This window comes from Adiantum capillus-veneris, chromosome 6 (assembly GCF_014529385.1).
Source record: "Adiantum capillus-veneris isolate H3 chromosome 6, ASM1452938v2, whole genome shotgun sequence".
Classification (NCBI taxonomy): Eukaryota; Viridiplantae; Streptophyta; class Polypodiopsida; order Polypodiales; family Pteridaceae; genus Adiantum; species Adiantum capillus-veneris.
In genome coordinates, this window is record NC_140936.1 from 48,957,337 (window position 1) to 49,101,515 (window position 144,179).

General features: G+C 44.1%; 2 protein-coding genes across 2 annotated transcripts; both read left to right on the forward strand.

The window, feature by feature from the left end:
* The first annotated feature begins 25,372 nt into the window (after positions 1–25,372).
* On the forward strand, positions 25,373–91,936 carry LOC147455479 (Chaperone DnaJ-domain superfamily protein). Its single transcript, XM_086515272.1, has 7 exons — positions 25,373–25,813; positions 47,953–48,012; positions 55,916–56,167; positions 56,250–56,494; positions 56,583–56,619; positions 57,553–57,610; positions 91,564–91,936. The coding sequence occupies exons 1-7, from the start codon at positions 25,703–25,705 to the stop codon at positions 91,620–91,622; spliced, it is 822 nt and encodes a 273-aa protein (XP_086371398.1). The 5' UTR covers positions 25,373–25,702; the 3' UTR covers positions 91,623–91,936.
* Positions 91,937–127,150: 35,214 nt separating this feature from the next.
* Positions 127,151–135,216, forward strand: LOC147455480 (CBL-interacting serine/threonine-protein kinase 9-like). The gene is made up of 14 exons (XM_086514251.1): positions 127,151–127,648; positions 131,865–131,927; positions 131,995–132,066; positions 132,177–132,284; positions 132,393–132,473; positions 132,563–132,616; positions 132,901–133,026; positions 133,203–133,292; positions 133,436–133,567; positions 133,691–133,810; positions 133,898–134,011; positions 134,422–134,478; positions 134,549–134,623; positions 134,699–135,216. The coding sequence occupies exons 1-14, from the start codon at positions 127,469–127,471 to the stop codon at positions 134,774–134,776; spliced, it is 1,350 nt and encodes a 449-aa protein (XP_086370377.1). The 5' UTR covers positions 127,151–127,468; the 3' UTR covers positions 134,777–135,216.
* The last annotated feature ends 8,963 nt before the right edge of the window (positions 135,217–144,179 follow it).

The window sequence follows — 144,179 nt, forward strand, 5'->3', positions numbered from 1 at the left end:
TTGATAATTTTACATGAATCAAGAATTCTCCCTTGTGCCAAGGTATTGCCCAATGACTTGGCATCAAGGGCAGTTGCACACAAGTTTGAAAAACTGGCAAAATAGGGAATCTCAGCTCACAGAATCCCTACCAATTTAAAATGTGCAAGGCACTTATGGTTTTCGCTCTCACGTTTGAAGCCATCACTTTTGCCAAGGGCTTACCACTCTGCATGCAAAGCATGCTAGCAAGGTGGAATGCCCTCCACCACTTTTTGGTTTATGCTTCCACTACAACACCAGACACTTTTTCAAGGACAAAATAAGTTCGGGATTGTTTAACATGATTTTTTGTTGCTGTCAACACACACCAAAATTAAAAGGAACTCAAATCTAGGACTTCTTTCACAGGCAAAGTGCCATTTTTAAGTCATTTTTGTACAATCACGACCCCATACATGGTAAGTGGGTCAAGCTGTGGCTTGCATTTTCCGTTACCTCTCTCGATGAGAGCGTTATACAGGCAGATTGTTGTATGCTTATAGGATAAGCTGCAAGTCAGGCATAAGATGTGTAAGAGCACACAGATTGGGCACCCACTCTAGAAATTTAAGGAAAGTTCCTGAGCCCAGCATGCTCTTCTTCTCTCTCCTTCTCTCTCTCTCTTGAAGAATAAGCAAAGCTTTCTAAGAATCTCTTTGATACATGTTTTGCTCGCGAGTCAGCATGAGCCAAGGTGCTCTAACTCTTAGCTAGAATCTCGCCAAGATGCCATTCACATTAGTCTTCATCGGTTTATCGATTGAACACTAATTGCCATAAGGGCTATGAGCCACACACAGGCTGGCTAAGATTCATTGTCAGATCTCGGGTACACAACGACGTGAATGGACAAGCAAGAGTCTTGTCATTACGGATGTTTAGGGTGTCATTTTTGCACAACATGTTTTCAGTGCGACACTCGAGTTGAGTTTTTGATACCCATAAACTCAACTCAGTTGATCTCTACCATAGATTTTAGATGCAACAAACCGTGCGACAGCATGGCTTTCCATAAGAGCTATGCTTTACACTTGTGTGGATATCCTGCTCTCTCTATAGCACTATGAGTGTCTATGGACACATTGTTTTGGGGTAAGACCCCGCGGGTGCTTACTAAATCACCCCATAGGCATTGAGGATCACAGTTTGATCTATTTCCATTATACTTTCCAGGAAAGAATTCTGCAATCTACCACGCGATAGCGGAAAAATTCAACTTTTCAAGTTGATTCTCATCATTATGTACACGGTTAACTATGTTGGTTATCGTTACCTACTAGTTGAGTAGTTTTTACAAAGGGTCTTACCAAGGGGTTTGACTACGTAGATTCTACCCAACGGATTTGGATTGTGAAGGCAGCACCTAGGGTTTCCAGTGCAATGTTGCTTGGTTTTCTCATCACAGGTGGGAGATGTGCTCCTGTGCATTTGAATACGGGTAACTGAACTTTCAGTTCAATCCCTTAGGGCCATGCCAAGGGCATGTCGGAACAAGTATTTTGGGCCGTAGTGTCCAATGTACATTATGTTGTTATGAACCCACTTGTCGGATTCGATTTGGCACATGTTGTCACATGGGATACAACATGGTCTACGGACTCAAGGAGTTTGGTTTAGCCAGTGTGGAGCAATGAATGAGGGTCCCTCTCGCTCTTGTTGCGGAGTGTTTAGAGTTACCTCCACACACAAGTACATCTTGTACTTGAAGAATGTTCTTTTTTTTTAAAATCCTTACATGAGACATATTCCACATGTGGAGAATATGAGTCTCTAGACTGACACAGGCGCCCATTATTTCAAGTATGTGTCATGACAAAGTCCCTAGGTGCTGGTCAAATCTTTTTTTCTTGACCATTTTCAGCATGACGTATCAGGAGCAATTTCGGTGGCCAAAAATTGTCGGATACTTAGAATGACTTGTTCAGGTACAAGTATTGCTAAACAACATTACAGATGGTTGTTTATACATTTAGCAAGGCTTGCAAATGATTGCAGCAGACAATATTTATTTTCTTTTTACATTCCTCTTTAATGTGTGCTACGAGTATCACATTCACCATAAGTATTGGCAAAGATAATCATGGATATACAGGTTCAAATCTGTTTTTTGCTAAATGCATGCACACTAGGTGTTATGGGCCCTAGTGTTTAGCAAAGGCTGATTTGGAGAAGCATGCATATTCATCACATCCGTTGCTTATGAAGGATTTTGCACTCTGTGCAATATCTCTCTGAGCTTACTTTTGGATCTACCAATCACCAATAGAGGTCATGGCTCGGTTTGGGTGCTTGTGGATTTTTAACCAAGATGGTTATTCATCAGGACATTGTTGTTTGCTGAGCAATGTTGTATGATATTGTGATCCCCCTTTATGGGCCATTTGGAAAGACTGTCTGTAAATCGTGGGAAAAACACCTCAGTACTCTCAGTTATCCAAGGGGATGGGCAGATTACAAAGTGTAATCTTATGCTGAAGGATATGCAAACTGTGTAGGTTAGCACCAAGCGATCCAATTAGTAAGCATTTATTGCTCTACTTGGAGTTTGCTTACCATAAGTTAAAGCATGTTTGCGACTAGGTGTAGTCTCTCTATGTATAAATCAAGTTCTCAACCTTGAACACTAGTTATGGTGGGGTTGTTTACTGCTAAAATTGGAAAACAAGTTAAGGACTTAAACTTGGCTGATGAGTTATGTTAGCAAGTTACTTTCATGGAAAGTGAAAAGAGGGTACATCTTTGTGTGATAACTCGTTTTGCATACTCATGTGTGTTCTAAATGGAGTCTACACACTATGATTGGACAGGAATCGGTAACACAAGATGGTTGAAAATGGACAACAGTGTGAAAAATCAAGATGTTACTCTTGGTTTCATTAAATCTCCTGCTGAACCGTGTTCTGGTCAACCAAACAGTTGGATCCATAAAGGATGCCACTATAGAAAACATTAGTGTATCATCACTCTTGTTTTCGAGGATGAAAACGCTTCTCCAAGGGGGGAGTAATGTCATGCCAAGGGTAGGACCAGGCACGGCCAAGACGGACACGTAGTCAAGGGAGTCCCTATATTTAGCAGGCCAAGGGTCTATATAGGGCATGGCTGGGTGGTGATGAGCATGGTCCAGTCCCCCGCGGTCTCACATACCTTTAGTCTGGTCAACATCAGTAATCAGTGTCTTTGGTGGTGTGTTCAATCTTGCCTGGAGTTGTGGCAGCAAGGCTATTGTTATTTGCTTTTTGGTAGATGGGCCTCCTTTTGATTGAATTACTGCTCTTTTCAATCCAAATGTGGTCAGTTCTTTACCCTTCCCTTATGGACTCTACATTGTCTCCTGCTCTTCTAGCGTCTCGAGCAAACTGGTCTGCTTCTCCTCTGTGGCCTCACCCAAAACCTTCTCCCGTACCTTCTCAGCATTAATGTGTGTTGCAACGTATGCAAGTGGCCCAGTAGAGAAATTTCCATACATACCACACGTTGAAGACATTTTGTGTCTTGACTTTAGCAGTTTGCTGCATGAGGGTGCTATACAAACATTGAATGATGTTGATTTCAACCGTTGGATTCTTGATCTTAGCTAGTAACATGTTGAATAGATTTTTTGAGACGTAGGTAGGATTATTCTTGAGACTTATAGCTTCTACCACAAATTATACATTGGCTTGCATTTTAGTGCATCTACTAGAATTCCTTGTCCACCAATTTGCGCTTCTTTTTGGCTTTGGCATCCTCTTTCAAAAATTGGCTAACCTCATCATGAGTGTAAGGCATGGGCTAAGTAGAGAATGACAAATGTAGAACATGGGACGTCATCACTGCCATAGCCGAAACTCACCCAACATGAATCTCAACAGTCCTTGTATCTGGGTTAAAGGTTTCTACTACCTATTGATCTCTACATCAAAATGTGCCTTTGTGGCTTTCGACACCACTTCCATACTCTAGAGCTTGAGAAGCTCCTATTCCTCCTACTGGAAAACATATGTGTCAATCTTGTGATGCGGCACCAAATACAAAGTTTTGCCCATTGGACTAAGAAGTGTCTGAATCTTTGCAATCTTCTCTTCTAAAATCACTTGCATCTATTCTGACATAGACTACTTTTGTTTGCCCATGCTCAAGTCCTACGAACAGTCTTGAGTAGACAAAGAATATTCACTTGTTGAAGTTGGTGAGTCGAAGAAAGAGCACTTCGGGGTTTGTGGTAGAGCACAAACTACAATCAAGGAAGAGGGCATGAGCAAAGAAGAAGGATTTTGAGTAGAAGACGACTCCATAGATGATGACTAAAGAAGCACTGTAGGCCAAGGAGCAAGTCATGCAAGTCACTACGGGTAAAGTGAAGGATCGCACACTCTTTGCATAGTTATACGCACTCGCACCATGAATGCTCCACTCCTTTCTTGCCTCGAGTTTATGCGCACTACCTATGACTTGGCATTCATGCAATGGTTGGTCCTTTGATTAAAGATTCATACTTTGCTAGTTATCATTATGCTTTTCAAACTCAACTGGTTGTTGGAGAGTCTAAACCTGAACTGGGACCATACCTGAGCAATCCACAGGTGTCTGGAAATCATCCCCTATTTCCTTCATGAGTCTAATATGAAACAGGTTTAGAGGTTCATCATATGATTCTGAACCGACGTTTGACATTAGTGTTGTTGGAGCTTCGTCTATTCTATCATAGTACAGTTTAATCTTGGCTCCAATGTAGACCCTTGGCAATAGTAGACCTGATAAATCTTTCATCCTCATTGTGCCATTTGAGAAGAACCAATCCATTAAGGACTTGACCAAGCAACTTTTAGATTAGGTTTCTTCGGGCCTAATCTTTCATCCTCATTGTGCCATTTGAGAAGACCCAATCCGCTAAGGACTTGATCAAGAAACTTTCAGATTAGAATTCTTCCGGCCTAACTTAGACTAATATAGCAACACTTAGGCCCTCTTCTCGAATTATCTGACGTTGTTCTTGCTATCATACCAATACTTTCTTCTATGTTGAACCACCTCTTGTTCAAGCATAGCTCGTTACCTAATCTCATCCAATCCCAGTAACTCATCCAATCTTTGCTTGAGATTTGCATTGAAGTCCATACCGTGCTCAAGTGCCAAATTAAGACTGGGAATAAGGAACTCCATAGGTACCACTGCCTCTGTGCCATAAACCATTTTGAAAGGTGCCATTCCAGTGGTAACCTTATGAGCAATCCTATACGCGCATAACACAGTCTGCAACTTTTCATCCCATCTATGAGGCTCCTTTTGCACGATCTTTGTCAGTATGGGCTTTTATGATCTTGTTATTGCTTTCAGCTTGCCCATTGCACCTAGGATACTATAGAGTTGATTTCTTGTGCTTGATTAAGAAAATGTCAATCATGATCTGAATAGTCTCATTAATGAAATGAATTCCCTATCTGACACAATCTCTATTGGCGGGCATTTGAATCTGCAAATAATATGTTCATATAAAAACCATGCTGTAGACTTTGCAGAGTTGTTTGGTAACGCCTTAGCCTCTACCCGTTTGCTTACATAGCAGGTGGCCATTCCAATATACTTGCTCTTTCTGGAAGTGACATTCTTAAATGGATCCATAAAGTCCATTCCCCATTTCATGAACACTCCCAATGGTTGAATGGGTGTTGAAGGATTCATATCTACTATTGTTGGTGTCATAATAATCAATATCTAATTCTCCTAAATGATTTTCTCATATTAAACTGATCATTTAATGTGGGGAAGGCGAGGGGAGAAAAAGCTAGAATATTGATTAAGCTAGCAGACCGGCCACAGTAGGGATCCAAAGGAGGGAAAATAGGGATCCAAAGGGGGGGCCATCTGCAAAAGAGCCATGTGTAACAATGGGCTAAAAAGACCCTAAGGTTCAGCCCATTAAGACTTCCAAAATGCTAAGGTTCCAAAATTCAAAGGTTGTGTCCAAAGGTCAACCCTAGGGAAAATTGGATGCTTTGTGTGTGCCCTAAAAGTCTTTGCACATCCCTACATGGGAGGGGGCGAGCCCTAAAGGTAGGGGATGAGAGAGAAAGTCACACACACACACACAGGCTCCCTTTACACAAAGGGAATGAGGGACACATGTCAGCTCCCTAGGCCAGATGCCCACAAGGTGTGCCCAATTTCTATTGGATGACCCTTGAAGTGGACCAATGAGAATTAAGCTAGAGTAAATCTAGTTTAATTAATTTAAAAACATTTAATAAAAGAAACCAATGAGAATTAAGTCTCCTAGAAGACTATTGGGCAGTCTCCCAAGGGGTCCAATGAGCATTCAGGAGCCCCATGGCTTGCCTGATTCCTATTGGCCAGGAGGCAAAGGGGTCCAATGAGAGTTTAGTTTAATTATTTAATTACCTAAAGCTCTCACAAAAGGGGAAAGGGGGACACATGTCAGAAGGCTATCACTTATGCTGCTTAATTGTAATTGGCTTGACTTGGGGAGGGCCAATGAGGCTGCAGCAAGAGCAATTAGCAAGAGGGCTCGCCCAAGAGAGAGAGGGGGCTGATTTTTGCAAGGCATTATCACACACACATACTCACACAAGCTCATGTGTGAAGAAAGAGAAGACTATCTCTTCCCAAGCGTTAATGGAGAACTCATCACCTACTCCAAGCTTGTGAGATAGAAGCCTACATCAACACTCTCTTGGCATGTGGATGAAAATCCAACCAAGAGCCAAGCTTCAATGCATGCTCATCTCCTCTACCAAGCCAAATACTAAGCTAAGCTATGCTACATATGAGTGATTATGTGAGGAGATGTACATCTTTCTCGTAAGATACTCCTTCTTCCTCTCAATCTACTCTCATACCCTGCTAGCTCTCACCATCTTCGAAGGTGTGTGAGGTCTTGGGTCTGAGAACGGGGATAATTCAAGTTGTGTTTGATTAAGTGTTTTGCTTAGTGCATGAAGCTTCCATCTTCATTGCACTAGCTAGTCTTGAAGGAACACAAAGAATTGTATTGTACAATGTCTCTCTTGATGGGAGAAACCATAATACAAAGCCTTTTGGAGGGGGGACCGGCTCCATGCAAATCCGGTCCTCAACTGTTGTCAATAGCTTAATTTCTCTCTCTTTTGAAAGTATTTTTGATGCTATCTAACTAGGTGTTATGCTTTTTGTTGCTCTCTCCACCCAAGCACTCTTGTAATTCTCATTAGGAATCTATTCTAATGAAATGTCCACTATGTTCATGCTAATTTCCGCTACACATAAGTTATTAGGCCATTAAATGTTACATTGGTATCAGAGCTCAAGGTTTCTCTTTTCTTGCTCAAGAAGGGAGGTCCTTAAGCTAGCTACAAATGGTTGGTATTATTAATTGCCTGTGAGTAAGTAGAATAGGGATTTTTCAGCCTTGCAGTGCGCCTGCCTTCGTGCAGTTAACGGGGCATCACCATCAAGAGCTATGGTCTTAATAGTGGAGTTCTACGGGGCTTGCCTACGGCTTAACCACTATTGAGCTATTAGAAGCTTGACAGGAGCCGGTGCTGTTTTGGTGTCGAAAGACCCTCTCTTCTATTCCTTGCAATTAATGGTATTCGAGCCGCGGGTACAATAGCTTGAGTGCTTTTTCTAAAGGGGTAAAGAGGAGTAGCAACTAGGGCTTGCAGTGCCAAAGTACACCTAAAAAGTTTACACCTAAAAGTTGTTAGAATGGCTGACAATAGTAAAGAGAGTGAAATTAATGTTGATAACTTTGATTTTGCTCATGAGCAAGCTACTAATGATGCTTCAATGCTTGTTAACTATCTTATTTCTAGGCTTCAACAAGCCATGGGCAATCCATCTCTCCAAAGTGAAGTGCAACGAGAGCTCTGTGCTCACGGGATTCTCCGAGCTAATCACCATGACGAGAGAACACCTAGGAAGCCTCCTTGTGAGACTACCAAAAGAGGTCTCTCTCCGATTCGGGAAGAAGAAGAGAATCCTTATGAAGGGCTCAAGAATTTACTTCTTGATGATGTATCTCCTTCCCAAAGGAGAACTCAAGAGCCTCCACTAAAGGAACGAGAAAGAAGTGAATCTCCCGCCACCTCGGCGGAGATGGCTCCACGAAGACGGCGGGCTAAACGCTCTCCATCACCACCAAAGCGGAGAAGACCATCATATTCTTCTCCCCACCACAATTCAAAGAGGGATGATAAAAAGCAAGAGAAGAAAAAGGCGAGAAAGAGGACACCCTCTTCTCCATCTTCTTCATCCTCTTCCTCTTATGAAAACTATGGTGAAGATGACAAAGATCAAGACAAGAAAAAGGCGAGAAAGAGGTCACCCTGTTCTCCACCTTCTTCAAATTCTTCACCCTCTGAAGAAAGTGATGGTGCAACCTTTGAACCATCAAAAAGAAGAGGCCATAGGAAATCCTATGCCGCATGGAAGAGGTCGTCCAAGTTGAAGAAATTCAAAGAGGGAGGGAAGAGCATCTCTTTCCTTACCTATGATGGTACCTTTGGTGCTACGGACAAAGTCTTGGCCTTTATCCAGCAATTCGATGCGGCGTTTGGAGATGAGGGCTTCACGGAGTCCTCTAAGCTACGCCATGTAGCTATGCAGTTTCAAAAGTCCGCCAAACAATGGTGGTCTAGCCTACGAGCCAATGGTGAAGCCCCACGAACATGGAAAGCTTTAAGAGCTTCCATTATGAAGCAGTTTTTGGCCACCGATGCCAAAGACAAAGTACTCACCGAATGGCGAAGCTTAAAGCTCTCTCCCAATGAATCTATCCACAAATATGTAGACAAGTTTTGGGACCTACAACTCAAAGCCACTGTCTTCAAAAAGTTGGATTTTGGAGAGCAAAAGCAACAATTTTGTGCGGGCTTAACCGAAGAAATGGCGGAGTATGTCAACTCCCAAAGACCACGTACCATATCGGCGGTAATACACCACACTATGGTCGCCTCTCGAATCAATTTCCAAACGAGGGCAAAAAGAAATAATAAGCCCCCGGAAAACAAGGGTTCCAATGAGCCTAAGGGGAAGGACAATGTCCAAAAGTCTCCTAAGGGCAACTCCAACAAAGCTAAAGAGAAGGGAGTTTACAAAGGTAAGAATAAACTCTCTCCTGAAGAGCTTGAGCGTTATCGTAAGGATAACCGGTGTTTCAAGTGTGGCGAACAAGGGCATGCGTACCGCGCTTGTCCCCAAAATAACAACCGCCAAGATCCTCCTAGAGCTTCCTTGGTTGAAATCCAAGAGGAGGAGACTCACCAAACTCACCACAAAGGATCTCCTCTATGCCATGCTTGGGGAAAGGTAAGAGAACATGATGCTTTTATTCTCTTTGACCCTGGTTCTACTCACAATTTTATATCTATAGAGTTGGCCACCAAGCTAGGAATACAATCCTACGAGATGGGAGATGTCCTACCCGCAGACAGTGCCTTCAAGGGGCAAGAAGCTTCAGTCACTCCCTTAATTGGGAAATTGAGGCTTCATGTCCAAGGCTATGTGGACAAAGAGGACTTCTTTATCTCTCCTCTCAAGCATGAGGATGTAATCCTAGGGGCACCATGGTTTGACCGCCTGGCTGCCGATGTTAAATTTCTTGAAAGGAGAATCTCCTTTTAGTTCACGGAAAAAGACATGTATATAGATGCTAAGGAAATGGGTAACACCATCCCCATTGTACATACACCAGCTTTCAACAAGTCAATAAAGAGCTCTATTTCCGTGTACATGATTTTTGTTAAAGATTCTCAAAATGAACCTAATGCTTTAACAAACGAAAATAAAAGCAACCAAAAGGAATTAGAGTTATCCAATTTTCTCAAGGGGTTTCAAGATGTTTTTATTGACGACATCCCTTGTGAGATACCTCATAAACGAGGTAATGATGACCATGCAATTGAACTTCTTCTAGGAAGTTCACCGCCTAATAAACCTCCTTATAGAGTTTCTCAAGCTCAACAAGAGGAGATTATGCGGCAAGTGCATGAGTTAGTTGAGAAGGGCATGGTTAGACCTAGCTCATCTCCATTTTGCTCACCTGTGCTATTGGTGCAAAAGAAAGACGGCACATATCGTATGTGTGTCGACTATAGAGCACTAAATAGGATCACTATCAAGAATAGGTTTCCCGTTCCACGGGTAGAAGACCTATTTGATAAGCTACAAGGATCGACCTACTTCAGTAGGCACTACAAGAGGTTGTGTGCTCTTGTGACGCTGTTAGCGACGGAAATACACTGGGTTTTTATAACCCCCGACGTCGCTAAAACCGTCGCTATATGCGTCGCTATAAGCGTCGCTATATAGCGACGCTCATAGCGACGCATATAGCGACGCCCATAGCGACGCATATAGCGACGTTTACACAGAAGACTATAGCGACGCTCATAGCGACGCTACCACAGAGCCATAAATAGCGACGCCCGAGAGAATTTTTTTTTGGTGGCAGGGCATTAAATGCCCTGCCACCCATCAACCATATTGTACTTGATTCACTTTTTTAAAAAAGTGCAAGGGTAGATAATAGACCCAAAATAGTCACCCACAAGACGCATAGTTTGCAAAATTGACAATTGTACACATCATAGGCAAAATGAATTGATTGGCAAATGTAATAATGACAATTGTACAACATCATAGGCATAAAGAATTGATTGGCAAAAGGAACTACGGTGACAAATGTAATAATATACATGGTTCAAAAAGACGTATAAAATCCGTCTCATGATACATAAGCTATGAGAAACCCTAAACTAATGCTATCTAGCTACGGCTAAACTGATGTCGTCTAGTCAGACGTCTCATCGCGTCCAAGCGGCATATCTGTCGGATTCTGCAAAAAAAGACAATAAGACAGCTTTCAGTAAGTATAAACATATAACGACATTTATAAAACAATACAAAAAATAAAAAAGAGTAAACCCTAATACTAACCATGCCGCCGCGAGAACTGAGAATGTCCATCAGAGCGTTTAAGCCCTTCCTGCCTGCGTACTCGCGCTCGTACGGTGTGGGATCACGTCCTGTCATCGACCACTGTCAAAACATACAAAGATTTCATTATGTTAGAACTAAAAAACTCATAAACCCTAAACTATCGAACATAAAGAGCAATGTGAAAACACTTACAAAATCGGCCTCAAATGATGCCCATCCACCGCTCCCCAAGTGGTGCGAGCTCCCTGCCTCTACTCGCGCTCTGGCTGCATCCTTTTGTTGCTTCCACTTGTCGGGATTCTCGTGCGCTGCTTTCTTCGCATTCTTCCAATCTTCTTTGGCCAGCCAATCTGGCCTGTTCCACCCATTCTTGATTGCTTTTTGCACTTCGGAACGCTTGTGTTTGCATTATTCGCGCATTCGAATCTTCATCAGGTCTTCATTGAAGCGCTGATCCCGTGTTGGAACGGGAAACTCATCATGAAGTATGCTGATGACTCTGTTTTTTAAATCACTTGGTACTTCACTCCATTTGTTTAGTATGTAGTGTCTAAACAGCTGAGAGCAAAGACCACGCATGCGCGAGATCACCTTCTTGCCGTCATCATCCATGATGATGCCGCCGCTAATGTCAACTGAGTAAGGCAAGCCCTCTGGCCGGTGACGCGTGAACCTGGGTGTCTCGGCAGGGGTCTCTAGCGGCGTGTCGATGGGGGTACGGACGTCAGGTGTCTCCACCGGCGTCTGGGCCCCGAAGCGAGGAGTGTCGAGTGGGGTGGCTCCTGGCGGAGTAGGTAGAGGTGTGTAGCTTCTAGGAACAGTCAGCCGTGCAAAACCTGGCGTAGATGGCGATGCTGTGGCTGGTGTGGGGGCGGGCAAAGAAGGGGAGGGTAAAGAGCCTCGTCGAACACGAGGCGGTGTGGAGGCATCGGTGGCGAAATCCCCACAACAACCGCCACCGCCACCACTAGAGCGCCGGTGTCTAGACGAGTGTGAAGCTCGTCTCGTCGACGCCGAAGCTTCGGAGCGCGCCGAATGCTCCGAAAGAGAGGGAGATGCGGATGGAGTAGGAACGCGCGATGATGCGCCAGAGCGATGACGCTCCATGTACCACTGTCTCTGCTGCGGTGACAAAGAAGAAAGAAACTCCTCATCATCCATACCTGCATTAAACACACGAATATTTAAACTTAATATTGAATGAATAGAGTAGACAATGACGCAAAGACCATTAAATACAATGACGTAATGACGCATATAAATACAATGACGCAATGAATTGAGTGATAGAAGAGGCAAGTCTAAAACTCAGAATTTTCAATCAAAAGATGTGAGCGCAAGTAGAAAAGAGCGTTATACACCATGGAAGGTACTTAGAGAGCCAGAGCGTTTACAACACGGAGCAAAATTGTTCGAATACAATATTTGTGGCTTTAAGAGATCTCTCTCTCATCCTCGCATAACTCAGCATAACTTCCTATATCTATATAGAGCTCTCCGTTTAAACACATATCCTCTGTTTCATTTTGTAGCTCCTCTGCATGCACCCCATATAGAGTAGTAGCATCTTGATGCTCGTCTGGCACCACCGCAGCGGCTTCTGATTGAGCATCTTCTCTGATCTCCTCCATTGATGTCGTTGTGATTGGCACATGGTAGCCTTCATACGTCCTTGCACTACGAGGGGCTACCTCTATGACGTACCACCAGTTTGATGTAGACTTTGTAGGATGAAATATTACCTGCCAGAGCCACATAACTTACATGAGAGCTTTCAAGCACATAACTTGTAAAAGGGGGATGTTAACTATTTACATACTTACTTGTTCACAATGCTCGGGTAGTACGAAAGTGTCTCTTAGGTCAGTCCATTTCTTAGTAGAATCCACCTCAAGAAAACCAGACTCTCCTCTACGCACAGTAGCGTTGCGACCCTCCATGATTATCTTGAACCATTGCACGTCGAACAAGTCGACAAAAAATCCTTTGTAATCGATCCTCAAAATCTCTTGCAGCGTGCCGAAGTAAGTGAGTTCCGCCACCACAGGATCTGCATCAGAGGAACGTCGTCGACTAGACTGTTCAAATTTTTCCATGATTCCACAATCTTGAGTAAAATGCTTTTTGTCGATTCGTTCCACCCTAAAATGTCGACCTTTACACCATGCTGCTGTGTATGACTTATACTACAACGAACAAAGATTATGAGTGGCCGTTCAAACGTTTATAAATAAAGTCACTTGCTAGTCGTACATTGCAAACTTACCTTGGTCGCGCAACCCCGAGAGTACTCCCACTCTTCTTCAGTCACTTCGTCACCGCATTGTTGTGCGCTTTTCAATTGGTTGTGCAACCATCTTAAGCTCATGAAGGTTGGTAGGCTCTCCAGAACCGCTGGATAGTGCATCGGTTGTCGTCTTCCCCGTCTCCACTCGATTCGTGCCCTTTGTCGCTCTTGCTTTGCATCCTCATATTGTGAAATCCACTTTTGCATCACTGGATTGTGAAGCATGCAAAATCGGTTGATTTTAGCCTCTAGATCTTCAATCATCTTCTTCTCAACACCGAGATTGCACATGACAATCCTAGATATGCGCTCATCATCTATGGTTCGCCATAGCGTGTCCCGGGATTTATCAAATCCGTCTAGCCACTCTCCAATGTACACTAGGGACTCTGATACCAACCAACCTTCTGCCATGCTACCCTCCGGACGTGCCTTTTGACGCACATATCCCTTAAGCGTTTTCATGAAACGCTCTAAGAAGAACATCCATCTGGAATGAACTGTGCCAGCTATTTCCACCTCATCAACTATGTGAACAAGAAGATGCACCTGAATGGTTAGCATTGTAGTAGGAAAATGTTTCTCAAACATGCACACAAGCTCCGCAGCATTTAGTTTGGCGAATGGTATGGAGTCTACGTTGATCTCCTTTTGTGAGATCCATTGCACCAGCTTTGCAAGTTTGTAGATTGTGTTACGGATGTCGAGAGACAAACATCCCTCAATGGCAACCGGTAAAATAAACTGTAAAGTATGTGCAGCAATGATATTAAAGTCCACATTTTATGCAATGATATTAAAGTCCACTATGAACGTACCTGACACATTTTATGCCAATCGTGTGACTTCAAACCGGTAAGCTTTCCTTCTTTAGTAAAACACGTTCGGAGCGAGTGCATTACGCCAGTGGGGGTCCGCAAAGATCGAATGGTCTCTTTTACTTTGCGTTCTTGGGCTCCTGTGAAAATCCATGGTGCTTTAGGGAGTTTTATCGATCCATCAGACGCTGTTTGCGGCCAATATTGCTCCATACGATCCACATTTCTAAGGTCAACTCTGGCTCCCAAACTATCTTTCTTGCCGGTCAAATGGTCCCATAGTAGATTACCCACATTCTTGAATATGTGCATTGGATCGAGCAAGTGATTATTCTTCGTCTTATCTCTCTCTCTCTCTCTCTCTCTCTCTCTCTCTCTCTCTCTCTCTCTCTCTCTTTACCTCACATTCTCTAGTCATGTCCAATCCCCGCACACCTCGGTCTAGAGGTGCACGGAGATCAGAACCACCGGGTTATAATCTCGTCTTTATTGGTCAATACCTATATTTGTGGGTACAAGAAATCTACACACCCACGTCTACATGATACTGCATGTAGTGGACAAAACCCCTTTGCCTCTTCTCTAGCTGTAGCACTTCACAGCATCTTAACGTCTTTTCACAGTAGATCTTTTCACTGTTCGTCTAACTCTAAACCCTAAACCGTAAGTAATTCTTGCGTGGACTCGATCTAACGTAAATAAGCGTAAATCTAAATAAACGTAAATCTAACTAAAAATAAAGCTAAATCTAATTTAACGTAAGTCTAATGACTAGAGGTTGTCTAGATGGTCATTGTGTCGGGGATGTAGTGACTCTTGCCGCCCTGAAGATCCACCTTCTTCCCTATCTTCTGAAGACATTTCACCAGTACTTTTGGATCGACGGAGCCCACCATGAGTGAAGGCAGCAATACCCTATATTCCATTGAGGGCTTTCTTCACCCGCTTCATGCAGGCATCGCAGTCTATGGAGACCTAAATCTAATCTAATATAACGTAAATCTAAATCTAGCTTAAATAAACGTAAATCTAGTTAAAAATAAACCTAAATCTAATTTAATGTAAGTCTACATATAACCTAATCTTTAACGTCTTTTAAGATAGTTTCCTACGACGTTATAACTCTCTTCTTCTTGTGTGTGTGCGCGTGTGTGGATGTGTGTGCCAATAAAAAGAGATAAATGGTATAACCTTTCTATCACCCATGCCAAGTATGATAGATTGATTATGCCATTTCCCTCTTGAATAATAGGTCTTGAGTTCAACTCCTCGTCGGCTAGATCTTTAGGTCTTTTAATTTCAATTAGTTTCCTACGACGTTAAATTAGTTTCTCTCTCAATGTGTGTGCGTTTTTTTGGATCGTATGCATGTTTTCTCTCTCTTTTCCTCTCTCAATGTGTGCGTTTTTTGTTTATGCGTGTTCTCTCTCTCTTTTCCTCTCTCAATGCGTGCGTTTTTTGTTTATGCATGCTCTCTCTCTTTTTCTCTCTCAATGTGTGTGTGCATTCTTTGTTTATGTATGTGTGTGTGCGTTTTTGTTTTTGTTTGTACTCTCTCTCTCTCTCTCTCTCTCTCTCTCTCTCTCTCTCTCTCTCTCAAAAACACTATGTGTGTGTGTGTATGTGTGTGTGTGAGAGAGAGAGAGAGGGAGAGAGAAAGAGGGGAAGGGAACATGAGAATGAGGAGAGGGAAGGAGCATACCTGGCTCTCCTTCCTCTCCTCGTGCGTGTGTGTGTGTGTGTGTGTGTGTGTGTGTGTGTGTGTGGAGAAGAAAAAGAGAGAGAGAGAGAGAGAGAGAGAGAGAGTGAGGGAAAGCGTTACCTGCTCCTTGCTTGAGGGCGCCGAAAAACTCAGATCTGAGATCTGAGTTTTTGGGCGCGCTCGGTTATTTTTTTACCCCAGCCGGCGTCGCTATGAGCGTCGCTATAAGCGTCGCTATGAGCGTCGCAAATTTCTTTGTAAATTTGCGACGCTCATAGCGACGCTCGTAGCGACGCCGGGAAATTTTTTTTTGAGCGTCGCTGTGTGAGCGTCGCTAATATGAATAGCCTCTTGTAGTGAGGGTTGACCTAAAGAGTAGCTATCATCAAATAAGGATAGTTGATCAAGACATTGTAAAGACCGCGTTTCGCACTACATTTGGTCTTTACGAATACATTGTCATGCCTTTTGGCTTGACCAATGCACCAACCACATTCAACCGCTTGATGGAGAAGCTGTTCAGGCCTCATCGAACCTTCACTGGAGTGTTCTTTGATGATATTATCATCCACTCTAATTCATTGGAGGAACACAAGCAACACCTCCAGGTAATATTTCAAGTTTTAAGAGAGAATAAACTTTAGTTAATCGAAAGAAAAGTGGATTTTTCTTGTAAGAGATTCAGTATTTAGGTCACATTATCTCTCAAGATGGCATCCAAATGGATCCATCCAAGTTAGAGGTAATAAAAGGATGGCCTAAACCAAGGAATCTTCATGAACTAAGAAGCTTTATAGGTATGTGCGCATACTATAGACGCTTCATAGAAAAGTTCTCACAAATTGCGGGACCATTACATGACCTAACAAAGAAAAGCGTTAGGTATACATGGTCTGCTAAGGAGAACAATGCTTTTGAAAAGCTTAAAGAAAAGCTTATCTCTCAACCTGTGCTTACACTACCGGATCTCTCAAAACCATTTGAGGTCCAATGTGATGCTTGTGGTGATTGCCTTGGAGCTGTTTTGCTCCAAGAAGGGCACGCCATAGGCTATGAGAGCCGAAGGCTCGACCCTGTTGAGCAAGCTCTAGGCATATACGAAAAGGAACTCCTTGCAGTTCTACATGCCTTAGACTCATGGAAGCACTATTTATTGGGGACTCCTTTCATTCTGCGAACGGATCACCAAAGTCTTAAGTACTTCATGACGCAGACCAAGCTCTCCGACAAACAAATGAGGTGGGCAAATTTCCTTTCGCAATTTCATTTTCATATTGCTCACATTGCTGGCAAGCATAATCAAGTAGCCGATGCACTCTCAAGACGGCCGAGAGTGAATGCGGTTTCCATAGCAACTCACAATGATCTATCTTCAATGATAGATGAGTATGCTATTGATCCCGATTTTAGAGATGTGATTTCAGCCCTTACATTAGGGAAGAAAGAAGAACCATTTACTTTACAAGATGGTTATCTTCTCTATGGCAATAGACTATGCGTTACTAACTCCCTGCGTGAGAAAGTAATGTATGAATCTCATGCTCCCCCGTATGCGGGGCATAGAGGGATTCAGTCTACCTTAAAGGGAATTGAAACATATTTCTATTGGCCTACCATGAAAGTGAACATACAAGAGCATGTTTCCAAATGTGTGGTATGTCAAAAGACAAAATTTGATAGAGGGAAGCAACCTGGATTGCTTCAACCCTTGCCAATCCCTAATTCACCATGGGAGAGCATATCCATGGATTTTATCTTTGGATTGCCTAAGTCTATCCATGGGAATACGGGAATATGGACGATAGTAGATAGGTTTAGTAAACAAGCTCATTTTATACCTGTCAAAAAGACTATCAAAGCCCATCAAATGGCAACCCTCTTCATTTCACAAATTTTCAAATACCATGGCTTGCCAATGTCCATAGTGTCGGATAGAGATCCTAGAATGACCAGTAATTTCTGGAAGGGTCTCTTTGAGAATTTAGGGACAAGGCTAAATTTCTCTTCGGCCTATCATCCACAAACGGATGGCCAAAGTGAAATAGCTAACCTAACAATTCTCGATCTACTAAAAGCCTATGTAACGGAAGTAGATCAAAGATCCCAATGGGAGAAGTACTTACCCTTAGTGGAGTATGCTTACAATAACACTGTACATACTTCCACAGGAAAAGCACCTTTCGAGGTAATTGAGGGAAGATAAAAAAAGTCCCTTGCTACTTAAGGTACATGGGAAGATCTTCGCTGCAGATGAGTATAGCCGAGACCTACAAGAATCTTTTCAAAAGATTAAAGATGCTATCTCTATCTCACAGCAAAGGCAAAAGGCTGTTGTTGACAAGCACAGAAGAGCCCAAGCCTTTAAAGAAAACGATTGGGTCTTGTTAAAGTTTCCCAAGGCTCGATTAAGGCACACGACGGGCAAGAATCCTACGGGACACCAAAAGTACTATGCTAAACTAGCAAAAAGGTACTATGGTCCCTTCCAGATTCTTAGGCCAATCAATGACATGGCCTATCAACTTAAGTTGCCCAATCATTGGCTCATACACAATGCTTTTCATGTGATCCTATTAAAGCCTTACAAAGGAGAGCCACCTCAAGAACCAGCTATTGAAGACCCACCGGAGATCGAGGACCAAGAGGAGGTTGTGCAGCCCGAGTCCATTCTCCGACATGAAGACAAGGTATTAAGAGGCGGTAAGACTATTCGACGATATCTTATTAAATTTAAGAATTATCCTTTTGAAGATGCTAGATGGATGCATGGCATACAATTAAAGGATAACCTAAACCTTGTCAATGCTTACAATGCTTCCCAAGAGTAAGCAAATGTACAAAATGTTAAAAATGAACAAAATTTTTGTCTTATAAGACTCTCTTTTTCTTTATTTGTGCACAAAAATGAAGTAGTATGCATGCTTAGATCAAGTTTGTGGAGACGACGTCTCCCAAACACCAAGTAGAGCTTGTCACTCTACTATGGAAGACTGATAGGACTGATGTGCATACATACTTGCGGCAGCCTCAGGCTCTCAAGCACCAAATGGACTAGTCATCCATTATGGAATGATGTCGTAGGGTAACATAGCGATCCTCTACCCGCTAAGAAAAGGACTCATGAACATGCTTTATCTTCTCTACACCATAGTCGAGGACGACTATGATTTCAAGAGAGAGGTAATGTCATAATAATCAATATCTAATTCTCCTAAATGATTTTCTCATATTAAACTGATCATTTAATGTGGGGAAGGCGAGGGGAGAAAAAGCTAGAATATTGGTTAAACTAGAGACCGGCCACAATAGGGATCCAAAGGAGGGAAAATAGGGATCCAAAGGGGGGGCCATCTGCAAAAGAGCCATGTGTAACAATGGGCTAAAAAGACCCTAAGGTTTAGCCCATTAAGACTTCCAAAATGCTAAGGTTCCAAACTTCAAAGGTTGTGTCCAAAGGTCAACCCTAGGGAAAATTGGATGCTTTGTGTGTGCCCTAAAAGTCTTTGCACATCCCTACATGGGAGGGGGCGAGCCCTAAAGGTAGGGGATGAGAGAGAAAGCCACACACACACACACAGGCTCCCTTTACACAAAGGGAATGAGGGACACATGTCAGCTCCCTAGGCCAGATGCCCACAAGGTGTGCCCAATTTCTATTGGATGACCCTTGAAGTGGACCAATGAGAATTAAGCTAGAGTAAATCTAGTTTAATTAATTTAAAAACATTTAATAAAAGAAACCAATGAGAATTAAGTCTCCTAGAAGACTATTGGGCAGTCTCCCAAGGGGTCCAATGAGCATTCAGGAGCCCCATGGCTTGCCTGATTCCTATTGGCCAGGAGGCAAAGGGGTCCAATGAGAGTTTAGTTTAATTATTTAATTACCTAAAGCTCTCACAAAAGGGGAAAGGGGGACACATGTCAGAAGGCTATCACTTATGCTGCTTAATTGTAATTGGCTTGACTTGGGGAGGGCCAATGAGGCTGCAGCAAGAGCAATTAGCAAGAGGGCTCGCCCAAGAGAGAGAGGGGGCTGATTTTTGCAAGGCATTATCACACACACACACTCACACAAGCTCATGTGTGAAGAAAGAGAAGACTATCTCTTCCCAAGCTTTAATGGAGAACTCATCACCTACTCCAAGCTTGTGAGATAGAAGCCTACATCAACACTCTCTTGGCATGTGGATGCAAATCCAACCAAGAGCCAAGCTTCAATGCATGCTCATCTCCTCTACCAAGCCAAATACTAAGCTAAGCTATGCTACATATGAGTGATTATGTGAGGAGATGTACATCTTTCTCGTAAGATACTCCTTCTTCCTCTCAATCTACTCTCATACCCTGCTAGCTCTCACCATCTTCGAAGGTGTGTGAGGTCTTGGGTCTGAGAACGGGGATAATTCAAGTTGTGTTTGATTAAGTGTTTTGCTTAGTACATGAAGCTTCCATCTTCATTGCACTAGCTAGTCTTGAAGGAACACAAAGAATTGTATTGTACAATGTCTCTCTTGATGGGAGAAACCATAATACAAAGCCTTTTGGAGGGGGGACCGGCTCCATGCAAATCCGGTCCTCAACTGTTGTCAATAGCTTAATTTCTCTCTCTTTTGAAAGTATTTTTGATGCTATCTAACTAGGTGTTATGCTTTTTGTTGCTCTCTCCACCCAAGCACTCTTGTAATTCTCATTAGGAATCTATTCTAATGAAATGCCCACTATGTTCATGCTAATTTCCGCTACACATAAGTTATTAGGCCATTAAATGTTACAGTTGGTCTTCCCATTCTCTGACAGATATCACATGTCTTGCAAAAATCTCTCACATAATCTATCATTGTTTACCACCATAAACCTGCTTGTAGGATCTTCTTTAAAAGTGATATCAGTGGAAAAAGTGTCCTCCAACTCTCCCACTGTGAGCTTCAGTATTAATGTGCATCCTCCTTTGCATAGGCACAAACCTTTGAAGAACCCCATCTATGCATAGTCAGTACAAGGATCCCCCAATGATGTTGAACTTCAAAGTTTCAGAATCAGTGCCTTCTTGTTTGCTTGGGACCAGTCCTCTAGAAATCCTCCATAGTGAAGGAAATCATAAACCGTGCCATTCCAAATCTGGTCCTTCTACAATTGAACTCTAAATAATTCACCGTCTATTGGATCATCTCTCAATGGAATTTCTTAATATCCTTTAGTACTTCTTGACAAAAAGTTAGCACCACAGAGAGTTTGTCCTAGCTTATGGAATATCCTAAATTCAAACTCCATCAAGAACATCATCCATTTGATCAATCGGCCTTGGATAATGACATTGTTGAGCAGAAATAGAAGAGCATGATGGTCTATATAAAAGTGAAATAACTTGCCCAACAGATAGTGCCTGAACTTTATAGCACTGAAAACCATTCCCATTGCATCACACTCTGTTGTGGCATACCCTTGTTCAACTATACTGAGCCGGTGACTGGCAAAGTAGATTGGGTAGTCTATCTTTCCATCAGGCTTGGCCAATATTGCTCCCATCCCCATATGAGATGCGTCTACATGAACATGGAAAATCACATCCCAATCTGGTTGGCAAAGTATTGGCTTCTGTCTAATTGTCTCCTTCAGGCACTAGAAATTGGCTTCACAATCTGGGGTCCATATAAACTTCTTTCCCTTCTGAGTCAACTCATATAGAGGAAGTGCTCTTGCTGCAAACATATGAATAAATCTTATACAGAAGTTGACGTACCCCAAGAATGAGCTTAGTTCACATACATTCTTAGGTGCTTGGGCTTGTTGAGCACGCTTCACCTTGTCCTCTTATCATTTTAATGCCATTTTTAGAGACAACGTGTCCTAGAAGCTAGCCTTTCCATACCATAATTACTGATTTGAATGAATTCAGACAGATTCTCTTCTCTTTGCATCTTTCAAAAACCATTTCTAAAAATAATAGATGCATTTCCTCAGTTGAGAAGATGGTGAAGTCATCCATAAAAATAGCCAAGAATTTTTGCAAAAATTTATTGAAGATCTCCACCATGCATCTCTAGAAAGGTTGTTGGAGCATTACATAAGCTAAAGGGCATTACTAGATACATAAAAATGCTCCCCATTGAGTGATGAACATAATTTTTGCTCAATCTTCTAGTGCAATCTTCAGTTGATTGTAGCCACTATAACCATCCATAAAGCTGTACATTTTGTGGCTCACAATCTCGTAAAAAAAGATGTTAGTGAATGGAAATGGGAATGGATCCTTTATAATATGAGCATTGAGTTTAGTGTGATCCACACATACTTGCAATATCCCATTCTTCTTTGAAACTACTATTATAAAAAACAACCAATCACTGCTCGCTACTTTAGTAATGAACCCAGCTTTCAGAAGATTGTCGATTTCTTCCTTTACCTTCTTCGCATAGTTTGAATTCATTCTATATCTTTGCAGGCTCATTGATCTAGCATCTGCTTTTAGCAACATCCATTGTTACACACTCTAGATTGACTCCTTTCAAATCAATGTGCTCCCATGAAAATATGTCTTTGTATTTCTCCAATAATGCCTTTCCCTTTTATCTCTAGCGTCATATGCTTGTTGATCTTTACCATTCTAGGGTTGTCATATGTGCCGAAATTCCACTCTTCGATATCCTGATCGTTGGAAGTAGCTAGTTTGGACCATCTCCTTTCCGCTTTGGCCAATGGCTCTTCTTCTTTCTCAGTTCAAATGCCAACTGCATACTTTGTAAATTGATCAAGATACTGCCTTCTCTGCTTATCAGCTTTTCCTTGTCCATCCGAACATCACTCAAGTGTATCTCTGCAAGTAGAAAAATATTCAGCAATGTTCATTCGTTCGATCTTCTTGGTACCATACTTCTTACAAAGCTCTTCTAGCCTCAATGCCTTTTTTTAGCTTCTTGTGTTGTCAGTTTTGATCTAAATTCTCCTACAAGCTCCCAGAATTGTCAGTGTCTAATTGGCATAATAATGCACAACTCCAACAGTTATGAGCCATGGTCTGCCCAAAAGCATGCCATATGCTCCTTGTACGTCCAAAACTAAGAAACTAATATTGAAATTTTCCTTGACGACCCTGATCTGCAGTTTTTGAGTAATCAAGTATGTGTGCCCCAATACTAAAAAAAGAAAAAAATAAGATGCTTTCTCTTCCTCGTTTTTTATTTGCTGGAGAAAAGGAGGTCCCTCTCTCTCTCTCTCTCTCTCTCTCTCTCTCTCTCTCTCTCTCTCTCTCTCTCACGGTGCGTGACGTTTGCAAGGTTGCATAATGGATTCACCTTCGAGTAGTGCACATATTTTTGAAGGCCATTTGTGAAGCCAATAGGGATACAAAGGGGTTGTAGGCAAAGCTAGGGGAATTGAGGGGTTGTTGACAAAGGTTGAGAGGGAGGCAGACATGCAAGGTGCAGAGGGGGAGAAGGTGTGCATGCAGACATTTTATTTTTTTTGTGTGTGTGTGTGTGTGGGGGGGGGGGGGGGGGGGGGGTGTTAAAAGGGTACTCCAATAGCTTGGACTACCATATGATCAGCCATACAAATTTTGAACGGTACTGGCTTGAGGTCTTGAATCCCCAACTTTTGTCTCAAATGTTCTCCGAGAATGTTGACACTAGCACGACCATTAAATATGACCCCTGATAACATTTCCCAATGCTTCTTGAGTTTGTAGTCTACATGAATAACTTTGCGGAATTTTCTTTGTCTGTAGCATCCTGTACTCTACTTAGTGAGTGTTGACTGGCCCGTTTAGGCTCAAAACTTTTGGCCTTGATGAGGCTCTACTTGATGGGACTTTAGAAAGGGTTCGCGGGGTTGCCACAATTGTGGAGCTTTTTTGCTTGTGCAATCTAGTTTCGATAACCTTTTGGTTTTCACATGCTTTTGTTTGTTAGTATCTATTGGATTTCTTGGGGCATGTGGGTGCTAATGGTAGTGGCAACGTCATGGTGGCACCTTGGGTGACCTTTGCTGGTAATGGGGACAATGTGCCCCGCCCTTATGGCACTAATGGTTGTTATGCTAACTATGATTTGTAGGTTCGTTGTTCTTGTTTGCTTGTGGTGATGAGATATAGAGGGTATGGGCTCCCTGTAAAAGCCCAATACTATGGTTATTTTGTAGTTTTTTTTGGACCTGACCTCTATGGCTCATGTTGAGCATGGAGTTTCTATATGTGTAAATTATACAATTTAACTCTCTCTATTGGAGAGAGTATTACTTTTTCTAAAACAAGTGGATTTTTAAACTCCCCACTTAGTCTTGAACATTCCAAAGGAAAAAACATTGAAAATGAACTTACTGCTATGCAAAAGTGAACAAATGTTTTTCACGATTCTTTCGTACGAGTATCCTTTCTCAACAAGTAAACAAGTAAAGAATTAAGATGGCACGATTAAGCAGCAAAAGCAGATTCACTAGAATAAAGACATTTGATCACCCTCACCTCATTCTTACATAATGATCTTGTAAAGTAATAAGGAATGAAAACAAAATAGTTAAATCGTTGGGACTTTGATGACAAAAACACCTTCACTTTTCTTTGGATTGCAATTCTCCCCGTCTTGCACTCCAAACTCACCCTCTAGCTTTTTGCATGGCCACCAAGCGATGACTCACTCTTGGATTCCATCTCCCTTAGCTGCTTTTCTAGTACCCTATGCTTGCTTTTGGTAGCCTAGGAATATGTGCCTATGATTAAAAAAAATAATATATATGTGTGAATCATGCAGATTCTGTTTCTAATTGAAGAGGGAAAGAAAGAGCAATCCGATGTCGATGTGAGGACGACAACAACTGACGGCGGCACGAGGATGATGAGCAACAGGGTGGGAGCACTTGCCCGTGTTCTTTGGCATCGAGAGGTCACAAAAATACTTGCATGCAGTTGGACGTGGGGTTGGGAGGGGTTGCAGGAGTTTTTTTTTTTCTTATACTAAATGGGCGATGTGTAAACAACGAAACCAATAGGACGAGTTGGTTAGCGTAAGGTCCTTGAGTCGGGCACATTCGAGCTTGAATATGAAAGGGGTTCTTTTGTTGCTCTATGCACTTCGATACTGCCAGAAGAGGCGATGAACGAATCTAGGATGGTTCTGTAATAAATTAAGAAACCTACCAGTATGTGCCTTTAATCCCTTCAATGTGGGGCTTTGGGGTTGAATAAGGGCCCTTGCTTGGATTTCACTTTCCTGGCATCTAGTCCATGGAGTGCGTGCCTTCTTGAGTGTATGGAGCACCAATTAGTTTCCCTTTTTCTACTCGTAACACCTATATGTCGTATCGATTTTAGAAAACTGTTTAAAGCGAAGAATTTGTTGAAGATACTTCTCTGGAGAAGCCAAAAAAACACCCGTGCGAAAGGAAGAGGGGGGGGGGGGGGGGGGGACATCTTGCATCAAGAGCAGAGAATGTCGAAGGCAAGTAGACAACATTGAAAGCGTGCAACACAGGCAACTCGTCCTAGGTAGTTGGCGTTTGGCGTAGGACGAGGAGAAATGCTTTTCAAAAAAAAAAGTTTGCTTCAACCCTAAATGCAACGAACTGGGGATTGCTTGGTTGGCTAACATCAAGTGCCTCGAAGCTCCATGGGACACTCCAGTTGCGTAAGTCCAGAATTTTGGCCTTGAGAGAGGAGTCTCAAGAGAGCATCTCGTGAGATTCCACGGTAGGGGGCACCTGTAGTCCTAAGCCTTCTCTGTAAACACACGTAAAGTTATTATCAAAAAGCGGAACGCGAGAGGCCATCAGCAGAATTCTTCACCGCTATTTGGAGCTTCTGGGCCTTCTGTTTAGTTCCAGTGCGCGCAACTGATGACTTCAAGGTCATTTTTTCTGCTCTTCGTGCCTTGGAGACTTGGGCTGGCTTTGAATTGCGCAATTGTTTCTCCGTACGCTTCTCCTTAGTCGCTGTAGCGTCAGTTCCTTGGAGTAGTAGCTCTGATGCCAGGACGTGAGGGTTGGGATGTCCACGGGCATGAAGAATGGGAACAACAAAACAAAAGACGATCTTATGTCTGGCCTGCAATTGCCCTTTTCATGACTGGCCTTGCGGTATGTCTTTTGCACCTTAAATTGAGCTTTGTATTTCTTGTACATTCTTGCACTTTGAACTTAGCCTTTTCAATGATCGCTTGCAAATGCTGTTGATCATAAGAGGCTTTGAAGAGTACATGCGTGGATAGAGACATCCACATTAGTGTGATTTGTCATAGTTTCTGCCAATGGCAATGGTTAGTGTTTGGAAGTTCCAGTCATTGAAATGATGGTTTTTTGCTCTCTGGGATCTGAAGCAGTACATGTAATTGAGTGGATATGGATCTTAAGACCGTGTCGGGCAAGGTTGAACGGTTTCTATTGGGTTTTCGTATGCACGCAATGATTTTTTCTCTTGTAGAATTGACAATTTTTTTCTGGTTGGGACATAGATGTCATGCTTGTACAAATTTTGGGCAATACTATGGGGTCTAAACCAATTTGGTCTCTAAGGTAGAGTTGAATTTAGTGGTAATCTTTTACATTATTCTAGTGTTTTGTTCTTTGAGCAGAATCTTGTTCACCTCAAAAATAAGATTTTGTGAGTTGAGTTCACACCTCAAGAATAACACTAAGTATATGTGATTGCTCACCATTGGGTAACTACGCCTTCTTGGGTAGATTACTATATGGGTTCATCTAGGTATGTGATTGCACGTTGCTTAGGAACGATACCTTCTTGGGTAGAGTAGAAAATGCTTAGAATCCTAAGAGGTTAGTGTTGGATAATCAAGTCTAATGGACTTAGACTAAGGTGTATAGCATGGTTACCGGAACAGGGAATGGGCAACGACAATGAGCATGAAATGCCATTCCGTGCTATAGATACTCACGTCTGAAACATGGAACGGGGATTCGAGCCGGAAGTTGGAATGGGAAGGGAGAACGGAGACCTGAAAATAGCCATTCTATATAACTATGGTCTAAAGAGGGCTCATCAGAGCTATTCTTTATGGGTTCTAACTTTAGTCTTGCATGCTCTCTTTATATGTAAAGCTTAGATTAATTGAATCTCACTCTTTCTATTTTTCTTGTACATATCCTCTTTCTTGAGTTCCGCTCTTCTCCCATCACACTCTTCTTCTTGCTTGTGAATTGCCCTGTACCCAACATGGTATTAGAGCTTGCCATAGCCTTCTTGCCATAGTTTCGACAGGCTCAGCTTTGTGACAACCTGTGGGAGTAACTCCTTACAAGGAGGTGAGGAGGAGCATCGGCTTGCCAAAAACCTTGCAAGATTACCCTCAAAAGGGATGGTCCTAGCATACTGAAGACATCTTGACACAATAGCCGACCTCGATTCAAGCTTTACAAAGTGCCATGAGAAAATCGCTGTTTGGCCTTGCACAAGAGGGTCTTCACACAATCAAATAATGTCTCGCTATCGTGGCTATCGTATCTTAACATCCTCGTGTAAGGTGCAGCGGAAGTGAATGTTGATATTGCTCTAGATGAGTGCTCCGAACTGTGCTCAAGGATTCCTTTTACTTACGGAAGGGAGAGCCTTTTGTTCCTTTAGAGAGAGAGTGCAATGATCACAAACAAAGTGAATGCTACTGTGAATGAAAGTGCTGAGACTGAGAGAGAGAGAGAGAGATAGATAGATTTTATTATCGTCCTCGGAGGTCAAATATGACCTATGGGACCAAAGTTACATGTGATGTAGTATGTGTATGGCTGATGAGTGACTCTCGATGCTCCAAAATTGTAGTGATGAGAGTCGCAATGGAGAGCCCACACTTTGGCTGGGAGAGGAAAGTGTGTAGGTCTAAGTTATGGTTGAAAATGTGAGAGAAGCAAGTTCGGATGTGATCAAAAGCTGAGCACTCTAGTAGTGTGTGGTACTCAGACTCCCGAACTTGCAGTGAGCATAATGTGCACAATCGATTTGACTCTTCTCCATTGCCCCAACGCCCTATCTCGCATCGAAGGAAATGGGAGCTAAGCCGAATTGCTGCGATAGTGCGTATCGCGGACAAGGGAATAGGCTCAAGCATGTAAGTGTGAGTACGGTTTCCTCTCTCAGCAAAGAACATGGTTTTGTAGTTGGGGGCAATATAGGTGGTGTAATGTATGAAGCGTGACCCACCGGATTTCTCCCAAGCCGTAATACATTGGCGTTGTAGAAAAGCTTCATTCACTTGAGAGTCAATTGAAGCATCATGTAGCAAGTGTAATGCATCCCATCTCCCAAGCCACTTCTTTATGTCTTGCATCCATCCCGTGCTCAAGATCTTGCTTTTATGCGTCTTTTGAACTTTTTTGCTTGCTTCCCATGCAATTGTAGGAAGTCGATGTGAGGGGTTTTGATGCATCTTTATCATGTACTCCACAACCCTTTCCATGCCCATAACCTCAATTGGAAGAGATCCCGACTCAAGAAGTAGGAGCATATATGGTGTTTGTGTCTTAACTTGGAGAAAGTTTGTAAGAAAACGCTTTTGGACATTCTCAAACTCTTTCCAAGTAGACTTTGAGATGCTCCCGCCCCACACTTCAACTCCATAAAGAAGAACCGGTGTCACCAATGCATCAAAAAGATACTTCTTGAGAACCCAACACTTGATGTTTCCCGCATTACACATGTTCTCAAATGCATAATATGGTCTCTTTCCCGCTTCCAAACGACGCATAGCACATTCATGCCACTTGTGATTGGATGGAACCTTAAGGCCAAGGTACTTAAAGCTCTCAACAACTTCAAGTGTCTCGTTGTTGTACACAATGCATGGCTTCTCCTTATGGTTGGTTTTCACAAGCATAACCTTTGTTTTGGATTCATTTACAATCAGCCCACTATGCAAGCAAAAGTTCTCAAGGACAACCATAAGCTTTTGTGCATCTTCTAAAGTGTGTGCTAGAAGCACTACATCATCCGCATACAACAAAAGCATGATTACCGCATTGCAAATAGTGACCTCTTCAATGCCTTCTTCTTGCATAAAGTCAAGTACCATTTGTTCCAATTGATCGATGCATAGACCAAAGAGAGTTGGTGACAATGGACATCCTTGTTTAACCCCAATAGTGCTTACAAAAATTTCTGAAATTTCTCTTCCCATGCGCAATTGACAAATCACCTTCTCATAGATTCGAGAAACCGCAAGCATAAACTCACTTGGCACTTGGAGTTCTTCCATCCTTCTCCACAAATTGTTACGTGGAATCATATCAAAGGCTTTCTTAAAGTCCACAAAACAACAATACAATCGCTTGCCTTTCAACCGACTTTCCTCCATGAGAACACGAAGAGTGACAAGATGATCAATGGTGCTATGGCATCGACGAAAACCCGCTTGTCCCTTTGCACGCTTGTCATTCTCTTCAGCCCAATCACTCAATTTCATCTCCATTATGCACCCAAACAACTTTGCCATAAGAGACCCAATCATTATAGTCCGGTAGTTGCTTACATTCTTTACATCCCCTCCTTTATGCAAAGGCTTAACCCAATTAGTACTCCAATCATAAGGCATACCATGTTGAAGTGCAAGGTTGAACATATCACACATCCACTCATGGGTAAAATCTCCCGTCCATTTGATCATCTCCGGCTTGATACCTTGAAGATCTCCCGCTTTGCGAGTGGCCAACTTTTCAAGCCCACTGCATACATCCTCAATAGTAAAAAAAGACGGTATACATGGGAGTGAACCATAAAATGGCATTTTTTCAGTATTTTCTTGCTCATATAATTGCCTACAATGTGTGTACATATCCACTAGACTCAAGTTACCAAAATTCTCAACCCGCTTGCCTCTCAAGTTTCTCCAAAATCTTCCACATGCATGTGCCTTTTCTTGGACTTGAAATTCTTGTTGCTTTACTTCCCATCTTCTTCTCTTCTTTTGAATCAATGCCTTGTATGTATGCAAATGACTTTGATAGTTGTCTTTGTCCATAGTTGCATCAAGCTTTATTAAGGACTTTCGAGCATCTTGACATTCTTTATCAAACCACCTTTTGCGTGATCTATCTTTGTTGATACCATGGAGATGCTTTATGGCAAAGCATTCTTCCGCACAAGAACAAATAGCTTTCTTGAAAGCTTCCCATTTAGTTTCCAATGGTGCATCACATTGAAGCTTTGTCATCCATAATTTTTGCTCAACCATTTCAATGTACATTGGTGCCCGTTTGAAATCCATACATAGTGATAACTTCTCTTTCCTTTGGCTGAGATTTTCATGCTTAGTTGCTTCTCCACATGAAAGGTCAATACATAAGGTGCGATGGTCGGATTCCGGGGTCCATTGACCAAACATAAAACTCTTTATGCGATACATGATGGCTTCAGAGAGTAGCATATAGTCAATCACACTATCCCCATTATGTCTTCTACATGTAAATCCATTGGTTCCACTCCACAAAGATACACCATTGGCAATGAGCATACTCGTGCTATTACACATGTGTAAAAGTAACTTTCCATAGTGATCCGGCTCTTTCTCATCCATTGAATTACGATCATACAAGTGAACTTCCTCCAACTCCCTTGAAATGTATGGCATATCAAATTGTTGAGTATCATGTTGCAATGTTTTTGTACGAGCATTCATATCCCCAAATACAATAACATCACCTTCACCTTTGAAATAAGCAATGTCCTCTTCCAAATCAGAAAATGGTTGATCTCTATCCATGCAAGCATAAAAGGGAGAATCATGATGAGGAATGTAGCAACCGGCTACAAAAATGGGTGCTCTTTTTGGTGTCATAATTTTCAGCCATACATAACGTTTGTACTTGTCATTTTTCACAATTGATACAAAATCTTCCAATCCTTTCTTAACCATACATGCTAACCCTCCTTGTCCTCTTCGTTGCTTGAGATTCTTTGACCACATCAATGAATGTACATTGTAATCCTCCAAGCCGTTAATCCTTTGTGTATCATGCTCCCAAGTTTCAACAAGAAGTACAACATCGGCTTTGCTTGTTAGTTCATCAATGCCAACCCCCGCATTCCATGGGTATCCATTACAATTCCAAAAGCATATTTTCAATTGTAACTCGGTCTCATAGGTCACGCATCCCTACTTGCTTGAGAGACTTGCCTCCTCCTTGGGCACATTTTCTTCATGAGAGATCTCCTTGTTTTTATTATTCTTTTCCTCATATGCCTTGCGACGCATATTTTGTTGTTTAATAGTGCGATCTTCACATACAAAACATTTTGTATCCCTCAAATAGATCCAACTATTATCAAGGATAATCTTTCGCTTGGTCTCATCCGGCATGGTGCATACAATTGGCCGTTCTCCCGAGCGAGGAGCTCCTTGCTTCCCCACTCTATGTGCTCCATAGACCATAACTCCAGACATGCCAAAGTGGGTTTTAAAGAAATCTTCAATAACAATGGAAAGAGAAGGAGGTGTCTAACTTCTCTTCGAGAATTCCACGAATAACAATGTTCTTGGAACGTCGCTCCCGTTCAACTCCTCCACATCCACATTCTCAACATTCTTTGTTTGAACCATAGCTTGCATGAGTGAGGAATTAGAAACCACATTGCTACCACATACATCAGCCCAAAACTTGTTTGTGCATACATTTTTCATGTCGCATACATCCCGGCTCATAGTGTCAAATTTCTCCTCTTTCAATACATGGTCATGCTCTACTTTGCTCATCCGCTCCTTCAAAGCATTCAAGTCCACAAGAGAGTGTTTACATTCCTTGACTTCCTCTTCAAGTTGCATCAAACGTGTTGTTTGCATCTCAAGTGTCCTCTTGAGATTCTCATTCTCAACCACAAGTACCCTTAGTGTGCCATTCTCCATTGCAAGTGCTCGTAAGTCTTCGCCTTGTTTGTTTACGGTCTCTTGCAATGATACCAAGTACGCCATGATCATGGTTTCCGATGACGTTGGTTGGATGGTTGTGTTGCTATCTCCACACTTAGGAGATTTTGGATCATTTTCCACAATGGTTGTGGACCTTGTTGAAGAAGAAGAACCCTTGCGAGTGCCGGAAGACATTGTATGTAAAATAGGAGATGAGAATCAATTTTGTTGAACCCGTTCACTTCGGAAATGCTGCTACAGAAAAGCCTTCCATAACTCTGAAAATTTCTGTCTTTACATCAATGCGTAGAGGACTTCGTGCTCTTCGATTGAGGCTATAGATCACCCAAATCGGAGTTCGGATGAAGAAGTTATGATCAAAAGAGTGGATTGCTGTCTACTAGGTCAAAAAACGGCTGCACTGAGAGAGAGAGAGAGAGAGAGAGAGAGAGAGAGAGAGAGAGAGAATACGATACCAGGTGGTTCTCAAATCCTCCTCCAAGGGCCCCCCTCTCTATGGCAAGAGAGGTCTATGCTATAGATTGCACAAATCTGGTACAATAGTCTAGATGCAATGGACTTGCCGACGATGTCGACAACAATGACGACGACGACGAGGACAGGCTGAAAACTAAAAACGCTAGGGCTGAAATGTTGAAAACTGCGAAATGTTGGCTTTCTGCTAATCTGTGACACTGTGTCGGCGAGGATGGCGATGATGACGACTCGACGACAATGGGCTGAATACGCAGATGCTGAAATCTGAAAACAGCGGGCTGAAACCGTAAATGCTGGCTGACTCGACGGTACGATGAGGATTTGCTACGGGTAGGTGAGATCTTCGAGGCTAGGGACTAGATCTGCAAAGCTAAGTACTGAAATCTGAAAACGCTAATAGTCTTGGCTAATCTGGCACCGGAAACTGCAAAACGCCAGGCTTGATCTGAAAATTGAAAACGCCAGGCTAGATCGGTTGTTAATGGAAACGGTAGGGAGAATCTCCAAAAATGTTGGTTGCTTCTGTTGGCTGAAAACGCTAGGGTTTTTTGCCGGTCTTGTTGAGAAGGTGCACTGCAAGTCGCCTGAGCTTCTTCTGCTGCCTCTTCTGCTTCTACTGAGTGACCACTGGGTTTCTTTTATATTTCCTTAGCAATTTGCCCTACTTACTTTTCCAACAAAAGTCACTTATTAATAAATAAGTGAAAAATGTGTACTTTGGCAAAAACGGTTCTATGCTCTGGAAAATACTCATGATGGATACTGAATGTCATGCTAATGATCCTGCTATGTGCAATCAGAGGATATGCAACTACTTTTAAGTGCCTGGACGTGCATGTGACATCCCCTCCTTTTCAAAGTGAGTACTGGTACCGAGCTGTATGGCGTCGAGGGTGCACCAACGACTCCTGAAATCCTGCAAAGAACGCTTTACCGGCTCACTCTCTGATGCGTGGGTCGTGCGATACTTGAACTTCATGAAGGACTGCATTGCTTGGTTCTTTTGGCCGCGTCGAAAGCGACACAAAGTGACCTGTTGCGGCTTCAACGCTCCAACTTTGTCTATGGTCGTGGGTCCACCTTCTTCAAGAATCTCAGAGGAGGAAAATTCCTGAAACCATGTCCAACACAAAACCATAAACATACCCATTCCGTGTAGAGTAACTGGAAAAATACTATTTTGCCTAAATGACTGTGCATGCAATGTAGATGAACAAAGTGACGGAGTGCCAAACCGTTCACCAAACACACGCAAAAAGTGGGATAGAAACTTGATTTTTAGACCTAAACCGATCAACTGTGGCAAATCACAACGGAAATGCCGATGCTTGATGGACAATCTTGCTCGTGCTCTTTTTGAGACTGTCATGCCAAGGAAGAAGCGATTGACAAAACGAACAATCGAGAAACAATGTGAATGTCACAAAGTGATGACGTGGCTACCAACAGCAGAAACCCTAATTTTGCAGAAACCCTAATTTCTTGAAATCGCGGAGGTGGAATTTAAAAAAAAATATATATATTTTTGAGCAACGCAAATTTGCTTTTTCTCTACGCTTGGCAAGAGAGGGGGAGAGAAGGATTATTTGCTTTATTTTGTTTGCTCTCTTGGGAGAGAGAGAAAGACTGCTTTTGATTTCAAGCTTTTGGGGCTCTGCTCTTGGGCATCCCTTATAACATTTAAATACGCGGATTAGGGCTTACTTCTCAGAGCTTTTAGACGTAGAGTCTGAGAGTGAAACCCTAACCGCTCTCTTGTACTTTGATCATTGATTAATACATAAAGAAATACCGAAAGGGGTGCTAGTCTATGGGGCCAATATCTCTAGGCACAGAACTCCGCCGGGCCAGTGCAAATCTATTGTGATCTGTGACATGTTTTGAAGTGGTTATTTGGTGCTGTCGCGATTGATTCTTGACTTGGAGCGTCCAAGTTTGTTACAGTGGTATCAGAGCACGACCGATTTCTCTTCTACGGGAAATCCGATTCCCAATTTTTTTTTCCCGCGGCACCTATGGCTTCATGCAAGGATTAGTCGACTCCCTCTGCATCTGGAGATGCGGGCAGGGATCACAACGAAGATTCAGACAGAGAGTATGGCCCGCCTCGGCCTACTCAGGCGGAGCAAAGAGAGATGAAGCGTCGTCAATTGATCGGCGATGCAACAAACATGATGCTCAGTTTCGCAAAGGATCCAAAATTGACAAAATATATGAGCGAGACTTCTTTTCAGGAAGTGCATGCACAGTGGCAGAAAACCACTACACCACCCTTGAAACCCGCTCTCAAGAAACCTTCTGACCAAAAACAATATTCAGAGAAGAAATTACAAGAGGTGGTTGATGCACGAATTGCTCAACTATTTGACGCGCAAAAGAAAGCCAAAAAAGCACAGCAAAAAGCAAAAGAAAGACACTGACTTCCCGGGATATTTGGGTCGTGAGTCGACATTTGACAAGGCAAAGAAACAGAAGAAGCGTGTTCGATTTGAAGAAGTACCCAGTTCTTCTTCTTCTTCTTCTTCTTCTGACAGTTCTTCTAGCTCTTCAGATTCGAGCGAAGAAGACAGAAAAGGTAAAAAGCGAAGCAAGAAACAAAGCTTCGGAAAGGGCAAGAAAAAGGCAAAGAAGGCTAAATCTCGCCCAGAGACTAACAGTTCTACTGAGGACTCGTCTACAGACAGTTCAGATTCGGATGACGGAAACTTTTATGCGAACAAGAAGAATTTTTACAAAGCCAACCAATATGACTTTCTCGAAGATAAAATCAAGAAAGTCCGAGAGTTTAAGGAAGGTGGCCACTCGATCAAGTTTGATACTTTTTCACGATACTCAGATGCTTCGAAGGCTTTGTCTTTTATACAACAGTTTGACATCGCTTTCGCGGGAGGACGCTATTCAAAGCACTCCAAGATTCGGAGAGCTGCCTCTTAATTTAAGGAGAATGCTTGTACTTGGTGGTCGACGCTTCTTTTAAACAAGACTGCGCCAGTTAAATGGCTGAAATTTAAGAAGCTTTTTATTTCTTCTTGGTTGACGCAAGAATATGAACGAGATGTACGAGCTGCTTGGAACCATCTTCGGATGACCAAGAAAGATACAATCAATGCTTACTGTGAAAGATTCTGGAGCTCTTTTCTACCCGCCTCTTCATTCAAGAAGATCTCGTTGAGCGAACAGATTGAGCGGTTTACCTTGGGTCTACCTACAGAGATCCGAGATCACTGCTTTGAATAGAAGTCAGCTTCTATTCAGGAGTTGATGAGTCATGCGAAGTGGGGCTTTGCCATTCACTCTAGCAGTCTGACCTACCCCACAGATGAGGCCATGACACAACGAGCCGAACAGACTTCTGGGAATGAAAGTAGAAAGAAAAAGAGCAACCGAGAGAAAAAGGATGCACGACCCAAGCTTACTCCTGAGGAGAGAGCTCGCTTCATCAGAGAGGGGAAGTGCTTTGGATGCGGGGAACATGGACATATCTCCGCGAAGTGCCCTAAAAAGGCACAAAAAGAACAGAATGATAAAGACGACGACAGGCCTGAGAGTTCGAGAGCAGCTGAGGAACGTGGCAGAACAGGCAGATAGAAAAGCAGAACTGGTACCACATGGCATGGGACCTGCACCGAATCAAATGAATGAAAGTACAAACTTTGCTGCTTTTAGGGCAAAGTGAAGGATCAAGAAGCTCTTTTGAAGGAGGCAAGGCCAATGATTTGGAATTACGCCTGACAGACTGACGCCACAGGCGGAGGTAGTTCGACTAGCACCCGGATGGGATGTTGTCATTACACCGAGCATTGGCAAACTTCGTTTGCAATGACAGGGGTGTTCAAGGCACGCGAGTGACGTTCTACTTAGGATCCCTTGGTACCATAAGAACTACGCCGTGGTTGACTACTGGGCCGAGAAAGCGACTTTGAATGAAGGGCTTAGAGATTGTACTTGATGAACTTTAGTTTCTTGACTCATTCTTTTGGGAGAGAACTGAACGATGGATAAAGGTTGAATATGTTTTGATCTGATCAAAAGAACGCCAAGATTTTTCTCCACACTCATGTCGATTGTTTTTCAGAGGGCCTGAAGATCAGACCATTGACCTGATAGCTGGAAGCAGGCCGCCGAACCGGCCACCGAACCGTGTGAGCCGAGTACAGAATGAAAAGATTATGAACCCAGTGAAAGACCTCTTGGAAAAGGGTCTTGTGCAGCATAGTACTTCACCGTATTGCTCTCCATTGTTGTTGGATTTGAAGAAAGACGGATCTTGGAGAATGAGCATCGATTATAGCGCTCTCAACAAAATCACCGTCAAGAACAGATTTCCGATCGATGATATACTTGACAGGTTATAGGGATCCTCGTACTTTAGCAGGATTGACTTGAAGAGTGGATATCATCAAATCCGAATCGCGTCGGGAGACGTCTACAAGACAGCCTTTCGGACGACTTTTGGGTTATTTGAGTTTTTTTTGGTGATGCCTTTTGGCTTAACCAATGCTCCTGCGACATTTAAACCAGATGATGGACAGGATTTTTCAAGAGTACAGGCTATTTGTTGGCACTTTCTTTGATGATACCATTGTTTTCTCCAAGAATGAAGCAAAACACAAAGATGCTTCAGAGATACATTTTTTTTGGGACACTGTCTCAGCAACAGGAGTGCAAATGGATCCGGCCAAGATAGACACTATCCGTGATTGGCCCGATTTGAAGAATGTCCATGAAGTTGAAAGCTTCTTGGGACTGTGTTCGTACTACAGACGGTTCATTCGAAAGTTTGTAGAGGTTGCTTCCCCTTTGCATATTCTTGATACATAAAGGAGTCCCTTTCTCGTGGGGATCCACAGAGGTGACTGCTTTTCAGACATTGAAAGAGAAATTGACTACAGGACCAGATTTGACTTTGCGGACTTGCAGAAGTCATTTGAAGTATTTTGTGATGCTTGTGGTCGTAGTCTGGGTGCGGTTTTAATGCAAGAAGGCCATGTCATTGCTTACGAGAGCCGATTATTCTCTAGGCCGGAAATGACAACACAGATTTTGTAGATTTATTTTCACACGGATATGGGATGGGGAGACTGTAGCCGGATACTCCCTTCGGGAAGGCTACTTGATGAGAAAAACCATGTTGTGCGTTACACAGCCGTTGAGGGAAAAGGTTATGACTGAATGCCACTGTCCACCTTTTACGGGTCACCGTGGCATTGCTACCACCATGAAGGGGGTAGAGAGATACTTCTTTTGGCCGAGACTCAAAAAGGATGTGGAAGAGTTTGTGCGCAGTTGCTTAGTATGCTAGAAGGTCAAGTTTGACAGGCATAAGGCACAGGGATTGTTACAGCCTTTACCCATACCCACCCGCCCCTGGGAAAGTATTGCAATGGATTTCATTTTTGATCTCCCAAGAACACAGAATGATCACGATGATTTTCCAATTACATGGCACGTCGATTGTCTCCGACAGAGACCCCGGATTTATGAGTTTGTTTTGGAAGGCAATTTTGGAGAACATTGGCACGCGGTTGCAGTTCTCGTCATCGTTCCACTTGCAGACTGACGGGCAATCAGAGATTGCAAATTCAGTGGTTTTAGATTTATTGAATTCTTGTATCTCGGATTAGAAGATTCAATGGGAAAAGGACTTACCTTTGGTGGAATTTGCCTACAATAACACGATACACTCTTCGACGGGGAAGACGCCATTTGAGATTGTTGAAAGTGCTGCGAAGGTTCCATCCTTCCTGAGCACGAAAGATTAGATATTTGAAGCGGATGAATATTCGCGAGATTTGGATACGGCTTTTGCCAAGGTTCGCGAGACTTTGCAGGAGTCTCAAGAACGACAGAAAAAGGCAGCAGAACGCCATCGTCGCGACTTGAAATTGAAGGAGGATGATTGGGTGCTCTTATGTTTTGAGAAGGCACACCTAAGAAAGAAAAAGGGAAAAGAGAGGCTTTTTCCAAAGCTTAGTATGCGATACTACGGACCTTTCCAGATTACTGAAAATGTCTCCTTCCGATTGAAACTGCCAGATACTTGGAGGATTCACAATGCATTGCATGTGAGTCTGTTGAAACCTTTTAAGGGTGATGTGCCTGATGATGGGAGAGCAACCCGAAGTGGAAGAAAACGAGGAGATCCTTGTTCTTGAACAGATTTTGGCACATAAAGATAGGAAGACTAAAGGTAAAGTCCGAAGGCGGTTCTTGGTTAAGTACAAGAACTATCCTGCATTGGATGCGAAGTGAATGGAGGAGGACCTAGCAGATACTCCTCGGATTGTGAAACTTTACCTCGATGCTTTGGTTTAGCATAGTCTACTCCAAACGGAACTCAGAAATTTAGCTTGGCCGAAGATCTGGTGTAGTGGGATGCACAAGAGGGGAGTTACTCCGCTCCTTTGTCAACAGATGCCTCGATATTGATACTAAAGTCACTGATGTCTCTTTGAGCTTTAGGGATACTGAGAGCTGACAGTATTCTGTTGGATGACTTTATGAAATGGAATTCCCGACAAAGATACTGATCTGTTCTTGACTTCTTTTGAGTGCAGGAACTGATAGACGAAATGACTGCAGCATTTTGGTCTGATTGATCTCAAATAGACATGGTTGCAATAGGGGTTAGTCAATCGGACATCGATGAGGTCCCGATTGGACCTAGATGTGATTGCTAGCTACATTGCCGATAAATCATGGTCTAAGATCCGAATGAATGTTGATGTCCAGTGATGTCGTGTGATGTGATTGTCGATTTGGTACATGTGCTAGATGTGTGTTCCTAGTACGTAGGTACTGACAGTCAGTGTCTGCTAAGACGGTTTATGGCTTTTGTCGGTTTTGCATGCGTAATCGTGGTCGATTACAATGCTTTCAAGAGGGGGGTATGTCACAAAGTGATGACGTGGCTACCGACAGCAAAAACCCTAAAATTCTTGCAAACCCTAATTTCTGCCAGAAACCCTAATTTTGCAGAAGCCCTAATTTCCGGAAATCGCGGAGGTGGATTTTTTTTAAAAATTTATTATTTTTGAGCGACGCAAATTTGCTTTTTCTCTACGCTTGGCAAGAGAGAGCGAGAGAGAAGGATTATTTGCTTTATTTTGTTTGCTCTCTTGGGAGAGAGAGAAAGAGTGCTTTTGAGTTCAAGTTTTTGGGGCTCTGCTTTTGGGCATCACTTGTAACATTTAAATACGCGGATTAGGGCTCACTTCTCAGAGCATCTGGACGCAGAGTCTGAGAGTGAAACCCTAACCGCTCTCTTGTACTTTGATCATTGATTAATACATAAAGAAATACCGAAAGGGGCGCCAGTCTTTGGGGCCAATATCTCTAGGCACGGAACTCTGCCGGGCTAGTGCAAATCTATTGTGATCTGTGACTTGTTTTGAAGTGGTTATTTGGTGCTGTCGCGATTGATTCTTGACTTGGAGCGTCCAAGTCTGTTACAGTGAATCCCTTGAATGCAAACTTTTTCCCTTTTTGAGAGTGATCTGCATACATCCGTGCTCATTCGTGAATGAGTCATGTGAATCATATAATACGGCATGCCTGTGAAAAGGGAACACAAAGACGGTGATGAAAATACAAGAAATCGCCACGAATGAGAAATTCGAACGATGCGTGCTGACTAATCATGTGAACTCACAATACTTCCTGAATGGGTTCTTTGGACCTCGACTCGAGAGCCAAGATCGGTCCTGCGTAACTGATCGTATCTGCAATGAGGTTAGCTTTACTAGAAAAATAATCATTCAAACCATCATCCTTGCGAACAATCACATTCTATCATGCAAAAAATGTGTGTCGTGGTTCGGAGAAGAAAGGACTGAGAGAGTCTCTTTCTCCTGTTTCTCTTCAAGCTTCACCTGCACATTAGAAATGAGAGGTAAAGAATGAATACCCTCCTCACCACGAATGAGAATGGGTGAGCCGCTTTTTGCATCGAGAGTTAGCGTATTGTCTGCCCAATCAATGAGAGGGTTATGTTCACAAAACCATTTAATGCCCAAAATCATATCACATCCTAAGAGAGGAGACACGATTAAGTTTCGACGGAAGGAAGCTTGTTGAACAGTGAATAACACATCAAGGTACTCTTGTGTCACGAGGACGTGGCAGCTGTTAACTATGTCACGAGGACGTGGCAACTGCTAACCTTAGTTGTTGGTTTCTTTCCAATGATTTTTGTTGTATTTTTGAGACCCTCTTTTTGAAGTAGCAAATGGTTGGACATTGTATGGCCAATGTGAATGGTAGTTTCACCCGCAGATGGGAAGTGGTCGGCACTGGAATTTGTATAGTAAGAGGATGTCTAGGCTCAGTGAGATCATGAAGGTCCCCCCGTCGCACTTAGTAAGTTGGTGGATATTAGGAAGTGAACTCAATAAAGGCATAAAGTTAAGGTGGGACTACCAATAGAAAGTATCCGACAGTTGGGCCCATTGCACTTTTGGATGCGGTCCGAATGAGGATAGATGGTCAGATGACCAATGGGAGCCCAACGGAAGCATCTTTTAAAAATTAGGGAACTGCTATTTTGGGCCATGAAATGTGTTCGCGTCATTACCTTCGGTATGACCAGGGGAACACTTTACAACTCTGCCGCGAAGTCAACTGGGCAACCGGTTGGGAGATTTTTAGGCGGCAACCCCGAAACGGGCAAAAGCTTGTAATTGCGCCAAGTGGCAAGAGCTAGCACTTTCTGGCAGAAGAGGCAGCAGGAGCATTGCTCAACAGGCCAATTCTCAAGCAAGAACAAGGAACCCCCTCAGTCTGGCGTTTTCAGCAAAGGAAGGCCAGTGTTTTTGGGACAATAACCTCAGCGTTTTTGACAACCCTAATCATCGTTTTTCACTTGCATTTCAGCACCAGTAGCATAGCTTTTGCAGCAGTATTTCAGAGCACCAAATCAGCGTTTTACAGGGCAGCAGAACAGCGATTCTGCAGCATCAAATTCAGCCTATACCCAGCGTTTTTGTAGCAGCATGAACTGGGGTTTTTTTCAGTCAACAAGTTAGCAGGACTGCCCCCGACTTGGTGCAACCGTTTTCGATTCGAAGCACTCAGTTTTCAGCTTTAGACGCGTCCTCGTCGTTCACACCGTCGACCTCGACATAGCAAGCATTTAGACTCATTGCATCAGCCATTGTAGTAGCCCACTCTCGCCATCGAGAGTGGGGCCCTTGGAGGAGGGTTTGTGTAACAAACTTGGGCACTCCAAGTCAAGAATCAACCGCGACAGCACCAAATAACCACTTCAAAACAATTCACAGATCACAATAGATTTGCACTGGCCCGGCGGAGTTCCGTGCCTAGAGATATTGGCCCCAAAGACTGGCGCCCCTTTCGGTATTTCTTTTTGTATTAATCAATCATCAAAGTACAAGAGAGCGGTTAGGGTTTCACTCTCAGACTCTGCGTCCAGATGCCCTGAGAAGTGAGGCCCTCACCACTAATTTAAAGGTTACAAGGGATGCCCAAAAGCAGAGCCCCAAAAGCTTTTAAAATCAAAAGCATCAGTTCTCTCTCTCTCTTAGAGAGTCTTTTCTCTTTTTAAAAAAAAAAAAAGCAAAAGCAAAATTCGCGTCGCTCATCATTTTCCCAAAAAAAAAAAAAAAATTTTTTTTTTTTTTTAATAATCCGCCTCCGCGATTTCCGGAATTTAGGGTTTTTGGCAAAAATTAGGGTTTGCAGGAATTTTAGGGTTTCTGGCAGAAATTAGGGTTTTTGCTGTCCGCCACGTCATCACTTTGTGACATACCCCCCTCTTGAAAGCATTGTAATCGACCGCGATTACGCCTGCAAAACCGACAAAAGCCATAAACCGTCTTAGCAGACACTGACTGTTAGTACCTACGTACTAGGAACACACATCTAGCACATGTACAAAATCGACAGTCACATCACATGACATCACAGGACATCACCAGACATCACAGGACATCACATGACATTCAACATTCATTCGGATCTTAGACCATGATTTATCGGCAATGTAGCTAGCAATCACATCTAGGTCCAATCGGGACCTCATCGATGTCCGATTGACTAACCCCTATTGCAACCATGTCTATTCGAGATCAATCAGACCAAAATGCTGCAGTCATTTCGTCTATCAGTTCCTGTACTCACAAGAAGTCAAGAACAAATCAGTATCATAATAAGGAATTCCATTTCATAAAGTCATCCAGCAGAATACTGTCAGCTCTCAGTATCCCTGAAGCTCAAAGAGACATCAGTGACTTTAGTATCAAAATCGAGGCATCTGTTGACAAAGGAGCGGAGTAACTCCCCTCTTGTGCATCCCACTGCACCAGATCTTCGGCCAAGCTGAGTTTCTGGGTTCCGTTTGGAGTAGACTATGCTAAACCAAAACAACGAGGTAAAGTTTCACAATCCGAGGAGTATCTGCTAGGTCCTCCTCCTCCATCCACTTCGCATCAAATGCAGGAAAGTTCTTGAACTTAACCAAGAACCACCTTCAGACTTTACCTTTCTTCGTATCATTATGTGCCAAAGTCTGTTCAGGAACAAGGATCTCCTCGTTTTCTTCCACTTTGGGTTGCTCATCAGGCTCCCCATCATCAGGCACATCACCCTTAACAGGGTTCAAGAGACTCACATGCAATGCATTGTGAATCCTCCAAGTATCTGGCAGTTCCAATCGGAAGGAGACATCATTTATCTTGTCAGTAATCTGGAAAGGTCCGTAGTATCACATACTAAGCTTTGGAAAAAGCCTCTCCTTTCCCTGTTTCTTTCTTAGGCGTGCCTTCTCAAAAGTAAGAGCACCCAATCATCCTCCTTCAGTTTCCAGTCGCAACGATGGCGATCCGCTGCCTTTTTTTGTCGTTCTTGAGACTCCTGCAAAGTCTCGCGAACCTTGGCAAAAGCCGTATCCAAATCTCGCGAATATACATCCGCTTCAAATTTCTAATCTTTCGTGCTCAGGAAGGATGGAACCTTCGCAGCAGTTTCAACAATCTCACATGGCATCTTCCCCGTCGAAGAGTGTATCGTGTTATTGTAGGCAAATTCCACCAAAGGTAAGTTCTTTTCCCATTGAGTCTTCTGATGCGAGATACAAGACTTCAATAAATCTAAAATCACTGAATTGGCAATCTCAAATTGCCCGTCAGTCTGCAAGTGGAACGATGACGAGAACTGCAACCGCGTCCCAATGTTCTCCCAAATTGCCTTCCAAAACAAACTCATAAATCTGGGGTCTCTGTCGGAGACAATCGTCTCAGGCGTGCCATGTAATCGGAAAATCATCGTGATCATTCTGTATTCTCGGGAGATCAAAAATGAAATCCATTTCAATATTTTCCCAGGGGCGGGTGGGTATGGGTAAAGGCTGTAACAATCCCTGTGCGTTATGCCTGTCAAACTTGACCTTCTGGCATACCAAGCAACTGCGCACAAACTCTTCCACATCCTTCTTCAGTCTCCGCCAAAAGAAATCTCTCTCTACCCCTTTCATGGTGGTAGCAATGCCGCGGTGACCCGTAAAAGGTGGACAGTGGCAATCAGTCATAACCTTTTCCCTCAACGGCTGTGTAACGCACAACATAGTCTTTTTCATCAAGTAGCCTTCCCGAAGGGAGTATCCAGCTACTGTCTCCCCATCCCGTATCCGTGTGAAAATATCTGCAAAATCTGTATCTGTGAGACACACTGATCGACCATATCCTCGAAGCTCCTATGATGTATCGCGGAAATAGCCAGAACCAACGGTTTCCGAGACAAAGCATCTGCCACCACATTCTTCTGTCCCTGCACATGGACAATCTGGAAGTGAAACTATGACAAGATGTTCGCCCACCGCATCTGCTTTTCCGAAAGCTGCTTCTGTGACAAGAAGTAGCGCAAACTCTGATGGTCTGTAAAGACAGTAAAATCCGCTCCGAGTAGGTAATGCCGCCACTGAGTAAGAGCATGGATAACCGCCAAAAGCTCTTTCTCATAGATCTGTGCTGTCATCTCTGGCCTAGAGAACAAACGGCTCTCGTAAGCTATGACATGGCCTTCTTGCATCAAGACCGCACCCAGACTACGACCACAAGCATCACAATATACTTCGAATGACTTCTGCAAGTCCGGCAAAGTCAAAATAGGTCCCGTAGTCAATTTCTCTTTCAATGTCTGAAAGGCAGTCACCTCTGTGGGTCCCCACGAAAAAGGTACTCCTTTCTGTGTCAAGATATGCAAAGGGGAAGCAACCTCTGCAAACTTTCGTATGAACCGCCTGTAGTACGAACACAGTCCCAAGAAGCTTCTAACTTCATGGACATTCTTCAAGTCGGGCCAATCACGGATAGTCTCTATCTTGGCCGGATCTATTTGCACTCCTGCTGCTGACACAATGTGCCCCAAAAAGTGTATCTCTGGTAGGAAAAATTCACTTTTCTTTGCATTGATCACTAACTTGTGATCTCGTAATGCCTGAAAGACTTGAAGCAGATGATCTCTGTGTTCTGCCTCATTCTTGGAGAAAACAATGATGTCGTCAAAGAAAGTGCCAACAAATAGCCTGTACTCTCGAAAAATCCTGTCCATCATCTGGTTAAATGTCGCAGGAGCATTGGTTAAGCCAAAAGGCATCACCAAAAACTCAAATAACCCAAAAGTCGTCCGAAAAGCTGTCTTGTAGACATCTCCTGGCGCTATCCTGATCTGATGATATCCACTCTTCAAGTCAATCCTGCTAAAGCACGAGGATCCCTGTAACCTGTCGAGTATATCATCGATCCTAGGAATCGGAAATCTGTTCTTGATGGTGATTTCGTTGAGAGTGCTATAATCGATGCACATTCTCCAAGATCTGTCTTTCTTCAAAATCAACAACACTGGAGAGCAATACGGTGAAGTACTAAGCTGGACAAGACCCTTTTCCAAGAGGTCTTTCACTGAGTTCATAATCTTTTCATTCTGTACTCGGCTCACACAATAAGGTGGCCGATTCGGTGGTGTGCTTCCAGATATCAGATCAATGGTATGATCTTCAGGCCCTCTCAAAAGCAATCGGCATGAGCGTGGAGAAAAAAATCTTGGCGTTCTTTTCTTCAGGTCAAAACATATTCAACTTTTATCCATGGTTCAGTTCTCCCAAAAGAATGAGTAAGAAAACTGAAGTTCATCAAGTACAATCTCTAAGCCCTTCATTTATCAAAGTCGCTTTCTCGGCCCGGTAGTCAACCACGGCGTAGTTCTTGTGGTACCAAGGGATCCCGAGTAGAACGTCACTCACGTGCCCTGAACACCCCTGTCATTGCAAACGAAGTTTGCCAATGCTCGGTGTAATGGCAACATCCCATCCGGGTGCCAGTCGAACTACCTCCGCCAGTGGCGTCAGTCTGTCGACATTGGTATTAGAGCTTTGAAAGTCTGTATCACTCCAGGAAAGAACCACAAGAACCACATATATATTTTTTTGCTTGTTGCAGTTGCACGTAACCCAAGACCTCTTGGGCGTGCCGATTCCTAATCGTGTTTTTGAAGAGTGACAAGAAACCCGAGAAAGAAAGGCTTGTCAAGCCTCCCCTTGTGCCTCTTTTCACTCATTGAGAGCGGACCGTGCACTTAGCGGCCGGCGAATCGACGTGAGGTGGAAAAAAGCAACCTTGGTGTGAGCGCAAGGCTGCCAAGGGGTGCGCCCGCGAGAAAGAGCAGAACTTGGGTGAAGAGAAGATTCTTCTCTAACACAGATTGCAAGCGAAAAGAAGAACCTCAAGAACTCAAGAACCTCAAGAACCCCAAGAACCTCAAGACCCTCAAGAACTCAAGACCCCCAAGAACCCAAGACCCACAAGAACCCAAGTTCCTCGAGAACTTAAGAACCAAGATCACAGTGTATGGTCATCACCCGAAGTGGAATGGATACTTCGCATGGAGGTGGTGAGCATGGGAGTGGCGAAGAAGAGTTTTCCCCACTAGGAGGTTTTCCCAACCCTTCCCCTTCGCCATCTACGCCAGGGATTGCACCAAATCCTATGGAGGCTTTGGTCAAGACGATGATGAACATGATGTCACAACAACAAGAAGCGAATCACGTTGTGATGGCACAACAACAAGAAGCGAATCGCGTTGCAATGGCACAACAAGAAGCGAATCGCGTTGCGATGGTTCACAAGAAGTGCAGTGCGTTACCTTGGATCGTGAGCGGCAAGAACGACAGGCAGCCTCTGAGGAATGGATGCTTTGCGAGTGTGAACAAGCGCGCTTGGCGGACAAGGAACGAAAAGAAAGAAAAGCAGAAAGAAAGACAGCTTTGGAGCGTGAGTGCGATGATGCGCGCTTGGCGGCCGAAGAGAGACGAGCGGCCTTGGAGGCCGATCGTGAGGCACAGAGAGAACTACGCATGTAAGAAATGGTTCGACAGGTTCTCGCCTCGAAGTGCGAGCCAGCCAAAGATGTTGGTAGTTCATCACATGGCGCAAGCCGAGATTCGGACTCCAACAAGCCAGTCATAGAGAAGATCCAGTTCAGTAAGTTTGATGGTAAGATGGATGCTACAGTTATTCATTCTTGGTTGCATCAATTTAATGCTTATTTTGCGACAACTAAGAAGACAGGAAATAGCAAGGTTTTGACGGCAGCTATGTGCTTTGCCGGTGATGCCATCAATTGGTACCACGCATGGTAAGAGGCACAGTTAGCCGCGCACCTAGAGAAGCCGACGAATTCACGCCCCTTTCCTTCAATTGGGCTGATTTCCAAGACAAGCTCAAGGCGCTGTTTATGCCACCTCAATATCTCGCATGATTGAAGGACGTTTGGTGCGGTCTCAAGCAAAATGGTATGCCAGTTATGTCTTTCTCTAATCGTGTTTTGCAACTCGGCACTCAATTACGCAAATTGGATGTGGAGCGCAAGGAGGCATTTCTTTATGGATTGGACGAGAATATCAAGTATGATATCGAGGTACTCTATCCAATTGATCTCAACAAGGCGGTAGCGATTGCTCTCGCACAGGAGATGAAGCACAACAAGGGAAAGCCTAAGGAACACAAGACTTCCACAAGTACCTCTCTCAAAACCCTCAGAATGGTAAGAGCGGTAAGAATGGTAAGAACGGTAACTCTTCTAACCAATCTTCCAATAGTCTCTCAGAAAAGAACTCTTCCAATGAACCGAAGGGTAAAGCTAACACAATTGCTAAACCTAAGCTTACTCCAGATGAAAAGGTAGCACAAGGAATTCTAGGAGGATACATCATGTCAGAAGGGCAAAGCACTTATTCTAAGGAAGGTAGTTGTTTTCATTGTCACATTAAGGGTCACATAAAAAGAATATGTTCTAAGCTTGACTCTAATGAATCTAATGCTCTTTTATCACTCTGGTGACTAACAATATCTCATAGCCGATATCTGGTTGCCAAAAAGTCAATGGTTTTCTAGCTCCTATTCTACCCGTCCCAAAAGTGATCAAGCCGATTCAAACCCTTATTCTTCTCTTTCTTGGCATTATCTATCCAATAGGGGCTTTGTTGTGATCCTAAAACTTTAGAAATCCAGGGAGTCTAGTGCAAGATGGAGTTCTTGAAGTACCTAGTTTCTTCACCCCACTCCAAAACCCCAGCTTCTCTTTTGCACTTTCTTACCAGCTCCCCTAAGATGGAATAATGACAATGGAACATCCTTTGCATTATTAAGGTAGGGTCTATTGCCATTTTGAAGGAGTCATTTAATGTGTGTTTTAAGTTAAGAATCGTATGAAGTGGAGCTTGAAAGGACTACTTATGGGCAGGCATTTGTATGGAAGTAATATCTAAATTTTGTAGTTTTTTGTGTCAATTTTTGTTTTAAAAAAACCCTCTTTTTTAGATTAAAGGCTAATTGATTCCCTCCCATGTGGAGGTAAATGTAGGTAGCGCACATGATCTCTTTGAAGCGGCGGCTACAAAATTACGAAAGATTTGCTCGAGAGGTATGCTGCTTATTAATTACATATATATGTTCTTTTTTTTTGTTAATGATTGTTAAATTTCGTTGATTCAACTATGATTGTAGTCATGAGGAGGTTCATGGTGAGAGATTTACAACAAACATATCAAACTTCATCATCTCTACTCCTAAGTACATGTTTAAGATTTTGTAAGTATAACGGTGGTGAAGATAATTTGTTGTGGCAAGATCAAACTATATGGTAAAAGGTGAAACACTAGCCTCCACCATAAGCTAGTGAAAGGGGTTGATGTGACAAAGTGACAGTGTGGCAGCTGTGTACAGACGGGCTGCAGTGCACGGACGCCTTCTAGGAACATGTGCTGGTGCAGCATGCTATATGGATGCATTATTGACATGGCATTTGTGTGGACGTACTATATGAACATTGATTTGCTGATGTGGCAGTTGTTGAAGGCTTGGACACTCCAAGTAGGAAATTAATAGCAACACACAAACAAAAACTGCAAATAATGAAACTTAACTCTTATATACATATGTATATGTATATATATGTATGTATGTATGTGTATGTATGTATATCTATATATGTATATGTATGTATGTATGTATGTGTGTGTATGCATACATATATGTGTGTGTGTATGTATGTATGTATGTATGTATGAGTGTGTGTGTATACATATACATATATTGTACATATATGTATATCTATATATGTATATGTCTGTATGTATGTATGTGTGTGTATGCATACATGTGTGTGTGTATGTATAAATCAAAAAATTATATATATATATATATACATACATACATACATACATATATATATATATATATATATATATATATATATATATATATATATATATATATATATATATATATATATATATATGTGTGTGTGTGTATATATATATATATATATATGTGTGTGTATATATATATGTATATATATGTGTATATATATATGTATATATATGTGTGTGTATATATATATATGTGTATATATATATATATATGTATATACATATATAGATGTGTATATGTATATACATATATATATACATACACATATATAAATAATTATATATGTGTATATATATGTGTGTGTGTATATACACATACATATATGTGTACATACACACACACACACACACACACACACACACACACACACACACACGTATACATATGAAGAGTGCAGTGCGCGGAATGTGTGCGTGCGGTGTGGTGTGCGCGTGCAGGAAGGGGAGAAGGAAAGAGTGCAAGGTGGCGTCCGGCCTCGGCAAAAGGCGCAATGCCTTTAACCCCAACAACGGTGTGTGTGTGCGTGCGGTAAGGGGAGAAGGAGAGTGCAAGGTGCCGTGCGGGTGGAACAAGTCTCAAAGTGAGTTGTTGCTTATTCTCTGTAGATGTACAAGAATAAGGTTAGTGTGCGGTCAGACACAAGACGTCCGGCCTCGGGCAAAAGGCACAAGGCCTTTAACCCCAACAACGTCCCACTTAAAGGCGAATGTGCCAATAAGTGGATGCTACTAGCTAAACTACTAGTATGTACAAGAAAACTGGTGAGATACTCTCTCAACCTATGCCCATTGGCTCGCTCAATAGATCTACATGCAGTCGTATCGGCTCTAGTGATAGGCGAGCGTGCGTATCCATGCTAGAGCCTGCATGTAAATCCCGCAAACAACTCTGTATGGTCTGCAAAACTCCAGTATGCATCATGCTAGTGTTAGTCACCGTACGATGCAAAACTCCACTATGCATCATGCTAGTGTCAATCACTGTACGACTCCCTGCTGCAAATGCTCCCACTGTAGCTGCTAGGTCGAACCTCGACACTAGTAGGTCGTACATGAGGTGTCTGAACGCGAGCCTCCCGCTCTATCTGCATGTACTGTATCATCAGGACTACCCATCACGTATGGATATGTAATTACCGACACTGGGATGGCTACGTCCCTCTCATCCATAGGTGGAACCATGCATCTTGGAATCAACTCATCAGCCTCTAGCATGAGCATACCAAAGAACTCCATGTCTGTCATCTTTGCCTGTGTCTCTAGGGAGCAAACCTGCTCTACCTCGGTCTGCACAGACTCTGACAACGCCTGTTGTGCCTCACTGAAGCAATCCCACTCCAGCTCTGCGTCTACAAAGGCCATTGGCATGTCCTGCACATCTGTCACGATTGTGACTATGTTGCAGTATTACATACACTCCTAGTTGCAGATACGCAAAGTGCCATGCCAAGGAGAACCCCTACGCTTGGATGGTCACGACCCTTTGCTCAAGAGACGTGCCTCTTCGTTAAAAGCCACTCCTTTGACGACTGGTCACACCCCTTCGCTCTACGGGTGCGACTCTTCACCCAATGGTTGCAGCTCTTCGCCGAAAGGATGTGTCTTAACGTCTAAAGTCATGTCTCTTCATCAGGAGACATGTCTTTTCATTTGTGTCTCTTCGTCTCCTATATAAGGAGCCCTTGTATCACACATTCAATCAATCAACACAGAGTCTTCTGAGTCTTGTTTCTGAGTACAGTGTCACAGTGAGAGAGGGGGCCTTCAAAGAGTACTGAAGGGAGGCAGTTTGTCCATGCTAAAATCATGCATGTAGAATCAAGAAGTGATCTGTCCACACTAGCAGGCTGTGCCTCCCTGTAAGGCCAACTATCGGGAAGACTCGAGCAAGCCGGGCATATCTGTTTCTGGGAAGGTCCCACAAGTTATGTGTGAAAGAGACTAATCTAGTAAGTGCCTCAATTACCACCGGAGCGGCAACTAGCTCTACTCTAATAATCTCATGAGGTATTGAGGCCTTGGCTCTAATCATGCGGGAAATCATAAATACCAAGGGCCTCTCCATCCCTTTTCATCCATTAGTACTGCTAGCTCTACCGTGACAACCAACCAAGGGGCCCCAAATCTGCACCATAACTTTGGTTTTACCAAGGTTGACAGACAATCCGCTATCCTCCACAAACACATGTAAAGCATCCAAATGGTGCTGCGTTCCCTCTGGGGAGTTGGAAATCAGCACAATATCATCAGCATATAACAAATGTGGGATCCATGTCCTTGGTAGTTGTGCTCTTCTGTGTTCCCTAGTCTCATAAATCAGAGGCCTCATCTACATACATACCAAACAAAGTAGGAGATAGCGGGCATCCGTGCTTCACTTCAATTAGTGGAGCGAACCAGGGTAGAAGTCCCCTCGGGAGTGTGCACCTGCCCCGCAGCTGATCTGTATAAAGCCATAATCCCCCAAATGAGCTCTATGGGCACCCCCATGACATGCAGTCGTCGCACCAGTCTAGCTTTGGGTACTGTACCAAAAGCTTTGCAGATGTCCACAAAGCTACAATATATCCGTTTTCCATGTGATCTGCCCTCCTCAATAATGGATCGTATAGTCAGGATGTGATCAAGAATAGAGAAACCTCTCCTGAAAACCTGCCTGTCTTGTTGCTTGTATACCCTGTCTCTATACCCATCTACTCAGTTGCTGCTCGAGAATGGATGCGTATAACCGTGCTAATGTTTGACGGAGCATAATAGTACGGTACTTCCCAGGCTCCATAGGGTCTCCTGCCTTTAGGATAGGCACAATAGTAGACAAACTTCAAGTCTCAGACAGGCCCTGACACATAGCACGGTTAAACGTCATAGCTAGAAGCTTTGCAAGCATATCTCTGGCATGAATAAAATGCTCGGCCACTAATCCCTCATGTTCATAAGCTCTCCCATGCTTCATTTGTCAATGGATTTCCATCTCCGTTGTAAAGAAGACATATGCATGTGTGCATGGCTATGGTGGATCCGGTAGAGGTGGCTGCCCCAACACTGTGTATAGGGATGCTGCATATCGGCCCCACACCTCCATAGAAGTGATAGCTAGAGCGGGCGAGGATTCATGAAAAAGCTGCCAAGCCTCAGCTAAATCATGACTCAAAAATAGCTGGTATAACTCCTGCTCAAGACTAGCCAGAAAGGCCCCCTTCTTCCGACATACTAAACGCCGCAATATGCGACTGTCTATGAGTGATGACTTCCAGAGAGACCTCTCTTTGTAGTCGGGCTCTCAAAATCTCTGCACTCAACGTACCAATCGTTCTGGGGCATGGTCCTAGAACGACATCTGTGCTCGGGCTATGTATGCAGATAAGCCTCCCTAGCCGCATCCCGTAGTCTCTGTCAGAATATGGGTGAGCTCCTCCAAAGGTCGCCCTAGTTCCTCTGTGCATAGGTGTCTATAGATCCCATCCACGTAAACAGAGTCCGTCTCCAAAGTGAGTATATATCTTGTAGGACCTTCTGCTCGTGTCCTCTGAGCTGTGATGAACTGGAAGGAGATGTCCGGTGTCAAAAGGGCATGGTCCACTGCTACCCCAATGGGCCGGAGTCCAACTATGAAGTCCTCAATATGGGAAAGAAAGCTCGGCGTGGCCATAATATAATCCACTGTGGTAGCCCCGTGACGATTGTGGGAAGCAAGTAAACCTGGCGACTGTTGGGAATCTCTGTAAGCGACTTAGTATGGCTAACCCATGTGCGGTGCCCATATCTAGCAAGTATCTCTGATACTCTGTACATTTTGTATCCTGTGAGCGTTTGTCTAACCCCATGTCTATGGTGTCCAACTCTCTGAACAACTCCTCCGAGGTAACATAGAAGACCGTCTGATGGTTGCCCATTCGGGCATTGAAATCCCCCAAGAGAATGATGTCTTCATCCCTAGAGAACTCTTATATGTCATCATCAAGCACAGAGAAAGGACTCTTTTCTAGATAATGCATAGGTTGATGTACTTGGAGCAAAATCCACAAGTTTTCTCATGCAACCCTATTTACTTGGCATGATCGTCTGCCCGAACAATATGTACAAGCGACTGCAAATCTTCCCTGAAAAGAACTACCCCCCCCCCCCCCCCCCCCCCCCCCCCCCCCCCCCCCAAAAAAAAACCCAAATCCTCTACTCCCATGCTCAGTTCTTGCAAAGTCTAGTTATCTCTGTCCGTGTCACAGTGAGAGAGGGGGCCTCCAAAGAGTACTGAAGGGAGGCAGTTTGTCCATGCTAAAATCATGCATGTGGAACCAAGAAGTGATCTGTCCATACCAGCAGGCCGTGTCTCCCTGTAAGGCCAAATGTCGGGAAGACTCGAGCAAGCCGGGCATATCTGTTTCTGGGAAGGTCCCACAAGCTATGTGTGAAAGAGACTAATCTAGTAAGTGCCTCAATTACCACCGGAGCGGCAACTAGCTCTACTCTAATAATCTCATGAGGTACTGAGGCCTTGGCTCTAATCATGCGGGAAATCATAAATACAAGGGCCTCTCCATCCCTTATCATCCATTAGTACTGCTAGCTCTACCGTGACAACCAACTGAGGGGCCCCAAATCTGCACCATAACTTTGGTTTTACCAAGGTTGACAGACAATCCGCTATCCTCCACAAACACATGTAAAGCATCCAAGTGGTGCTGCATTCCCTCTGGGGAGTTGGAAATCAGCACAATATCATCAGCATATAACAAATGTGGGATCCATGTCCTTGGTAGCTGTGCTCTTCTGTCCCCTAGTCTCATATTGTAATCAGAGGCTTCAATTCGGCCCGATGCTCCATTTTGTCCACAGTTCGAAGCTCGGCCTTGTTGATTTTCCACTGAAGAAAGACTGCCTTTGTAAGGTGCAGCGGAAGTGAATGTTGAAACTTTGCTCAAGATGAGTGCTCCGAACTGTGCTCAAGGGTTCCTTTTACTTACGGAAGGGAGAGCCTTTCGTTCCTTTAGTGAGAGAGTGCAAGGGACACAAACAAAGTGGTGAACACTGAGAATGAAGGTGCTGAGAGTGAGAGATAGAGAGAGAAGAATACGACACCAAAATGTTGTCAAACCCTCCTCCGAAGGCCCCACTCTCTATGGCGAGAGCGGTCTACTTATTATTGCACAAATCTCTACAAAGCTTGGACTTGCCAACGATGTCGACGACGACGACGAGACGGGCTGAAATCTGAAAACGCTAATGGCTGAAATCTGCAAATCTTGTATCTGCTGAATTCTGACTCTATGTCGATGACGATGTAGATGGCGACGATGCAACGACGACGCGCTGAAAATGCAGATGATGAAATCTGCGTTTTCCGGGCTGAAATTGCAAACTTCGCGGGATCTCATTGTGCGGTGAGGATCTGCTGCGGGAAGGTGAGATCTGCTATTGAATGCTGAAATCTGAAAACGCTGGTGTTCCTTGATGTTCCGTCGCCGTGAATCTGCAAAACGCTGAAGTGTGATGCTGATGCAAAAACGCTAGGTCTGCTGCTGCTGGGGAAAATCTACTAACGCTAGGGCTGATCTGCTGTCGTGAAGTGGTTCTGCTGTGTCTACCAATGCCGAAGCTCCTCTGCAATGCAAAATTGCCAAGGCTGATCTGTCCTTGCAAAAACGCTAGCTTGATGTTGAGTTGCAAAAACGCTAGGTCATGCAGTCGGGGGTCCTGCTGAGAAGGTGCCTGTTGAGCGGTGCTCCTGCTGCCTCTTCTGCTAGAAAGTGCTAGCTCTGGTTTGCTTATATACAAACTTAGTAAATTTGCCCTACCTAGTTCTCAACAAAAGTTATTTAAAAATAATAAGTGAAAAATGTCAAAAATAGGGAAAATAGGTTTTAATGCACTAGAAAATTCCCTTGATGGATTCTGATGGATTATGATGGAAATGCTCATGATCATGCTGTGTGCAACCGGAGGATATGCATCTAATCTAAGTGACTGGTCATGACGGTCTGCGAACAGACTCACAAAAGTGCCAGATCACTTCCTATCCTAGACTGGCTTGATTGAACTGAACCCTGGTCATGCTGTAGCTTGTCCACGGACACATAGGGTTTGATGTGTCACGTGACAGCCTTCTCCATCTTCCACTCTTCCATCTCTGTCTTGTACGTCTTCATCTCCTTTTCCATGTTTGCTAACCTTTGCTGGTAGTCATAAAAGTTGATTTCTTCATTGCTGGTGATGCCATTGAATGCAAACCACTCAAGGGGGAGGGGCTAGAGCTCTCGAGAAGTGTTGGGTTTGCGCTCATGACCTCCATCACAAGACGGCCACACTAAACACACAGGTGAGAGACCAGGCAGCAATGGAACACCACACAACCCGATGCGGGTAAATACACAACCACAGCCCACTGTGGGCGCTCTACCAGACCAGCCAAAGATCTAGAGGCTCAGTCCCTTGCTGTTATGCTCACGTAACCTGCACTTGTCAATAATACCAAATGGCAAGCTGCCTCCGCAAATGGAAAGTCTCGCTGCTGTGTTACAGTGACAGCACGCGGCCCCCTGCTGGGTCATCCCGCGGCAAGCAATACACAGTCTGCCCGAGCTCCTTGGAGCTCCCTGCGATATCTGATATGCTGCCCCCTTTCTGTGTTCATGTAGAGGCACTGAACCACAGCCCAATATGAGCGCCAATGAAAACAGGGGACAGGCCCTCGCTGCCCCTTTGACCTGCTGTTAATGATAGGACCTGTAGCCCCCTTGGTGGGATAACCAATGGCAACACAGCCCCCTGCTGTGCGTTCGGTAAGTAGCCCCTTAGGGCGGCCTGTAACTAATGCAACAGTATGACACGCGGCCCCCCAGTGTGGGATAGCTCGCGGCCTGTGCAGCTGCCTGCTGCGCCTGAAGGAACAACCCCCTCCTACTGTGCGTCATGGCCTCTCCCTCACGCTGCACGTGCAGCCATCTGCAGCCTCTGCCGCACGTGTTGCTCTGCGTGTTGAATCCTCGGGTGCAAAACATAACCCACAGACACACACACACAGAGAGAGAGAGAGAGAGAGAGAGAGAGAGAGAGAGAGAGAGAGAGAGAGAGAGAGAGAGAGAGAGAGAGAGAGAGATTGATTCTTGGCTTTGTTGTTAGGCATTCTTTGGTGAGACAGGGCCTGGAAGCACGTCCAGGGATGGAGCTAGCCAAGCGCGTCATGCAAGCAGCAGAAGTAACAATAACACCTATGGACGTGATAGTGGTCAAACGGGGACTTTCCATTTTACATATTGGACATCTGATGGAAGACAACACACTGTACGCAGAGACATAGGTGGAAATTCTGAACCTTGGGCAAGGATCTTCCAGGATGCTGGCTTTTTTGGTAGGGAGGATGCGGAAAGACTGGTGAGTCAGGATTCCAGCACTCCTTTTCTCTCTTCCGTTCCTTGGGTTTCTAACAAACATTCACAAGACTACATTGTTACAGGAGCGTATGAGGCGCATGGCTGAGGCTTTTCACAGAGAGAGGGCACACTATACTCGAAGTTATGAGCGTTGGCAAGAGGCAGCAGAGAATTCTGGTGATCCCAAGCCTGGTACTAGAGATGATTGGTCATGGACTAAGTCAGATTGGGAGACATGGAAGAATGCTGACCCTGGCAGATCTGGAACATCTCAACGATCTTGGGGATCTCCCTATGCTAAACATTATAGAACGTTGGGACTGGACGAGTAAATTTTCTTGTTGAGCTTTTTGCATCAGATTATAGAAATGAATTGATCGTGTATCAACACTCATTGAGTATTTTTGAACGTGCAGGTCCAAAGCCGGAACGTACTCCCAGGCTGATATCAAGGTTTGTTGTGCTCAAGATTCTGGCATGGGATTAATTTCTTGATAAGAGTTTTCCTAGGGCCTGCAAATTTTGAATGACAGAAAATTAAGAGATGTAGCTCGCATCTTTTTTTCAAAGTTTTGAGCTTTTTTTGGGAGTATTTCTCCTTATAGAGGGACGGTTTCTTATTTCAGCTGAAGTGTTAATATATAACCAACCAGTTGCTCTGAATTGTTTAATTAATCCACATACATACAGAGCTACACATGTTTATATATATATACATATACCTTAATGTATGTAGGCAGGTAGGTTGACACGTGCATGTGTGCACTCACACACAAATGCACCGGCATCCCTGCATGCGCGTGGAAGTGACTCATGGATAGAAGGTTGCTATGGGCACTTTACCTCTAGTTGTCTCAACAATCAGAGGGGCACAATAGGCTTGAAAAGAGGCCCAGTTGTTGCCAGTCGTAAATTGCATGACCATGCATTGTGAAACATGCACTATTGTACATCATACAGAAAGTTTTATGGGCCAAATATCTGTTATTGTTTTTAGGGGGGGGGGGGGGGGGGGGGGGGGGGGGGGGGGGGGGGGGGGGGAGGGGGGGGGGGGGGGGGGGGGGGGGTTGTTTGTGGAGAATGCTGCAATGGCTTGCAAGTTTGCTGGTATGCCTAAATTTTTCTGCTGCTTGTTCTTGGAAATGGCTGCCACTAAGCAAGCTGTTACTTTTGGTGGTTTTGTTTAATGCTGTCTTTTTGCTTGTTCTGTAAAGAAAAATCCTTACCTCGTGTTTTTTTAAAGTTCGTTCTGGTTTTAAAATGTCACTACCAATTTTTTTTTGTATGTTCGTGGACATGTTCTCAAAAGTTTCGTTGTAGGCTATGAAAGAGTCTCTTCACAACTTTTGAAATTGGCGAGCTGCTTATGATTAATGTGGTATGCAGGCTGCTTATAGAGCGAAGGCCATGGAATACCATCCTGATCGAAATCAAAATAGAAGAGGTATACACTGATGTATTACTTTGCCATATTTAGCTTTCAGGTATAGCATAGTATTGAATCTGGCTTTTTCAAAAGTTCAGTTCTTGTAGTCGATGTATTACCTCCTGTTGTCTGTGGCTGGTTTGATGGCTCGACCTACTTATGTAGGGAAGTGTTTACTGCGCTTGCCCCTTCCCTGTTTCATTGTGTGATGCATTGGCCTATGCAGAGGGCATTGGTGAGTCAACGGACCATGTGGCACCTGATATAAGGAAGTGCTTCTCACATGTGCGCTTCTCATTGTGATGGCCAGTAGGAAGTTGAGTTGGCATGAGATAAGGTGCAAGAAGAGTTGGTTTTATGTCCATGCTGTAGGAGAAGTTATGTAGTCCGGGACCCTTTGGGGACACGGTGGGGCTGACATTAGTGCGAAGTCAAAATATGGTCATTGTGTCTTGGATCAAGCATATTGAGATTGAGTATAACTTTGTTGTGGAGGGATGATTCTACCACACTGAAGTGTTTCAGGATGGAAGACAACATGGTCGACCTCTTTACATGTCAAAGGTGCAACAGAAAAGGTGAATCGGATGACAATTGAATCTGCAATTGCGAGCACAACTCCTCGCTGTACAGGCAGCCACTGGATCTCTAACCTACTGGGACGCATCTTCTCTGAAACAGCCTCCGTATGCGGGCAGCCCTCTGCAAGTGCAATAGGCTAACCATGCGGATGTCTGGATCTGCAAGAGGCAAAACCAGAGGGAGCTGAATCGCTGTGGCGAACAAAACGCTTCCATCGAGAGAAAATGTTGGAGGGAGGTGCATATATATAATATATATCTATCTATATATATATATATATTATATAATATATATATATCTCATATCTATATCTATATATATATATATATATATATATATATATATATATATATATATATATATATATATTATATATATATATATATATATATATATATATGGATGGATGGAATGGATGGATGGATGGATGGATAGATAGATAGATAGATAGATAGAGGTCTTTCAAAAGGCCAAAATGACCTATGAGACAAAGTCAGAGTAACAAAAAATGACAAAATAAAATACTATGGAATCCGGAATCCTACACCACTAGGTGTGAGCTAAGCAGCTATGTGGGATGGCTAAATCACAAAAGATCCAGCATCGGTCGCTGGCGGATCTCATCAATCTCCTCCATGGTCAATAGCCTGACCGGGCGTCGTGCATGTCGGGCCAAAGTGATCCGAATCCTCTGATGCAGCCTCCGTCGATGCTGTGTAGTCCTCCGTAGTCGTGGGCGTCTGGATCTCCCTAGCTCGGTCGCTCGGTCGATCAGTGTGCCTCTGGTGTGAGATGACGAGCTCTCCTGTGGTAGTAGCTCCTCCGGGTGCCCGGTGTCTGCTCTAAAGAAGTCTGTGATCCTTCTCTAAGACTGGCTAGCCTCTCCTCTCATCAAGCTCTCTGTGTCTGCACAGCTCGAGCAAAAACAGACCCAAGCATCTCTGATCCTCGTACTGCAGGACTCTGGAGAGTGGTCCGAAACCCTCTCTGAACAAGCAGTGGAAGCGGCCACATATCTCGTAGTAGACGAGGCAGTGGCATGTGTAGTGCAACTCTGTCTCAGGCTCCATGTCACACAGGAAGCATGTCCTGGCCTTTGCCGGTACTCCACTGTATCTCCCAGTCTTGATCCGCAGCTGGTGTGAGGATGTGCGTATCTGGCCAATAGCACATCGTATCCCATGAGACAAGTGGGTGTCCATGTATCTGGGCCTCGTCACAAAACCGTCCTCTATAAGCTGGAGAAGATGCTCTTTGTAGAAAGCCATCTTCGTGCCCAACTCCTATGCTGGCTGTATCCATGTCCTCCTGGTGTCTAGCTGAGTCAGGTCCTGGCGGATGAGCCTGGTGATCTCGGACTGTGTAAGAGTCAGAGAGGGTACATCCCGTGAGTACTGTAGGGGGGGCAATCTGTCTATGCTGAACCCATGCGCCTGGAACCATGACATCATCTCTCCATACCAGCATGCTGTATCTCCCTGCATGGCTAACTGTCGAGAGGACTCAAGTGCAAGGCGGGCATATTTGTCTCTGGGAAGTTCCCACATGCTGTGTATGAAGGAGACAGATCTGGTGAGCGCCTCCACTACTAGTGGGGGGGCAGCTAGTTCTGCCCGGATAATGGCATGCGGCACCGAAGCCTTGGCTCTAATGAGCCACGAGATTATAGAGACTAGTGGCTTCTCCATGTCCCCCCATCCATCAGTGCGACCTGTCCTCCCGTGATGGTCCAATGAATGTCCCCAAATCTCAGCTCCATAGAGTAGTGCAGAAGCCACCAAAGTATCAAAGAGCCATAGCTTTGTCCGAGGCTCCTGAAATTGAACATGTGAACACATCCTCTCCAATCTGCCTGTAACAAACTTAGACACTCCTTCTAACTCAACTTAAACACCAACTCCAAGTCAAGAATCAACCGCGACACAATTCAACCCTGAACAGCACCAAATAACCCACTTCAAACCAAATAACACATCGATTCACAGACACAAGAGATTTGCACTGGCCCGGTAGTTCCGTGTTCCGTGCCTAGAGATATTGGCCCCAAAGACTGGCGCCCCATTCGGTATATTCTTTTTGTATTAATCCAATCAAAAAGCAAAAGCAAAATTCGCGTCGCTCATCATTTTCCAAATTTTTTATTTTTTATTTTTATTTTTTTACTAATCCGCCTCCGCTATTTCCGGAATTTAGGGTTTTTGGCAAAAATTAGGGTTTGTAGGAATTTTAGGGTTTCTGGCAGAAATTAGGGTTTCTGTTGTCCGCCACGTCATCACTTTGTGACATACCCCCCTCTTGAAAGCATTGTAATCGACCGCGATTACGCTTGCAAAACCGACAAAAGCCATAAACCGTCTTAGCAGACACTGACTGTTAGTACCTACGTACTAGGAACACACATCTAGCACATGTACAAAATCGACAGTCACATCACACGACATCACAGGACATCACCAGACATCACAGGACATCACATGAAATTCAACATTCATTCGGATCTTAGACCATGATTTATCGGAAATGTAGCTAGCAATCACATCTAGGTCCAATCGGGACCTCATCGATGTCCGATTGACTAACCCCTATTGCAACCATGTCTATTTGAGATCAAGTAGACCAAAATGCTGCAGTCATTTCGTCTATCAGTTCGTGCACTCACAAGAAGTCAAGAACAAATCAGTATCATAATCAGGAATTCCATTTCATAAAGTCATCCAGCAGAATACTGTCAGCTCTCAGTATCCCTGAAGCTCAAAGAGACATCAGTGACTTTAGTATCAAAATCGAGGCATCTGTTGACAAAGGAGTGGAGTGACTCCCCTCTTGTGCATCCCACTGCACCAGATCTTCGGCCAAGCTGAATTCTGGGTTCCATTTGAGGAAGACTATGCTAAACCAAAAGCACGAGGTAAAGTTTCCAAAAGTTTCACAATCTGAGGAGTATCTGCTAGGTCCTCCTCCTCCATCCACTTCGCATCAAGTGCAGGATAATTCTTGAACTTAACCAAGAACCGCCTTCGGACTTTACCCTTATTCTTCGTATCCTTATGTGCCAAAATCTGTTCAGGAACAAGGATCTCCTCGTTTTCTTCCACTTCGGGTTGCTCATCAGGCTCCCCATCATCAGGCACATCACCCTTAACAGGGTTCAAGAGACTCACATGCAATGCATTATGAATCCTCCAAGTATCTGGCAGTTCCAATCGGAAGGAGACATCATTTATCTTGTCAGTAATCTAGAAAGGTCTGTAGTATCACATACTAAGCTTTGGAAAAAGCCTCTCCTTTCCCTTTTTCTTTCTTAGGCGTGCCTTCTCAAACGTAAGAGCACCCAATCATCCTCCTTCAGTTTCCAGTTGCGACGATGGCGATCCGCTGCCTTTTTTTGTCGTTCTTGAGACTTCTGTAAAGTCTCGCGAACCTTGGCAAAAGCCGTATCCAAATCTCGCGAATATTCATCCGCTTCAAATTTCTAATCTTTCGTGCTCAGGAAGGATGAAACCTTCGCAGCACTTTCAACAATCTCAAATGGTGTCTTCCCCGTCGAAGAGTGTATCGTGTTATTGTAGGCAAATTCCACCAAAGGTAAGTTCTTTTCCCATTGAGTCTTCTGATGCGAGATACAAGACTTCAATAAATCTAAAATCACTGAATTGGCAATCTCAGATTGCCCGTTAGTCTGCAAGTGGAACGATGACGAGAACTGCAACCGCGTGCCAAAGTTCTCCCAAATTGCCTTCCAAAACAAACTCATAAATCTAGGGTCTCTGTCGGAGACAATCGTCTCAGGCGTGCCATGTAATCGGAAAATCATCGTGATCGTTCTGTATTCTCGGGAGATAAAAAAAATGAAATCCATTTCAATATTTTCCCAGGGGCGGGTGGGTATGGGTAAAGGCTGTAACAATCCCTGTGCCTTATGCCTGTCAAACTTGACCTTCTGGCATACCAAGCAATTGCGCACAAACTCTTCCACATCCTTCTTCAGTCTCTGCCAAAAGAAATCTCTCTCTACCCCTTTCATGGTGGTAGCAATGCCGCGGTGACCCGTAAAAGGTGGACAGTGGCAATCAGTCATAACCTTTTCCCTCAACGGCTGTGTAACGCACAACATAGTCTTTTTCATCAAGTAGCCTTCCCGAAGGGAGTATCCAACTACTGTCTCCCCATCCCGTATCCGTGTGAGAATATCTACAAAATCTGTATCTGTGGCACACTGATCGACCATATCCTCGAAGCTCCTATGATTTATCGCGGAAATAGCCAGAACCAACGGTTTCCGAGACAAAGCATCCGCCACCACATTCTTTTGTCCCTGCACATGGACAATCTTGAAGTGGAACTGTGACAAGATTTTTGCCCACCGCATCTGCTTTTCCGAAAGCTGCTTCTGTGACAAGAAGTAGCGCAAACTCTGATGGTCTGTAAAGACAGTAAAATCCGCTTCGAGTAGGTAATGCCGCCACTGAGTAAGAGCATGGATAACCGCCAAAAGCTCTTTCTCATAGATCTGTGCTGTCATCTCCGGCCTAGAGAACAAACGGCTCTCGTAAGCTATGACATGGCCTTCTTGCATCAAGACCGCACCCAAACTACGACCACAAGCATCACAATATACTTCAAATGACTTCTGCAAGTCCGGCAAAGTCAAAATAGGTCCCGTAGTCAATTTCTCTTTCAATGTCCGAAAGGCAGTCACCTTTGTGGGTCCCCACGAAAAGGGTAGTCCTTTCTCTGTCAAGATATGCAAAAGGGGAAGCAACCTCTGCAAACTTTCGTATGAACCGCCTGTAGTACGAACACAGTCCCAAGAAGCTTCTAACTTCATGGACATTCCTCAAGGCAGTCACCTTTGTGGGTCCCCACGAAAAGGGTAGTCCTTTCTGTGTCAAGATATGCAAAAGGGGAAGCAACCTTTGCAAACTTTCGTATGAACCGCCTGTAGTACGAACACAGTCCCAAGAAGCTTCTAACTTCATGGACATTCCTCAAATCGGGCCAATCACGGATAGTCTCTATCTTGGCCAGATCCATTTGCACTCCTGCTACTGACACAATGTGTCCCAAAAAGTGTATCTCTGGTAGGAAAAATTCACTTTTCTTTGCATTAATCACTAACGTGTGATCTCGTAATGCCTGAAAGACTTGAAGTAGATGATCTCTGTGTTCTGCCTCATTCTTGGAGAAAACAATGATGTCGTCAAAGAAAGTGCCAACAAATAGCCTGTACTCTCGAAAAATCCTGTCTATCATCCGGTTAAATGTCACAGGAGCATTGGTTAAGCCAAAAGGCATCACCAAAAACTCAAATAACCCAAAAGTCGTCCGAAAAGCTGTCTTGTAGACATCTCCTGGTGCTATCCTGATCTGATGATATCCACTCTTTAAGTCAATCCTGCTAAAGCACGAGGATCCCTGTAACCTGTCGAGTATATCATCGATCCTAGGAATCGGAAATCTGTTCTTGATGGTGATTTCGTTGAGAGTGCTATAATCGATGCACATTCTCCAAGATCTGTCTTTCTTCAAAACCAACAACACTGGAGAGCAATACGGTGAAGTACTAGGCTGGACAAGACCCTTTTCCAAGAGGTCTTTCACTTGGTTCATAATCTCTTCATTCTGTGCTCGGCTGACACGGTAGGGTGGCCGGTTCGGTGGTGTACTACCAGGTATCAGATCAATGGTATGATCTTGAGGACGAGCAGGTGGTAACTCTCCTGGCAGGCCTTCTGAGAAGCAATCGGCGTGAGAGTGTAGAAAATCTTGGCGCTCTTTATCAAGTTTAGACATATTTGTCCTATCATCACCACTCAATTCTTTCATAAAGATTGAGTAAACAAACAGAGTGGATTTCATTAATTTTGAAATGGCCGAAGCCGATACAATAGGGACAGACTCGCCCTTCAGTTTAATATCAAGTACAATTGTTCTGCCCTTTTCTGTAGTCAAAGTCGCTTTTCTCGCCCGATAATCGACCACGGCGTTGTTCTTGTGGTACCAGGGAATCCCTAAGAGAACATCACAACCCTCCAAAGGCATTATGAAGAAGTCCTCATGTCCCAAATACCCCTGACAATGCAACCGAAGTTTGCCAATGACAGGTGTAATGGCTACGTCCCTGCCGGGTGCCGCTAGAACTGCCTCTGCAAGTGGTCCCATCCGATTGGGAGTAATCTCGAGCCGCGCCGCCAATTCCGGTGAAATGAAGTTGGCCTTAGCTCCTCCATCAAAGAAAATCAGGGCCTCTTGATCTTTCACTTTGCCCCAAGCTCGGCAAAGTTCTGTACTCTCATCCATGGTGTCGGGATCAGTACCCACACAATCTGGAACCAGTCCTGTTTTCATCTTGCCTTTTCGTACACGGTCCTCAGCTGCTCTCGAACTCTCAGGCCTTTCGTCGTCCTTGTCATTCTGTTCTTTCTGTGCCTTTTTAGGGCACTTCGCGGAGATATGTCTAGTTTCCCCGCATCCAAAGCACTTCCCCTCCCTGATGTAGCGAGTCCGCTCCTGAGGAGTAAGTCTGGGTCGTGCATCCTTTTTCTCTGGGTTGCTCTTTCTTTTTCTACTTTCATTCCCAGAAGTCTGTCCGGTTCGTTGTGTTGTGACCTCATCTGTGGGGTAGGTCAGACTGCCAGAGTGAATTGCAAAGCCCCGCTTCGCATGACTCATCAACTCCTGAATAGAAGCTGACTTCTGTTCCAAGCAGTGATCTCGGATCTCTGTAGGTAAACCCAAGGTAAACCGCTCAATCTGTTCTCTGAACGAGATCTTCTTGAATGAAGAGGCGGGTAGAAAAGAGCTCCAGAATCTTTCACAATAAGAATTCACTGTATCGCTCTTGGTCATCCGGAGATGGTTCCAAGCAGCTCGTATATCTCGCTCAAACTCTTGAGTCAACCAAGAAGAAATAAAAAGCCTCTTGAATTTCAGCCATGTAACTGGCACAGTCTTGCTTAATAGAAGCGTGGACCACCAAGTACGAGCATTCCCCTTAAAGTAAGAGGCAGCTCTCCGAATCTTGGAGTGCTCTGAATAGCGTCCTCCCGCGAAAGCGATGTCAACCTGCTGTATAAAAGACAAAGCCTTCGAAGCATCTGAGTCTCCTGAAAAGTATCAAACTTGATCGAGTGGCCACCTTCCTTAAACTCTCGGACTTTCTTGCTTTTATCTTCGAGAAAGTCATACTGGTTGGCTTTGTAAAAATTCCTCTTGTTCGCATAAAAGTTTCCGTTGTCAGAGTCTGAACTGTCCGTAGACGAGTCCTCTGTAGAAGTGTCAGTCTCTGGGCGAGATTTAGCCTTCTTTGCCTTTCTCTTGCCCTTTCCAAAGCGTTGCTTCTTGCTTCGCTTTTTACCTTTTCTGTCTTCTTCGCTCGAATCTGAGCTGCTAGAAGAACTGTCAGAAGAAGAAGAACTGGGTAGGTCTTTAAACTTGACGCGCTTCTTCAATTTCTTTGCCTTGTCGAATGTCGACTGACGACCCAAATATCCCGGGAAGTCAGTACCTTTGTTCTGCTTTTTGCCGTGCTTTTTGCCTTTCTTTTGCACGTCGAAAAGCTTAGCAATCCGTGTATCAACCACGTTCTCCAGTTCCTTCTCCATATATTTCTTGGAGGCAGAAGGTTTCTTGAGAGCGGGTTTCGGGAGTGGTGTTGTGGTTCTCTGCAACTCCATCTGTACCTCTTTCAAAGAGGTCTGGTTCATATATTTTGCCATCTTCGGGTCCTTGGCAAAATTGAGCATCATCTTTGTTGCATCGCCAATCAATTGACGACGCTCCATCTCTGTTTGCTCCGCCTGAGTAGGCCGAGGCGGGCCATACTCTCTGTCTGAATCTTCGTTGTGATCCCAGCCCGCATCTCCAGATGCAGAGGGAGTCGACTGATCATTGCCTGAAGCCATAGGTGCCGCGGAAAAAAAAAAAAATCGGGGATCGGATTTCCCGTAGAAGAGAAATCGGCCGTGCTCTGATACCACTGTAACAAACTTAGACACTCCAAGTCAAGAATCAACCGCGACAGCACCAAATAACCACTTCAAAACAATTCACAGATCACAAGAGATTTGCACTAGCCCGGTGGAGTTCCGTGCCTAGAGATATTGGCCCCAAAGACTGGCGCCCCTTTCGGTATTTCTTTTTGTATTAATCAATCATCAAAGTACAAGAGAGCGGTTAGGGTTTCACTCTCAGACTCTGCGTCCAGATGCTCTGAGAAGTGAGGCCCTCACCACTAATTTAAAGGTTACAAGGGATGCCCAAAAGCAGAGCCCCAAAAGCTTTTAAAATCAAAAGCATCAATTCTCTCTCTCTCTTGGAGAGTCTTTTCTCTTTTTTTTTTTTTATAAAAAAAAAAGCAAAAGGAAAATTCGCGTCGCTCATCATTTTCCATTTTTTTTTTTTTAATAATCCGCCTCCGCGATTTCCGGAATTTAGGGTTTTTGGCAAAAATTAGGGTTTGCAGGAATTTTAGGGTTTCTGGCAGAAATTAGGGTTTCTGTTGTCCGCCACGTCATCACTTTGTGACACTGCCCAATGCTGCATGGGCTCTGGTCAGTCTAGTCTCTGTTGCTCTCCTCAATGAAAATGCTGGTCCACTGAAAACCATTCCAAGGTAAGTGTAAGCATCTGTATACTCCACCGTCTCCTGGCTGTATGTAAATGCGGGTGCCGACCTCCTGACCCATTGTGGGGTGGTATTAAATACCATAACCTTGGTTTTACCAAGGTTGACAGACAAACCACTTTCATGGGCGAACCCATGCAAAGCATCCAAGTGACGTTGCATTCCTCCGGAGAGTCGGAGGTCAACACAATATCATTAGCATATAACAATAGTGGAATCCATGTCCCTGCGAGTTGGGCACCTCTATCATCATCTCTCTCAATGTAGTCAGAAACCTCATCCACATACATACCAAATAGAGTAGGGGAGAGCGGGCAGCCCTGCTTCACCCCAATAGTTGAGTGAACCACTGTGGATAGGCCCTTTGAGGTGCGTACATGCCCCACTACTGACCTGTATAATGCCATGACTCCCCAAATGAGCTCTGTGGGTACTCCCATCTCCTGTAATCTGCGCATCAATCTAGCTCTGGGTACTGTGTCAAATGCTTTGCGGAAGTCCACAAAGCTACAATAGATCCGTCTCTGATGTGATCTGCCCTCCTCAATGATGGCTCTGAGTGTCAAGATATGGTCAAGAGTAGAAAAACCTCTCCTGAACCCTGCCTGCCCGGCTGCACGTATCCTCTCTCTCTCTCTCTGCCCATTTGCTCAGCTGCTGCTCAAGGATGGATGCGTACAACCGTGCCAATGTGTGTCCGATCATGATAGTGCGATAATTCCCAGGCTCCATAGGGTCTCTTGACTTGAAGATAGGTACAATAGTAGATAGTCTCCAGGTATCGGGCAAGCCCTCACACATGGCACGGTTAAACATAACTGCTAGAAGCTCTGCTAGTAGATCTCTGGCATGCATGAAGTGCTCAGCCACTAAGCCATCATGATCATATGCTCTCCCAGTCCTCATCCTGTCAATGGCCTTCCTCACCATCTCAGCGGTGAAAAAAGCACACGGGTGGGGACATGGATCGGGGGGGTCGGGAAGGGGTTGCTGTCCAGGAAATGTGTATAGAGATGACGCGTATTGGCCCCAGGCCTCTGTGGAGGTAATGGCAGGGGGAAGGGGAGTGCTCATGAAAGAGCCGCCATGCCTCCCATGAGTCCTGACTCAAGAATAGCTGGTGTAGGTCCTGAGAGAGGTAGGTCCTGAGAGAGAGAGAGAGAGAGAGAGAGAGAGAGAGAGAGAGAGAGAGAGAGAGTATCGTAGGAAACTATCCCAAGAGACCTTAAAGATCTAGCGACGAGGAGAGTGGAACTTAAGAGCTGTTATTAAAGAGGGGAATGGCATAACCAATCTATCTCACTTGGGTGATAGAAAGATTATACCATTTTCCTCTTTTTATTAGCACCCCCCCCCCCCCCCAGAAACAATGTTAGGTGCAGCGGAATGATTGTTTGCACTTTGCTCAAGATGAGTGCTCCGAACTGTGCTCAAGGTTCCTTTTGTTCTTATGGAAGGGAGAGCCTTCCGTTCTTAATGAGAGAATGCTATGATCACAAACAAAGTGAATGGACACTATGCGTGCAAGTGTGTGAGACTGAGAGATAGAGAGAGAAGAGAGATACGACACCAGAGACGTTGTAAAACCCTCCTCCGAAGGCCCCACTCTCGTCGGCGAGAGTGGTCTACTTTTGATTGCACAAAGTGGTACAATGCGGATGCAATGGACTGATGCAACTTGGGACTATGCCGATGACGATGACGGTGATGACGACGACAACTTAGGGCTGAAATCTGTGGTCTTCTAACTGCTGAATTTTGGGACTGTTTCGGTGGCTGAAAATGACTGTTTTGGCTGCGTTTTTATGGGCTGAAATTGGGGGTATTCTGCAACCAACTAGGGCTGAATCTGATGCTGTCCTGCATGCTGAAAAACGCTGACCATCTGATGCTGATTGGCTGAAAATACAAAACGCTGGGCTGCCTCTGCTGCGGATTGGCTGAAAACCAAAAACGTTGCTTGCCTTTGCTAGCGTTAGTGAATTGCTGAGGTTCTCGAGGTGATGGAGATGCCGAAGGAAACGCTAGGGCTTAACTGTCGATGGCGATGATGCAAGGGCTGAAAAACGCCAGGGATCTGGAAGTACTGCTGGGGAGGTCCAAAAACGCTAGGTTGATGGGTTCTTGCTGAGAAGGTGCCTGTTGAGCATGTGCTCCTGCTGCCTCTTCTGCCAGAAAGTGCTAACTTGGGTTTGCTTATATATTAACTTAGCAAAATTGCCCTACCTACTTTTGTTGGAAAGTCACTTAAATTAATAAGTGAAAAATGCAAAAAATAGGTAAAATAGGCTAAATGCACTGGAAATTCCCCTGATGGAATCTGATGGATTCTAATGGAAATACTGATGATCATGCTGTGTGCAACCAGAGGATATGCATCTACACTAAGTGACTGGGCATGCACGGTTTACGAATAGACTCACAAAAGTGCCAGATCACTTCTAATCTAGACTGACTGGATTGACTGAACCCTGATCATGGTGTAGCTTGTCCACAGACACATAGGGTTGGATGTGTCACGTGACAAACAAAGTATTTTATTGTCGTGGAAACTATCCCAAGAGACCTTAAAGATCTATCCGACGAGGAGAGTTGAACCACACTTGGGTGATAGAAAGGTTATACCATTTTCCTCTTTTTATTAGCACGCACACACACCCGAGAAGAAGAGTATTTTAATGTCGTGAACTATCTTAAGAGACCTTAAAGATCTATTCGATGAGGAGAGTTGAACTCAAGACCTGTTATTCAAGAGGAAATGGCATAACCAATCTACCACACTTGGGTGATAGAAAGGTTATACCATTTTCCTCTTTTTATTAGCGCGCGCACACACACCCCATAAGAAGAGTATTTTGACGTGGTAGGAAACTATCCCAAGAGACCTTAAAGATCTATCCGATGAGGAGAGTTGAACTCAAGACCTGTTATTCAAGAGGGAAATGGCATAACCAATCTATATATATATATATATATATATATATAATATATATATATATATATATATATATATAGAGAGAGAGAGAGAGAGAGAGAGAGAGAGAGAGAGAGTGCTAACAAGATAATGACAAGGGACCCTCTCATCTTGCGTGACCCAACTTCAAAAAGCCCATGACCAAGGCGTGCCCCGAAAATACTGCCACATCACCTAGAAAAAATTGATAAATTGGCCAAGGGACCAAATATGGTCCCTAGCAAGAGACAAACTGGGAAAACTGAAGAATAAGAGACTCTGACCTTGGGAAACCCTAGGAACAGGGGTCCTGTTTCATGTCAGCCTACAGAATGGGTACATACATGGCTTGTATTGCTGGAAAAAGTACGTCTATCTCAAATACGGCCAAGCACAGCCACAAAAGGTCCTCACTCCCCAATCTACTTTTAGGAGATCCTCTCGGCTCCTAGACAAGGAACCAATCTAGGGAGTTGGCATGACGGATAATGCTGCTTGCGATAAAGGTTTGGTGAAGATATCAGCAACGTTATCTAATGTAGAAGAGTTGTCACGTGCGCATCTAAGCCTATGTGCATGTGGACAAGCTAACTCCTACTCCTAGGGTTTAAAACAACCTAGTAAGTTTTTTGGAACCTTTGTGAGCTTGTATGCAGGACGTGCATGTCGAGGCGCTTTAGCATAGTTCCATACCCTTTGATTGCACATGAGCACAACTAGTGTCTGCTAGGTGTAGGCACTGGGGAGTGTTCACATAGTCTAGCATAGTACCAAGCCTAGGTAGTTTTGATCGCATGTGAAGCACCTCTTATTAAGGGTTTAGTGAATAATCAATAAGTGACATCATGGCAATTTTCAGCCTAAGTCATGAGGTTTTTTTTGGTGGCTTTGCCCCACCTCACTTGTATCTCATATAAAGGTGACCCCCAAAGTCACCATTGGAGGATAAGTTCAGGACCCCTTATGGGAGCAGTATCCTCTCAAGGAGTGAGTGCTGTTTTGTGGCTGTGCCCCGGCCAGACCAAGGTTGTTTACTCATGTTTGCATGTGTTTAGCAATGTTGAGCTTAAGGGTTTTGTCTTGGTTCCATGGCCATTTGGCTCCTCCAGGTTGGGAGTGCTCTTCCTAGCCTTGCAGGTTTTTCCCCTATACCCCATAGGGCTTCTAGTGCTTTTTATCCCTTTTCTCAGTCCTGGGGGCAGCCAGAGGTCTGGCTGACCAGCACTCCTTGGGATATATAGGTGAGGGCAGGAGCACCTTGGGAGATATAGTGTGCACATGCTCAGCTTAGCAGGGCACCCCCTAGTGGGCAGCCCTACACCATGGCAGATCAGCATGTATGCCAACCATGTAGGGAGGCCGACCTGTGTTTTTGTAGCTGCCTTCCCTAGCGTTTTTGGTGGGCAGCAGATCTGCGTTTTCTTGGCACTAGTGAGTGGTAAAGGTGAAGATTATTGGTAGTGTTCATGGGCAGCAGGGATGCTCTCCTTGCGTTTTTCTCCTCAGGGCATCTACTCAAAGATGTGCAATCATCCAGTTGCAGAGCATCACATCTGAGATGTAATGTAGTCACGGAGTGGAGATGTTGCATGCCCTCTAGATGGCACCCATGCCATGAGGCTTCTCTCTCTCCCTCTAGATTAGAGGAGATCCCGCAAGAGCCTTGCTTTCTCAGGAGGCTAGGGCAGCCCATGGGGCCGTGTCGATGATCTCGTGTGCAGAAGACCATGCCAGTAGTAGTCATTGCTGTGTGTACCTCGAGTCTATCCATTAGGTCATGTCAGATCTATGGCGGACCATCCTTGGTCACTTGTATGAACAGCTTGTTATCAGCACGGAGAGCCTTTCCGATCTCTTTCTCTCTCTCTCTCTCTCTCTCACTCACACACACACACACACACACACACACACACACACACACACACACAGCTATGCACTCAGGAGCCAGGACGACCACTAGATGAGCTCACCCAGATTCTGACAGAGACGCTACATGATGCAGCATCAGAGGCATATCCCCACAGCCAACCTACACACAGACGATCTGGGAGCATGCCTCAGAACAGTTGGTAGGACGAGGAGTGTAGAGAGACGAGGATCAGATTACAGAGAGAGGTGCTCATGGGTACCACTACACATAGACAGTCATGGATTATCTTCCGTTGCCTAGTGAGACGAAAGAAGAGGGCTTAGCTATCTCAATTAGAGCGTGATCTGTATCAGCGGTTTATGAGTCAGGACTGTAGTGAGGCATGGAGGCTTTTCAATGAGCACTCTCCACCGCCAGCCATCTCTTCCACAGAGACATGGGGGGAATATGCTACATCTCTCTATACAGCATCGGGGCAGCCACCTTTGCCTGACCCTCCAGAGGCATGCTTAGAAACGTGTACTTTCTTTACTGCTGAGAGGGTAAGGAAAGCCATTGACAAGATGAAGACGGGAAGAGCACATGATCATGATGGTCTGGTAGCAGAACACTTTATCCATGCCAAGAGATATGCTTGCAGAGCCTCTTGCTATGATTTTCAATAGAGCCATGTATGAGGGTTTCCCTGAGACTTGGAGTATGTCCACTATTGTGCCTATCTTCAAGTCGGGAGATCCTATGCTTCTCGGGAATTACCGAACCATCATGGTTGGTCACACTCTGCTATATGCATCAATTCTTGAGCATGAGTTGAGTGGATGGGCAGAGAGAGAGGGCATATGAGCAGCAAGACAGGCAGGGTTCAAGAGAGGTTTCTCCACTCTTGACCAGATTTTGACACTCAGAGCCATTATTGAGGAGGGTGGACACCATGGTAGGAGGATATATTGTAGCTTTGTGGATTTTTGCAAAGCCTTTGATATAGTGCCACGAGCCAGACTCATACGCAGATTGCAAGACATGGGGGTATTCACAGAGCTGATCTGGGGGATCTTAGCTTTATACAGGACAGTGGTAGGACAGGTACGCACTACTCAAGGCATGTCCGACATGGTTCACTCCACCATTGGGGTGAAGCAGGGCTGTCCCCTATCTCCGACTCTCTTTGTTGGGATATATGTAGATGAGTTTTCAGATTATGTACATACAGAGTGTAAGGATTCTAGGTGCTAATCCTTAATTAAGTACTTAAACTCATGATTAAGACTTAAGAAACTTGAACTGAACTCAGAAACAAGACTCAGAAGACTCTGTGTTTGATTGATGACTGCTTGTAACTGAGTACAATAGGCTCCTTATATAGGAGACGAAGAGACAAATGAAAAGACATGTCTCTTGGTGAAGAGACATGACTTTAGACGTAAAGACACATCCTTTCGGCGAAGAGTCGAACCCGTAGAGCGAAGGGGTGTGACCAATCGTCGAAGGAGTGTGGCTTTTGGCGAAGAGGCACGTTTCTTGAGCGAAGGATCGTGACCATCCTAGCGCAGGGGCCCTCCTTGGCATGGCACTTCACGTATCTGCAACTAGGAGTAGATGTATTGCTGTTAACATAGTCACAATCGTGACATTCCCTCCCTCTTTAAATAAAACCCAGGGTAGTTGTAGAAACTCCGGGAAGAAGGAAATGTATTGTTGTAGTGCTTCTGCATCCAAAGCTCTTTCTGTTAAGTCCCACGTCATGGCACTATTATTGACCATGACTATTTTGCCAAACTGAAAACTGATCATATATGCAACTTGATAAGTGCCTTTGTCAAAGTTATTTGTAACTTCGAGCTTTGTCCAAGAAAAGATTGAATCTGTATCTGCTTCAAGTGAAATTATTGGTAAACTGACTTGAGTTTTCTGTTGAGTGATGACCGCTGGTTGGAAATTTGTAAGGTATTGCATTGGTTTGTTTGGAACAGTAAGATCCTCCTGAAGGGATGTCGTAGACTGAGACAGAGTAGTGTTTGGAGGTGTTTCCATCTGTAAAGGTTTATCTATGGAACAAATTGTGTCCAACGATTCAGTTGCAGCGACTAAAGTCGTGCTGCAAGAGTCTGTATCTGTTTTATCCTTTGCATCGTTGAAGGCAAGGAATGGAGTCTTCAACTTTGAAGAATTATCATTCACCACTGCATTTGGTATCTGTATAGAAACAAAGACTGTATTCTGCAAGGGCGGTGACGAGGCTAGTTTTTCTGTCTAGATCATGGCCAAAGAAGGGATTATGTGCTTGTCCGTTGTCACACAAGAAATGGAATTTTGTGAATCTTCAGCTTTCTCAGCGGATATTAAGGCTTCCAATTGACAAGGGGGAAGTTGAGGAAGTTGTTGCCTCTTAGACCTCTGAAGGATCCTCTTGCACAAGGAAAGGATCAATAAATCTGTAACTGTACCACAATCAGACAAGAAAGACTTAAATGTAGGGCATGGCTCGCGAGGTGGGAACTTGTCTAGCGTCGCAGCATTCACGACCGAGTACTCGACTATGGTCGGATATATGTGCCATTAAGCCCGCCCATCTTGATATCGATGATGATCCGTTGGAAGCTTCATATTGCTGCTTTTGTTGCTGATGATTCGAATAAAAAGTTGGTTGCTTAGTACTGTAACTTTTCCAAGAATATTCATGCTGAGACTTTTGCTGCTCGTACGAAGGTACTTTGTGTCTAGTTGTCTCTGAGAAACCATGCTTTGGGTGAGAAAATTTCGGTTCCGAAGGCTTATGTTTGAGTGGTTCTTTCTGGTCGACCACTGAAGCGTCGGAAGAAGATGCATGTATTGTCCAAGAAGTTGTTGGTTGACTCCGAGAAGGGGTTTGCATTTGCATCTGATCCAAGCGAGTGTGAATCGATGCGAGGCTTGATGAAATTGTTGCCATCTGTTTTTTGAAAATTGCTATTGGATCTTCGGTGATATATTGTCGTCGCCATCTTGGCTCCATTGCCGATTATGTGTAGCATCAACTACTAGAAGAGGAGTGTGGGGAACAACCCGGAAACATCGGGAACAAGTCCGAGAGAACAGTTGTTTCTTGCTGGGCTTCGCTTTTCTGTAAACCGGGAACCAAGGTAAAGGCAAAGACATTCTGGCGACCATGGACGGTCAGTCATTAGTGACCAATAACTGGATTGGGGCTGTCGATTGTGCTGAATTCACGTTGAAGGGGGCCGCTAGGGGTTGGTTCGCTGCTGGGTTGAATCGTGGAGAGTTCTCGAAGAAAGACACCATCCAGAACATCACCCAGGAGAAAGTTGAAACTCCATGCGGAAATCTAAACTTGTCTAATCAAACTCCTGCTATGTTAAATTCTGACAGAAGTGTCATATGCTGAGGTGGCAATTTTTTTGTTAAAAAATTGTTTATTTTATGACTTTAATAAGGGACCTGCTGCTGCTTGCCTGGTGCGTAAAATAGTCCAGCCAATAGGTGCCAGCGAAAACACTGAACGAAGGGGTCACCATTTAAGATTATCTGTAGAAGCTTAAATGCAGTTTGTGTTAATTCACGTAAGCGTCCGAAACTGGCAAAGCATCAATTGGGGGCGAGGCCATGATTGTGTATGTGACTGCTGGGTAAATGGAGGTCTCGCAGACAGGCTGCCCAGTAAGTAAAAGGCAGCGATGAGGCTTATGTGTGGAATGGGGTTAGCTCCAAAGGGGAATAGAGGGTGGCGAATGTGTAAGGGGGCCACATTGAGTCTTGCCGCTGGTCAAATTTAACTTCAAAAAATTGGTCCTGGTCCAGTTGTTTTAAATATGGCCGCCCTCCATGTGAATTGTGCAAGAGGCACAACTGAACATAAGTGGAAAGACAAGTGACTGAATTACTTAAACCAGCGTGACTGTTCAGCGAGGGAGCGCGATCACCAGGTGAGGAGGTGCATTCAACCAAGAGAGTCACCACACTTCACGAAGGGGTCACAAAGGGCAAGGCGCATGAACTTTTGAGTGCCATTGCCTTCAGCACCCGAGCTGAACTCAGAAACAAGACTCATAAGACTCTGTGTTTGATTGCTGTCTGCTTGAAACTGAGTACAATAGGCTCCTTATATAGGAGACGAAGAGACACAAATGAAAAGACATGTCTCTTGGTGAAGAGACATGACTTTAGACGTAAAGACACATCCTTTCGGCGAAGAGCTGCAACCATTGTGCGAAGAGTCGCACCCGTAGAGCGAAGGGGTGTGACCAATCGTCGAAGGAGTGTGGCTTTTGGCGAAGAGGCACGTCTCTTGAGCGAAGAGTTGTAACCATCCAAGCGCAGGGGTCCTCCTTGGCATGGCACTTCGCGTATCTGTAACTAGGAGTAGATGTATTGCTGTTAACATAGTCACAATCGTGACACAGAGGGTGATAGAGGTGCTCAGCTTGCAGGGACATGGATTCTGTTGCTATTATATGCTGATGGTATTGTGCAGATCTCTGATTCTCCAGAGAGGATGCAACGTCATTTGGATGCATTGCATGTATTTGCACGAGAGAGTGGATTGTTTGTGAACCTTGGTAAGACCAAGGTAATGGTGTTTAACACCACGGCACAGCGGGTAAGGAGGTCCGCCCCCACTTTTACATATGGTCGAGAGACTGTGGAGTATGCAGATACATACACTTATCTTGGGGCAGTTTTCAATGGTCTAGTATTTGCCTTGAGGCGTGCAGCAAATAGGCGATTGACCAGAGCCTATGCAGCATTGGGGAGACTTGAGAGGATATGTTCGCAGGTTCAGTTCCAGGAACCTCGGACAAAGCTTTGGCTCTTTGACACTTTGGTCACTTAGGCCATGCTGTACGGAGTGGAGATATGGGGCCCCGCAGTTGATCGTCATAGCAAAGCTGGCAGTACTTATGGATGGAGATGTATGGAGAAGCCCTTGGTGTCTATGATTTCTCGGATGATTAGGGCCAAGGCCTCAATACCACATGACATTGTTAGGGCGGAGCTCGCTGCTCCTCCATTGGTAGTGGAGGCACTCACTCGACCAGTTTCATTTATGCATAGCATTTGGGCTCTCCCTAGAGACAGATATGCTCAATTAGCACTAGAGTCTTCGCGACAGCTGGCATTGCAGGGAGATAGATCATGTTGGTATGCAGAGATGGCATCTTGGTTTCAATTACATGGCTTTAGTATGGACCGGCTACCCCCATTTCAGTACTCTCTGGATGCACCCTCCATCTCCCTGACTAGGGCAGAGATTACCAGGCTCATCAGACAGGACTTGATTCAGTTGTATACGAAGAGGACATGGATACAACCTATACATGAGCTAGGTACGAAGATAACTTTCTATAGAGAGCATCTTCTCCAACTCACGGAAGATGGTTTTGTGATCAGACCAGGATACATGGATACTCATCTATCCCCTGGGATACGATGTGCTATTGGTCAGATACGCACATCCTCACATCAGCTAGAGATCGAGACAGGCAGATTTAGAGGAGTACCTGCTGTGTCCGGGATTTGTCAGGTGTGCCAAATAGAGCCAGAGACAGAGCTACATTACATATGTCACTGCCCAGTATACTATGAGATACGAGGCCTCTTTCACTATTTATTCAGAGGGTTTTGGGCCACTTTCTAGAGTCATGAGATACTAGGATTAGGGATGCCTCATATTATACTTACTGGAGATTTGCAAACACAGAGAGGACCTCTTGAAGAGGGGCACAATGAGAGAGATCCAGCGACAGCGAAAGATTATAGATTTCTTTCAGTCACAGACAGAGGAGTTCGAGCAGCCCCCACAGCATAACAACACTAGTCACCAGAGGCATAATGCTTGATCGGGTGATAGAGTTGGGGCGGTCCCGTCGCCCATGGATGAGGGGGCCCTCTCGATATGGACGCAGATTGCGACAGAGGATCCATACCATACTGGCATGACATAGGAGCCGTCCCGGATACTGATGTATATGTATATGTATATGATGCCTAGACTGTCAGAGAGCTCCATTGTATGAGCTCACCCATAGTATTTCCTATTCCCTTTGTATCAGCTTTCACCCCACCCCTACCCACTATTTTATTTTCTTTTCAGTTCTTTGTACTTTTTGTACCCAGACTTGACATTAGATTCACCACATGTAACCTTTTGGTCTCATAGGTCATTTTGGCCTTTTGAAGACATTAATATTACATTTCATTTCATCTCTCTCTCTCTCTCTCTCTCTCTCTCTCTCTTTGTGTGTGTGTGCGCCGCGCGGAGTGGAGATATGAGAACCATCAATGGATCATCAGAACAGAGTTGGCAGTTTCATTTCATATCTCTCTCTCTCTCTCTCTCTCTCTCTCTCTCTCTCTCTCTCTCTCTCTCTCTCTCTCTCTCTCTCTCTCTCTCTCTCTTTGTGTGTGTGTGTGTGCGCGCGCGCGGAGTGGAGATATGAGAACCATCAATGGATCATCAGAACAGAGTTGGCAGTACTGATGGATGGAGATGTATGAAGAGGCCCTTGGTTTCTATGTTCTCTCGGATGATTAGGGCCAAGGCCTTAGTACCACATGAGATTATCAAGGCGGAAGCGTGCTACCCCTCTGTTGGTAGTGGAGGCGCTCACTCGATCAGTCTCTTTTATGCATAGCACCTGGGATCTCATTAGAGATAGGTATGCTTGCTTAGATCTGGAGTCCTCTCACAACAGCTGGCATCATAGGGAGATAGATCGTGTTGGTATGCACAAATGGCATCTTGCTTCTAGTTCCATGGATTTAGTATGGACAGACTACCCCCATTTCAGTACTTCCCTGGATGCGGCTCATGAGGCAAGACTTGTCTCAGTTGGATACTGGGAGGGCATGGATACAGCTGACACGAGTTGGTACGAAGACGGCTTTCTATAGAAATCATCTTTTTTTTTTCCGAGAAAAAGATCCTTCCATTTGTTAATAAAACTATCCATAGGGCTACAAACCACCTCTACTAGAGAGGGCTACATCAAAAACATGGGGAGACTCTCCCAGTGAGTAAACAAAATGTGTATAATGAAATCTAAATCACAAATTGGGAGGAGGAAAAAGCCATATTGATGACTGGTAGTGCCATCTAGGCACACCCTGGACCATGGTGAAGAAAGGCCTTGGGCGCCAGAGTCGCAGGAGAGCGTCTCTGCGCTTCCGCATGCAGTCGGAGTTGCCGTGAAGTCTCTCGAACTAACCCCTGAGAGAGTGAATCACTCCAACCAAAAGGCAGGAACAGTCTCTGCCGGTGGGACAGGGCGAGCCTTGAAGATGCGAAAGCAGCGGGTGTAACAGACTTGGACACTCCAAGTCAAGAATCAACCGCGACAGCACCAAATAACCACTTCAAAACAATTCACAGATCACAATAGATTTGCACTGGCCCGGCGGAGTTCCGTGCCTAGAGATATTGGCCCCAAAGACTGGCGCCCCTTTCGGTATTTCTTTTTATATTAATCAATCATCAAAGTACAAGAGAGCGGTTAGGGTTTCACTCTCAGACTCTGCGTCCAGATGCTCTGAGAAGTGAGGCCCTCACCACTAATTTAAAGATTACAAGGGATGCCCAAAAGCAGAGCCCCAAAAGCTTTTAAATCAAAAAAATCAGTTCTCTCTCTCTCTTAGAGAGTCTTTTCTTTTTTTTATATAAAAAAAAGAGCAAAAGCAAAATTCGCGTCGCTCATCATTTTTCAAAAAAAAAAAAAAAATCCGCCTCCGCGATTTCCGGAATTTAGGGTTTTTGGCAAAAATTAGGGTTTGCAGGAATTTTAGGGTTTCTGGCAGAAATTAGGGTTTCTGTTGTCCGCCACGTCATCACTTTGTGACATACCCCCCTCTTGAAAGCATTGTAATCGACCGCGATTACGCCTGCAAAACCGACAAAAGCCATAAACCGTCTTAGCAGACACTGACTGTTAGTACCTACGTACTAGGAACGCACATCTAGCACATGTACAAAATCGACAGTCACATCACACGACATCACAGGACATCACATGACATTCAACATTCATTCGGATCTTAGACCATGATTTATCGGCAATGTAGCTAGCAATCACATCTAGGTCCAATCGGGACCTCATCGATGTCCGATTGACTAACCCCTATTGCAACCATGTCTATTCGAGATCAATCAGACCAAAATGCTGCAGTCATTTCGGCTATCAGTTCCTGCACTCACAAGAAGTCAAGAACAAATCAGTATCATAATCAGGAATTCCATTTCATAAAGTCATCCAGCAGAATACTGTCAGCTCTCAGTATCCCTGAAGCTCAAAGAGACATCAGTGACTTTAGTATCAAAATCGAGGCATCTGTTGACAAAGGAGTGGAGTGACTCCCCTCTTGTGCATCCCACTGCACCAGATCTTCGGCCAAGCTGAGTTCTGGGTTCCGTTTGGAGTAGACTATGCTAAACCAAAACATCGAGGTAAAGTTTCACAATCCGAGGAGTATCTGCTAGGTCCTCCTCCTCCATCCACTTCGCATCAAATGCAGGAAAGTTCTTGAACTAAACCAAGAACCACCTTCGGACTTTACCTTTCTTTGTATCTTTATTTGCCAAAATCTGTTCAAGAACAAGGATCTCCTTGTTTTCTTCCAATTCGGGTTGCTCATCAGGCTCCCCATCATCAGGCACATCACCCTTAACAGGTTTCAAGAGACTCACATACAATGCATTGTGAATCCTTCAAGTATCTGGCAGTTTCAATCGGAAGGAGACATCATTTATCTTGTCAGTAATCTGGAAAGGTCCGTAGTATCACATACTAAGCTTTGGAAAAAGCCTCTCCTTTCCCTTTTTCTTTCTTAGGCATGCCTTCTCAAAAGTAAGAGCACCCAATCATCCTCCTTCAGTTTCCAGTTGCGACGATGGCGATCCGCTGTCTTTTTCTGTCGTTCTTGAGACTTCTGCAAAGTCTCGTGAACCTTGGCAAAAGCCGTATCCAAGTCTCGCGAATATTCATCCGCTTCAAATTTCTAATCTTTCGTGCTCAGGAAGGATGGAACCTTCGCAGCAGTTTCAACAATCTCACATGGCGTCTTCCCCGTCGAAGAGTGTATCGTGTTACTATAGGCAAATTCCACCAAAGGTAAGTTCTTTTCCCATTGAGTCTTCTGATGCGAGATAGAAGACTTCAATAAATCTAAAATCACTGAATTGGCAATCTCAAATTGCCCGTCAGTCTGCAAGTGGAACGATGACGAGAACTGCAACCGCGTGCCAATGTTCTTCCAAATTGCCTTCCAAAACAAACTCATAAATCTGGGGTCTCTGTCGGAGACAATCGTCTCAGACGTGCCATGTAATCGGAAAATCATCGTGATCATTCTGTATTCGCGGGAGATAAAAAAAAATGAAATCCATTTCAATATTTTCCCAGGGGCGGGTGGGTATGGGTAAAGGCTGTAACAATCCCTGTGCCTTATGCCTGTCAAACTTGACCTTCTGGCATACCAAGCAACTGCGCACAAACTCTTCCACATCCTTCTTCAGTCTCCGCCAAAAGAAATCTCTCTCTACCCCTTTCATGGTGGTAGCAATGCCGTGGTGACCCGTAAAAGGTGGACAATGGCAATCAGTCATAACCTTTTCCCTCAACGGCTGTGTAACGGACAACATAGTCTTTTTCATCAAGTAGCCTTCCCGAAGGGAGTATCCAGCTACTGTCTCCCCATCCCGTATCTGTGGCATACTGATCGACCATATCCTCGAAGCTCCTATGATGTATCGCGGAAATAGCCAGAACCAACGGTTTCCGAGACAAAGCATCTGCCACCACATTCTTTTGTCCCTGCACATGGACAATCTTGAAGTGGAACTGTGACAAGATTTTTGCCCACCGCATCTGCTTTTCCGAAAGCTGCTTCTGTGACAAGAAGTAGCGCAAACTCTGATGGTCTGTAAAGACGGTAAAATCCGCTCCGAGTAGGTAATGCCGCCATTGAGTAAGAGCATGCATAACCGCCAAAAGCTCTTTCCCATAGATCTGTGCTGTCATCTCCGGCCTAGAGAACAAACGGCTCTTGTAAGCTATGACATGGCCTTCTTGCAGCAAGACCGCACCCAGACTACGACCACAAGCATCACAATATACTTCAAATGACTTCTGCAATTCCGGCAAAGTCAAAATAGGTCTTGTAGTCAATTTCTCTTTCAATGTCCGAAAGGCAGTCACCTCTGTGGGTCCCCACGAAAAAGGTACTCCTTTCTGTGTCAAGGTATGCAAAGGGGAAGCAACCTCTGTAAACTTTCGTATGAACCGCCTGTAGTACGAACACAGTCCCAAGAAGCTTCTAACTTCATGGACATTCCTCAAATCGGGCCAATCACGGATAGTCTTTATCTTGGCCGGGTCCACTCGCACTCCTGCTGCTGACACAATGTGTCCCAAAAAGTGTATCTCTAGTAGGAAAAATTCACTTTTCTTTGCATTAATCACTAACGTGTGATCTCGTAATGCCTGAAAGACTTGAAGCAGATGATCTCTGTGTTCTGCCTCATTCTTGGAGAAAACAATGATGTCGTCAAAGAAAGTGCCAACAATTAGCCTGTACTCTCGAAAAATCCTGTTCATCATCCGGTTAAATGTCGCAGGAGCATTGGTTAAGCCAAAAGGCATCACCAAAAACTCAAATAACCCAAAAGTCGTCCGAAAAGCTGTCTTGTAGACATCTCCTGGTGCTATCCTGATCTGATGATATCCACTCTTCAAGTCAATCCTGCTAAAGCACGAGGATCCCTGTAACCTGTCGAGTATATCATCGATCCTAGGAATCGGAAATCTGTTCTTGATGGTGATTTCGTTGAGAGTGCTATAATCGATGCACATTCTCCAAGATCCGTCTTTCTTCAAAACCAACATCTTCAAAACCAACAACACTGGAGAGCAGTACGGTGAAGTACTAGGCTGGACAAGACCCTTTTCCAAGAGGTCTTTCACTGAGTTCATAATCTTTTCATTCTGTACTTGGCTCACACGATTCGGTGGCTGATTCGGTGGCGTGCTTCCAGATATCGGATCAATGGTATGATCTTCAGGCCCTCTCAAAAGCAATCGGCATGAGCGTGGAGAAAAAATCTTGGCGTTCTTTTCTTCAGGTCAAAACATATTCAACTTTTATCCATCGTTCAGTTCTCCCAAAAGAACGAGTAAGACAACTGAAGTTCATCAAGTACAATCTCTAAGCCCTTCATTTATCAAAGTCGCTTTCTCGGCCCGGTAGTCAACCACGGCGTAGTTCTTGTGGTACCAAGGGATCCCGAGTAGAACGTCACTCACGTGCCCTGAACACCCCTGTCATTGCAAACGAAGTTTGCCAATGCTTGGTGTAATGGCAACATCCCATCCGGGTGCCAATCGAACTACCTCCGCCTGTGGCGTCAGTCTGTCGGGCGTAGTTCCAAATCAAGCCGCCAATTCCAAGTGAAAAGAAGTTGGCCTTGGCTCCTTCAAAAGAGCTTCCCGATCCTTCGCTTTGCCCCGAAAGCGGCAAAGTTTGTACTTTCATTCATTAGATTCGGTGCAGGTCCCACGCCATGTGGTACCAGTTCTGCTTTTCTATCTGCCTTTTCTGCCACATTCCTCAGCTGCTCTCGAACTCTTAGACCTGTCGTCGTCTTTATCATTCTGTTCTTTCTGTGCCTTATCAGGGCACTTCGCGGAAATATGTCCATGTTCCCCGCATCCAAGCACTTCCCCTCTCTGATGAAGCGAGCTCTCTCCTCAGGAGTAAGCTTGGGTCGTGCATCCTTTTTTTTCTCTGGGTTGCTCTTTTTCATTCTACTTTCATTCCCAGAAGTCTGTTCGGCTCGTTGTGTCATGGCCTCATCTGTGGGGTAGGTCAGACTGCCAGAGTGAATGGCAAAGCCCCGCTTCGCATGACTCATCAACTCCTGAATAGAAGCTGACTTCTGTTCCAAGCAATGATCTCGGATCTCTGAATGAGATCTTCTTGAATGAAGAGGCGGGTAGAAAAGAGCTCGAGAATCTTTCACAATAAGAATTCATGTATCGCTCTTGGTCATCCGGAGATGGTTCCAAGCAGCTCGTATATCTCACTCAAACTCTTGAGTCAACCAAGAAGAAATAAAAAGCCTCTTGAATTTCAGCCATGTAACTGGCACAGTCTTGCTTAATAGAAGCGTGGACTACCAAGTACGAGCATTCCCCTTAGAGTAAGAGGCAGCTCTCCGAATCTTGGAGTGCTCTGAATAGCGTCCTCCCGCGAAAGAGATGTCAAACTGTTGAATAAAAGACAAAGCCTTCGAAGCATCTGAGTCTCCTGAAAAGTATCAAACTTGATCGAGTGGCCACCTTCCTTAAACTCTCGGACTTTCTTGCTTTTATCTTCGAGAAAGTCATACTGGTTGGCTTTGTAAAAATTCTTCTTGTTCGCATAAAACTTTCCGTCATCGGAATCTGAGCTGTCTGTAGACGAGTCCTCAGTAGAACTGTCAGTCTCTGGGCGAGATTTAGCCTTCTTTGCCTTGCCCTTTCCAAAGCGTTGCTTCTTGCTTCGCTTTTTACCTTTTCTGTCTTCTTCGCTCGAATCCGAGGAGCTAGAAGAACTGTCAGAAGAAGAAGAAGAAGAACTGGGTACTCCTTCAAATCGAACACGCTTCTTCCGTTTCTTTGCCTTGTCAAATGTCAACCGACGACCCAAATATCCCGGGAAGTCAGTGCCTTTCTTCTGCTTTTTGCCGTGCTTTTTGGCTTTCTTTTGCGTGTCGAAAAGCTGAGCAATCCGTGCATCAACCACGTTCTCCAGTTCCTTCTCCGTATATTTCTTGGAGGCAGAAGGTTTCTTGAGAGCGGGTTTCGGGAGTGGTGTTGTGGTTCTCTGCCACTCCATCTGTACCTCTTTCAAAGAGGTCTGGTTCATATATTTTGCCATCTTCGGGTCCTTGGCAAAATTGAGCATCATCTTTGTTGCATCACCAATCAATTGACGACGCTCCATCTCTCTTTGCTCCGCCTGAGTAGGCCGAGGCGGGCCATACTCTCTGTCTGAATCTTCGTTGTGATCCCAGCCCGCATCTCCAGATGCAGAGGGAGTCGACTGATCATTGCCTGAAGCCATAGGTGCCGCGGAAAAAAAATTCGAGGATCGGATTTCCCGTAGAAGAGAAATCGGCCGTGCTCTGATACCACTGTAACAGACTTGGACACTCCAAGTCAAGAATCAACCGCGACAGCACCAAATAACCACTTCAAAACAATTCACAGATCACAATAGATTTGCACTGGCCCGGCGGAGTTCCGTGCCTAGAGATATTGGCCCCAAAGACTGGCGCCCCTTTCGGTATTTCTTTTTATATTAATCAATCATCAAAGTACAAGAGAGCCGTTAGGGTTTCACTCTCAGACTCTGCGTCCAGATGCTCTGAGAAGTGAGGCCCTCACCACTAATTTAAAGGTTACAAGGGATGCCCAAAAGCAAAGCCCCAAAAGCTTTTAAAATCAAAAGCATCAGTTCTCTCTCTCTCTTAGAGAGTCTTTTCTTTTTTTTTTATAAAAAAAAGAGCAAAAGCAAAATTCGCGTCGCTCATCATTTTCCAAAAAAAAAAATAATAATCCGCCTCCGCGATTTCCGGAATTTAGGGTTTTTGGCGAAAATTAGGGTTTGTAGGAATTTTAGGGTTTCTGGCAGAAATTAGGGTTTCTGGCAGAAATTAGGGTTTCTGCTCTCCGCCACGTCATCACTTTGTGACAGCGGGCCCGCCAAATGAACCAGACTGTCAGGCCAGAGACGAGCTCCCAACACACCTCTCTCTCACTGCACCACTCCTGGGGTGTAAGTTGTGTGGCAAGCTTGAGTGTAGGTCGACCCCCCTGGATCACTATCATCCTGGTGGAGGCTAACTCAAAATGGATCGCAGCACTCATGAGAGTGGACCAGGCTGCAACATCCCAAGTGTATTGTCGAGCTATGGAAAGAGCTGGCATCAGCCGAAGAACCTGAAACCAAACATGTTGTGCCATGGGCAGTTCCACAGACAGTGACATTGACTCTTCAAAGGATGGCCACAAGCTACACAGGCTGCTGAGAAGCCACTGTGTACTAGCCAACTGTTGTAGCTCTGTGTGGAACTAGCCATTGGAACATAGTAACTCTCCTCGGCTGCCTGCAGTCCCATGATTGCTCCCAAAAACCTGACAAGAATTCAGCTGTGAGACCCTCCTCCTGCCAATGAAGTGCTGCAGCAGGATGAGCCTCTCTCCGTGCTGCCAGTATGTGGCGCCCCAGTCAAACCGTGTACTGGATGGCCACAACTCGTATCCTCTGAAAGAAGCACTCTGCAACATGTGGAGCCTCTATCGAGACTCTGTGAAGGCGACCCTCTCCCTAAACCTCAATGAACATGTGGGGTACAGACTCCGAGCAAGCACAAACTGCAATGAGGACCTCCAACTGCGTGAAGGCCCCCATCCATCTGGGAGCTACTGCCTCTAGAGGGGTGAGCCAATTAGCTGGTAAAGCCTCTGTAATATCCTAACACATGCTTTAAACCCCCCTCATGCCTCGTAGCTAGATGCTCTGTACCTCCGCGGACAAACCTGAAAATTGAAGCCAGTCGTCGAGAGTGCCGGCTGGACCCTCTGCCATGGGACCCCAAGAAACATGAGGCTTACTACCAACCAGGTGGCCTCTCTGAGTGCTAACCATGGGGTTCCAAACAAGGGGCTGCCTCAAGTGCTCCTTTGTGCAAGTGGGTTGATGCTGCTCCAAGCCACTCCGTAGGTGCTCCCGCTCCCAAGAGCAAAGCAGGCTCCCCACAAATCGATCCTCCAACCTCCTGCTCAAACCAATTCTGCACATCTTTGTAAAAATCCACCTGATGGAAGGGCTCCAAGCCTGCATAGTAACAGGGAACGGGCGGAACGGGGCCCTCCCGTTCCTGGAACGCGTTCCCAAGCCCGACGGTTCCTCGAAACGGGAACGGGACCGGAACGCCGTTCCCTTCCCAGGCATAACCGGAACGGCATCCGGAACGCGGAACGGCAAATCCGGAACACCAAGATTTTAAAGAATGACAGTTTGGGACAATTTTTTTGAACTTTTGGGGGGGTGTTATTTCCATCCTCTCCTATGTAAAGAAGGGATTTAAACCCTCTCTCTCTCAAGCTCTCTACCTCACTCTCTCCCTGAAGGCTCTCTCTCCCTCTCCCTCTCCCTCTCCCTTTCCTTGAAGGCTACCGTTCTGGCCTTCGTTCCCATTCCACCACCCCGAGGGCCCCCCGTTCCGGAAACGTCCCGGAGCCCCCCGTTCCCGTTCCCGTTCCCCATTCCCGTTCCGTGTAACTAAAGGGCCTCCTGCATGAGGGAGTCAAGCTCGAAGTCGGTGAAGCAACAACTCCTGCCAGGGCTCTTTCCCTGGAAGCAGTCCTTTGACCACAAACTTCCCAAGGAGGGCTTTGCTCTGTTGTGCTGGGTCAATGATCCCAGCCCCCTCGAGAACATGGTAAGGTGATGACTTGCCAAGCCATTTTGGCCTGGGCTAACTGGGTGTCGCGCCCTGACCACAGAAAGTTCTTGATCAGCCTCTCTAGCTAGCTGATACAAGAGCTGGAGAAGATCCAGCAAGATGTGATGTACTACATAGTAGCCAACAACACTTGGTTGGCCACTATAACTCTGCCTGGCAAAGAGATCCGTACTGAACTCCAGTGAAGCAGTTACCTCCTCCTGGACAGGAGGAGGGGAGCAGTCTGCTGCTCAGGGGACAAGTCCAAGCCAACCTGACAACCCAGATAGCGTACTTGAGTCCCGGGGTAATCCCCTTGAAGCCCTCACCTGGCGACTAATCAGGCGTAGGAGCACTGCCAATACAGAAAGCCGCTGTCTTCCTCCAGTTGATCATTTCTTCTGATGCACAACAAAACACCTCAAGAACCTGCTCACACGTATGTAGTTTTGCACCCTGGCCCTCCAAGTACAAGGCTGAGTCATCAACAAACTCAGCGTCAAGTAGCTGGTCTCCCCTAATACGGAGCTCTAAACCATGCAAGACAATGTGCCATGGATTCAAAAATATGCTCATCTCCTCAGCATAGAACAGAAAGAGGAAGGGGGCTAGAGGCAACCTTGTCTGACTGAATGCATGCATGAGCATGAAGCGTTCCCCTCTTCCCCCTGCCAAGAGCACCTGACTATGCACACACCTGTAGAAAGCTGACACACCTTTGATCCAAGCATCTGAGAAACCCATCCTGTGTAAAGTGCCCTCCAAAAAGTCCCAGTTATCTCTGTCGTAAGCCTTCTCAAAATCGAGAAGGAGTATCACAAGATCCTCTCCTCGGAGACGCGCGAGGGTAGACGCCTCCCAAAAGGTGAAAATTTTGTCAAGGATACTACGCTCCTTGACAAAACGTGTCTGGGTCCCATGTATGATGCTATCAAGTAGTGGCTGAATCCTCAAGCTCGGAGCCTTTGCTGGAATTTTGTAGGCTGAGTTGAGAATGGTAATGGGTCACCACTGCTGAATCTCATCCGAGGAGCTTCCCTCCTTGGGAATAAGGTAGATCAAGCCCTCACTCATGCGTCAGGCATCTCTCCAATGTGCAAGATGTACTGATATGCACTACAAAGATCTGAACCAAGCAAGTCCCAGTACTCTAAAGAGAAGTAGGGAGTCAAACCATCCTCCCCTGGACAACTATCTCGGAAGAGTGCTTTGAGGGCCTCATGGAGCTCCTCTAGCTAGAGACGAAGCTCTAGTCTCTAACGCATCTCTGTAGTAACAAGGCTAGGCATATGCGCCCAAACCTGCTTTGCATGCATCCTGACGCTCAACTCACAGCAAATCGCAATAGAAATCAGTAGCAACTGCACGCATATCCTGAGGCTATGAGGCAACTGACCCGTCGGGTCTCCTCAACTGGCTGACACTGGCGTGTGCATAAGGGGGCCTCACCGTTTCAAATAACTCCCCAGTACCTCTGTCACCCAGCTAGGTCGACTGAGATGCGTGCCGATGGAAGGCAAACTCATGACACTGCGGCCTGCTCCTCAATGCTAGTCAACTCCCGTCAAGCCTATTGCATCTGCTCCTCCAACCAAAAACTGTTTTGGTGGTGCTCCTGCATTCTCTACAAGGAAACGATGCCCCGTTGGAGATGCTTCTCCTCCTTTGCGGCCAAGTGAGCTGCCGACTCCTGGAGGAAGAATCATCTAAGCTCAGCGAATCCAGAGGCCACTCTACAAGCAGGGGTGTCTAGCTGTCCAAACTCTCTATCCAAAGTGCTACCACCCGCTCTCTAAGCTCTGGATCTAGCAAGACCCTCCCAGGGATGCGCAACATCGTACTCTACCTCCTCTGTCTGTCTATCACAGCGAGAATCATTGGCGCATGGTCGGAAAATGTAGTCCCTGCCAGAATGCAAACAGATCCACCCATGTCACAGATATGGTCACTGGCATAGAAGCGATGTCACAAATTGCTGACGTGTCAAGCCACTGAAGAATGGAACCAACCTGTAGATCCCAGCTCAAAGGCCTAAACCCTAAGAAGCAGAAGTAGAAAAGAAGAAGAAGCGGACGAAGTTCCCACCAACATATGGGACCACGTTCGATGGGGCCGAAGTGACCTAAAGACATTTAAATAAAGCAGGACCCCACACACACATTGAAATTCCAGCATGGAGAATTGATGACGTGGCAACTGCTGTACGGATTTCCGCAATCTGCGTTGACTTGCTGACATGGTAGCGTGTACGGATTTCCATGATTTATGCTGGCTAAATTTTCAGCGCCAGCTTCTGGGCTACTTTTGGGCTAGATGCTTTTGAGTTTCAAGCTTTTCATGTGCTTTTCAAGGCCAAGGGCCTTTAAATGTGTTGAGGGCTCATTCTCTGGCACTCTTTCGGGTGAAGGTGTAGAGCGTGAGTACTGGCATTGTACTGAGTTCAAGCAATGTAAAGAAATACCGAAAGGGGCGCCAAGGTTTGAGGCCAATGCTCTCTTGGGATGGAATTCTGCCACTCCCCGTCTCGTGTCGTCTCTCTCTTTAAGTTCAGTTGTTATTTTGAGTGCTTAAAGTTGTTTAGTGTGTTCTTTTTTGTCGGCACATGGCGCGCGTCCCGGTTACAGTGGTATCAGGGCTTGAGGTGTGTGCTTTTCTCAAAGCATACCATTCTTACCAAAGAGCAGATAGAGCAAGTTGGCGCTTAATGTTTACACGAAATTATTAAAGAATCTTCATGTCCCGACCCCGGACTTATTAGCCACTCCCACCCTTACTTCATCTGGCGCGCTCCCGTCTTCATCGCTCTATCTTACAGGGCATAAACCATAAGGAACCCAAGACATGGTGTTCATGGATTCAACAGAATACTTGCAGTTTCTCCTCAACAAGCTTCGCGACTTTCTTTCGCAGCATCCTCAGCAGAATCTCTCGATGCTGCAAAGTTTTCAACGGTTTCTAAATTATATGTTTACCCTCTCTGATGCCCCAGGTTACGAAAAAAAGAATACGGTGCCAAATGCGTTGTCTTGCAAGCCACAGATATATGCCGTTATGGCAGTAGATCATCAAAACTTTGAGGAAATGCTCAATCAGTACGCTACAGATCTTGACGTTGATTGAGACAAAAGGTGTTGACAAAGTGCCACCTTCCTCCTTTTATTGGGCAAAGGCATCGAAGGTACCTTTAAGGGGGTGAATAAGTATTTCTACTGGCCTCAGCTCAAGAAGGATGTGGACAAGTTTGTGGACACTTGTTTGGTGTGTCAAAAGGTAAAGTTTGAGAGGCACAAATTGGTAGGACTTCTATAGCCTCTTACCTTTTCTAGATCGACCCTGGGAAAGTATAACACTCAACTTCTTTTTTGATCTCCGAAGGACTCAGAGTGGGCATGATGGCATTTGGACCATAATCGACAGATTCAACAAGCGGGCTCACTCTGTACCATAAAGAAGACAATGAAAGCCGACTACTTGGTTCTTTATCATATTCATTTCTTTGGTAGATTCCTTCGAATCTAGTCGTTTCCTTCTAAGAAGGACCTTACCTTAACAGGGGGTGAATGGAATTTGATCTCGGTCCCTTCAGGAGCTCAACATATTGTAAGCTAACCATCCATATGCCTTAACGCATGACGCTGACGATGGGAGGGATTCGTTAATTAAAAAAAGATTATGGTTCCGCTTTTCCTGCTTCGACGCCCCCCCCCCCCTTCTCTTTTTTTTTTCCTTTCAATGCCAGCATTACACCTTTGATGATTCTGCTCTTTGTTTCTTTTCTTCTAAATTGTTGGCACATATTTGGCTAGATTGTTTTCTCACAGGTTCTGACGTTGCATGGAATGCCTACTTCTAGATTCTCGTCGTCGTTTCATCCACAGCCAAATGGGCAATCGGAGATAGCCAACTTAGTGGTTTTAGACTTTTTGAAGTCTTATATCTCTGACAACAAAGATCCAGTGGGAGAAGTATTTGCCACTGGTGGAGTTTGCTTACAACAATTGTTCACATGTCTACGGGGACGGCGCCATTTGAGATTTTGGTGAGGATCATCCTACAGCTTCAGAGTCTTCCAGGAAATCTCTCTTTTCTATTTTAGTTAGGGTTTTAGTTAGGACTATGCTTGACTTTTTTGTAACGCCTTATGATGAGAGATACCATCATCAATTGTACGCTGTTCTGATCTCATCGGTCATTTTGTTCTCAAGAGATCATCTTTCTTTCTTTCTATCCATGGCCTGGGGAAAAAGATACAAATGCCATTTGGCTGCCAATCTAGCTCTCTAGACTTGCCAATCTCTACTTTGGCTTTGTCATTTGATTGGGTTAAGGATGCCTTGGATTATTCCAAACTCTGAAGTAGCATCGCATGTCTGATAAGAGAAATCACCTTCCAAAATTGTTACGTTTGTTCCCTTACAGACAAGCGGGCATTGAACTGTTCTAAATGCTTTTTTTCTGCCTGCAGAATATGCTGAGGCCAAGTTTCGGGAAGTGGTTGCAGCTTATGAAGCTTTGAAAAAGTAATTTGTTCATGGATTGGTTGGGCTTCAGATTTGCTTTTGAAATCATTTGTTGAAGTGAAGGTCATTGAGGAGTTAGTGGTAGTAGCCATTTAGAACGGTCTGGGATGATTGCTGCCACCTTATTAATGCCGAGGCTTGGCAACAAAAGCGCGAAGGGCTTGGAAATAACAGTTGCGAACTCTTTTTGCCTTTTTGTAGCTCCCAATTGTAATCGTTTGGACGGGACTAAATCATACATATGCTCTAAAACCCTGAGGCGGGCATTTTTAGTTGTAAATTCATGTTGTGACTATGCAGAGAAAGTTGTTCGCAGCCTATTCTTGCTTACTGACAGTCGATGCATGCTATTTTCATTCACTGTATAAGAAAGTTTTGTACATATGAATGTGGTGTTGCTACCTGAATATCTTCGACGATATTGTGACAACTGATGTAAGGCTGCCATGCACAAAATGAAAATTTCAATATATGCAATCTTTTGATCGATAGGATAGGATGGGGTCATGTAGCCTCATCATTCACTTTTGTATGCGTCTATTCTAACATTTTTCTTAGCAGCATTGCTCCCAGAGTTGAATGATTAAGCATGCAGTTCAATTGGCCTAGTATTTTTTTTTTTTTCCAAGAAAAAGATCCTTCTATTAGTTAATGAACACTGCCCATAGGGCTACATCCACCTCTGCAAGAGAGGGCTACAACAAGCATGATGGGGAGACTCTCCCAATGAAAAAAACAGCATATATACAATGGGGCTAGATCAAGAAATGGGAGGAGGGAAGAGCCACACAGGTGGACAGTAGTGCCATCTGAGCACCCCCTGGACCATGGTGTAGAAAGGCCCAGGGCGCCAGAGTCGAAGGAAAGCCTCGCGGCGCTCCCGCATGCGGTCGGAGCTGCCCTGTAGTCCCTCAAGCTGTCCTCTGAGAGTATGGATCAGCTCTAGCCAAAAGTCACGAACAGTCTCTGCTGGTGGCACAGGGCGAGCCTCAAAGATGCGGAAACAACGGGCCCGCCAGATGAACCAAAGAGCTAGGCCGCTGATGAGCTCCCAGCACTCCTCTCTCTCACTGCACCACTCCTGTGGAGTAAGGTCTGTAGCAGGCTGGAGTGCAGGTCGCCCCCCCTGTATCACTATCATCCTGCTGGTAGAAGATAGCTCAAACTGTAGTGTCGGGCCCGTGAGAGTGGACCAAGCCGCTGCCCCCCAAGTGTACTGTTGAGCCGCGGAGAGGGCAGGCATCAGCCGAAGAACTCTTAGCCACACCTGCTGGGCCGAAGGACAGTCCCAAAGACAGTGTCGCTGACTCTCCACCAACTGGTCACAGGCTGTACATGCGGCCGAGAGACCACTATGCACAAGCCAGCTCCCTACTGCTGTGGCTCTGTGTGCAACCAACCACTGGAACAAAGTGACGCGCCTCGGCTGTCTGGAGTCCCACAGCCTCTGCCAAAAAGCTGCCAAGAACTCAAATGTGAGACCCTCCTCCTGCCAATGACGTGCTGCAGCGGGGCGGGCCTCTCTCTGCGCTGCAAGTATATGACGTCCAAGCCGAACAGTGTACTGAAAGAAAGGGACTCCTGGGCGGTCTGCAGAAGAGAAGGGGTCCCTCCATAGCCACTCACCAGGATCCCACTGTACTCGTGCCAGTGGACAACACTCCCAAGCCCATAGCCTCCAGTGTCTTGTCTCGAGAGCTGCTGGGTCAGGGTCTATGACGCAAGTCCTCCCACAGATGCCCACAACTTGGATCCTCTGGAAACAGCACTCTGCTACCTGCGGGGCCTCTACTGTAACTCGCTGTAATCGTCCCCCACCCTGAAGCTCAAAGAACAGGGCTGGGACAGTCTTTGAACAAGCCTTGACTAAGATGAGAACCTCCGGTCGTGTGAAGGCTCCCATCCATCGGGGTGCTACTGGCTCGAGAGGCGTGAGCCACTCAGCTGGAACTGACTCTGAGATGTCCTGATACATGCTCTGAACCCCTCTCATGCCCTGTAGCTGGACACCCTGCACCTCCTTTGACAAACCTGTGAACTCTAGCCAGTCACCTAGAGAGCGCGCTCGACCTGCTGCCATGGGACCCCATGAAACATGAGGCCTACTCCCAACCAGGTGGCCTCTCTGAGTGCTAACCATGGGGTTCCGGACGAGGGGCTGTCGTAGGCGCTCCTCCGTGCATGTCGGTTGTCTCTGCTCTAGGCCACGCCGTAAGAGCTCCCAAGAGCGAAGCAAACTCACAGCGAATCGGTCCTCCAGTCTCCTGCTCAAACCAACTCGGCGCAACTCTGTAAAGATCCATCTGGTCGAAGGTTGCCAAGGGCCTCCTGACTGAGGCACCCTGGCACGAAGCCTCTGCAGCAAGAACTCTTTCCAGGGCTCCTCGCCTGGAAGAAGTCCTCTGACGACGAACTTCCCAAGAAGGGCTCTGCTTTGTTGTGCTGGATCAATGATCCCAAGCCCTCCCTGAGAACAAGGAAGTGTGATGACCGACCAAGCCACCTTGGCTCGGCCAACCTGAGTGTCGCGACCTGACCAAAGGAAGTTCCTGATCAGCCTCTCTACCTGGCTGATACAAGAACTCGAGAAGATCCAGCAAGAAGTGATGTACCACATAGTTGCCAACAACACCTGGTTGGCAACTACTACTCTACCAGCCAGCGAAAGTCGTGCTGAGCTCCAGTGGAACAACTTTCTCCTGATGGACAGGAGAAGAGGAGCAATCTGCTGCTCGGGAGACAAATCCAAACCAACCTGACAACCCAAGTATCGAACTGCAGTCCCCGGGGGAATCCACCTGAAACCCTCTCCTGGCATCCACTCTGGCATAGGAGCACTGCCAACCGAGAAAGCCGCTGTCTTTCTCCAGTTGATCAATGCACCCGATGCACAGTAGAAGGTCTCAAGAGCCTGCCCACACCTGTGTAAATTGGCCTCCTGGCCCTCTAATTACAAGGCTGAGTCGTTGGCAAACTCAGCGTCCAGAAGCTCATCTCCCCGTATCGGGAGTGCTAAGCCCCTCAAACCAACCTGCTGTGACACCAAAAATGTGCTCATCGCCTCCGCATAGAACAGAAAGAGAAAGGGGGCAAGAGGACAACCCTGTCTGACCGATCGTGTGAGCATGAAGCGCTCACCTCTACCTCCTGCCAAAAGCACTTGACTGTGAGCCTGTCTGTACAAAGCTGACACCCCTCTGATCCAAGCATCTGAAAAGCCCATCCTGCGAAGCGTGCCCTCTAGAAAGTCCCAGTCAACTCTGTCGTATGCCTTCTCAAAATCGAGAAGAAGAATCACAAGGTCCTCCCCACGGAGACGTGCCAGGCCAGAAGCCTCCCAGAAAGTGAAGATGTTGTCAAGGATACTGCGTTCCTTGACAAAACCTGTCTGAGTCCCATGTATAAGGCTCTCCAAAAGTGGTTGAATCCTCAAACTCAGAGCCTTGGCAAGAATTTTGTAGGCTGAGTTGAGGATGGTGATGGGGCGCCACTGTCGAATCTCATCCAAGGAGCCACCCTCCTTTGGAATGAGGTAAATCAGGCCCTCACTCATGCTATTCGGCATCACTCCTGTGTGCAGAATGTACTGAAAGGCACTACAAAGATCTGGGCCAAGCAAGTCCCAGTACTCCAAGAAGAAGCTGGGAGTCAGCCCATCCTCACCTGGACAACTACCACGAGGAAGGGCCCTAAGAGCCGTGTGCAGCTCCTCAAGTTGAAGAGGTATCTCCAGCCTCTGGCGCATCTCCTCAGTCACAAGACAAGGCATCTGCGCCCAAACCTGCTCCCTGCATGCATCCTGTCTCTCTGACTGGGGCTCAGCCGTCAGTAGCTCACGGTAAAAGTCAGTAGCAACTGCACGCATATCCTCAGGCTCACAAGCAACTGACCCATCGGGTCTCCTCAGCTGAGTGACCTTGGCATGCGAGTGCCGAGGTCCTACTGTCTCAAAAAAGGCACCTGTCACTCTGTCACCTACCTGAGTCCACTGAGATGCCTGTCGGTGAAAGGCAAACTCATGGCGCCTCTCCTCTGTGCAAGCAAGCTCGTGTCTAGCCTGCTGTAACTGCTCCTCCAACCATGGACTGTCTGGATGCTGCTCCTGCATCCTCTGTAGTGAAGCAATGCCTCGTCTGAGACGCTGCTCCTCCTCTCTCGCTGCGGCCCGTCGAGCCAAAGACTCCTGGAGAAAAAAGTGGCTAAGCTGAGCTAGGCCTAAGGCCACTCTGTCTGCCGGTAGAGCCTGGCTGTCCATGCCCTCTGTCCAAAGAGCCTCTACCCTCTCTGCTGTGTCCAACAAGACCCGCTCTGGGATGCGAAGCATCATGCTCCCACTCCTCTGCCTGTCTGCCACTGTGAGGATCACTGGTGCATGGTCCGAGAAGGATGTCCCTGCCAGGATGCCCACTGATGCCCCCAAGTCACTGTAGCGCGGATAATGTGTCGTGCTCTCTACTGTGTGGGTGTCCCCAGTGCAATGTGCGTGACAATCTCACTCAACAAACAGAAACTCTCTCAACAGAATGAAATACAAGAAACAATGGATAATAACAAAGACACAGCATTAGACCAGAACATGTGGACTCGACTAACTCAAAGGACCATGTACAGACTCTGGAGTGGCAGCACACTCAGCTCCAGCCCAAGACTCACAGGTACAAAATAGGGTGTCGAGGCTCAGATGTGCATGGATGGTGTAGCAGTGCTCTGTGTAAGACTCTCTAGACGACTACGTGCAAGATAATATGGAACTGTCCCAAAACGACTACTGATATGTACAACCATAGGAGCCACCAACGGCCCATAAATGTCCAGCCAGCTAAGTCTATCTCCAAACTGAGTGGTGGTGGTGACCTGGCCACGACGTCCACTAGACCATCGTCGGTACCCTGCCACGTGTCACTCCTAGGCCAGAGGGTCCAGAGGGTCCGTCCAGTGTGAACCAGCCTGGACCAACTGTACTAACTGTGTCCTGTGAAAGTGACACTGTAGCCCGGCTACAGGTTGCCCGCCACAAGACCGCTCACCGTCTCGGTGAGGAATACTGAAAAAACTGTGAAGGAAAACCACTAGGTACTGCATCCGTACATCTTTCTGAAGCAGGTGTTAGGCCCATGACCTTATAGACTTCAAAAGTGGAGTTAAAAACACTGCACTGCTTGCAATCGCCTTAAGCCTCTAACTAGGCAGGAACCCAGTAAGTATGATTGTAAAGCGTAAGTATGATTGTAAAGCCTGGGCCATGCTTGTAGTTGCAGATGACTTTGCCACTCTTTTTGCAACAACACTCTTCTCGAAAAGATGGATGACCATAAACCCGAGTAACACCGCAAATAGGGTTAAGCTCCATGATGATGACAGAATGAAAGCTGAACTTGAGAGGGCTAGATAGGGTTTAGGGGGAGTGACGGGTGGGTAGTGGTGAGAGGGGAAGTGAGGGGGTATGGGCGAGGGGAACTGGGTAGGGGCGAGAGGGGTAGGTTGCTAGATAGGGGCGAGAGGGAATGAGGGGGTGGGTAGGGGCGAGAGGGGGAGGGTAGGGGCGAGTGGGGTGGGTAGGGGGAGGGTAGGGGCGAGAGGGAAGGTGGGGGTGGGGTAGGGGCGAGGGGGAGGGTAGGGGCGAGTGGGGTGGGTAGGGGGAGGGTAGGGGCGAGAGAGGGAGGGTAGGGGCGAGTGGGAGGGGGAGGGTAGGGGCGAGAGGGGGAGGGAGAGGGTGGGTAGGGGCGAGAGGGGGAGGGTAGGGGCGAGTGGGAGAGAGTAGGTAGGGGCGAGAGGGGGAGGGAGAGGGTGGGTAGGGGCGAGTGGGAGAGAGTAGGTAGGGGCGAGAGGGGATGAGGGGGTGGGTAGGGGATGTGGGCATTCTGATTGTGTATAGGATTGAGGGGATAGGGGTAGATAGGTGCAAATAACGAGCACACAGCTATCATGAGCGAGACAGCCATCATGATCTTGGAATTCATCTTGCAGGACTGGCTCTATAAAGGGTTGTTGCTAGACACAGAGAAGAGCTTTGTTCTGGTCGGAGAAGCAAACACCAAAGGGATTGATGTTTGAGGGGGGGTGAACTCCTGTAGAGGAGATTTCTTACTGCTTCTATGCTGCTTCATAGGCTCAGGTGGCACATGAGATTTAGCTACTGTGGAATCATTTGAAGAGGGTGTTTTTTCAGGCAAAGAGTGAATAGAGACTCCATAACAAGGCATAGATTTGGTAGCCTCCAACCACTCCAGTAGATCTTCGTCTGCCCCTTCAGGTGTAGTAGGCTGTTCCTGTGCAGGGTTGGTTTCCATTGACAAAGAAACTTGCTGCACCACAGGATCCATACCACCTTCTAAGAGAATGGGTTGCATCGAGGATCCAGAATCATGTATCCACATTGCGTCGTTTCCCCAATCATGAAGTGCTTTAGTGTGTCACAGCCATGGTCTTCCAATGAGCAAAGGAAATCCGCCCTCAACCTGGGGAAACCACAACAAAATCCAAGTTAAAAGTAAAGTCTTGTACCTGCAGAGGCACATTGTCCACTATGCCCACTGGGTAGACTGTTCGTTGATCGGCCAATGTAACTGTGAAGGGAGCAGGGCGAGTAGGCTGTAGACCTAGAGCTAACATAGTGAACTCGGGCATCAGGTTGATGCCAGATCCACCATCCACTATCACTCCTGAGAATTGCCGACCCAAAACGGACACTGTGAGGCGAGGGCTTTTATAATCAGTGAGTGGAGCAGCGGGGTTGGATATCATATAGGACTCTGATGGTCGCACTGGGAGGTGCCCGCCACTAGGACCGGCTCCAGGGTAAAGTGACTGAATAACTGCAAGGGTGTCACTTCTAAACTTTGCATCTAGTCGCAGCATATCATAGAGGGACACTTGTTGGAAAGTGTTTTTCAAGACTGTCTCTGCTGGAAGCTTCTTTTTTTCTACCTGTTGTTGTTCCTCTGGTACTTTGATCTTTTGTAAGTCAGCAACTGCTTCTAAGAAAGCCCCATCAATATCGGAGAGCATAGTAAAAGATCCTTTCTTAGCACTAGGGGATGGCATGTCAGCTGTTGGAGGAGGTGTAGGCATTGGGGAGGAAAGGGCTGTACCTGCTGGAAGATTGAGGCCGAGGGCTGCCCTCTGAGCTCGTGTGAGGACACCAGCTGGCTCCTCTACCAGCTGCAACTTGTCTTGAGAGGCAATCATATGGGCAGAAAGGGGTGGCTTGGGGTTGGTACTAACTGCTATCAAATTGATCTTGGGAAAGGTGAATTCAGGTTGGCTCTGACTTGGGCTCGCAGAGGTAGAGGCGCGTTGTTTTGGACAATCCTTAGTGTAGTGATCCTGAGCCTCAGGGCAAAGTTGGCACGGAGAAGAGCCTTCTGGCAGAGGGCATTTGCTCTGATAATGCCCATACTCTCCGCATCTGTAGCAGAGTATGGGCCGATTGGAAGGACGAAACGGGGGACGAGGTGGTTGCTGCATGGAGTTGGAGGCTGAAGTGTAGAAGCTCTGAGGGGTTGAGGTGGCATTAGCATTATAAAAACTTTGAGTCGGGAAAGTACTTGACATACCTTGGACAGCAGGGGTATTGAGCAAAGGTGGCATGTAGTTGGGATGTCCGTAGTGGGAAACCATGTTGGATGATGGTGCTAACCCTTGTTGGGGAGAAGGACCAAGACTTTGCTGTATTTTGTGCAATCCCTTTAGGTAGTAACAATCCTTGTCCTCATGTCCAGATTTTTCACAGAAGTGGCAGTAAACCCGAAGGGGGCATTCCTACGGAGGGTGCCCTGGAGAGCGGCATGAGCTACACCAAACTCTAGCCTTAGTCTCTTGCTGACACTTGAGCTCTTCTAGCTCGCGCTTAATCTGTTCCAATGCCTCATGATTTGGAGGCTTCTCTTGTCTAAGAGAGAAGGACCTCTCCTCTTGAAGAGCTCGTTGTAACTTTAGGGCTTCCAGTTCCCTGCGTAAAGAAGTTAAAGGATCAGCAGGACTACCTTCCGAGAACACAGAGGGAGTTTCTATGTGACGAGAGTTGTTGAACAGCTTCCTAGCCCCCTCTATCCTAGTAGCAGCTGCGATGAACTCCTCGAGAGTGGCGTCGGGTCGGAGACTCTCTCGGAGTTTTTGTTGAGAAGTTTTGGGAAGCGCCTTCTCCACCCACTTTTTAACCATGAATTCACCGGGTTGTTGGGGAAGCTTGGCCACCAGCGACTTAGTTTTCGTCATAAGCTCCGCAAAAGTCTCCTCAGGTTTGAGCACCATGTTGGCCAACTCATCCAACACCTTCTCCTGGTAGTCACCTGGCCTGAAAGCTGCACAGAACTGCTGTCTTAAGGCTGCCCAAGTTGCAAAATGGTTCTCTGCAAATTGGCTGTACCATTTATCTGCTAGGCCATCCAGGGTGGATGGAAATAGTACCAAGTAAGCATCTTCTCTGTTCAGCCCACGTCCCCTACAGAGAGATACAAATCTCCTTGCATGGTCGTCAGCATCTTCTGAAGACAGCCCTTTGAATGTAGGGAACTTGATGTTCACCTTGGCCAAAACACTAGCTAGTGGCTCCATGATTCCTTGCTGAGTCTGTTGCACAATAGCTTGTTGTAGAAGAATAGGAGAGAGCTTTTCTTGAGAAGGTGATCGCGAAGATGGGAAACCTGATGAAGGAATGGGTGATGTGATATGTGGAGGTATAGGTGATGAGGTTGAAGGATTTCTACAAGGTGTCAAAGGTCGTCTTGTGTGATAGTACTTCAGAGGGCTCAGTAGTGGGCTTTGACGCTCAACTGACCTCCTTGTATGTGTCATGCAGTGACCTCCAATCCAACCAAGCTTTGGGCAAGAGAACCTTGAACTGGCTGAAGACTGGTCTAGACTCTACTAGACCAGACGAGTGACTAGACTAGCTGGACCAAAGTCGAGGGGCGAGGAGGACTAGACCAGAGACGAGGCAAGTTGGACCAGGGCGAGAGGGGACCAGGCCAGCAAGGCGAGAGACTAGACCAGCCAGATTAAGCTATCAAGGGTGAAACTGGACCAGACCAACAGGTTGCACAGGCGAAGCGACCAACAGGCTGCACAGGCGAAGCGAAGAAACCAGCTACTCAACAGAGTGAGACTTCAGTTGAGGTCCCACCGTGATCGCCAAAATGAGAGCACCTGTAGCGCGGATAATGTGTCGTGCTCTCTACTGTGTGGGTGTCCCCAGTGCAACGTGCGTGACAATCTCACTCAACAAACAGAAACTCTCTCAACAGAATGAAATACAAGAAACAATGGATAATAACAGAGACACAGCATTAGACCAGAACATGTGGACTCGACTAACTCAAAGGACCATGTACAGACTCTGGAGTGGCAGCACACTCAGCTCCAGCCCAAGACTCACAGGTACAAAATAGGGTGTCGAGGCTCAGATGTGCATGGATGGTGTAGCAGTGCTCTGTGTAAGACTCTCTAGACGACTACGTGCAAGATAATATGGAACTGTCCCAAAACGACTACTGATATGTACAACCATAGGAGCCACCAACGGCCCATAAATGTCCAGCCAGCTAAGTCTATCTCCAAACTGAGTGGTGGTGGTGACCTGGCCACGACGTCCACTAGACCACCGTCGGTACCCTGCCACGTGTCACTCCTAGGCCAGAGGGTCCAGAGGGTCCGTCCAGTGTGAACCAGCCTGGACCAACTGTACTAACTGTGTCCTGTGAAAGTGACACTGTAGCCCGGCTACAGTCACTGAAGTGGTCACTAGTGTAGAAGCGATCTATCCACGATAGATTCACTCCTCCCACTCTGCGGTCTGATCTAGAGAAGGCAAGACTCTCTGGAGGCCTCACAAAGCTAGAATGCTGCCATGTATCCGAGACCCTCAAGGTCATACACAACCTCTCCCAAGCTGCTAACTCGACTCCATGCACAGTAGCATGGCTGCCTCCGATCGTGTCAGAAGGGTCATCCAACATGTTGAAGTCCCCTCCTACACACCAATGGTCAACCTGTGGCAAAGACTCAACAATCTGTGACCAAAACTTTGCACGAGCACTCGCCACATTGGGCGCATAGATGTTCAGGAAGCCCACAAGGCCACCCTGAACCTGCAAAGTAATCCACTGAGCCCTGCCTGGCACAATAATCCCTCTGCCCACAATGGCCTGCTGCAATGAGTCCGCAATAGTCATACATACCCCACCCTGGATGCCTCCAGGTCCAAAAGCAGTTGACCAAAAGGTATCATAACGTCCACGCAAAATCTGACCACAGCGCCGGATGCGGCTCTCAGACAAATGGTGCTCTTGAAGCATAAGGAGATCAATCTCTCCTCCCACAAGGCAACGCTGAAGCTCCTGCCGCAATCGGCCCCACTGTCGTTGAAACTGGGGCCCACCTAATCCCTGCACGTTCCATGAGACGATCCTCATGGGGAGCGAGAGAGAATAGATGCTGCAGCAGCAGCAAGACGGGCTATCTTCGAGGCAGGCTTGGATGGGGAGTAATCCGCATCCGAGCATCCTCTAGATAGGCGAGCCTGTAGTGAGTGCCTGGCCCAAGCCCAAGCAGAGCGAGCCGAGCGTAAAGCAACCTCCTCTGTCCAGGAGTCCTCATGTATGTATACATAGCAAGGCAAACACTGTGTATCAGCAAAAAAGTACACCACAATGTGCCTACATCCTGCTGAGTCTGGGGGTGTCACCGCAAACTTGGCCAGTGGCCACAAAGTCTGCAGCAAATCTGTAACTCCAAGTTCTCCCATGTGGTGAGAGAACTCGAGAACCTATGTATGCAACCATCCCACCACTGAGTCGAGGGACCACTCTGTCTCGGTCCTACCGCAAAGAGGAAAGGAGAAACCAACTGCTGAGTCCAAGGCCTCTGTCCCCCTAGCGGCGAGGAACAGAGCGTGGACCCTGAAGCAGGCTGCCTCGTGGTCTGCTGCAGAATCGCCGAGAAAGCGAGTGAATCCGTAATCGAAGAAGTCCCAGCGGCGTCGGAGGTCAATGCTCGTCAGACCATGAGGGATAGCTGCAAGGGAAGATATCTGAATCTGCAAAGGGGGCCGCAAGAAGGGCTGACCCTCTCTCGCTAGGCGACTCGTGGCAAAAGCGCTGCCAAGAGATCTCCTAGCCGCTGGCGAGGGACCAGTCTCCTGAGTCGACTGTGGTACTGAAGCAGGAGGAGGGGGAGGAGGAGCTGGGGGGGGGGGGGCGGAGGAGAAGAGAAGCGGGGCGGGACGACAGAGACAGGGGGGCGAGGTGGGGAATGGGCAGGAGCAAAGGGCGGGGGAGGGGATGAGGAGGAAGAGGGGAAATCTGAAGGAGGAGGGGCTGGCGAGGGTGAAACGGAAGAGAAGGCTGGCGTAGGAGGCTCCTCCTGCTCAAGAGGACCAAAGCGGTTCCCCGTGGGAACCCACTGCTGCTGAGTAGGCACCTGAGGGCCACTTTGAGTGCCAGGCGGTCGCTGTGGCCCCTGGCGTCGACGGCCACGGGCCTGCTGCCACCCCTCCTCCGCTGGAGCCCCAGGCTCGGAGGGTGGCTCAGAATCTGTGCGCTGTGTCGCTGGCTGAGGCTGCGGCCCAGCCTTGGCAGGCTGGGGCTGAGGCTGAGGTGCAGGTCGTGGTCTCCTCCGTGGACAGGCCTTCGCTAGGTGGCCCATCTGTCTGCAAATGAAGCACTGGTTCGGGAGACCCGAGTACTCCACACTCTGCCTAAACCAACCCCCACTCACCCGAGGCAAAAGGATGACCTTCGGGAGCGTGTGGGTATCTCTGACCAAAACTCGAATTGAAGGGATGCCGGCCGCCTTGGCAGCTACTGATGTTGCCGTACGTGGTGTCTCCAGAACAGTCCCGATGGCGGAGCCAATCTTGGAGAGCAATGGAAGGTACTCCCTCCGTAAACCCGGAAAGCAGACTGAGATGGGGATGTCTGCCTCCTCTACGAGCACATCCGAAGTCGGGTCAAAACCGTGTCGCCACTGTCGAAAGTGGGCGCGTGATGCTCGGATGGCCAGTGGACTCATAGCTATGACCTTGGAGGCCATCTCGGAAGTCTCGAACTCGATTTGGTAGTACCCCCGTCCCAGGATCTGGACATCCAAAATCTTGCCCACCTCTGCGAGAAGGCGGGCCTGGAGAGCTCTCCTTTGCTGGGTCGGGTGCCGAGAATCTTGCAAATGACCGAGGTCGCCTACAGACGCTCTACCTCATCGGCCTGGCTCGCTTGCTCTGTCGGTGAGAGAGCAAGTCGAATGGTGGGCTCAGCGGTGTCGGGCGAGGGGGCTTCGGAGGAGTCCCTCTGAGGTGGAGCATGAGCCTCCATTAGTGTCTGCTGCTCTGAAGGAGAAGGGCGGACGAGAAGGCCAACGCTTGAGAGCTCGGCAAGGAGAAACCAACTGAGAATCCACTGCCAGGCAATTCAAACGAGGCCTTCGGAGGAGGGGGCGGGGGGGCGTGGGGATAAGGGGCTGGAGCGGCGAGGCAGCGGGCAGCGAACAACAGGGGGGGCAGTGGGCGGGGCTGCATGCAGGCTGGGTGTAAGCTCAGCAGCGCGCGTGGACAGACAGCGCGCAGGCAGGGGCAGTGCGAAGGCGAGGGCGAAGGGGGGGCTATGGCGCGGGGGAGCAGGAGCAGGCGGGGGGGGGGAGGGGAACGCGCAGGAGCAGCAGCGAGCATCGACCCAATTGGACTAGTATTATTTCTATAGATATCTGGAACTCATATCTCATGTTCTTTTTTGGAGGTACGAGTGAAATTTGAAAGACATCTGCCTCTGGGTATCGAACCTGAGGCTTCACACCCCCACACAATTCACCTTAACCACTAGGCTACGACCTCGTTCTTATTTTTGAGCACCCACATGCTTGATAAAGTCGTGGTCTTTTGTGGAAGGTAGCTAAGTTGCCTTTTGCAGACTCTAGGCTTAACAGAATTTGGGTTCTAGCAATTACTAGTTTGGGTGTCTTAGCTCTTCTATTGTAGAAATTCAGATGGTTGGTTTGAACATTAATCAAGTACGGGCTCCAAAATTGCTCTGGCCATTATTTGTTAGCCATGCACCTCAACTTCCTCCCCTTGTGTATCATTTGCATGTGAGCATAATAGCAACAGCACATTGGCAATTACCTACTGTTACTTGGTTCAATCAAAAAATTATTTCGAGTAATTTGTTTTAGGAGATGGGGCAAGGGTCATCTCTGATTGGATCGAGTCCGATTCTAATCACATAGATGCTGGAGAATGATTTGGTTATTTGCTTCCCTGCCCCCTGAGTGTTATTCGAGTAATTTTGCGAGCTAAATGATTTTCATGTAAAATGGGCAAGATTATTCCACTTATTTAACCTCGGAAAACCCATACACTATGCACATTTAGTCTATTTAGCTCTTTTCTTTGTTCTCAATGATTTTTATGTAAAATGTGTCGAATCAAACTTGAATGTAAGGAGATGTTTGGTTGGAGTCTCTATGGGCTGCAATTTTTGGTACAGGTAACTTGGGCTTTGAGCTTGTGAATAGGTTAATGCAACGGTAACACTCGTTGTTACTTGGAAAGGGGTCTTGAGAGTAAATTTTATCCTTTTTCTTCTATTTTGTGCTTTGGTGGTCTTGAGAATCAACTCAAACTGTTGAAGCTTTTGGCTTGATTGATTCTAAATAATCATTGCATTTATTTTTTTACAGTAGCCATTTGATGAATTTTTTGAGATCAATTTATTTGGTCCTTCGTAAATAAGGTTTGTGAATCTATCATGCTGATAATGAAAGAATGCGAGAAATTGAACCAAGTTAGCAAAGAGATACAAGTTATCTACTATGGCTCATTGTCAAGTTTGCTCGAGTGTTTTAAGCCTTGGACTCCAATTTTTAAAGGAAAAAGAACGTCCCATTGTCAAAATAAGTCCTTGTTATTCACAAAAAGGTAATGGGATGCATGTCTCATCCCTACTCGTTTGAAGCAACAAGTAGAATGTATATTTGAACAAAGGACTTTGAACATTAGAAGATGTATAGATATAGATACATAAAGAACCATGAATGAACATAAAGATATAGACACATTGTCAACGGATCACATTTTTATGTAAAAGTGTCAAGTCGTTATTTGAAAAATTCTATTTGTTTTCCATTCTTTAATTTCAAATTAATCCTTTAATTTTTATGTAAAAGTGTCAAGTCCTTATTAATTGTTATTTGAAAAATTCTATTTGTTTTCCATCCTTTAATTTTTATGTAAAAGTGTCAAGTCCTTATTAAGTGTTATCTGAAAAATTCTATTTGTTTTCCATCCTTTAATTCTATTTGTTTTCCATCCCTTAATTTCAAATTAATCTTGGTTTTTCAATTGATGAATCTCTTCTTGGCCCAAAGAATCGTCCATGTGAAACCATACCACGTAAGTGCAGGGGAAGGGTGGTTTTTTAACAAATTCATAGGCACATAAGTTATGGTCAAGTCTCCAATAAAATTCTCCCCATAATCAAAACATAAGAGAGGAGGTGGGATATAAACATTAAGAAGTGGGGATAGGGGCCAATGAAAGACGGAGGGAGAGTATGAATTCTCTCTACGAAATGTATGGCTGTATATCATGTCATTTTGATAGAGAATTTGATGCATACGTAAAATATGAACACTCTTAAGTACATTTCTAAGAATTTACCACAATTTAGAAGATGAAATGAACAAGTAGTCCTCAATTGTGTAATTGTATTGAAGATTTCATACTCTTGTTTTATGCATTGGTTTTTAAATAGGGAGTGTCTTGTGTATTATGAAAGATTGTTAGTGCATGAGATGGCCAATTATAGATATTATTGTTTTCATTTGTGTTTTGAAAATAATCATCATCATTCAATGCATAAATTGATTATTCTTTGTAGCATTTGGAAATAGTTAGCAAATTAAAAAACGCAAAACCTCTATATATACGAACAATGTGAAGTTTTTAGATGTGTCTTATTGTCTACAAATCGCAGAGGGTGTATAACTAATCCTCAAATTTATAATTGCATTGAGAAATACATAGTTGTATGCACAATGTCAGGTAGAGAGTGCATTGCAATGTGTATATTTGGTCAAAACATATGTGCTCGATATGTGGATTGACAAAAGTGCATTGCAAATCGCATAATGTGTAAATTTAATTGTTTTTTTAGTGAAGGTTTTTTAGTGTTAATATATATTGAAAAGTAGAAATTTATTTTTGCAACTGAATATCTAGTTCTTATGCCTTCAGCATTAAATTCAAGCAATGGAGCAAAATGTCGTCACAAGTGGTACGAAGAAGGCAAAGAGGAAAAACAAAAACCTGGTAAAGAGAAAGACAACATATGTGGTCGATATATGGAGTGGCAATGTAAATTTTGCTTCACCACAAAATTAGGCGGAGCACCATGTATTAAGGACTACTTTTTGGGTAGCCTTACAAAGAATTGTCGCACATGCGATCATCCTCAGGTGCGTACAATTGCAAAGTGTTTGAGAGAAAAGCTCATTAAAAAGAGTGGCAAGAGACAGTGGGTACATAAATCTGTTGTGGATGCATGTTAAGAGCAGACAAAGTTAAACATTAGTTATGATAATTTTGTGGTGACACCAAGAAACCATGTAGAACAACCTGCGCAAGAAGAAGAAATTCGGAGCAGTGTTCCTTTTGAGTACCAAAATGAAGGTAAACTTGGGCAAATGTGTCAAAAATCATTGCATCGAAGCCTTCGAATGTAGTCGCTAGAAGAAGCACAAAATGCACTTGTCAAAGCAATTTTTTCACTAGGAGTGCTTTAGTCATGGTAGACAACAATCATTGGAAACATGCTTGAAAGAAAATTAGTGAGTTCAACCCTGGATTTTTAGCCCCTTCGTATCACACGATATTACATCGAATTCAAAGAGCGTGTTTTCAAAATAATTATTGAAAATATATCGCTTTCAGGATGCACAATTGTCAGTGGTGGTTGGTTTAATGTTCAAATACATTGTTGAGGTTTTGGTTAATGTAATTAAAAAATCGGTGTTGAACATGTCGTTCAAGTAGTCATGGGCAATGCAAAGAACTATAGAAATGCTAGCAAAATAATAAAAAAGTGATTTTCACATATTTTTGGAAATGGTTGTAATACGCACAATTTAAACTTGGTGCTAAAAGATTGGTATACAATTGAAAAAACCACATGGTTCGCCAAAATAATTGACATAGCGTGACAAGTTGTGAAATTCATTTTGAAACGACAAAGAGTGCATGTTAGTTATGTCAAAATTATCTACTGATACTCTATTTTGCACGCTTTATACATTGGAATCACTCCTACGCAATAAGTACGTTGTGATTGACACTTTCAACAATACGGCTTTTAATGAATGACAACTTGAGCAAACCAAAAAAGTGAAAGAGAAAATTACTTGTCTGCATGGGTCCATAAACAAGGCTGTTTGGTGGAGGAGTGTAATGGATGCATACCATGTAATGATACCCATTATGTTCGCGCTTTGTAACCTTGATCAGAGGGCGTCAAATGTAGGCAAAGTGTGGATGACCTGGTGTTCAGTCCAACAAAGTCTAAAAAATCATGAGGAGTTATAAGAGTTCGTAGTAGAGAAGGAGTGGCAAATACCACTCACTGCAAAACAACAAAGAATTTTCTCTCTCATACAAGGTGGAAGAGCGCTCATAGTCCACTCCATAGTGTGGCTTACATGCTCGATCCAGGGTTGAAATTAAGACTGATGTCAAATACAGAGGTGGTCAAAGATTTTTATCACGTAGTCAATACGTTTTACTCCAATGTGCAGGATCAAATTGATTGTATCAAAGATATGAGTGCATTCAAACTGAAAGAAGGTCCTTTTGCAAAATGATTTTGTACGTGGCAAAAGAGCAACCTGCATGGAAGTGGTGGATGATGAATGGTGGGGAGCATTATTCGATCCTATGCCCTCTTGCAATGAAAGTTTTGGTGCAATGTGGAGCAAATTCCAGCTCATAGGACAATTGGAGTATGTACAAGTATGTTCATAGCACTATTCGAAACAGATTATTAGCAGACGGATCAAGAAAATTAGTTTACATGTTTTGTAATGAAAAGATATTGCATCACATTGAAAGCACTGGCTATGAGGTAGAAATGCCTAGTTGGGTATATGATTGTCAACATGAAGATGAAGATGAGTTCAATGTCGGTGTATCTCAATGCACTTTAGACAAAATTGAAAATTCTATTGTTGTCAATTGTTGTGTTATGAGTGTGTTTCTTCAGTATTAAATAGATTTCTAATTGCGCTAGGGGTGTCTTGGCGAGCTTGCTTGAATTTATACTTATTTGCCATGCCAAACATATAATATATCCCTTGTGAAATCTCTTGAGAACAGATTCCACGTCGGCTATTATTTTTTATTAATTGAATAGCACACTAGTGATAATAATGGCCACATACCAATGTATAATATCCACTCCATGCGTCAAAATTCTTGTAGCATATTGGACATTGAGAAGATGAAGATGCATCTGACTGTGACGTGGGAACTAACTATGGATGCAAAACAAGGTGATTGATGTGTGTCCCTTGTACAAGTGTAGGATTCGCTAATTGTGTAAAGTTTTGTACATCCTGGCTTAAGCGATAAATACTTCTTTTAATACGAGCCTAGGATTCTTGAGGTGTTTGGGTTACTTCAAGCAGCCGTGTTATTTTTGTATCTTTCTCTGCCAACTGCGTTGTTAAAATATATATCTCTTCGTGCAAATTTAGGTCGGCACCCTTAACTATCAGGGCCAGCTCTTCCCGTGTGAATGTGACACAACTCTCTCTTATATCATGGGTGGCCACAATTGTCTCCTTTGAGGAAAAGTCTAACGGTCATTGTTGGACAAAATGTACATATAACATTTTCGCAAAATATAGTGCACAATCTGCATTGTGTAATGAATGGCCAAAAACCTCCAAGTACATTCTCTCAGCGTTATCTTTGGTTTCTTGGTGCAAGCACTTAGAAACTTTTCACCGTCCTTTCTTTATCTCCGTGTCTTCACATAGCCATATTGTTTTAATCATATCCTTCGTCACTTCTTTGTTGATGTCTTTCCATTGCAAGTGGTTTGGATTTGCCCATTTCGATAGTCGACAAGCTATGTGCGTCGCTGTTGTGCTGACATACCCTGCACTAGAGATTTCATGCATTGAAAAGCGTTGAAAACTAATTGTTGATCTTCTGGCGGAATTTGTGTACCATATGCTTGCTCTTCCTCATCCATGGTATCTCGGAACTACAATGGCCACATAGACAAATATTAAATATCTTTGTCAAACATATATTCTTTCGATGTAGTACTCTCAAAGATATCACAATTGATTCAAATATACTTTGAACGATGTGAATGACAATATCACAGTTGACTAAAGACAATTGCTCCAAATATACTTTGTGATATGAACAACAATATCACATTTGACTAAAGACAATTAATCCAAATATACTTGAAGTGATGTGAGGAACAATATCACAATTGACTTAAGACAGCTGATCCAAATATACTTCAAGTGATGTGAACCACAACATCATAATCGATTAAAGACTTCAATTCAAATAAAATACCTAAACGGTAAGTCAATAGCAAATTGTAAAATGTTGAAGCCGGATAAAAAGACAACGTAAGTTCAATGAGCGATCGCTGAATAGGATTAGGGTTCGACTTTAAATGTTCTTTAAAGAATAGAAAGAAATAAGATGCGTTTCTTCTAGCTTCGTGCTCTCTTGGTTTCATCCAGCTATCCACTTTTTGGTGAATAGCTCTCATAGCATCTTGTGTGGGGTGGTAAAATACTTCTTTTGGGAGGTACACTTTCCTAGCTGCACTCCAAAAGTCTATTAACATATCGAACAGAAAATATAATGCATAAATGTTGCATCTGAGCACTATGGATCATATATTTCTCGGGATATTTCCAGAACAATCCACAGCCTCTTTGCGAGCTCCCATTCCCCTACTTCTTTTGCCTCCAAGATTGCAAAGTCGGATTGAGCTGCAGGGTGTACAAAATTGTTTGATGCACGCTTGATCGGGGTTCTAAGCATCATGACCCAATCAATAATTTTAATGCAGACTTTATTTGCATGAGTAAAATCTAGCATTATATTGTAAGGATGTAAGTCATTGTACACTATACCAGCAGAGTGAGCAGTTGCAACTCCATCAATAAGAGCGTGTAAAATTGATGGCATTTGCTCAATCACTGCTTTGAGCCGTGTAGTCTGTATCTCTAATAATTGATTGTTGGTGGAAAATTCCTCCAATCGTACTGTAGCATGTGCATGCAACATCTGAACACTCCTTGCACGAATAACAAACGACACATCATGTCTCCCAAGGTACCCCCATTGTAGTATGGGAAGGTTGTGATCTAGGGAGCCTCGGTGGTAAATCCACTGCATCTTACAATTGAGAGGTGAAGTGTTTGCATGTCTTGATCTGTCTGAAAACTATCAAATTTCGCTTCAACTCCTCCCTTTTAGCAGTTTCCTACATACGTATGTGCTGTGGAAAGAAGAAAATGTTTTTAATAATGTATAATGTGCATCCACCAAAAGAGCCTACTCCAATCCTCGCACCTTCTACTAGGGCTTTGTGAGGAATGAAGATCAAATGTGTGCACTTGGCATTCAACGTTGTGCGCACGATTGTGTCGTTGCCAGTGGCATCTGATCGTCCACCTATGGTCCCAAGCGCATCTTGCACCATCTTCAGTCACTTTAGTAAGGTGGAATGGTCTTGAGCTTTAACCCGCTTCATCTTTATCTCTTGCTCCTCCCATTGTTTATCCCACAACTCTATTTTTGCCATATCACAAGTGGGAGGGATATCCTCTTTCAAGTCTCTGCAACATACTTTCATATTGCCAAGCATCGTCCTGATCTGGGGGGGGGGGGGGGGGGGGATTTCTCTTATCCTTGTAGGCATCAACAAATCGTACTAGCCTTTGGCACGCAATTTGCGCTCTTTGTTCTCCCATATAGTGCTAGTGAGATCTTTAATGAAGACGTTACTTTGATTCTTTTGTTGTATGCATCCACCTGCACATGAAAATTTTGCCAATAAACACTTCTTTTTGAATAGCATGCATCGTAATTTCCTTTTGCTCGGGCATCATTTTGCACTGGACAATAAAAAACGACATATCAAATACAGTTGGGTACATTGATACTCTCACATTAGTTTCGACAAATCATGACCATAACCCTAAAGACTTTAAAAAACAAGTAACACTTAAGAAAACCACCCAAATCGAACAATATAGGTTAAAGACCCTAAACATTTCAAAAAATTGTGATAAACCATAAGACATGAATTCACATTGTTACCACTTCAAAAAAAATTGTTAGAATAGAAGACATATTCATCGTATTTTCAATTATGAGGTTAAGCACATAACTAAAATGATATAGTGGATCCTTAACCCAATTAGTATTATGAAGGTGAAAAATTTAAGAAAATTTGGTGCAGTTTTAACAAAGAATCCATAAATTGAACATAACATTTTACATCAAGATTTGTAATGTATATATTGCCAACCTCAAATAAAAAAGTAATTCAAGGTTTTAGACTCACAAACATCTCGTAACTTTTAGCTCATTTAAAAAATATTAATAGTGTATAATTTCTTGAAAAAAACATAGTTATGAGATGAAGCAAACAACTAAAATGATATAGTCGATCCTTAACCCAATTAGTATTATGAAGGTAGAAAAATCACGATTTCCATTACGAGGTGAAGCACACAACTAAATGATATAGTGGATCCTTTACCAAATCATGAAAATTTGGTGCAGTTTTAACAAAGAATTCATAAATTGAATAGAATGTCTCACATCCAAAAAGATTTTGAAATATCAAGATAACACTCAAGATTTGTAATGCATGTATTGCCAACCTCAAATAACAAAGTAATTCAAGGTTTTAAACTCACAAATATCTCATAAATCTAGCTTATTTAAAAATATTAATAATGTATAATTTCTTGAAGAAAAACATTGTTTTGAAAAATTTAATAAGTGTGTATATAAATTTTCTAACTGATGTATATTAGCTATTTGCAGACATAGAGAAATAGTAGAGTGTGAATTTTGATGAAACATTGACTATTGTTTTGCGAAGATGTTATTCATTGGAATAGACACTATTGAGGTTGTACAAAAGTAATATGTTATAATTTTTATGACTTCTGTAAATGTAGCATTTTAATAAAGCAACGACGATTGATAAGATAAGAATTATAGAAAATCCAAACATTTGTATATGAAATACTCTTCATGGCCACGTTATCGATCAAGTATTTTGTATATTTAATACTAAAAAACATGATATGCACATGCACATACAATTATATGGCGTTCATAAGGCCGGGTTAACGAACTTAATGTCACATTTATGCAAAAACAAATGCTTCTATCAAACGAGACTCTATAGCCATGTTAGTGATCAAGTGCGGGTCAAATCTAAAGAGTAATAATATTTTGCATACGAGCATCATATGACCGCATTACCGACCGATGCCCATATATATATTTTTGCAAGGGGGAGGAAAGTTGAATCACTATAAGGATACCAATATCGCTGCATTACCGACGTAGTACCCAAACGGTGAGCCAATACTTACCACAAGGATGTAACACCATATTAGTAAATTTGGGAATTTTCCAATTCCCACTTTCAAAACAATCTCAAGATTTGACCACATAAGCAAATCTTAGCCAAAGTTTTGAGAGCATGGCTAGGAAGAGCTTTTCAAGTACTACCTTGTGGAAGGCTTTGGCGTTAAAGAACAATTTAAGACTTCTCTTTTTGTCCAAATATTCAAGACATTGATTCCCAAATTAGCATTAAAGTCTCAAACTCTCTCATATGGTGTTACATCATATTCCCCGCGTAACTCAAGTGATGCCCCCATGGAAAGCATTGTTCCGTAAAATAGCTTACGCACATAACCACATTGTGTGGTAAAGTACCTTATTATTGTTGTACAATATGACAAAAGGCACGTTATCACACAAGGCACACACCACACAAACACTCAAGTCATGTGGTTAGGTCTCTGCTACTACCGTGCATTGCGACACAGAGCACGCTCCCACACGACCCCCTTCCTCCCTCTCTCCTCTCAACATACCTGCGTAGGAGATCGTCTCTCTCTCTCTCTCTCTCTCTCTCTCTCTCTCTCTATATATATATATATATATATATATATATATATATATATATATATATATATATATATTTTAAAGGCTTTGTAATCAAAGAGTATACCTACACTCTCTCTCTCTCTCTCTCTCTCTCTCCACCTCAACTTGGACCAACTTAAAATTGCTCTTCTAGCATAACTATAATTGGCACATTTCCACATAATTCCTTCATATTAGAGAATGTCAAAAAGTTCTTGAAGAACATGACATCATGGCACGTTGCAAAGGAAGAGACTACAAGAAACATTTCTAAACGAAAAACTAGAAGGTAAAAAAATATGAATCAAAGCAAGGTTTTATGTACCTTGTGATGAGATTTAAAACATTAAGGTAATGCTTGAGGCCCAAGGACCAAGGCAGTCTCCAAAAAACACAAATTTATCACTTTAGTTCCAAGTTCCCCAAATATCTTGGCCAAGAATGGAAACATAAGACAAGTGAAGAGTTCTGCACAGTACTGAAGAAAACCTATGGTTGCAAGGGACAATGTAGTTGCAATAGTGAATAATCAACTTGCAACTATGCCAGAGGCAACATGCTTACCTGAGAATCAAGATGTTGAGCAACGTTTAAGTAAGAATTTAATTCTTGGGGCATAGAATTGCAGGATGATTGTTGAATTGAAGAGAGTGGACACAAGAATTGAGGGCACACACTTTGTTGGTTCAGGCAACAATCTGCGACTCTATGCTGGCAACGAGCATGCGACTCGACTCTCGAATCTCGAGTCCCCAACTGAGTGAAAACACAGGCACAGGATTTGGCTCTATTATGACTCGTGTACACACAGGAGACTTGCACACACACCCGCACAGTATGGAGGGAGTCAAGTCTCGGCTTTTGTGTTTCAAAAATAGCAAGCTAAGAGCTTATAGTTTTTTGGCACCCAAATTCCAAACTTTATCACAAGCAAGAATTTATAAACTCCCGAATATCAATTTTCCAATTTCATTATTCCACTTAGGATTCTATTTTTGAATGTTGGAGGTTCCAACAGTCTACCTCACTATAAGCAGTTTTAAAATTAAAAGTAAAATGTATAAGTTATTAGAAACGAGACTATTACAAAAAAGGAGACAATTGGGAGTTTGTCCTTGATTTGGTTTTTTGGCCTTGAAAAAATACACTAAAGGACTGTTTTTCGTGAACATTGCCTCGGACTCAAGGCTCGAGATTCAAGGTTGATTTTTGACAGGCAACCTTGTCCCTCAAATTTCATGAATTTAGCATAGTTTTAGGGTACTTTAGTGTCTTTTTTGAAGGAAAACCTCAATTTTTCCAAATATCGACCAGAACAGTGCCGAGCACAACTTTAACTATGTCAACATTAATTTTCCCTGCTCATGGATGTCTTAGATTGCATAGAAAATTGTTCCGGCCATAAGTTGAGCATTGAAAGCCCGATTTGAGCACAATAAAGCACGTGTGGTAGCCCTTTTCGATCACTAGCGATCAGACTAATGTTAAACTTGATTCAACTTCCCAATGCTCATTAAGTCCCAAGGTGAGCTATTGGTGTTGCCTATCAATTGGTTCTACTCATCCGCTCGTGTTCCACAACAAAAGCCGGCCCGACAACAATCACAACCAACTAACCAACTACGCTCCAAAATCTATCAAAACACGTACAACAAAGAGTAGTACCTTGGTCTCAACCATTTTACAGACAGCTATAGAGGTAATCAATCAAATGTTTAATAAAAACACATGCACTCGTTTTTTTAAAAATTCATCAATGCACTTTGTACTTCTTTACTTCAATGCTAGATGCTTGTTGTCAATCTACATATGTCCTATTATGTTTTATAGCAACGCCCCACCAAGCAAGACTAATTCTCAAGAAAAAAAGGAGTTTAGAATAAAGAGGATTACATGTGTTTATATTATTCAAAGAAAATCGAGAATGGGAAGCCTCTGCTCTTAGTAAAATTCATTGTTGGTAATTTTAATAGAAGTTTCTTGTACTACTTGGTGAAGATGGATTCTTTGTCTTGGAATAGCATGCAGTTGTATTTAAGTCTTAAAATCTTATTGTTTGAAGTGATCTCTGAACTTGGCATCTTTTGTTTAGGGGTTTGATAGATATGTAGAGATGCAATTGTATTTAAGACCAAAAATCACATTGTTTAAAGCTATGTCCATTAACTTTGTATCTTTTATTCACGGGTTTGAGAGCTTTCACCCAGGCTGAGTGGTATAATCTCAAGTTCCATCACCACCTTCCCAACATCTCCACGCACCTGTAAGAGTAAGGCATAATTTATTCTAGCAGGCCAATGCAAAGCAAAAGCTTCACTTTTCACCTTGTTAAATACTTTTTCCCCTCGATAACCATCTTGCTACTGCACTTCGCTTCACATGTGAACCAAACATTGCCCGGTTGGAAGTTGCCAACATGTTGGCAACCCACCGCACACGTGAACTGGGCCAAGGATAGTCGAAGCGGGAATAAGTTTACTGCCAGCTCATCATTTTTGAGACGCTACGACAAAATCTTCCGTCCATGTGCATGCGCACCCTTAGATAATAGATGATAGACCTGCCACCTCTCCTTGGAGCAGAGGCTAAAAGATGCGGCAAAAGAAAAAAGAAAAGAAAAGAAGGGGAGCTAGAGGAGCCTAGAATGTTTGACAAGGAAGGTCGAAGGGGGGATGGGATGTGTGGGGCAGGTGGAGATGTGCCATGGGGCACGCATCCTATTTATCGCATATCTAAACTTGCTAATTTATTCGTAGCATTCAAGATTTTATTGGCTTTTACAGCTGATTGGGTTCGTTTCTTTTTTCTAGCGAAGCAGGGAACTTTATATTAATAGAAGAAGAGAGAAGACAAAATTACATCAGTGCCATCACATACTACATGACTCTCATGACCAAGTCCAAGTCCATACCCGGGGAGATTCTCCCTCATCTCAAAACATGGCCCTGACTGTAATGCTGACCAAATACAACATAAACTATAATGCTGACCGGATGCAACATAGATTATTCCTTTAAAGCTTTGATCATGCCTTGTATATTTTCCATGAAATTTCCAGCTTTGGATACCGCCTCATAAGCCTCTTGAGAGGCTTCTTGATTAGGAGCTAACATGTTCTTTATTTCCAACAGTTTTCCGTTGGTGATGGGAAGCTCGAGATCCTCATCATCCATTTCCATGTGAGCTTTCTCCGCATCTTTGATAATCATGTTCCTCACATATTATATGTTGATTTCATTGATTTTCAATTTGAAGACTTGCAGATTGAAATCCACAAAGAGAGATCTCATGCTGGGAGCCTAGTAAGCCTCATTAAACACATAACTATTTCTCAATTTCCAAATGATCCATAAGGACTCAACCCTCGTTTGGTTCCAGTAGTAGCAGGTCACGATATCTATGGAATCACCTAGAAGAAGTTATCTCCAAGAGACTGGCTTTTTAAGGATAGTTCTTATAGGGGACATAATGACATCAGAATGGGGACAATTTATGATAAGTGAAAAATTGCATGAAACATGCAATGTGTTGCCAGCAAGGGAATTAAGAATACGGCAACATGCAAGGATTTTTATTAAGTCCACCAATAATGAAACGGTCATCAAGTTTTTCATTTCATTGTTATGTAGTTTTTTACTCTGTATATGAATCTATTTTGCACGATTCTATGGATTGATTTCCAAAAATTACTTTGTCCTGCATATTGCTAGCTTTGATCATGCATGTCCAAAGGGATTTATCGAGGATGAGCCAAAGGAGGGCAGATTTCTTAGGTTGAATTGCCTTATCCCACAATTTCTTGAACTTGAACATCCACTGTCTCCTGTCCAGACTGATGTTCCAGCGCATGTTTAAGGTGATATGAAGCGAAGGACTTAGATCATTGTATCTCATATGCGGGTGTTGTAGCTTATAACCTCCTTTCCATCCGAAGGCATCAAGAGGAACTGATTCGTTGAGTGACAACTTCCATACCTCCGACCTGGGGAATATTTCCATTCTGGATATTATGAGCGTGAGTTCCCATGGCTGGAGGGGAAACCCAAGCAACAATTCTTCAGCTAATTTCCACCTATGCAGATGACCGTTCCACAGAACTCCCCATGTGGATATTCCTTTCATGTGACATCGAAGTGCCATCCTTATTTGATTATTGGTGATCAGGGTTAGGGGGGCAAGAGGCCACCAAATGGAGTCGTATTTACGAACATCATATGCCCTGTTGGTAAGCCACAACACCAACATATTTATTCTAGACCTATTCCAAGCTCCCCATAACGAGGTTAGCACTCCAGACCCTTTTGCCTTTTTGGGGAAGGGCCAAAGAAGATAGTGACCCAATTCAAGTTCTGCCATATCTTTGAATTCTCCAGAGAGAAGTTGTTGAGTTTTTTGAATAGGAGAAGGCCCATTCTTGGTTAGTATCCTCAAGGGCTCGGATGAGCAGTTTGACTGCAATTTTATCTGCCCAATTGTTCACATTTTTTATTCCCAAACCCCCTTTATCTACTGGCAGACATCAGACTTCCCACATAACTTTAGCTGCTACTTTCTTAAACGGATCTCCCCACCATAGGAAGCTCCTACAATATTCATTGATGATGCCAAGATGAGAGTCAGGAGGACACCAACAATTGAGAAAGAACAAGATATACACATTAAGGAAGTGATTGATTACTATCACTCTGCCAGCCAGTGAGCCTTGAAAGCCTTTCCATCGGTCTAGCTTGGCCTTGAATCGTTCTAGGACCCAGTCCCACCTTTGTCTGAGGGAGAACTTGGATGCAAACGGGATCTCCAACACTCTGAAAATTTTACCATCAAGAATCAATGTACACCCTTGATTAAGAAGCTAGTAACATGTGTTGAGCATAGTAAGAGGTCGCCAATTAGACAGGTCTTCCTTGGCACCTTTCTTGTGCAGAAGTTTGATGATCCCCATGTTGATAGGATATGGGAGTGCCTGGAACCTAACTCTTCTTCCCATATTTTTAAAAGACAGGGGCCAGAATTTCTTTAAATACTTGGAAGAATTCAGAGGGCAGTCCATCTATCCCTGGGGATTTATTTGGGGGCCAGAGACTCGATTGTTGTCATGATTTCAAAAATCAAGAAATGGAGATTAGCTCGGATACTGACATCTTCTGGAACTACTTTCAGTATGTACTTCCAAATTTCCTTCCTTGCTTGCAGTACTTGGGGGGAGATCACCTCATTAGGAATAAACAATTTATGAAAACGAGTCTGAGCGAATTCAAGATTTTCCTTTTCATTTTGGATAGAACCATCGGATGCCACAAACAACGGGGAGGACTCTCCCGTTTGCTTTTTCCTAAGAATCTTGAACATCTGTTTCGAGGGCCTGTCAATCTTTCCTGCCCACCACTCTCTGAAGAAGATAGTGGCATGTTTATGGGCTATATATTCTTCTTGTTTCAATTTAGCCCTTACCTCCGCAATAGAGTTCTGGGTAGCATCAATCTGTGGACCTGTTTCAAGTTGAAGGAGGGTGATGTAGATCTGATCCCTTGTATTTCGTCGAATTAGGGACACCTCCTTGCAAAATTTGGATAGGCTTCTCTGGGTCTCTTTGACGGCTGTTGACCAAGCTCCTACTACTGGACTCGCTGACCCAAAAAAGTGCCCCTTCCAGATTCTTTTCACAGTCAACTGAACCATTGGAAGGTGGAATAGGGCTGGGTCCGTATGAAACCACTGGTTCTTGATCTTATTTGCCTTCTGGTCAATTATTGTGATCACTGGGTAGTGATCAGAATGACAAGAATTGCACTTTGTCCTGCTCTTGATTCGATTAAAGGAGTTAGCCAACGGGAGAGAGATGTAGCTGCGGTCTAATCTAGCTTTCCTAGCTAGACTTCCTCTGGAGTAGCTCTACCAAGAGAAGACCCCTGGTTCCCCACTATCCCACAGCTCCAGGTTGTCCTTCATTCTGTCCCAGGCCATCTTCTCTCCACCATTGATGACCACTCCTTTGCCTAAAAATATGTCACGGGCATCTTCCACCATATTGAAGTCTCCTAATATCATGATATCACCCTGCAACAACTGAGAGAGGTCATTCCACATCCTAGTCTTTGGGCTGAGGAGCCTGTAGCATATACAGAGACTATTGTGACTGAATACGGAGAAGAGATGGGGACTGCAACCCAATGTTCCCCCACTAGAACATTAGGGTTCTGAGAGAGCCACCCTTTCGGAATGCCTAGTGCGGTGCCACCCAACCCTCAAGAGTGTGAAGAGGAAAACCATCTGAGGGACGTCGAACCTTCCTTGAGACGTTTGGAGAATTTCTTGAATTGAGGGCACAAACTTTGTTGGTTCAGGCAACAATCATGCGACTCTATGCTAGCAACGAGCATGTGAATCTTGACTCTCGACTCTCGACTCTCGACTCTCGAGTCCCCAACTGAGTGAAAACACAGGCACATGATTTGGCTCTGTGTATGACTCGTGTACACACAGGAGACTTGCACGCACACTGGCACAATATGGAGGGAGTCAAGTCTCGACTCTTGTGTTTCAAAAATAGCAAGCTGAGAGCTTATAGTTTTTTGGCACCCAAATTTCAAACTTTATCACAAGCAAGAATTTATAAACTCCCAAATATCAATTTTCCAATTTCGTTATTCCACTTAGGATTCTACTTTTGATTGTTGGAGGTTCCAACAGTCTACCTCACTATAAGCAGTATTAAAATTAATATTAAATCGTATAAGTTGTTGGAAACGAGACTATTAGGAAAAAGGAGACAATTTGGAGTTCGTCCTTGATTTGGCTTTTTGGCCTTGAAAAAATACACTAAAGGACGGTTTTTCGTGAACATTGCCTCGGACTCAAGGCTCAGGATTCAAGGTTGATTTTTGACAGGCAACCTTGTCCCTCAAATTTCATGAACTTATAGTATAGTTTTAGGGTACTTTAGTGTCTTTTTTGAAGGAAAACCTCCATTTTTCCAAATATCGACTAAAACAGTGCCGAGCACAACTTTAACTATGTCAACATTAATTTTTCTTGCTCATGGATGTTGAGCAAATCAGCAATTGTGTATATTTCGGCCCTTTTAAGACAATTAAAAGCTCTGGCAGGTAATTCCAATTGGTCAATAAACCTATTTTCTAAAACCCTTTCTTCCAAATTATTTGTATCACCAAATTGCGGTTGTAAAGATGGTGATTTCGTCAAATCAAGAGATTCTTCGCCTAGATTGCATAGAAAACTGATCTGGCCATAAGTTGAGCACCGAAAGCCCGATTTGAGCACAATAAAGCACGTGTGGTAGCCCTTTCCGAGCACTAGCGATCAGACTGCTGTTAAACTTGATTCAACTTCCCAATGCTCATGAAGCCCCAAGGTGAGCTATTGTTGTTGCCTGTCAATTGGTTCTACTCATCAAGTCGTGTTCCACAACAAAAGCCGGGGCGACAACAATCACAACCAACTAACCAACTACGCTCCAAAATCTATTAGAACACGTACAACAAAGAGTAGTGCCTTGGTCTCAACCATTTTACAGACAGCTAAAGAGGTAATCAATCAAATGTTTAATAAAAACACGTACACTTGTTTTTTAAAAATTCACCAATGCACTTTGTACTTCTTTATTTCAGTGCTAGATGCTTGTTGTTGATCTGCGTATGTCCTATTATGTTTTATAGCAACGCCCACCAAGCAAGACTAATTCTCAAGAAAAAAAGGAGTTTAGAATAAGGAGGATTACATGTATTTATATTATTCAAAGAAAATCGAGAATGGGAAGCCTCTGCACTTGGTAAAATTCATTGTTGGTAACTAGTATGTGACCCGCACGTTGCCGCGGCTACATGTGCGTCAATTGAAGCAACCATTGTTCTCCTTCCCTTCAAAGAGAGGGCAAATGCCCATGATTCTCAAGTAAGATTTTATAGCTCTTTAATACACTTGTGCATCAACCACCATTATAACTACTTCTAGATGACAATGTATGACAACACACAAGGTCTAAGTGCCCTCCACATTCACATCAACCAAGCACAAATCTATCTTTTGGATCAACACTATGTCTACCTTTTCGAGTGTAAGATCAAACAACTAATGAATTGTAGTTACTCTCTACATTCTTGTGGATTGACCAAGGACAAATATCCTTCTAGTTGGTCATGCCAAGCTCCAACATACTCCTCCTAATCATGGCAAGTTTGTCCCTCCCCCTACCCCCCCTTATGTGTGTGTGTGTGTTGAGTTCAAGAATTATTAGGTTAATTTGAGGCCTCTTGGGAATGATTTAAGTAATGGGCTCCCTTCGCAGGATGTCTTGTCTTAACATCCTATGTTTCTCTCTAAGGAGGCGACGAATTTACAATTAGGCTAGAGACGTCCCCCTCACACAATTGATATGGGACCCTGGTGAGTGGTAGTGGCCCTCTAAATAGACTAATAGAGAGCTAGTATCCTTCTTTGGATATAGTGTTTGCATCGAACGATGAATTCTTTAGATGCATTAGCATCCCCTCTCACCATCCTTACCAATCAAGGCATTGGTCATGATAGCAACTCTCCCATGCTTCTCTCCTGTAGTTGTGGTCTTGCATTTGGGGCATCACAGTCAACTAAGTCATCAACTGCTATTTGTTGGCACTTAGGATGCATGTACCAACCATGACCCAACATGCCAACATTACACCACATAGTAGTAGAAGAAACATGCCATTGGTATGCACAAGTGATTTAGTGAGTAGTGTGTCGTTTGCTTCTCAAAGGCAGTATTCCAACTTTGTCTCTATATGTGGGTAAATTTCAAAATTTACAGGTTGGATTGCACTCAATCTAGCTAGCATGTACACTTGCATCTACCAAGACTTTTCGCATGGATGTTGAGGTCTCTTGCAATTGACTATAAGCATGCTAGTAATATAAGGTGCATATTGTTTTTTTGTGTACATTTGGGCACCATTGGCACCTTAAAATGGGAGGGTAATGAAAGCAGGAAATTTTGTTCACTCAATCGTTTCTCTTTGCAAGAGTTTTGGGCATCATGCTAAAAGAAAGGGCGTGCTGCAAAATACACATACACAAAGATACGCACATGCATGTTCTTCTTTGAGAGAGAAGACTGTATTCAACCATTCACATGCTTGCCCTTACCCATATTTTATACCATAGGAGCCATTTGGCTTAGCTCCTGCTCCCTTAAATGTGAGAGAGAGCATTGAGGCAGTACATGGAGGAGAGTCTCTTTTTGTACGCGACCTTTATCCTTTAACAATTTGAGAGTGCGATCATCATATCCTACATGAGTGCTCACCTTCTGATCACATCAAACTTGCTTTACCCACATTTTGGCCCATACCATGGCCTACATACCTTTCTCTCCTAGCCACCTCATGGATTCAACTTGTCAGCGGCCTCCCTTATATCCATAGTCTTCAAGCATACTACATGTTGTACTCGGTCCATAGGTCAATTTGATCTTTAAGGATGACCTCTCTCTCTCTCTCTATCTCTATTTTCTCTCTCTCTCTCTCTCTCTCTCTCTCTCTCTCTCTCTCTCTCTCTCTCTCGTTAACCTTTGAGGTCATTGTGTCCCCCTCTCCTTGTATAAGTATGTGAGCATGCAAGCCCTTGAGTTCAAGAATCAACATTCATCGGCTAAAAATTTTAGGTCTCTTACGATCTTCTTCTTCTCTCTCTCTCTCTCTCTCTCTCTCTCTCTCTCTCTCTCTCTCTCTCTCCCTCCCCCCCCCCCCCTAACATGCTATGCAACATGACGACTTGTTGCCAACAATGTTTGGATTGGATAAGGTTTTGCCTAAACTTAATAGCTGAGAGTCGAGATTAGTTGGTCTCAAGATTAACAGGTCTCAAACCACGTTAGTAGGAAGAAAATTCTCTCTCTCTCTCTCTCTCTCTCTCTCTCTCTCTCTCTCTCTCTCTGATCTCAGGCTGCATGCCTAGTTTGTATTAAAATGAAGCATGTGAGGCAAAGAGCCTGGTCACGTGTACCAGCGAGCCTGCTTTCTGCCCAATCATGATCCGACTCTTCTCTCTCTACCTATCTAATCGCGGTAGTTAAGAGCCTTGAAACGGGCATAATCTTTCACATGGTTGACTTTTGTTTCCCTCTTTGTTAGCAGGAACCTGCTCAAGATCTGTCTCATCACTCAATCAAATCAAGCATTTATCTTCAAAAAGCCACCAATTTTCTTGACTTGCAAACAAAGCTGGAAGGCTATTTAGCCGTTCCAAAGTGACCAGGCTCTAAATGTAAGCAAAATAACATGGAGGCAGTCCTACAATGTAGGCACATGCATGGAGGTAGCCCTACAATAAGATACCGGAGTCATCATTTCTAGGGGGAGGCAAAGGGTCCACATTAGGTATGCAACACCAAGGAGGATCCAAATAAGCAAAGGATTGCTAACTCCAAGACCAAGGCCAATACCCTCGACTGGCAATGATCATCCTCCAATGCAATCACATCAGTGTTTTGGAAAAATATTTTTCTCAAACATACAAAATTTCTTTCCTTTAATTTTCCAAGAGGAAATTTAGAAAATTAGGTTTATCTTGCAATTTTGTAGACTATTTTTATCTATTTTGGGGCAGAATATCTCCTTTTCCCCTTGAAATTGAAAACAACATGATATTAAGCTGAGACGCATTTTTCCCAAACACTGAATGGAAGACCCGCCTTGCACGATTGTTGTCGTGAGCACTGTAGCAGCAGTTAGGAGTTCGAAATGTGAAAACCTTGGAAAGCTAAAAAGCTTCGATGATCATGTTGGAGCTCTCAACATTGTAGCATCCACTGAATGGCCAAAAAAAGACGAAGAAAGTGTGGAGATGGATGTGGGACTCTCTCTCTCTCTCTCATGGTGTGGATGGTTGCAGCTAGGCAAAAATGGAGCTCGTCAGGATCAAGGCTGGCAGACAGGCAGCTGTAGAGGAGTAGGTGGCTTAGCAAGCGCTTGTGGCGAGTGGCACATGTATAGGATCCATAGTCTTGGCGTCCTGGCCAACAAAGGACTGAGGTTGTATAAGGGTGCGAGGCTTGTGGCGGATCAGCTATTGGCAGCTAGGGGTGTTGATAGAGTAAACTACATGAGGCATGTTGTGGCAATATTTGAGAAGTTGTACATGAAGTAAGTGGTGTGTTGTGTTCATGATCGAGTTTGGGGGGGGGGGGGGGGGGGGGAGCATTCGCTGTCAAGCGCCAAGGCCAATCAATGGCACTCTCTCTCTCTCTCAAACAGAAATAGACATATGGCACTGCTCAGCAGGACTAAATGGGATTGGCCCTCTCTCTCTCATACACACACACACAGAGCTACAACAAATAACAAAAATCTCTCTCTCTCTCTCTCTCTCTCTCTCACACACACACACACACACACACACACACACACATGAAGACCCGCGACACACACGGCGGTGCCGTAGAAAATGAAACCTATTCTCTCTCTCTCTCTCTCTCTCAGACCTGCGATATGCCACATCTCTCTCTCTCTCTCTCTCTCTCTCACACACACACACACACACACACACACGCACACACACACACAGACCAACTTATTCACATGTTGTACAGCTCGCTGCTCGTTATTTTTCCAAGCTGCAAAGTAGAGCCATCCTTTACAAAAACAAAAGTAATCACCCTTCAAAATTGAAGGCTAAACTTAAACTCTATGACCTTGCAAGAGTGTAAATAATATAAATATATATATGGTACTAAGTATTGTGACTTTTTGAAAGAACTCAAAGTCAAAACTAAGTCTTTTCATTTTCTACCATCATAGGACTTCCTACTTACCCTTCACTTTTACATTTCAAACCAAATGATTTCAGACTTACCTTTCACTTTTACATTTCAAACCAAATGTTTCTTAAGTTCTTGAAATGAAGGAGAGAGTGACACATGGATGCCCTCTCATTCCTTGAAAAATTTAAACTCAATTATATATAGTATAGATTTCAATAGAAGTTTCTTGTACTACTATGTGAAGATGGATTCTTTGTTTTGGAATAGCATGCAATCGTATTTAAGTCTTAAAATCACATCGTTTGAAGTTATGTCCATTAACTTTGCATCTTTTGTTTAGTGGTTTGAGAGATTGTAGAGATGCAATTGTATTTAAATTTGTACCTTTTATTGTATTTAACTTTGAGAGATATTGTAGAGATGCAATTGTATTTAGCTATGTCCATTAACTTTGTATCTTTTATTCATGGGTTTGAGAGCTTTCACCCAGATTGAGTGGCATAATCTCAAGTTCCATAAACACCTTCCCAACATCTCTACGCTCCTCTAAAGTGTAAGGCATAATTTATTCTGGCAGGCCAATGCAAAGCAAAGCTTCACTTTTCACCTTTTTAAATAGTTTTTCCCCTCGATAACCATCTTGCTGCTGCACTTCGCTTCACATGTGAACCAAACGTTGCCCGATTGGAAGTTGCCAACATGTTGGCAACCCACCGCACACATGAACTGGCTCAGGGATAGCCGAAGCAGGAAGAAGTTTATTGCCAGCTCATCATTTTTAAGACGCTGCGACAAATTTTTTTGTCTATGTGCAAAGCAAAGCTTCACTTTTCACCTTTTAAAATATTTTTTCCCCTCGATAACCATCTTGCTGTTGCACTTCGCTTCACATGTGAACCAAACGTTGCCCGGTTGAAAGTTGCCAACACACCGCACACATGAACTGGCTCAAGGATAGCCAAAGCAGGAAGAAATTTACTGCCAGCTCATCATTTTTGAGACGCTGCGATAAAATTTTCTGTCTACGTGCGTGCGCACCCTTACATAATAGATGATAGACCTGTCACTTCTCCTTGGAGCAGCGGCTAAAAGCTGCCGCAAAAGAAAAAGGAGAAGAAAAGAAGGGGAGCTGGAGGAGCCTAGAATGTTTGACAAGGAAGGATGAAGATGTGTGGGGCAGGTGGACATGTGCCATGGGACACGCGTCCTATTTCTAAATTGCCAATTTATTCGTAAGAAAAACGGCATTTTAGATTTTACTGGCTTTTACAGTTGACTGTTTCCAAAAATTAGCTCCTTCATTTATTAAGTAGAAGAGAAGCGAGAATCAAATTTTAAAATTCTATTGGTTAAATTTAGCATTTCTCGTTATTTCTTTTTTAGCACGTTTCTAGTTTCTCGTCTTTTATTTCAGATATTTTTTAACAGTTTTACGCATTTCATAATTAATCGCTTTCACTGTCTCTCTCTGTGCGTACTTCGCGTCCCTCTCTCCTCCTTCCACGCAGCTCCCGAGCTCCACCATTAAGCAGCCAACATGCCAAGTTCCCAATCTCATAAGAAAACCTCTCTCTCTCTCTCTCTCTCTCTCTCCAACGCCCTTTTCTCTGTACTTGTTTGACGTCTGTTTCATACTTGTTTGACGTCGGTTTCATCTCTCTCTCTCTCTCTCTCTCTCTCTCTCTCTCTCTCTCTCTCTCTCTCTGTGTAGCAGCACTACACGGACTAGTCGATCTCTGTCCACACAGGTAACTCTTAATTACAAGTACATTCACTCATTAACACTGTGTGCTACCCATCTTTGTAAGCTGCAAAAACTTGGTGAGGACATGTGATTCTCTCTCTCTCTCTCTCTCTCTCTCTGCGTGGTGAGAGTGCAGCTCTTACCTTGTATGCGATGAGCGGCAAGAGCAGCTCGGAGTTTCGTACCAGGGTTGGGAAGTACGAGCTGGGGCATGTTCTTGGAGAAGGAAATTTTGGCAAGGTGAAGCATGCAAAGGACACGGAGACGGGACGCAATGTGGCCATCAAGATCCTGAACAAGGAGAAAATTTTCAAGGACAGAATGGTTGAGCAGGTTCTCTCTCTCTCTCTCTCTCTCTCTCTCTCTCTCTCTCTCTTTAACACGTGACACGACACACACAGAGGCCTGTGAGCAAGCGAGTGTGTGTGTGCGCGCTTACTTTTTTTTCTTCCCTACATAAAAAGATCACTATGTGTTTAGCCATTGATCCGTGGGTTTAAGAGAACTAGAGACCTGCCTTCATTAGCTACTAGCTGCACATGAGGTGAACTGAGTTTGAAGAGAGATGAAGCTCCAAGCCTTCAACACATCTACTATGGAAGAATTAGCCTATCAGAAGGCAGCTCAAAACGAGTTTATGGTGATAATTGGTCTGCTGGCATTGAGCGCAGTTGAAGTGAAATGATTTCTTGGAAACACATTCGAACTTCGAAGGCGGCAAAGCCTTGACACTACATACCACGGGGTCTTAAATGAGCTGCGGGAGGTGGAATCTATGGTCTGTAGTAAAGCACGTCGCAGGCATTGACCTGCTGCCCCCTCATGACTCAGGTTTCAAACCCTTGACCACCCCCTTGGCAGGTTGGTGCTTTATTCAAGCACCTGCAGGGGTTTCCTTGTTCCCCTTGCCACTTTACTTCTCTATAAGCTAAATTGGGCCCTGAAAATATAAACTTAGATGAAAACAGTAAACTCGGACCTATCGGACAGGTCAATCATGCCGCGATTATTATGTCTTGCTTCCTTGTCATCGATCCCACCGCTTGGAGTTCATTCAAGACCCCGTGGTATATAGTGCTGAGGATTGCCAAGTTACTCCCACAGATTCTCTAGGGTGCGTGTTTGATCTTTATAAAGTATTGGATGTTTAATCTTTAAAAAGTATTTTTTGTTAGAGTGATTGAATCAATAGTGGTTTGCGCTTATGAATAACACAAGTATAATGTTGGCGATATCCTTTGGTATGTATCTATTATGTGGATCTGATGTCTCTCAATATATATTCCCCTTCAAGAGAGGTAGGGTGTTTCTTTGCTTTATTGGAGCATGCAAATGGTATTATGATGTTTGTAGAATTAGAACAAGTTCCATGGCTTTGCTATTGGAGTTCAGGATGAGTCGGTGGATGGCTTCTATTGGTTGTTTGGCCAAACATGTTTCTGTTTGGGCTCCAGATTGAGATTAATTTTCTTCTCAGGAACAGTTCATTCTAGTTTTGTAGTCCGTTGAACGCAAGTCGCGTCTTGATCTTTGTCACATTTGTCCCCGGGTTGTGCCCTTCTGGCAAATGATGTGCTTGGGCTATAGCTCGGTGTACTGCCTCTTGCTAAGTTTGAGCAGTTATCTCTAGATATCGGACTCTCAAGGATGTGGCACCGCATCCTTGAGAGTTGTCCAAGTGGCATTCTTGTTGACCTACTGGGCCGGTGCAATAGGTCACGTTTCGATAGTTAGTTTTTTCTCAAGTGCCTTCCTTTGCACAAAGGGTCAATGTTCAATTAAAAAAAGCGGTTAAACATTGTAGACTGTTCACCTGCAGGGATTGAACTCAGGCGGCCACGTAGAGAGGTTGGTGCTCAACCACTAGCATAACCATGATGCTCAATCTTCACCTCTTGTTCAAAGGGGTAACCCTTTTTAAAAAGAGCCGGTTGTTGCTGAGAGGCCGACCTCCGTGCTACGTTGGCAGAGAGTTCGATATCTAGGACGGGCCCCAAGTTTGTCTTATAGTTATAGGGAATGGCCATGTTCAGGTCTCTTCCTTGTTCCCATTCCAACTTCCCGTTTTTGAACCCTCGTTTTGTGTTTTAGACGTGAGTATCCGTAACAGGGAATGGCATTTCATGCTTGTTCCGGCTCCTCGTTCCTTGTTTTGGTATCCAGTTTTGGGCAACTATAAATCATTGTTGTCTCTATTGCGGTGCATTATTAGAAACTTCCTTTTCGAAGGTTTACATGTGGACCATTATATCAAGGCCACAGTTGCTTGGAAGTTGGTGCACATGCATTATACGTCGATTAGTGGGAGGTTTGGGATTATTGATCTAAAGATGTAGAGTTATGCCTTGCTTTCCATGCTTATTTTTTGTTATCTGCTCCTAGGCAATGAGCCTTGGAAAATCTTATTTTCACATCATGTTGTGGCAAGCATTGCTCCTAGATAAGGTGCACCAAGTAGATGTAGCTGGCGTTGATCCTTATGGTTCACCTTTAGAGATGCTTATTTGTCTTTTTCTCATTATTCACCTTTGACATGTTTCTCTAACCTTGACTTTTTAGAGCATTAGAAAAGGATAGAGCTTTGCTGTGGTGGTAATGATAGGTTGTAGATGGCAATTCTCAGTCTAGGCAACAATCAACAATGCATTCTTCAATCTTCAACTTCAAGGTCCCACTCGCAAGGTCGGCAATCTAGTGGTGGTCAAAGCAGATCTTCAAATATTCAAATTGACCGCGGATGTTGGTTTCGCTCAAGATTGGCGCTCTCATTCTGAGCAAGTGTCAGGTGCAACGGAGGAGAATAAGGATTTGCTCGGATCTAGTACTCCCGCACACAAACACAAGGGACACTTTACTTCACTTGAAAGAACTGAATGAATGAAAGAAAGAGAGAGACGAGAGAGAGAAAAGAGACGACACAGGGATGTCGGGTCCCAACCCTCAAGGGCCCCCGTGCTCTGTTGCCAGAGCAAGTACTCTCTTTATCTTGCACAATGTTGATACAATGGCTAAATGCTGAGATGCTGATGCTGTGGTACTTGATGACGACTATGTCGACGACGACGATGACGACGACGACGACGATGATGTCGTCGTCAAGTCTGAGATCTGCGACGAAGGTGTCGTTGTCAAGATAGAGATCTGCGATTACGATGGCGAAGATGTTGTCAAGATAGGGACTGCGATGATGACGATGTCGACGATGACGGCGTCAATGTTGAAAGCTGAAAACGCTAGATGTTCTGTTATGGATCTGTTGTTGTGGCGGCACTGCGGCTTGGATCTGCAACCGCCGAGTCGCTCTAATGCTGAAATGCAAAAACGCTGACTGATCTGGCTGAATTCTGAAAACGCTGGTTGATCTACTGAATTCTGAAACGCTAGGCTGATCCGGTACTAGATGGGGAATCCGGCGAGGATTTGCAATCGGTGGGAGTGGGTTCTCGCAAGGCTAAGGCTGAAAACTGAAAACGCCGGGCTGATCTAGGCCTTCTTCTTCTTGAGAAAAATGCTAGGGCTCTTGTTGAGGTGTTGCTTGGCTGCTGGGTGCTTGCCTTCTTGTGTCCCTGCTTCTTCCGCTTCTTCTGATTGCCCAATGGGTTTCTTTTATAGATCTTTAGCAATTTGCCCTACCTACTTTTCCAACAAACTTACAAAAAGATTTCCAAAATTCACTTTTAATAAAATAATTTATAAGAGGTGGTTCACGCAGTAAAATGCCTGCATGATGCACTAGAGGCTCACAAAGTTGCTAGGCTGAGTCCTAAGCTAAGACTGACGCTAGACTATGGCAGAAGTGTGTCCACGTGGCGCAAGTGAAGTGCGCACGTGAGAGCAAGCCTCTTCGTCAAATGGTTTCCAAAACTCGAAGGAGTGCTCCTCGCTCTTCTCCTCTTCTATACATACACAACCTACATATCCTCTCCTCTAGGGATATATGTAGCTCTTTGCCAATCTCGACCTTCAATTGATGTAATGAGATTGGAGTTGACCAATAGCTGCTTGTGAGCCATGTTATAAGAAGTCCTCCATGTATTTGGGTCTCTTTATAAATTAATAATCAATGATATGAATGAAATGATTCCTGTAGTACAGCATGTTCGGTGGAAGAGGTTGTCTAGTTGATATCCATGTCGCGTATAGAGCTGCCATAGGTCTTGTCTCAATACTCTGTTCCTCTCACTATGAGAGGGATGTGGTGTATTTATGTCATACTGGAAGGTGGTAGATGGTCCATGTCTAGTCCATGGTGTGTGAACCAATGTGTGACCTGTGCAACCATGACGCTCTGTCTCTTGCCTCAGCCAGCTTTCTAGACGCCTCAAAAGCTTTGTATGATAGTTTTCCCCTGGCATCTGTTTGAATTTTGCTCTCTTCTTCCGTCTTTCCATTGCCTAGTGCTATCAGGTTCTACCAAATGCCCGGAGAGAGAGAGAGAGAGAGAGAGAGAGAGAGAGAGAGAGAGTCTTCTTTTGCGTCATAGTGAGTACTCTGGTGAAATCTTGGGGTGAGCTCAATAACATTGTCTCTTGGATGTCGTAATTTCCAGATTAAGCGTGAGATTTCCACAATGAAGTTGGTGAAGCACCCAAACGTTGTGCAGCTTTATGAGGTGAAAATTGAGTGCAAGTTCACTTTAATTGTGTGTGTTGCATGAAATTGAGATCAGATTTTTGCAGGTAATGGCAAGTAAAACCAAGATCTACTTTGTTCTAGAGTATGTGACGGGGGGTGAGCTCTTCAGCAAAATTGTAAGTAGCTTGGAGTGCCAGTTTTGTCGGAGCCAGCATAGAGAAATACACACATGCATTTGCTTACCAGTGTTCCCTCAAAAGTAATCTACAGTGTTATGTTTCAATAGTATCGGCAGGGGAAGATGCAGGAGGATGGGGCACGGAAATATTTTCAACAGCTTGTAGGTGCCGTTGATTACTGCCATAGTAGAGGAGTGTTTCACAGAGACTTGAAGGTGTTGTCATTATGATAATCTCATTTTATCTTTTGCTTTAACATTGTAAATGTATTGTCTCCGCCACGTGTGCCTGAAACTTAATGATAAGCGTTTTGATTCATTCAGCCAGAAAATCTTCTACTAGATGCCAATGGGAATTTGAAAGTGACAGATTTTGGTCTCAGTGCTGTGCCGCAACAATGCAGGGTTTGTGAGACTAACTCGCATACCATTTTTCGTGGGTTTTTTCTTTTTGATTACCATTTTGGGTTTCTTATTGTTTGACTATCTTCTAGGAAGATGGACTCCTGCACACAACTTGTGGCACACCAAACTATGTAGCACCAGAGGTACATCGTCTTCTTTTTGTCTTTGCAAGAAAAGAAGGGCTTGGAACCCTTTGTATTACGTTATCAAATTACAAGCCCGAATGCATTACGTAAGCCTGTAGGCAGACCGATATCAGGGAATTGGAAGTGGAAAACACCTCTGAAATATTCAATGACTACAAACCATAGGGAAAAATTGCCAAAGAGACATTGTCTCTCTTACTAATGCAGGATTCTTGCCATATTTTGGTTGCATCCAGAACTTATCTGTGTTTAGATATGAGGGATATTTTGGATATTTGTAGGTCATTGTCGACAAGGGCTACGACGGTGCGAAAGCGGACTTGTGGTCATGTGGTGTGATCTTATTTATTTTAATGGCAGGCTACATGCCCTTTGAAGACAAGAATCTAATAAAGCTTTATAGAAAGGTAAGCGCGCTAAGAGAGTGTTCTTTACAATTTTTTTGTGCTCAACGACTGAATATCCTCATGTGCATTCTTTTTTTTGGGGGGGCTGATTTCTATCGCTTGAAAAGTCCCTCAGAATGCCCAAATGGTACCGATTCTGAGTTTCTTCATGTACATTCTTTTTTGAATTGTCACAGATATACAAAGGACAGTACACGTATCCAAGTTGGTTTTCTTCAGGAGCAAAACGGTTGATTTCAAGGATATTGACCCCGAACCCCAAGCATGTATGTATTTTTCAAGCCTATTGGCAATCCAAATGCTACCACTGGCCTCTCTTATAAGCAGAGTTCGGTCTCAGGCAGAAAGATTCTGGTTGTAAATGTAGTGATTCGCGGGAACGATGAGTGACTTATTCTTTATGGCACAGAGGATTACAATAGCTGAAATTTATCAAGATTCTTGGTTCAAAAAAGGTTATAAACCCAAAAAGCAGCCGGTACCGGTTCTTAACCAGGAGATCAGTGTGAATGATGTGGATGCCATCTTCAGCGACTCTAATGTGAGCATATATATTATTATTTTCAAAGTGCTACTTGTCTTTCATCGACAAGTAGCATGCTCGGATTCCTTATATCATTTTGATAGATGTATACTGACATTTTAGTATTTTATTCTGTTGAAGGAATGCCTTGTAACGGAACACAAGGAAAGAAAGAATTCAAAGCCAACTTTGTTAAATGCGTTTGAGCTGATTTCTTTGAACAAAGGACTCAACCTTTCAGGCTTGTTTTCAAAACAAGAGGTATGCAACTAGCTTGACTACATATTAGTTATTAAATGACTGTGGTTGTATCTTTCTTGGAGAACCCAGAATGTCCTGTGTGTCCAGGAACCAAAGCAAGAGAGTCGATTTACATCCAAGCGTCCTGCTTCGGAGATTGTTTCGAAGATGGAGGAAACAGCTAAGCCGCTTGGATTTAATGTGCAGAAACGGGATTTTAAGGTGATGGTCATGAAAAATAATATTTAAGCGCTCAAAGGATTTCTGCTGTCAACATTCAAGCTGTGTTTTTGAAGCCTGCTGCTTTCAAAGTTCAAGCCTCGTTTTTCACGCCATTGCTTGATTTGAAAAGGCTCGTCTGCTTATTTTTCATGGGTCGTTGGTGGCTACCTTCTGGGTTTGCTTTTCCTGTCTGGATGTTGTTTATTCTATTTTAACATATGTAACCTTGCAAGGACTGTTTTTCTCCATGTTTGGTGAATTGTCTATTCTGTGTTGACACATCGTTAAGTCCATTTGTGAGGAGGGTTGTTTTACTATCTGATTCTTACGCTCATACAAGCAATACATGATTGATGTATTGAGTTCATTATTCGATACTGGCGCTGATAGAAGCATTGCATTGTTGATAGATAAAGTTTCAAGGAGCGGAGAAGGGTCGAAAAGGGCATTTATCGATTGCAACTGAGGTATAGTATGGTTGCAATGTTGCATATGCACGAGTTGTTATCGTTCTTAACGTCCATTTATTTGGCACAGATATTTGAAGTTGCACCCACACTCTTCATGGTGGAGATGCACAAAGATGGGGGCGACACGTTGGAAGCCTGCAAGGTTTGTTTTCTTTGCTCATGTGGCTCATTATGGATTCACCTTAAGTTACGATGATTAATTGAGTTTTTCTTGCAGTTTTACAAGGATTTCTCCACTGCCCTGAAAGACATTGTTTGGACAAGTGAGGGGGAGGTGACCGAATCATCGACATAGCAATTTTCTGTAAATATGAGAGTTCCATTGGAGTTCATGTATAGCAAATGTAAATATGAGAGGTCCAACTGGAATTCATCGTGTATAGCAAATGTCAGCTTTTTACACAGATAGGAAGAGGCTTATCCTCAAGTTTTATTGCGCTGCAATTCCTCAAGTTTTATTGCGCTGCAATTGGCTACTGCAAAGTTTGTAGGTGCTGTTGCTGAGGCTCACACTTCAGGTTCATTTGAACCATTGCTTGTACCTCATTTGGACAATAATGTGATGAAATTCGGTCGGGTTTGGACGAGCATTTGCCAAGAATAATGCGAAGAACACTCAACCTACCCCATTCTTTAGGAACATGAAGATGGTATCTGTCATGGGTGTTTTGCAGCATATGCTCTCTTCCCTGTAATGTATAGTCGAAAGGATATAAAAACACATGCTTAACAATCTATCAATGCTTTGTAATGCTTCGTACTTTGGGCTCTTATCAAAATATACATGCCTTTCATCCCTTATTGTGTGAGGCACGTTCAAAAGTTCAATGCCTTTGATGATGTGTTGTGCAAGCTTTCTTTTGGCAGAGATTTTCCTCCTGAGAAGCGTGAGAAATTGCTGTGAAAACTCATTGCATTGCTGGGAACATGATGATGCGGACAAAAGTAAAGAAATATGTATTCCTCAGGATCAAGATAGGTGGTCTTTACCCATCACCAGTATATGTCAAGTTCTTGATACAAGAACAGTATACAGGTTATTGAAGCATATTATATTTTAGCCAGAGTTATAAGATTATGAAATGGAGTGCATATATTATTTTTGAGAGTTGGAAAATTATAAGAACTGCAATTCGATACCCTAGTAAATGAAAATGATAAAGATCCCACTCCAGGCTATCTAATTGGATTAACCTTTCTATCACCCCTGCGCGTGGTAGTCTCGTCCGATACATAGAGATTGTTCCCATGATGTTAAAATCTCTCTCTCTCTCTCTCTCTCTCTCTCTCTCTTAACAAGTCTTAACAGTTCGACTCCCGTCTGCTAGATTTGAGGACTCTTGGGATAGTTTTCCACAATGTTAAAAATTATCTCCTCTCTCTCTCTCTCTCTCTCTCTCTCTCTCTCTCTCTCTCTCTATATATATATATATATATATATATATATATATATGTTTGCAGAGCTTCTTGCCTTTGGGATAAAAGGGCCACACGTGTTCGTACCCTTAATGGGCGGTTGTATATTTGCACCCTTATTGAGTAGTTGTATGATCTTACACTACATCTATAATAAAAAACCTAAATAGATTTAACTCTTTTGTACCCACAAACGTCCTGTCAAAGCTATACTCTCCATCTTTATCTTCTGTGCATGCATCTCTATCACTTTATTATTGTGTTTGAATATACAATTCGAGCTTCACTCAATCCTTACATACTGGTATCAGAGCTATTGGTTTCACAAGTTGGTGCGATGAGTGTGGAATCAGAGATGTGTTTTGGCAGTAGAGTTTTGATTCAACATCATAACTTTGGTTCAACATCAGAGTGTGTAGGTAGTTTGTGACTGTAGCAGTGTGCAAGATTTCAGAGCAAGGTGTTTTGCAAGTCAGATTTGTAAGCTTGGTAAACTTTGAGTTAGGCAACGAGCAATAGTTTCTAGCAAGGGGTTTCCAGAGTGTGCCAAAAGTGCAAAAGATCTAAATCTGAGTTGCTAAATTTGAATCCAAATTGTTGAAAGTGAATCGAATTGCTGCAGTTCAATAAGATTGTTGGATAATATGAATTCTGCAGATTTTTTTGAGACTGGTTCAGAACAGTTTGTGCAGTTGATCTTGTGCTTCTTTGTCAACGGCTATTAGTGCTACAGATTGAGTTTAAGGTTTCGGTCAATAGAGGTTTCAAGTTCCTTTTTTGGGTTGAAGTCATAGCAAGCAACAGTGACAGCAATAATCTTTTGCATATCAAGAAGCTTGAGAGTGCACACAATTTTGCCATATGGCAGAAACAATGCTACAAAATCTTAATATCTTGGTGCATAAGAAACAAGTGAAGCCTATCAAGACAAAGGGGATACGACCAACAGACATAGAGCAATCGGATTGGGAAGATTTGGATGAGCTTGCACGATCTACGATAGAGCTTTCAGTTCCTGACTCTTTGCTATTCAACATAGAGAAGTTAAATTGTGCCTTTGCTATGTGGACTAGACTTGAGTTGATGCTCAAAAAAATGTTGCTAGTAAGGTTTACTGGTTGAAGAAGTTGATGGAGCTTCGGATGAAGGAATATACAGCCATGACTATACATCTTAATTAGTTCAACTCCATTTTTAGCTAGTCAGTTGCTCTAAAATTCAACATTGATGATGAATTGAAAGCTACTTTCCTACTATGCACTTTGCCTGAAAGTTGGTATACATTCATGATAACCATGAACAACTCCAATGCTATGCTGATGTGGAGAGCTCTTTGGTAATGGAAGAGCTAAATAGATAGAATATTGCAGCTAATAAGTCTTCCAGTGCATTGCATAGCAGAGGTAGATCGTAGCAGAAGGGGAAGTCAGAAAACAAAGGCAACAACAAATCTTGTGGGAAAGATGTTGAGTGCCATCATTGTGGCAGGAAAGGACACTTGAAATGTGATTGCTTTAAATGAAAGAAAGCGAAAGGCAAGGGCAAAAAGTCTGATGATGGCAAGGATGACAAAAAGGATGGGCAACTTGAAAAGAAGACGATTAAGATAGAGAAAATTAATGTAGTCAATCGTGTGGATAGTACAATTATATTTTCTTTGCTTCTTTTAGTGCTCAATTTTTGGTTGTTGATTCTGATTATGACATGCACACCTAGATTTTGGGTTCAGGTGCTTCATTCCATGTGACACCACATCGCAAATGGTTCTCTCGCTACAATGCTGACAGACAAGGTGTTGTTCATTTGGGAGACAATCATGCATATGATATTGAGGGAAACGGCAGTGTGTAGTTGAATTTCAACAATAAGCAGATTTGACATTGCATCATGTGGGGCATATACAATAGCTCAAGAAGATCTTGATTTGCACATGGCAGCTAGATGCTGATGGCTATGTTCATGCATTGGATATGTTGAGGCAAATCCTACACAACACCTTTGATATGAAGGATCTCGATGAGGCCAATTATATTCTTGGAATGCCTATATTGAGGTATGCCAAAATGAATGGTGCACACTTCTCATGACAGTAAATTGGATAAACCTTTGTCTAGTCGTACCATTCAGGTTCTCGCCATGCCTCTTATGCATCAAATTGTTATGCTTTGGCTGTGTCTAGCTTACATGATGTTGAGGAACCTCTGTCTTTTGATGAAGCACATAATTCATAAAATTGGATGGCTGCCATGCAAAATCAAAATATGATGCACTTATAGAAAATGCCACATGGACTTTATGTGATTTGCCTCCTGGCAAAAAGGCCATTGGTAAGAACTGGGTTTACAAGTTGAAACACAAGCTGGATGGTGAGATTGATTGTTATAAGGCTCAACTTGTTGCAAAGGATTATGCACAACAAAAAGGCATAGGAAGAGACTTTTGCTCCCACTTGTTGTATGACTACTGTGCATTTTCTATGTGCATTGGCAGCTCATTTTGGTTGGGATGTACATCAATTAGACATTGTTACTGATTTCTTAAATGGTGACATATTCGAGGAAGTTTATGTAACACAGCCTAGCGGTTTTGTCAAGAAAGGACAAGAGGATAAAGTGTGCAAATGTAACAAGGCTTTGTATGGGTTGAAGCAATCTCCTCGGGCTTGGTATGAGAAGGCTGACACTGATTTGGTCAAACGAGGCTTTTGTAGCAGTTCAACAAAAAGCACATTGTATCTGAAGTGTGAGGGTGGTGTACTTCTCATTGTATCTAAAGCATGAGGGTGGTGTACTTCTCATTGTGGTTCTTTATGTGGATGATTTGCTGATCACTGGACCAAATGAGAGGCATATGGCTGAATTTAAAGCTGATTTGAATGCTACTTTCAAGATGAAAGATTTGGGACTGTTGTATCATTACTTGGGTATACAGTTTAAGCAGTGTGATGGTGGTATTGCCTTGTGTCAAAAAGGTTACATAGAGACATTGCTATGTAAGTTTGGACTTGAGGATTGCAAACCTATTGCCACTCCCATGGAAACAGGTTTGAAATCGAGTCTTCATGATTTTGGTGATCCTGCATATGTCACTCTTTACCAAAGTGTTGTTGGGTGCCTCATTTATGTATGCAACACGAGGCCAGATATTCAGTTTGCAGTGTCATAGGTCAGCAAATTTATGCATAGCCCAAGGTCTAAGCATTGGTAGGCTGTCAAGAGGATTTTCTGCTACTTGAGTGACACTTTACATCTTGGCTTGTTTTATCCCAAGGGGGGATCATTGCCGCCAGACTTACATGCTTTTTCGACTCAGATTGGGTTGGTTGTTTTGACACGCGAGTGTCCACGAGTGGTTTTTGTTTCATGCTTGGCAGTTCATGTATATCATGGTTGAGCAAGAAGAACCTATTGTGGCCACTTCAAGTTGTGATGCTGAGTATAGGGCAGCCTTCACATCTACGGTTGAGTGTGTATAGCTGATTTGGGTGTTGGACAGAACACTGCCAACACTATCTACACTAATAGTCAAACCGCATTGGCTGCTGGGAGGAAACCAATTTTTCATTCTTGCACAAAGAACATTGAGGTGCATTACCACTATGTCAGGAAGAGACTCTCAACAGGAGAGATCAGCTTGGCTTATGTGCCAACATAGGACAACCTTGCAGATCTTTTCACAAAGGCATTGTCTCGTGAGAAGTTTGAAGCCTCCCACAAAGCTTTGGGCTTACTCCCCTTTGTGGATTGATCATGCCCTTAGGGCATGGAACTTCCCTTTACTTTATTTGCTAGATCTTGTTCACCGCATCACTCTAGGGGGGATTTGTTACTAATACATGTGGTAGTGATGTGTGTGAACACACTTAGGACTGCCGGGGCATTTTTTCCCTCACTAGGAGGTTTTCCCCCCCGTGCATTGTATATACGCACATCACTCTAGGGATAAGTTATCTTTCCATTGCACACTAAGTAATGTACTTTCTATTGTGTGCCTTGAGCTTCCTTCGTCTTCTCCAAGCTGTGTGTGTTTTCTTGCAACCCTAATTCCAACAAGTGCTATCATACTAGCTCAGAATCCTGTTTTTCATGCAAAGACACAACACATACAGGTGAAGTATCACTTTATCCCGGGATGTACTTGACAACAAGAGCATTGATCTCTTCAAGGTACATACAGATAATAATCCTGCAGGCCTTCTCACAAAGGGTCTTCAAGTTGAGAGGTTTGCTCATTGCCAATAAATGATGGGCCTTAGATAGATATAGGTGTTTTCAACTTTGTACATAGCTGATTCTTTTCTCCACTTCAGGCACGTTGCCTTTATGTGGGAGGTTTTTGGGATAAAGGGCTACGTGCCCATCGACACCCTTATTGTGTGGTTGTATAATCCTATACTATATCTATTAAAAAAAACCTAAAGAGGTACAACTCATTTGTACCCGCAAACATTGTGTTGAAGCTATCCTCTCCATCTCTAACTTCTGCTCATCTTCTTTGCGTGCATCTCCATCACTTTACTACTGCATCTGATTCTACAGTTTTGCCGCGTCTAATTCTGTAGTACAATCAGACTAATGTGTTTGAATTCTACAGACTCCTGATTCTAAATCTGCAGTTCGAGCTTCACTCAATCCTTACACTTGTAGTAATGTTCAATTGAGCTATGTGGGGACTTTCTGAATACTTGGAGCATGTCTACTATTGTGCCTATCTTTGAGGTAGGAGACCCCATGATACTGGGGAATTGCTGAACTATCATGATTGGGGACATGCCAGCTAGGTTGTATGCATCCATTCTTGAGCAGCAACTAAGTAGATGGGGGGCAGAGAGAGCAGGCATTCAGGCATCCGACATGATGTTTTAGAAAGGGTTTTTCTACTCTTGATCAAATATTGACACTGATAGCTGTTGCTGAGGAAAGCAAATCACATGGCAGGAGGATTTACTATACCTTTGTGAATTTTTGCAAATCATTTGATACAATTCACAGAGATTCGATTGATGCAAAGACTATAGGAGATGGAAGTACCCACAAAGCTCATTTGGGGAGTCATGGCTTTATACAAGACATTCGTGGCGTAGGTTCATACCCTGAGGGGCTATCTGAGCATATACCCCACTACTAGGGATTGAAATAGGGATGTCCACTCTCCCCTACGTTGTTTGGTTTGTATGTAGATGAAGTTTTAGATTACATTGAGAGGGGATGCAATAGAGGATCACAGCTAGCAAGGACCTAGATCTCATTTTATTGTATATAGATAATGTTGTGCTGATCTCAAATTTGCCAAAGGGGATGCAACTACATTTGATGCATTGCAAACTTTTTCTAGTGATAGCGGCTTGTTGATAAACCTTGGCAATACCAAAGTGAGTATATAGATGCATACACTTACTTGGGAGTGGTCTCTAGTGGTCAAAAGTTCTCCTTGAGGAGAGGAGCAGAGGACAAATTGACGAGAGCATAACTTTGGGGAGCATGGAGAGGATGCGTTAGCAGATTCAGTTTCAAGAACCTTAAACAAAGCTCTAGCTATTTGACACATTGGTCACTTCAGCTATGCTTTATGGGGTGCAAATATGGGAGCCATCGGTAGAACATCATAGGCGAGATGACACTACTAATTGATGGAGATGTATGGAGGGGCCTTTGGTCTCTATGATTTCCTAGATGATTAAGACCAAGACCTTTGTACTACACCGATTATTTGTGTAGAGCTTGTTTCTCCCCCGCAGGTCATAGAGGCACTTACCAAATTCTTCTCTTTTACACATTGTATATGATATCTCCCCAAACAGTTTGCCTCACAGGGAGACATCTTGTTGGTATACACAGATGACATCATGGTTTCAGCTACATGGATTTAGTATGGATAGACTACCCCCTTTCCAATACTTTTTGGATGCACCCTCCTTGTCTCTCACACGGACCAAGATTACTCGCCTCATTAGAAAGAACTTGATAGCTAGACACCAGGAGGACATGGGCAAAGCCGACACAATTTAGTATGGACAGAGTACCCCCTTTCCAGTACTCATGGATATTCCCTGCTTGTCCCTCACATGGACTGAGATTGCCTGCATCATTAGACAGGATTTGAAAGCTAGATACCAAGAGGACATGGAAAGAACCAACATGGGAGCTTGGTACAAAAGATGGCTTTCTATAGAGAGCATCTTCTCTAGCACATAGAGGTGATCATGCTTGCCTATATGGACGCTCATTTATCCCATGGGATACAACGTGCTATTGGTCAGCTGCTTATATCATTGCATTAGTTAGAGATTGAGATTGACATATTTAGGAGGGTACCAATAGAGGCCAGGATTTGCTAGTTGTGTCATATAGAGCAGCGACATAGTTACATCACATATGTCATTGTCCGGTATACTATGAGATACGAGGTTGCTTTCTCTGTATACTCAAAGAAGGCTTTGGATCACTGGCTAGAGTCATGAGATATCAGGATCAGAGATGCCTCGGGTTGTTTTTGTTGGAGCTATGTAGACACAAGGAGATTAGCTTGAGGAGATTGGAGAGTGGGAGACATTTAGAGAGGGAGATCACTGACATCTTTAGAGGAGAGACTCAGTAATCAGATGAGCAAGCTTCACAACAGACTTCAGAGTCCATCTATACGAGAGGTATATTGATTGATAGAGCCATTGAGCTTGGGGGGCCTAGACGCCCATGTCAATGAGGGCCACCACAACATTGACGGAGGCTCCATCAAAGGATGAGGACTAATCTAGCATAACGTGAAAGACATCTAGTACGACTATTTACAAGTGCAGACATTGATGATGCTCTTGAGCGACCGATGCTTGCAATACATCCTCAGACAATGCCCAATGCCGGGCATCCTCGGATATCGATGTTCAATTTAGCTTTTATTTTACTTCATTTTATTTTTACCCATAACTTGTATTAGATCCACCAAGATTGTATCACGTTGGTCTCATAGGTCGTTTTGGACATTAGACCTTTAATATAACATTTCATTTCATTTCTCTCTCTCTTACACCACATGTTGTGTCGTCGTGTTATCGAGCTTATTGCTCCCTTGCTCGTCACCTTCTGACACATGTGAAGTTTGATTTTGTAGTTCACACTTGTTGGAACGCGCACACGCACACACACACACACACACACACACACACACACACACACACACACACACACACACACACACACACACACACACACACACACACACACACACACACACACACACATTCAACCACTTGCTGGTAGCCTTTTTTAAGCATCATGAAAAAATTTGCTTGTCGATACTCCAGGTTCTATTTAAGGGGACCTATTACTCTTGAAACATGGGATAGGACCCTTAGAAGGGTACGATGGTTACAAAGCGTGATAAAAATTACTTATTACAATATTTTACTGTCGTGAGGCACTTGGGTTTAAACTACTGTGCATTGCGGGCGGCTATTCTTCCACACTTCCCCAGGGGGAGCTTGATCTGCTCAGGATACGTTGCAGACGAGTAGCCATGAGTGAAGGTGGCCGTCCTTCTTCTATTTAAAGAGGTGAGGGCGCATTCTACCCCTCACTTAGCTTTGCGTGTGTTTTACTTGCGTCAAGAGTAAGGGATGTGTGTGTTTTTTTCCATCTTTGTTGCACCAAGCATGGAGCTTACAACTTAGCCAACGCAAGTTGGTCACTAAGCTTACTGTCATTTTTTGATTAAATGGTAAAGCACTGTTTCATAAAAATGCATGTATTTAGCAAATGGTGTACTTAAATAATCGGGATGACTATACTTAGCATGGCATGATATAAGTGATTGGATCTCTGTTTGGTGGGCTCTGTTCCTCATTCTATAGCAGCATGGTAAGAACCACAACAGTGGTCGGCTTTTAACTGGCATTATGAATATGGTTTCTTTTGGAGCATAACTATGGTACTATTACAGGTTTTTTTCAAAGCTGGTCATTATTTAACTGGAGGTACACTTCTTTTGGAATTAAAGGGTTTTTCATACCCGTTATTTATGGTTTTTTCCAATATTCAAATATACTTAAATAGTCGGGATGACCATACTTAGTATGGCATGATATAAGTGATTGGAACTCTGTTTGGTGGGCTTTGTTCCTCGTTCTACAGCATGGTAAGAACCACTACAATGGTTGGCTTTTGACTGGCATTACATGATAAAGATGGTTTCTTTTGGGAGCATTATGATACTATTATGGGTTTTTTCAAACTTGGTCATTATTTAACTGGATATGGTTTCTTTCATATCCAATATTCAATGTACCA

Bases quoted from the DNA above. Each gene is read 5' to 3' on its own strand.
- LOC147455479 (XM_086515272.1), top strand. From the start codon at position 25,703: ATGCCAGGACGTGAGGGTTGGGATGTCCACGGGCATGAAGAATGGGAA. The intron at 48,013-55,915 runs GTATGCTGCTTA...CTTTGTTGTTAG, and splicing joins ACGAAAGATTTGCTCGAGAG to GCATTCTTTGGTGAGACAGG. The intron at 57,611-91,563 runs GTATACACTGAT...TTCTGCCTGCAG, and splicing joins TCGAAATCAAAATAGAAGAG to AATATGCTGAGGCCAAGTTT.
- LOC147455480 (XM_086514251.1), top strand. From the start codon at position 127,469: ATGAGCGGCAAGAGCAGCTCGGAGTTTCGTACCAGGGTTGGGAAGTAC. The intron at 133,293-133,435 runs GTATGTATTTTT...TTTATGGCACAG, and splicing joins TGACCCCGAACCCCAAGCAT to AGGATTACAATAGCTGAAAT. The intron at 134,012-134,421 runs GTGATGGTCATG...CATTGTTGATAG, and splicing joins TGCAGAAACGGGATTTTAAG to ATAAAGTTTCAAGGAGCGGA.